This window comes from Medicago sativa, chromosome 2 (assembly GCF_051527215.1).
Source record: "Medicago sativa cultivar Bolivia chromosome 2, Bolivia_mono, whole genome shotgun sequence".
Lineage (NCBI taxonomy): Eukaryota > Viridiplantae > Streptophyta > Magnoliopsida > Fabales > Fabaceae > Medicago > Medicago sativa.
Window position 1 is genome coordinate 61,414,967 of NC_140750.1, and position 144,179 is coordinate 61,559,145.

General features: G+C 34.4%; 6 protein-coding genes, 6 long non-coding RNA genes and 1 pseudogene across 20 annotated transcripts; 8 read left to right on the forward strand and 5 right to left on the reverse strand.

Annotated features, from left to right (window-relative positions):
* Positions 1–963: 963 nt before the first annotated feature.
* Positions 964–4,774, reverse strand: LOC146949404 (bidirectional sugar transporter SWEET2-like). Of its 2 annotated transcripts, none has more exons than XM_085745429.1 (7): positions 4,503–4,774; positions 4,330–4,366; positions 4,019–4,235; positions 3,095–3,253; positions 2,873–2,992; positions 2,641–2,780; positions 964–1,331 (listed from the first exon to the last, which is right to left on the reverse strand). In XM_085745429.1, the coding sequence occupies exons 1-6, from the start codon at positions 4,561–4,563 to the stop codon at positions 2,664–2,666; spliced, it is 711 nt and encodes a 236-aa protein (XP_085601555.1). In that variant the 5' UTR covers positions 4,564–4,774; the 3' UTR covers positions 964–1,331; positions 2,641–2,663. The 2 variants fall into 2 exon arrangements, with proteins under 2 accessions (XP_085601555.1, XP_085601556.1); XM_085745430.1 differs by having other exon boundaries at positions 964–1,354.
* Positions 4,775–16,925: 12,151 nt separating this feature from the next.
* On the forward strand, positions 16,926–21,665 carry LOC146949405 (uncharacterized). Its single transcript, XR_015027253.1, has 2 exons — positions 16,926–17,627; positions 20,980–21,665. It is a non-coding gene; the product is annotated as an uncharacterized LOC146949405 (long non-coding RNA).
* Positions 21,666–30,204: 8,539 nt separating this feature from the next.
* On the forward strand, positions 30,205–33,884 carry LOC146949406 (trifunctional UDP-glucose 4,6-dehydratase/UDP-4-keto-6-deoxy-D-glucose 3,5-epimerase/UDP-4-keto-L-rhamnose-reductase RHM1-like). Its single transcript, XM_085745440.1, has 3 exons — positions 30,205–30,284; positions 31,391–32,967; positions 33,143–33,884. Exons 2-3 carry the CDS (start codon positions 31,402–31,404, stop codon positions 33,587–33,589), a joined length of 2,013 nt encoding a protein of 670 aa, XP_085601566.1. The 5' UTR covers positions 30,205–30,284; positions 31,391–31,401; the 3' UTR covers positions 33,590–33,884.
* Positions 33,885–37,415: 3,531 nt separating this feature from the next.
* On the forward strand, positions 37,416–39,953 carry LOC146949407 (G-type lectin S-receptor-like serine/threonine-protein kinase SD2-5 pseudogene; annotated as a pseudogene).
* A 150-nt stretch (positions 39,954–40,103) lies between these two features.
* On the reverse strand, positions 40,104–69,486 carry LOC146949408 (alpha,alpha-trehalose-phosphate synthase [UDP-forming] 1-like). Of its 8 annotated transcripts, none has more exons than XM_085745439.1 (20): positions 69,334–69,486; positions 52,908–53,006; positions 52,195–52,283; positions 51,772–51,942; positions 51,322–51,419; positions 50,809–51,197; positions 50,348–50,462; positions 50,082–50,183; positions 47,366–47,516; positions 46,794–46,882; positions 46,155–46,203; positions 45,062–45,162; positions 44,733–44,920; positions 44,171–44,288; positions 42,407–42,574; positions 42,215–42,337; positions 42,038–42,125; positions 41,825–41,955; positions 41,623–41,721; positions 40,104–41,432 (listed from the first exon to the last, which is right to left on the reverse strand). In XM_085745439.1, exons 3-20 carry the CDS (start codon positions 52,238–52,240, stop codon positions 41,031–41,033), a joined length of 2,628 nt encoding a protein of 875 aa, XP_085601565.1. In that variant the 5' UTR covers positions 52,241–52,283; positions 52,908–53,006; positions 69,334–69,486; the 3' UTR covers positions 40,104–41,030. The 8 variants fall into 8 exon arrangements, with proteins under 8 accessions (XP_085601565.1, XP_085601563.1, XP_085601564.1 ...); XM_085745437.1 differs by having other exon boundaries at positions 40,104–41,435; XM_085745438.1 differs by lacking the exon at positions 52,908–53,006.
* Positions 69,487–97,688: 28,202 nt separating this feature from the next.
* Positions 97,689–99,984, forward strand: LOC146949409 (uncharacterized). Its single transcript, XR_015025408.1, has 3 exons — positions 97,689–98,070; positions 98,156–98,385; positions 99,658–99,984. It is a non-coding gene; the product is annotated as an uncharacterized LOC146949409 (long non-coding RNA).
* A 1,641-nt stretch (positions 99,985–101,625) lies between these two features.
* On the reverse strand, positions 101,626–102,151 carry LOC146949410 (uncharacterized). The gene is made up of 2 exons (XR_015025409.1): positions 102,033–102,151; positions 101,626–101,872 (listed from the first exon to the last, which is right to left on the reverse strand). It is a non-coding gene; the product is annotated as an uncharacterized LOC146949410 (long non-coding RNA).
* Positions 102,152–113,333: 11,182 nt separating this feature from the next.
* Positions 113,334–114,287, forward strand: LOC146949411 (uncharacterized). The gene has a single exon (XM_085748523.1). The coding sequence runs from the start codon at positions 113,349–113,351 to the stop codon at positions 114,285–114,287; it is 939 nt and encodes a 312-aa protein (XP_085604649.1). The 5' UTR covers positions 113,334–113,348.
* Positions 114,288–115,058: 771 nt separating this feature from the next.
* On the forward strand, positions 115,059–115,846 carry LOC146949412 (uncharacterized). The gene is given in 2 exon segments (XM_085748524.1): positions 115,059–115,238; positions 115,241–115,846. Coding segments are annotated over 2 exon segments (729 nt in total). The 5' UTR covers positions 115,059–115,115.
* LOC146949413 (uncharacterized) lies at positions 115,829–116,560 on the forward strand. The gene has a single exon (XM_085745431.1). It carries the CDS (start codon positions 115,945–115,947, stop codon positions 116,410–116,412), a length of 468 nt encoding a protein of 155 aa, XP_085601557.1. The 5' UTR covers positions 115,829–115,944; the 3' UTR covers positions 116,413–116,560.
* Positions 116,561–118,926: 2,366 nt separating this feature from the next.
* On the reverse strand, positions 118,927–120,825 carry LOC146949414 (uncharacterized). The gene is made up of 5 exons (XR_015025410.1): positions 120,743–120,825; positions 120,550–120,654; positions 120,227–120,363; positions 119,147–120,117; positions 118,927–119,022 (listed from the first exon to the last, which is right to left on the reverse strand). It is a non-coding gene; the product is annotated as an uncharacterized LOC146949414 (long non-coding RNA).
* A 530-nt stretch (positions 120,826–121,355) lies between these two features.
* On the reverse strand, positions 121,356–122,844 carry LOC146949415 (uncharacterized). The gene is made up of 2 exons (XR_015025411.1): positions 122,635–122,844; positions 121,356–121,690 (listed from the first exon to the last, which is right to left on the reverse strand). It is a non-coding gene; the product is annotated as an uncharacterized LOC146949415 (long non-coding RNA).
* An 8,894-nt stretch (positions 122,845–131,738) lies between these two features.
* On the forward strand, positions 131,739–132,315 carry LOC146949416 (uncharacterized). Its single transcript, XR_015027254.1, has 2 exons — positions 131,739–131,976; positions 132,087–132,315. It is a non-coding gene; the product is annotated as an uncharacterized LOC146949416 (long non-coding RNA).
* Positions 132,316–144,179: the final 11,864 nt, after the last annotated feature.

A 144,179-nucleotide genomic window follows, 5' to 3' on the forward strand; every position in this document is an offset into this window, starting at 1 on the left:
CCCTAGCTAGAATGTTCATATTACAGTCTAGCCCATGCTCTTATTATGATAGTCTCCAGCACTCTGTTTTTTCAAATTTTACTTTGTTCGGTTTATGTAACGTGTAGACAAAAAACACGTTTCGGATTATACAATCTGAAACGCACCATGTATAAGTCAACCTCAAACCTCTTCCCTCATTTCTCCATTTTTTGCATTGTCCTAAAATACTCTCAAACACCCCAAAAACTGAATTTTGCTACATTGTGTTGTTCTTGAAGTCAAGTTGCTCGAATACCTCATATTTGATACCTTTTTTCACCACTAAACAAAATGTTAGTTCACATTTCTTCAAACATTTGGTGTTTAATTTGCCTTTTTTGGGGTTGGTTTGTTTTGGATTATATAATTCGAAATATATTGTTTAGGAATTCGATTTATATAATCCGAACCAGGATCAGGTGTGTTGACTTTCGAACTGTCTTATAATTTTTTTTTGTATGTTGATTTGCCTATTTTAGAGGCACACCTCTTCAAGTAGGCAGGAGCGGGCGAGTAAGGTCGTACATGACAGATCTGGACTGTCTCGAGTGCCAAAGCCTGAGTATGTCCCCAAGCCTCAACACCAGGCAATGGAGACCCAAAAGGAGGAGGAGGCAGAGCAGCAACACGAGGTTGAGATGCAGGATGCGCCGGCACCCGCCTAAGATTCACATCCTGGTGACCCATAGGACATACACTTCTTGGCCTATAAGTGCACCATGTAGTCAGACGCGTATGGAAGGGATAATATAAGACGCTAAAATGATTATTAATATTTTTTTTTTGAGAAAGACGTTAAAATGATTGTTTTTGTATATGTTTTATTATTGTATAAAAAAGATTGACTATTGGTGGACTTATTCTTTGGAAGCAAAAAAAAAAAAAAAAGGAAATTGCTTCAGAATTCTGAAAGGAAACTAGTTGCTACCTATGAGGATAATGTGAAACAAAACAACAACCTTGGCATTCTTACCTAGGAAAGTGAAACTCATTTTTGCATATATCTTCTTGTTCACACCATCAAACAAGACAACTGATTACAACTTGGTAAACATAGGCAAAACAAATAATACATGCCTCTCAAAAAATGAACTCAAAAATGCCTCACTCAATGTAAGAGAGGCCAACTTAGAACACCACCAACAAAAGGTAAAAGATATATACAGAATATTTGAAGTTCTTCTCGATTGCAACTTCTGGTCACTCTCAAGGGTGCAACAGTTATTGCACCAATAATTTGAACCAAATAGCAACGCTCCAGTTTCAGACCATATCTAGCAAGCAGCAGCAACTGGTTGTATCTAACTTAACTGTTTTGTATAAGGACAACAAGCTGTTACATTCAGATTACAACTGAGATTTTATATGCAAAGTTCATATCGTAAAGTTGCAAGATTGTCCTTGAACTATGACTATATACATAATTCAATTTCAATGGTAATATTCATAAACTATATGAAACCCTCCATTCCCTTTTTCTATCATGATTCATTAGAAGATAACTGTTAAGACTTTCTTTGTTCAATGTATGAGATAGGTTTCTTGAATTGACTGATTCCGTATACGCTCAAATGCATTTACACTATAATCTACCGATTAGCAACATAGATATCACAAATTCTAGAATACTCTTTATGCAACATGGATCGATCCGGATTTAACTACGTCGACAACAACCAGGCCTTATCCCACTAAGTGGGGTCGGCTACATCATTGATAGCCTACATGAATCAAACAACGTCATAGTGTTCTATCAAAGACCATGTCTTTCTCCAACTCATTTATCTATAGATCCTTCCTAATAGTTTCTCTTATAGTTTTTCTAGGTCGACCCCTACCTCTAGTGATCTGACTCCCCTCCATCTAGTCTACATCTAGATCCGAATTTAACTACATATGCTCATTAACTCCTCATGCTAGGTGAGGTAGGTTAATCAAGATCAAAATAGCATTGGCTATCAATGATTCAAAACCAAGTAAATAATGTAGAATCTTAGAAGTAAAGTAACAGAAGCATTTAAACACTTGATCAGAGTCTAAACTGGAACAGAAATTTAAGATTTAAACCTATGTGATCAATCCCAGATTGAGGGGTGGAGCAGAGCTAGGCAGGCGGTCCCAAAACTGGGATCGCAGAGTGCAGGATGGGGCTAAACCTATGATTCTGATTAGATTATCTATTCTTCAGAGGTGACAACCAAAAATTTGAATGCCTATAAAATGAAGTTAAAGAGTTTTGATGGGCACTATGATCATGGTTTCAGCTTTTATTAATCAAGGTAAAGTTAATACCTTTCTCTAGGTACAAGGATTTTATCCACTAATCTAATGCAAATCATATGTTCTTATCAGGAATGAAATTATAAAGATCACAAATTCTAAGGATACAAAAACTAACTCAGTTTTACTTAACCCTATAAAGAATATGCTCCATCATTGCTTTTCTTATTTGGAATAAAAATGCTACATATATAAAAACCATATACTGAATTAGTCAATTCAAGAAACCTATCTCATACATTGAGCAAAAAATAGCCAATATCAGACAACTTTCTTTACGCGCCACGGACTGTGAAACACCAAAGATCTTAATAAAAAATATTGAATATCAGCTTGTACCTTCATCTTTTCAACAGAAGTGGTCATGCATATGACACTATTAACGGGTCTTCGGCGTCCATTCTTCTAGATTTACTCTCATAATAGAAGTATAATATCAATTGGGTCATTCCCAAAATGGTACCTATCCCATTTGGCACCTACAAAATCAAGCAGAGATGCACAATTCAGACAAAAGGGTATTTCAAGAATAAATAGAAAGAAAGAAAAAAATGAACTGAAAGGAACTTACATAAATGAAGATATCGTCGCTGAGTAATCCGTAAACTAAGAAAGAGGTGCTCATTAGGAAGGTGGAAAGTGAGAGATAAAAAGGCATGAATTCAACACTCTTTGTCTGAATGACCAATTTCTGCGAAATTGGTGTAGATAATGTCAGTAACTTCATCTAGGCTCTAGCTAAAAGATAGTACAACTCAACATTAAACATAAAAGTAGGAAATGACATACTTACAATTATAAACAATGGAGAAGCAAACATAGAAATGAGAGATGCGCAGCTCAAAATCCCAACAAAGAGCCGACGCATTACAACGTCATCTATTTGCAAACTTCCAATCAATATGATTGCAAATATGCCAAGAACTCCCATCAGCCATGCAAGCATTTTCACCTGATGAAAAATTTGAAACATGACAACTTAGAAATTAACCAATGATTGTGTACAGTTTCAAACATAATGCTTGTATATTGAGTTATTTGAAGTCATTTAATCCTATTCAGAATGCATCTATAGTATTGAATGATATCAACTATACTTGATTGTGCTTCGGACAATTTAGTTTCTTAAATTTGAAAAATGACAATTTTCAAGAATATCAGTCAAGCTTGTCCTTTTTCTGAACATAGCATGTTTTATGTTTGTTTTCTCGAATGCAAGAGAGAATTCAAGGTAATACATACATGCATGTCTTTAATTAGTTTTGACGGATGTCTCCTAAAGATATACGTTTATAAAGGGACTAATGGCCTGTTTTGATTTACTAATTTGAGCTTATCTACTAGCATAAGCACTTGTGAGACTGTTTGGGAGAACTTATTAAAACAACTTATGACATGTTCATAAGCTTTTTTCCGTTTATTTCCATAAGCTCTCAAGAATAGCTTATGAAAACAGTTTATAGCTTATACAAAAACAATTTGACTTTATTTTATCTTTTGCTATGGAAGAGCTTATGCTATAATCTGCAAAGTAAGTCGTTTATCCAAAAAGGTCCTAAATTGACTAATTTATTCAAATTACAATACTAAATTGCTGTTTTCGTAAATTCGAGTGATAAATTCCACAATCTTTACAATTTAGATGACCAAAATGATGATTCACACAAGTTATCATCATAAGCTTCCAATACTATCATCAAAAGGGAAACTAACAAACCTTCTTTTCTTTCTCAGCAGACATCATGAAGAGGATTATGTACACAAACTGAAACACTGCTCCAATTGAATTAACAGTGGTAACCAAAATGTTATCATGTGATATCACAGGAGTACCATACCACATGCAAATCAAACAGTTCATTAGGGAATAAATATATGGCAACCCTGAAAACATTTCTGTTGATCCATTTCTGATTATTCTCCTAAATGTAGGTCTGAAATTCAAAATTCAAACCAAAAATTACACAATGAACTACAATTTCTTTTAAGCTCAAATCTTCAAATATGACACAAATATTCAAAACTTACATGGGAGATACAAATAAACCAAAAGCAAAGATATTACCTGAAAATAAGCAAGAATATAAATATAAATACTTCAAATTGAAATAAAAAAAACATATAAAAATGGTTTTTTTTTTAAATAATCATCAAAAATAAAAAATTCCCAGATAGTAAAGTTAAGAATCTGAGAGAATTACCAGCAACTCCAGCTGCATCTTTTGCAACTTTACAAATGGCAAGTGAAGCAAACACAGACATTGATGTTTCAGATAATGTTCCAGAACAAGATCAAATTTTACTATGAAACCAAACCAAACCAAACCCCAACCCTCAAATTTATATGACACAGTTGTTGAATAATAAATTTGAGACAAACCCTTTTGCTCTTTATATCTGTCTCAAAACAGATAAATTCACCCACGTTTATTTGCAAAAAGACAAGGAAGATTTATGAATGAAGTGTCAAATATTCTACTTATGGATGATAAATGCTAACCTCTTATAATGTTACATATTTATATTTATATATAATTATATTATAAGTGAGGGGTAACCTTGACGTAACTGGTAAAGTCGTGTGACTGAAAGATCACGGGTTCAAGTTCTGGAAACAACCTCTTGTGTAAAACAGGGTAAGGCTGCGTACAATACACCAAATGATGGGACCCCTTCTCGGACCCTGCATATGCGGGAGCTCTAGTGCACCAGGTTATTTTTTTATATATAATTATATTATAAGTGGTTGTAGCTAAGAAATGTGAGAAATAAAATAATAAAGGGTTTGGAGCCACGAAATTTAATTGAAATTGAAGTGATTTTGTAAATGATGATGATGATATGAATGAATGAGTTGCGTCCACTGATTGAATAGGCAAGTGGTTGCAAAATAGAAGCGCGTGGTGTGCGTGGTGTTTTCTTGTTTTTGTTTGCTTAGCTGTGAGGATTGAGACAATAAGGTGGATTGAGATTGTGTAGAAAGAAAAAGAATGAATATTCAAAGGGAAGAAAACAAATGGAAAATAAAAAGCGGCTGGATTGAAATTGACTAGTTTTTCATATCAATTTTTCTTCTATGTTTCTATTTAATGCTAGGGTTAAGCATCGGACGGGTTCGGTCCAAAATAACTCACCTGGGAAAAATCGGGCTTGGATATACAAATGAATGTAGGTTGTGACGATTTAGACTTTAATGTTTAAGTATAAAAAGTTACTCAATGTCACTTTCGATTGATTGATTTTGAACGTAAAATCTGATCAGATTGTAGCTCTCAATCAATTATTTTCTAGTCAAGTGAGTAATTTTTGAGGTGTTTATTGAACAATCGTCATATATCTGCCTTGTCATAAAGTTGAAGATATAAGTTTGCCTTATAGCTTGTCGTAGGCTTGTGTTTGCAGAAGATTTGAGTCTCACTATGACATATTAACCTATTTAAAAACATATTTCATATCAACGTATTTAATTAAGTAATATGATCCATGTTTAAAAAAAATGAACTAATATATCAATAAGATTAAACTCTTTTTGAATATTTAATATGACATTTTAGAGATTTTGGCTATATATGATTTTATATTTCTATTCTAATTTTTTTTTTAAGGATTCCATTTTAGTTTATAATAATACATTTAAATATGCAAAAATTAATATAGACTAATAAATTTAAATCAGTGTAAAATTTAACAAAATTATAATTAAGTCTAAAGTATAAAATTCAATATCAGAATGATAGTAGTAAAAAGTATGATCGATCTTACTTAAGTACATTCGCCTTGTAGGCCTAAAAGGTTTTTCTATGGTCCATGACCTAATATTTTTAGTTAAACAAACTTCTAAAAAAGTGTTTGTCTTTCGTGTTTAATCAAAAAGTCTAATTTGGCAATCATATCTTCGTAAGCTGTTTTTCCATAAACTATCTTGACAAACTTATGAGTAATACATACAAATTTATTTATTTGCATAAAACTAAAAAAAATAAGTCTATCTAAACGGGCCCCGAACATAAATCATTATTCCCTATGTCTCATTATAATTGTCACTTTATCATTATGTTTTTTATCTCTAAATAATTGTCACTTTAAAATATCAATGCAACATTTATTATTTTTTCACTAATATACCTTTATTTATTAAATTTAACTCTACTTAAATACTCCACTAACTATTAATAGGGCTCTTTAGTAAATGATATTAGTTTTACTATTAAAATCAAAACAACTACTTCATCCGTCTCACAATAGGCGTCTGTCTACTATTTTTCTTTGTCTCAAATTATTTGCCCATTTTAGAATATCAATACAACATTTATTATTTTTTTTTACTAACATACTCTTATTTATTGCATTTCATTTACCTATCTAACTACTCCATTAACTATCAATAAGCGTATTTTAGTAAATCAAACATATTTTACCATTAAAATCAACCATGTAAAAATCAAAAGAGAACCTAATTTGAGACGGAGAGAATAATAATTTTCTTAAAAATCGAGTATAATGAAACAGAGAGATACTCATTTAGGGTTAGCTTAGTGGTTGGTTTGGAATCTTGGTCTTGTAGTTTGCTCCTCTCTCAATGTCTCAAGTTCGATTTCCAATGATGCCAATTTCGGTGAGCAAGTTAATATAGACTTTAAATGGGCGGTGAGATTGGTCTCATTGCATTAGTCGGTTCTTGGATCAGATATCAGATTTTAAAAGAATGATAAGGCTAAATTAAACCAGGGGTTTTAAGTTTGAGGTTTGTAACAAATTGATCTTTTAAGTTATTTTGGTCCCACATAAGTCCTTTAAATTTGTAAACATTTTCGATTTAGTCATTCTGCCACATCTTTTTTATAATATTTAGTTAACAGAAAGAGAGATATAAATTCGACAGTTCAAACATTTTCGCTCCTATTTAATTTAATGCTACAAACTTGGATTGAGTAATTTAGACAGGTTCTCTTATATATTGCGTAACGAAAGATAAACCGACAGCAAACGCTAAAATAATGGATCCACATTTCTTACCATTTTCTTTATTGAATAATAATAAAATAAAGGTCATTATTATTGATTATACGTTATTGCTAACTTTTTTTTTTTTGAGCAATGCTAACTTTTTTTACCAAATACATTAATGTTAACTTGTTTTAGTATGGTACATACTTACGAATATTCTATAAAATAAAATTATATAAAAAACAAAAGATATACGTGGATATGCTTAATAAAAAAAAAATAATAGATATACGTGGATATGTATAAACGTTAAGCCAACTCAGCTGATTCTATTCATAAACACGTTCTTCATGCCTTTTCCACAAAGATATTTGGTTTTGAAAATGATTTTTGGATCTATCTTAGCTGTGATGATTTTTCAAAAAAGATTAAAGAAAATGTTTTATTTCAGCAAAAGAAACTTAAACTAATTTTATCCAAAATGTTCTGTTCGGGAACAGAGAGATGAGATAGCATGGTCACCACCCTCGTAGTGATGGTGATGTGATGTGGAGGTAGAGCTTTGATCGAAAATTGTTCGTCGAAGGAGGGGAAGGAACCTTCTGACACCTAAGTTAGTGTTTGTATTTGAAAGAAAAGTGTGAGTAAATGTGGAAAAAGTGATTGTACCTGGGGTGTGCCCAAAGCCATGCTTTTATAGTTGAGTTCGGCGCAACTTAACCAATGAAATGCGGCGACGGATATGGGAGTTCGTTGGAAATCGCTCCAATGGTCAGGATCTAGATGGGGCATTCATGTGCGGTAAGACGCACACGTGGCTTCCAGTATGTCCTGAAGTGGCGGCAAATTGGGTTAACAACCTTTTATATTGGGTTGTTGTAATGGGCCGAAATCCAGTATGGAACAGTTGCCCCCAAGTCCTTATTGTCTTTATGACGTGAGGAACTTGTTCACGATGGCAGTCTTGTGGTTGACCCTTGATGCTTCGACGTAGCCCCTAGCGATTTATTGCACGATGACAGGAATTGTGGCACATTGGGTGGAGGAAGGTACAACATCTAATGTGCTTATAGTTGAAATGGCCCTTCCTTCGTGGATTCTTTACGTGTGTCCCACACGCCTCGTGGGCTAAGGTGATGCGCTTAGGTGCATTCGAGTACAATTGCTTCTCAGTCGCATCTGGTGTAGGGTCAACCACCCGTGAGGTACCTGTCTATGACGTGCCCACTTGTGACGTTCCTATCACTTCATTGTGCCTATGTCGGCCCCTTTTAGAAGGAGGGTTCACTGCAACATTCTCTCGGCGTATGTTGCTGGTCTAGGTTAGTCGGCCTAGTTCGAGCCCATTTTTGTTGTCAGCCATATCTACACAAAAAACAACAAAAAAAAAATCAATGAAAAATTCTTTGAAACATTTCATCAAGCACTTGAAGCACAAAATATACATACAATGTTCATTGTGTTATTTGAATTCTTAAACTACCACGTTGCACTAAAACTTAGTCTAACCTACATTCAAAGTCAAAACAAGTAATTGATCAATAACTACCCAAACATTCATCAATTTTATAATAACAAAAACCCTAATATGAGCAATTAAAAAAAAACACAAGCATATAAAACTAACAAAAAAAAAACAATGTGTATGCTAAGGGATTTTGAACACTTACTTGTTATTTGACTGATTAGTTGCTTGACTTTCAAGAAATTTTATGGAAGTTGATTTGTTAAAGTATGGAGGGAGTATTTTTTTTTTCTTTTTCTTTTTGGAATGAGTTTTGAATATGTGATGGGTGTTGTTTATGTTTCTGATATAGCCTCATAGCGTAACACCAATTAATAACCGTTTGGCAACGAACAACAATCAATTTTCTTTCGGCATCGGACATTAATTTTTTTTTTTAAATCAGCAAAATTTTATTAAAAACCAGGTATTTGCACAAGACGAACAGAGACCGGTGCTACATAAAGTACAAGCTAAGGCGCCGTATATAGGTGGAACATACCTGAAAACAAACTCCAACAGAGAAACCCCTGCGATCAACACCCATAAGGACAACACCCACAAAATAAACATCACCCCCTAAAACTGACTCCTATACTTACCAACCTTTGGAAAAAAAAAACGACATCCATAACACTCATCGCCACTACTCACCTCAAAAGAAACCCTTGTAAAAGAGAACCTAGTCCTCATCACCAACATCGAGCCACATCCGAAGAACTCCTTCTCTAAAGATCATTCAGCTTCCACCAACGCGCAACCTCCGGTCCACCGAAGGAACACCAAAAAAGCCCAAAACCAAACCTGAACCAGAGAACTGACTCCCGATCTCGAATCAAAAGAAATTGGCTCACCAGACTTCAGAATCAAATCAGAAGGGCACCCCTTACCCCCGATCCACCAGAGAAACACCGTAGCCAACCAAACAATAATGGCGCTAGACGCCAACTCCCGATCTCGAAGCAAAAGAACTGGCCCATCAGAATCCAACACACATCCTCAAAACACCCTAAACTCAAACAAGAGCTAACGACAACGAGTATGGACCCGAATAACAGAGGAGGTCTCCAATAGAAATCACCCACAACAACCACACACCTCCTCACCTAAGCAACACCAACCACCACCACCACACATCAACACCACCCCGCAGCAAACATTAATGAATTCACGTTGGAGCATATTGGTCACTTTAAGGTGCCTAAGAGAAAATCATAGGTACCTAACATACAATTTTCAAGAATGAATGCTACATTATGGACTTAGGCCCGACAGACAATAAATTCAGTAGTATTAAAATAAAAGGAAAAAATCTAAAGTTAACTTCATGCAACATTTAAAAATTGAAATATATAAACATAAATAAATAATTTACAGTGAGAAGGTATAACTTCTCTCTAAAAAAGTTTTTGTCATACATTAGCATTGATCGTGAAAAATAACAATGATGGAAGGACTTGTTTTCTCTATATGTACCTCCTAGACCCAAAACAAAAAAAAAAAAAAAAACCACCTCTTCCATTTACAAGAAAATTCCATCTTGGCTAACCGAAGTGCTAATGATGAATTTAAGATGGGTAAGGTTCTTAGGCAAGGAGATTCGTTATTGCCATTCTTATTTCTCTTACATGCAGAAGGGTTGAACGTGATGTCCAATTCTTTAGTGGATGTTGGTGTTTTTTGGGCTATGATGCGGATGATTCATCCTCTTTTCGTATCTCTTGTCTACAATTTGTTGATGATGCGTTGATTACAAGAGAGAAAAGTCGGGGGAATATTAGGGAGTTGAAGGCAAATTTGATTCTCTTCGAAATTATATCAGGTAAATAATATTTTTAGCTTTCTGTATTCGGCTTCTGCACTAGAACGAGAGAGTGTGGGTTGTCTCTTGGAAGACCAGGAAATGAGGTTGTCACCAAGAAACACACAATAGCCGGAGGTAGAACGGCGGGTGTCAGGACATCCACCCCAATCAGCATCAGTATAAGAAATAAGTTTCTCAATAGGGGATGAATATAGATGCAAACCATAGTGTAGGGTGCCCTGAACATAACGCAGGATGCGTTTGAGGGCAAACATGTGGTCAGTGCAAGGGGCATGCATGTGAAGACACACCTGCTGAACAGCATAAGAGATGTCAGGACGGGTGAAAGTAAGATACTGCAAGGCTCCTGCAAGACTCCGATATAAGGTGGGATTGTCATATGGAGTGCCAGCGGAGACACTGAGCTTCTGTTTGGTGTCAACTGGAGTAGCAGAAGGTCTACACGAGGTCATGCCTGCTCGAGCAATAATTTCACTAGCATAGGTACTCTGACTAAGGAAGAGGCCGCCAGCATGTCTAGTCACGGCAATGCCCAAAAAATAACTCAGGGGACCCAGATCCTTCATAGCAAACTCAGAGGCAAGGAGTGCCATGATGGATTTTCGAAGCTCATGAGAGGAGGTGATGAGAATGATGTCATCAACATATAATAAGATGTAAGCCAAATCAAAGCCACGTCGATAGATGAAAAGGGAGTGATCTGAAGTGCTATGTTGAAATCCAATGGTGGAGACAAAGTCTGCAAAATGCTGGTACCATGCACGAGGCGCTTGCTTCAGTCCATAGAGTGATTTTCGCAAGCGACACACATAATCTGGGTGATCAGGATCACGAAAACCAAGTGGTTGATGCATGTAAATTGTCTCAAGAAGGTCACCATGTAGAAATGCATTCTGGACATCTAGCTGATGAATAGGCCAGGATTTTGACAAAGCAATAGTGAGAACAATGCGAATGGTAGCCGGTTTTACTACAGGACTAAATGTCTCATCACAGTCCACACCTGCAATCTGTGACCTGCCATCACCTACAAGACGAGCTTTGTAACGCTCAAAACAGCCATTAGATTTCTTTTTATGCCGAAAAATCCACATACAACGAATAATATTAACATCACAAGGTCGTGGAACCAAATCACATGTATTATTTCTAATAAGAGCATTAAATTCAGACTGCATTGCGGCTTTCCAATTAGGGTCAGATAGAGCTAGTTTGGGATTTTTGGGAAGAGGTGAGATGGTCGGATCATCAATGGTAACAGAAAGGTTAAATAGCTTTCTGGGTTTGTAAATAATATTTGTAATTATTTATAATTAATTTCATTAATATAGAAACATGCTAAAAATATTATGTTAAGGATAAAAAGCTTTCAAGATTTCAAAATGCAATGCTAAAAAGAATGTGCAAAAATGCACTAATCAAGGGTGAGACTGAGAAGACTTAGTATGTTTGGATGGGGTAATGTTTTGAGCGAATTCAAATACTTTGAGGTGAATTCCATTGTTTGGATGAAAAATTTGAAGAATTTTCAAAATGATAAAAATTTATGAAGTATTTTGTTCAACTTAAATTTAGAGAATTTCAAATTTCTTCATTGTTATAATTTTTAAATTTTGTATTTTGGTCCTCAAATTTGCCAAAATTTTAAAATTGACCCCAATAAAGTTCCAAAAAATTGAAAATTGACCCCCAAAATTTTTCAAAAATTATAATTTGACCCCTCAAATTTTTTAAAATTTGGCCCAAAAAACTAAAATTTACATAAGTTTCCCAAAAATGCTGACAATGATTTTTTTTTTACTCCATCCAAACAAAAATATTTAGAAATGAAAACAATTTAATTGAATCATTTGAATTGCCTAGAATTTTAAATTACTCGAAATTTCCCGATTACCTCATCCAAATATCTTGACTTCACTCTTAAAGAGAAAGGGAGTTAAGCTCTCAATGTGTGAGAGTTGTTGAATCAATGGAAGATAGCCATTCTACCACAACCGTTCATTCTTCTTATTCTTCTTTGTTGTTCAGTTTTGGCTTACTCGTGAATATTGAAAATGCTCCTTCATAATAAAGGCTTTAGCAAGAAAAGACCTCTTTTAAATGGCTTAAAACGTGTCAAAATAAACGTCCCACATTGAAAAAAATAAGAGTGAAGTCAAGATATATAAATAAAGAAATGTGTGTAACCTAGTAAATTAGTTAGTAGTTGAATTTTAAGCCCATGGTCATTGGCGTATCTCTTATAGTATAAGATATGCCAAAATATTCCGTGGATTTTGAATTCATCTGTTAGTTATACTTTTTCTTCCTTTAATTTTTTAAACACATTAATCTCTCCTTATTTTATCCGATTTCGTATCCTATATAATTATATATAAGATATGTTAATTATGTAGTTATACTTTTTCTTCCTTTAATTTTTTTAAACACACTAATTTCTCCTTATTTTATCTGATTTCATTTCAATAGCAAATACACAATTTAATTTCAGTCATTTCAGTTCCATATATCTTGTATATGTTTTTTCTTTTGGCAATTAAGTTGAATGAGGTTTTTTTCGCAATAGAGAAACAACAACAACAACAATTGTTTTTACCATCGAATAGAATCGAACACCGACAATTACATCAGATAGTAAAAGAGAATATAGAAATGGGAAGGGCTTTGGTGGATGGACATTGTGGTTGACCAATAAAAAGAAAATAATATTTCATATATACATTTTATTACATTAGAGTTTCAAAATTAAACCACATTGATTAAAAAATGGTGTTGAAGGTTGTATGATGATCAGGGAGGGTATTGGTTTAAAGTATTGGCAGATAAATATGGGGTTGAATAGGTTGTATTAGGAGAGGTGGGAGAAAGGTGTCGGTGTGGTGGAAGGATTTATGTGATATTCTTGAGGGGCGGAGGGTGGTGAGGTGAGTAGGTTTAAGGAAGGGGTGAGCACATAATTGGTGATGGTAGGAGTACTTAGTTTTGGAGCGATCCTTTGCTTGATGGAGGATGCTTGTGGTCTAGATTTAGGCGACTTTTTGATTATGTGTTGATAGTAGTGTTATTGTAGTAGAGATGATGAGGCGAGGGTAAGGTGTTGATAGCTGAGGATGGTGGAGAAGGAGACTTTTTTCCTATGAGGATCAGTTGGATCAATGCATTTATTTGTTAGGTAACATTTTTTTAGGACAATGTTGTGGATGGATGAGTTTGGTCACATAACTCTGATGATGATTTCTCAGCCAAAGGTGCTTATAAGACTCTCACTCATACTGATGAGCATCGCAATGATATTCATTCATATATAATATGGAACAAAGCAGTGCCTTTGCAAGCGTCGTTATTTGCTTCAAGAATTTTTAATAAAAGGATTCCAACAAAGGATAATTTAATTCGTCATGGAGTTGTGCTTTCATCGTCAATGTCATGTTTGAGATGCAAAAATCATGAAAAAATTAATCATTTATTCCTTGTATGTGATTTGACATTGTTGAGCGGGCATTGCAATTTGGTGGTGCACATGTATTCAGAAAGGATGTTCGTTTTTGTCATTAGGTAACCTGGTTGGTTTTTATTTGTATTATTTGTAAAGGTTTTTTTTTCTTTCAACAAAGCGCTTTCGCTGGAGCCGGTGCCAGATCACATCAAACTTCATTTTTTTTGGTGGTTGAAGATATACAAATCTATCTTTTTCATCGACTTACATTCATGGTTTTAACTCTTTAGTTTGCATTGGTTATACTTCTGTGTGATGTTTGCTCTTTAGCTTTTGCTTCATTTGTCTTGGTTTATTTGTAAAGTATACACTTCTTGATCCATTTTAGGCACACCTTGTGGTATAAAGGGAGATTTTATTATATTGTTTTTGCCTTCTTAAGAAAAATGATTTAATTATGAATTAGGGGTTTTGTATATATTAAGATATCTCAACACGTGTTTGATCAAATCTCAATAACAACCCCTACCCAAAAAAAAAACTCCTTAAGAAACAAGATGTCCCATTCAATTAAGTATTTTAAGTAAAATAATTTTGTTATATATAAAGGGTTTGTGGAGCTGTCAAATTGGCACAATATTTCCACAAAAAGAATTGGCACAATATATTCGTGTCCATAAACTAGTATAGACGCTTGTTTTGGCTTGTTACTTGCTTGTGCTTATATTATGTGTTCTATTTTTTGCGTGTAATGTTTTACTACTAGCAGCATATTATATTAGTCAAGACCAATTCACGTGTTGAAGGTTTGATTCAAGAGTTTGCAATAAATCATAAATTAATGGCCCTAGTGGGTTGTTATTAATTGCACCTTGTTGGATTTTCCTCATTATGATGAATGAATGTTATACCATGGAGAAGATGCACGTGCGGCATGGTGAAAGAAGAGCAAGTTAAAAGTCTACCACCCAAGAGTTTTTTCTAGTTCTTTAATTTTTTTTTTCTATGCACCACATTCTTCCCCTCTCTACCGCCACCGTCCATTCATCTCCTCACTAGCTTATTTATGAAAAAGGACATTTGGAGAATTATTTGGTGATAACTTTTGAACAATTATCTTTCTTATATACTCATTACATTCGTGCTCTCTCTCTATTGTTTTTTTAACAATAAGAAGAGAGAAAGCGAAAGTTATCCCAAAAATTATCATAAAATAATTGTGCAAACACAATTATTCTTCATTTATCTTGATCACTTAATTCTTTTATAATACATTTACCATTAAATATTCATTATTCAATAGTCAAACCGGGTTAACATTTATTGAACTCTAAAGCGAGAACTTAGAAAAAGAGAGACATTTTTTTTTTTACAAATAGGTCTTTTTAAATCTAATAATACTCCTTCCGTTTTAAAATACATGCATGTCGCAATTTCACAATGTGCATTATTCATATTGCTTACTTTGACCATAGTTTTTAACTAATTTACAAATACAAATGTTAACAAGTAAGATGTTGCTTGATTTGCATCGATGAATATTTTCAAAATATCAATTTTTTTATTACATATAATTAAAGATATTAATGGTCAAAGTTGTGTATAGACATGTGTGCAGTGGTAGTGCGACATGTATTTTAAAACAGATGGATTAATATAGGCAGGGGTCGGGGTTCGAACCCTAGGCACCCCACTTATTCACCTTGAAAAAAGGTGAATTCTAGTCACTAGAATACTTAACCAAATATATATGGGGTTTGCTAGGATACACCCACTAGATTTTATTAAGGTGTGTTTTAGCAAAAATATAACTAAAAAGTTGTTAAATACACCTTAAGGTGAATGTTGCTAAAACACACCTTCTAAAAAATAAGTGGGTGTATGTTAGCAACTCCTATAGGCATTTGCTAGGATACACCCACTAATTTTTTAGAAGGTGTGCTTTAGCAAGTTATAACTAAAAAGTAGTTAAATACACCTTAAGGTGTAGCTTGCTAAAACACTCCCACATAAAAACTAATGGGTGTGTTCTAGCAAATCCATATATATATATATATATATATATATATATATATATATATATATATATATATATATATATATCGATTTTATTTGATCCAATGGCTCTCATTAATTTAGTTAACCCTGCATATGATGTAACCCTTACCGCCTTCGTTCTCTCGTTCTTCTTATGTAGCTTATAGTTTTCGGTCATCTGTTCCTCCATTGTGCTCACATATTAAAATGGTTCATCTATCTGATGTGACACTTATATAATAAATTTGCAATTACAAATTCAATTACTAGTGGAGTCGAATTGTAAAAAAAAAAATCAAATATAAATATGTTTAACCTAATATCCTTTTGCAACTTCTTTTCTGCGTAATCAATCTACCCTTAGTAATTTAATTCCATAACAATTCTTTTTCTTTCTCGCAAATATCACAATAAAAAAATGTTTTTTTTTAAGAAACTAAGCGAAATTATATCAAAGAGGCAACAAACAGTTCCTCAAGCACAAGACGTGTCGGGGGAAACTGAAAAGTGAGTATTACACAATAGTTAGGCTTAAACTAGCAGGATAAAAACTAAAAAAACAATTACACAACATCTTGTAAACAACATAATGGGTTTAGCCTCCAAAAGGGATAGTTGAAATCAAACATAATGTAGTGCACTTTCAACCACCAATACATTTAGAGTTTAACCTTTTCTACAAGCAACACAAGCTGGTCCATCTGATTGTGAAAAATCCTCCTGTTACGGTCTTTCCATATAACAAATAAAACCGAAATCCAAATAATAGTTAAAGTTGTCCTAGAGTTTTTGGAGAAACTGATAAGTGTCATAAAAGTGTTAAATTCATGTTATATTTTAAGCACATTTTGTTGCTTGCTTTGCAAGCAATTGAAGGAAAAGCCGAGAAATAAGCGTTAAATACCTTATTACGCTTTACTTATCATTACTCTATCCTTTTGTGCAGTAATTAGCCTCAAGACACTGATCAAAGTCCAATTCATCATGAAAAAGTGCAAAATGGTAAAAGCTGTCCAGCAAGCTTGAAGAAATGGCGCTAATAGCGTGTTCTACGCTATTAGCGTGTTCAAAGAAGTGTCAAAGTCCAGAGAGATACGCTATTGGCGTATCTGGAGCTTAAAGAAATTTCGCTATTAGCGATTTTGGCGCTATTAGCGTAAGTTAGGCGGTTTGCTCAATTCAAGTGGCCCACTTGCTATTCTTGGAAGATATTATGTTAGATATTATTTAGATATTATGTTAGATATTATTTAGATATTATGTTAGATATTATGTTAGATATTATTTAGATATTTTGGGCTTGATATATTATATATTATTAGAATTTCATTAGAGAGATATATAGTTCATATTAGTCTTAGTAACTTAGTAAGTTTTTCATAGCTTTTCTCTTAGTTTTCATTGTAATATCTTAGAGAGAAAATAGGGTAGATCATATGAAGTGAGAGTGATTTTGGAAGTTGGATCCTTATTCCTTTGTTGAGACATCACAAGTGTAATGGTTCCTTCCTTTTCAATCCATCCTTGCAAGGCTTCCATGATGATGTGTAGCTAAACACTCTTTGTTGGGATGAGAGGTACTTGATTCTTGATAACATGTAATCTTTTGATATTGCAAAATATGATTCTAGCAATTTATATTCAATATTGTTGTTATTCTTGTGTTAATGCTTTCAATGAGATTCAAGATGATTTGGACACAAACTCTTGAATCTAGAGCTAGAGTAGCAATATATCTTAGGTTATATCATTCTTGACAAGTTTGTTAATCTTGTGATAATCACCATATTCAAGAGTTAAATGCTTTCGGATACTTAATCAGGCTGGACACGGTCGATTAGGTTATTCGATCGACTTTGTTATCGTTTAAGGGATTTGGACACGAATGTTTAAACGATACCTTAGAATTAATTATATCGCTTTGGACACGAAGGATAGTTTAGAATTGATTGTGATAATGTTGTTTATAAAGTTAGAATTCGTATGGATCATTAGTTTACGTGTGACGCTTGGTTAAGGAACGTTACTCCTAACAAGTTTCAATCCTTATTAATCTCATCTTTTACTTTTTGCATTTAGTTAACATAGTTGTAAATTCAAACAAACAATCACCCTTTTTACTTAGAATGATATTTGATGTTGAAATATCTGTGATGTCGCACTAATCCCTGTGGAGACGATACAAATACTTATCTTGTTTTTGATGCAAAACTACTACATCAAAATGGCGCCGTTGCCGGGGATTGGTGTTTAGATATCATAGATAGAACGATTGATTTATTGTTTTAAGTATTCGTACATATTCCGTAAATATTTTTCTTTACTTAATAGTTGTTACCACTAACCCCTCTTTGATAAACAAAGAAAAGTTTCTTGTTAATTGTTTCCATTTCAGATCATCACCTAGACAAAATCATGGCTGATCATGGTTATAACAACTTCTACACTCCACCCGAGTATGAACCATATCAACAGCATCAGCAATATCCTTTTGAAGATGAACGAATGACCAATGTGAAAAATACTTTGAATATCTTCATGCAACAATCCATGATAAACATGCAAAATACCAACCAAAGATTGAGGAATTTATCAATTCAGTTGGAGATGATTCAAGCTAAAATCATGGATAATCAAGTCAACATTCAATCCACTCATGACGGAGAGATTGTTGGAGAAGGTGTTGTTGAACTTGAGGAAGATGCAATAGTAGAGGAATGTGGTCCACCACATGAAATCGAACTTCCTCAAGAAAGGTCATTTACTGAAGAGGACAAAACTGTTGATATCGGAGAAGTGATAGAGGTGGTAGAGAGAAAGGAACGGTTACTTAGCAAGGAAGAAACATTTGAACAAAAGGGGAAGAAAGTGAGCAAGGCTGAAATTGACCGGGTCATTGATGAAATTTTCACCTTGTTCAAATCAAAGTTAAGGAGGACATGGACTCCACATCATCTGTACTTAAAGTTCATGGAATTCCTCCCACAGAGAAGGAACACAAAGGATGATGTGTTGTCCGTCTCATTTTGGCCACCCTAACGAAAAAGGCGCCGAGCTAACGACGTTAAACAAGCGCTTGTTGGGAGGCAACCCAATTCATTTACTGTTTTAATGCATAATAAGTCTAGGAGTCATATGCATGCATCAAAACAACAAAAACAGAAGTTAAACAGAGAGCATAATCCTGAACTGACACAACTCGCAATGGCGAGTAAAAACAGCTCGCAATTGCGAGCAAGCATAGTTTGGTTTTTTGTTTTCTTTCTTGATACCTTTAAACACTAGTTTGCTTCTGTTGTTTGTTTCATTTTGGCACATGAACTCGTATTTTGTTTTATTAGTACTATGTTTTATGTTGAATAATGTGTTAGCATTTTTTGTTGATTAAGTACTTCATTTTGTTTTGAGAATCATGGAAGCTTCATTTGTATCACTCTTGCTTAATTTCAAATCGCAGATGATTGATAATGATTCATAGTTGTGATTAAAGCACAAAGCCAAGGTACAAGTTTCCAGTTTTTCTAGGTTTTTACTCGAATATGGAACGAGTACTTTGTGCAAATTTCATTTCATTTAGTTCTTTACAATAATTTATTTGTTTGTGAACCACGTAGTACTAGCCTAAAAGTGAGGAAACCTCAAATGTTTGTACATATGCAAGGAGACCGGATTCATTGTTTAACTCAATTGTGTTATTTTAAATCCGATATTTGTTTTAAAATTGTGTGAAGGCATGGAAGTGATCAAGACATATTTTTGTTAATGAGAGAAACGTACTTGACCACAAATAGCCTACCTTGTGAGAAGAGCGAGTATTTGCTAACCCACTTGCGCCAAATGAATCGGAGTCCTCAATTATGAACTGTCAATTCATAAGCACAATGCTTATGAATTTGCCTTTAAAACTTTTCAATATCCAGTTCATTTTTGACGCACTTTAGGACTCTGAGTTGTTTTTAATTGTTGAACCCTAAACTTTCATTGTTATTTGTCCCTTTTGCCTTAGAGTAAAGGAACATTCAAATAGGGTGTATTTTGATTCAAGTTGGGGAGAGAAGGTAGATGTAAATCTTATGTCAAGTACAATGGTGTAATTTTATCTTTGATCAAGACAACATGGTGTTGTAAATACAAAAGAAAAGAAAACAATGTGTACATGAAAAGAAAAAATAGAAAAAGAGAAAAAGAAAGAAAAATCCAAAAAGAGAATAAGTTGTCAAGATCAAAGTGTATCTCATGTGAACACCAAGGGTTTGTAATAATTGGTAGGGAAGATTGTGGACTTTAATGGTTGATACAAGGAATGTTCCTAGTTGTTAGGCTTTTTGATTTCAATTGCCCCACATATGACATTTCTTTTGTAGCCAAGCCAAGTTATAACCCTCAAAGACCTTTTGATCCATGTTTTTATGCCTTTTGAAATGATATTTGGATGGACACATAACTTGATTGGAATGTTAACTTGATTTCCGGATGTGTGTTCATAACCCTCACTTATTTGTTGTCAATTGTTTATCTACTTTCAAAGAAGTGTGTTAGGTGTGGTTCGTGAATATATGTATTATTGTTTTGAACTATTTGGCATGAGCTTTGTACATAGGACTCATCTCATATTAGTAGTAGAATTCTAAATTAGTTGGAAACTTAGCCTTGCACACGCATTCATTTTGAATCATTCATCTGAGAAAGTTTTCAAAGCCTTTTGTACTTGTGTCTTGTCATTAACTTGTTTGATTTTCAATCCTTTGTTTGAGGACAAACAAAGAGTTAAGTTGGGGAGAGTGATAAGTGTCATAAAAGTGTTAAATTCATGTTATATTTTAAGCACATTTTGTTGCTTGCTTTGCAAGTAATTGAAGGAAAAGCCGAGAAATAAGCGTTAAATGCCTTATTACGCTTTACTTATCATTACTCTATCCTTTTGTGCAGTAATTAGCCTCAAGACACTGATCAAAGTCCAATTCATCATGAAAAAGTGCAAAATGGTAAAAGCTGTCCAGCAAGCTTGAAGAAATGGCGCTAATAGCGTGTTCTACGCTATTAGCGTGTTCAAAGAAGTGTCAAAGTCCAGAGAGATACGCTATTGGCGTATCTGGAGCTTAAAGAAATTTCGCTATTAGCGATTTTGGCGCTATTAGCGTAAGTTAGGCGGTTTGCTCAATTCAAGTGGCCCACTTGCTATTCTTAGAAGATATTATGTTAGATATTATTTAGATATTATGTTAGATATTATGTTAGATATTATTTAGATATTTTGGGCTTGATATATTATATATTATTAGAATTTCATTAGAGAGATATATAGTTCATATTAGTCTTAGTAACTTAGTAAGTTTTTCATAGCTTTTCTCTTAGTTTTCATTGTAATATCTTAGAGAGAAAATAGGGTAGATCATATGAAGTGAGAGTGATTTTGGAAGTTGGATCCTTATTCCTTTGTTGAGACATCACAAGTGTAATGGTTCCTTCCTTTTCAATCCATCCTTGCAAGGCTTCCATGATGATGTGTAGCTAAACACTCTTTGTTGGGATGAGAGGTACTTGATTCTTGCTAACATGTAATCTTTTGATATTGCAAAATATGATTCTAGCAATTTATATTCAATATTGTTGTTATTCTTGTGTTAATGCTTTCAATGAGATTCAAGATGATTTGGACACAAACTCTTGAATCTAGAGCTAGAGTAGCAATATATCTTAGGTTATATCATTCTTGACAAGTTTGTTAATCTTGTGATAATCACCATATTCAAGAGTTAAATGCTTTCGGATACTTAATCAGGCTGGACACGGTCGATTAGGTTATTCGATCGACTTTGTTATCGTTTAAGGGATTTGGACACGAATGTTTAAACGATACCTTAGAATTAATTATATCGCTTTGGACACGAAGGATAGTTTAGAATTGATTGTGATAATGTTGTTTATAAAGCTAGAATTCGTATGGATCATTAGTTTACGTGTGACGCTTGGTTAAGGAACGCTACTCCTAACAAGTTTCAATCCTTATTAATCTCATCTTTTACTTTTTGCATTTAGTTAACATAGTTGTAAATTCAAACAAACAATCACCCTTTTTACTTAGAATGATATTTGATGTTGAAATATCCGTGATGTCGCACTAATCCCTGTGGAGACGATACAAATACTTATCTTGTTTTTGATGCAAAACTACTACATCAGAAACCTCCAGACCACTAAACTGATTTGAATGAGAAACAATATCACCATGAAAAACTGTATCAATTCTTATCCAATTTGAAACCAAAAGCCACAAGCGACCGTAGTAGTCACACTTAAAGAACAAGTGATCATTGTCCTCTAACCCACCACAAAGGGCCGCACAAGAAACTTGTGAAACATCAAGCACATTTCTCTTACGCAGATTATCCTTTGTAGCTAGTCTATCTAGAAAGAGGCGCCAGACAAAACCTTCAAAGGAACTCCTTTGAGCCACAAAAAATGATCTTCAACCGCTGGGTTACTGTCAACCGCTGTTAAGTAAGAATAAGCAAATTTAACTGTGTAACAATGAGACGGATGGAGCTTCCACACCCACCTGTCAATCACACCATCCTACAAAACAATAGAAGACAAACAGTTCGCACACTCCACAACCAACCCTTCCTCCCACGCAAATAACCTCCTCCTCCACTTTCACGCTTCTCCATCAACCTCCCAACCTAACACAAACATCTCCTTCACCATGGCTAATTTATTTTCCGCCAGCTCAAAAAGCCTACCAAAAGACCTTGCTAACGGAACTTCATCAAGGTACGAATCCTCCCAAAACCGAGTAAACCGCCCATCTCCAACCTTCCTAATAATATTGTCTTCCAACCACCTAGCATCTACAAGCCCCACCCCCGATCTAATTTGGTTCAAATTATGCCACCAAATCGATTCATCTCCCACACCAAACCACACCCTCCCCCTTCTTCCCATACTTTGCACGGAGCACTAAATTCTACAAATTCTCCCTCTCCTCCAACACCCTCCATACCCATTTCCCAAGTAAAGAAATATTAAACTCCCTCAACCTCTTCACAACCAGACCTCCATTCTCCCTCTGTAAACAAATTGTATCCCATTTATTCCAAGACAATTTCCTAAAATCCTCACCACCCCCTAAAAGAAATTACTGAAAATAGAATCAAGGGAAGAAATAATACTTGAGGGAGCTTTGAAGAAAGTAAGGAAATAAACCGGAATGGAGAACATACCAGACTTAAGCAGGACCAACCGACCACCCAAAGATAAATTTTTACACTTCCACCCAGATAATTGATTCCGTATCTTATCAACCGACGGATACCAAAACTACAACTTTCGAGGATCGCCACCAATAGGCAACCCCAAATAGAGGAAGGGAAGACGACCATGCTTACATTTCATGACCAAGGCCGCCTCATGAAGCCACGAATTATTTACATTAACACAAAATAACATACTTTTGTGGAAATTAACTTTCAAGCCTAAGATAGCTTCAAATAAAATTAATATTGCCTTCGGAGCTCTAACATTTGCCCAACTCTTTACACCAACCAGCAATGTATCGTCTGCAAACTGAAGATGAGAGACTGACACTGCTGCCTGCGGCCTTACACTATACGGAGAAAACAAACCATTTGCTACCATCACTGACATCGTCACATTAAGGCCCTCTGCCACTAAAAGAAACAAGAAGGGGGAAAGAGGGTCCCCTTGACAAAGGCCTCTCTCAAAACAAAACTCATATGTCAGACTCCTATTAACCAACACCGATGATGTTGCCGCCGTGACACACTCCAAAATCCTCGTGCACCACAATAGCGGAAAATTCATTTTAGTCATCACTTCATTAAGGTACCCCCAATCCACGAAATCGTACACCTTCTCAAAATCCATCTTAAATAGTAGAAGGGCCGGCCTAACGACCAAGCAACCCAAGCAAGGGCTTTAGGCCTCAAAATTTTGGGTGAAAAAAAGCCTCTTAAAAATTAATTTGGTTATAAATATATTATATGGCAGATAAATTACAGACATTTGCATAGTTTAACCGATCACCAAAAAGGCGTCAATTACTCTTGATCATGAATTCAAATTTTGGTTCCCACAATTTTTTTTAAAAAATATTTTGTTAAATAATACATTTTTAAAGGCCACATAATTTTTGTTTTGTTTTAGGCCTCTTAATCTATTGGGTCGGCCCTTATAGTAGTAAATCTTTCTTAAATTTCTTCGCATCATCAACCATCTCATTTGCTATCAATATATCATCAAGAATTTGCCTATCCTTAATAAAAACAGATTGAGATGCAGACACAACATTTCCAACAACATTTCTCAATCTGTTAAATCTTGTTTTACGTATAAACCATATTAAGCCTTTTTACTTGAATATATATATATATATATATATATATATGGGGCTGTTGACTTATACTCACTTAAAAACACTAAGGTGCAAGTTAGCAACCTACACCCATTTGATTATTTACACTCATTTTTATAAGTATTATTGAGGTGCAGGTTAGCAACCTTCACTAATTTACACCCACTTTCATCATTCCAAATATTGTTTACTTAAAAGTTTGTCTTTATTACATGTTTTGTACCTTAAGCATGTCATTGTCTTTTTTGTTTCTTTTTTTAAGGATCTTTTTTAAGCTAGTTACAAAATTGCCCTTCTATTTAAAATTAATTAGAATATAAACAAAAGAGTGTTTTAGTAAATTATAAGTGGGTGCAGCTTACTAACTTGCACCTTAGTGTTTTTAGGTGGGTGTAAGTTAGCAGCCCTATATATATATATATATATATATATATATATATATATATATATATATATATATATATATATATATATATATATATAATAAAATGTATTACTTGACAAAAGAAACTAATGATATGTTAATATTTTTTTTTTCCTATTTGTAAAGAAAGTGACACACCACTTGAAACTCACTAACGTACTACTGTGAGGTCCTAAATTCGAATCTAAATAAGATATCCAATCTAACAATATTAAATTTATCAGTTGAGACAGGTTTTACAGACATTATATTTATTATTTTTTGGTTTTTTTAACAAGCCAAAATGAGATTTAAATTACCACAGATGATTCATCTCGCACAAGATGTGCAAAAGAGAATCACCAAAATTAAGTACAAAGTTTAGTCACTGGTGCATAAAAAACACACACCGTAATAATGAGACTGAAGAAACATAAAAATTATAGGTCAACACCCATACAAGACAAAGGGTGCTGCCATCAATCGTGATAACTAAAAACAAAAGTGGACAGCTTTGCCTTTAACCAATGGAAGGAATACAACTTAACCTTCTCGGCTAAAGTATGAGGAGTTGTAGCCATCTGATGAAAAACACGATTGTTCCTTTCCTTCCAAATAATCCAAACACAAGCCATCCATATTATCCAAAGGAACGTGTATGAAGAACGAGGAAAGCCGGCCAACTGCACGAACTGAAAGAAATGGTTCCTACACCCAGCTAGAGCTACAAAAGATAACTGAAGCCACTGCAAAACCACGAGCCACACGCTGCCAAAGGTGTCATAGCTGAAAAGAAGATGGCCCGCAGTTTCCACAGAGCCGCACCCACCCACACACAAAGTATCATCAATGTGTAGGATTTGTTGCCGAAGGAGATTGTCTTTGGTCGGAAGCCTGTTGCAAAAAAGTCTCCAAGAAAACAGTGATACCTTCAACGGGATTTGTTTGTGCCAAACATCAACATACAAGTCCCCGTTCATGAGATGCATCAACCGTCGTAAGATTAAATATTGTTTAATATTTTCACTTAATTTATTTATTTATTTTTTGCAGCGAAAAGCTATGTTGTTTGCGTAACTATATTTTTTTTAGGGAACATAACTATATATTTGCCAACTACTTTACAATATTTGCTGTGAAAAGGTTGTATAATTTCCATGACATGTTTTTTTTTTTTTAAAGAAATTTCCGTGACATGTTATCTTGCTGCCAAAATAATGTGTTAATGATTCCCAGCGAAAAGTTTGGTTGTTGCCAAAAAGCTGTATTATTTCCAACAAAAATGATGCTGTTTGTCAAAACAATGTATTATTTCCGACAATAAATTATTTACCCCAACAATAATTTTCTCCAACACAATATTGATTTTTTTTTGACAAAACTCCAACAATATTGATATTGTTGAGAAAAATAAAATCTTATTGCAGCAACTTAATTATTTGTTGCTATATGCATCTTTTGGCCAACAAGTTGATTGTTGTTGAGAAAAACGCTACCAAATATGAAATATCTTATTTCTTGTAGTGTATGAAGGAATGAAAATATTTAACTTAATATCCTTTTGCAATTACAAATCAAATATGTTGTTTGTTTGAGTTCCATTAACTAACAAAATAGACAAACCTCATGAAGGAATGTAAATCAACAATCTTATTTTTAATCGTACAGTTGTTTTCTATAGAATCTCAAACAACATGAGAATAAAAGAAATTTTATATTTCTTCATTTTTGAAATGCAAAATATTTTAATTATGTAAGTTGGTGTTTCCATCTTCACTTGAAGGCCTTTTACTTGCTGAATTTAAATTCAATTAATATTTTTTATTAAGTATGTAAATTGATGTAATTTTTTTTTTCTTTTCACAAGTCCACTTTTGACCACCCAAGTGTCAAAATTGTGCAATTTCAGTCCTTCACTTTTTTTTAACAGTTCTGGTGCTCGTAATTTTCTTTTTTTTTTTTTATAATTTAGTACTCTACAATTCCCACCTAATTGTATGTAGATGTAGAAAAATAAATGAGTAAATAGGCAATTACCTTCCTGAAAGCGTAAGTTTCGTCAATTACCCCCCCGACATTAACAAAACTTCAATCACCCCCCTGAATTGCACAATGTTAATCAATTTACCCCATCCGTCAAATTCTTTTGTTAGTCAACATGACGTTTTTTAAATACCTCCCCTGAAGTTTTGCACTTATGTGCAAAATGCCCCCGAACTTGAAAATTTATATATATATATATATATATATTTTTTTTTTCGTTCTTACTTGCTTGAGTAATCAATATGAAAATAATATTGAAACCAAAAATCATTAATGGTAAAGTTGTGTTTATATATATATATATATATATATATATATATATATATATATATATATACATGATCATTGAACCAGTGTTCATTAACTTTTGTCTGATTTACATACTTCATTGCTACATAGATTTTCAGAATTAGATTTCAATGCAATATCCAAACTTGATGCAAGTTTGTTCACTTCAGGCTTCATACATGCTCTCTAAATATGTACATAGAATCAATGGACAAAAGCCAAATTTTGATTAATGGGCAAAAAAGACTTCAACCACTCTGCAGGACCACAATCAACAAATTTTATGGTTGGACATGTATGAGAAATTTTCACCTGCACAATGTGTTGGTGTATTTGTGTTCCATGATCACAACAATCACTACATAGAAATGATTTCCATCCTTTTAGCAATGTAAATAAAAGTGTTCAAGTAAAACTAAAAGTGAATAACAATATTTATTTTTTCTGCAAGTAAATATGTGCATCAAATTCTACAAAATTGGAGGGAAGATGCGTGAACGGGGACATTTTGAGTCAAGGATAAAAAAAATATATAAATTTTCAAGTTCGGGGGAGCATGTTGCACATAAGTACAAAACTTCAGGGGAGGTATTTGGAAAACGTCATGTTGACTAACAGAAGAATTTGACGGAGGGGGGTAAATTGATTAACATTGTGCAATTTCAGGGGAGTAATTGAAGTTTTGTTAATGTTAGGGGGTAATTGACGAAATTTACAATTTCAGGGGGGTAATTACCTATTTACTCAAAAATAAATAAATGATGTGGCAACCAATTGTTATTTCCATGTTACCTTCAAACTTAAAAAACAAAAATACAGAGACAAAATACAAATAATACTATACCATACTTATACTATAGAGTTGGTAACCAAAAGAAATACTATAGAGTTGAAATCTCCACATTCCAAACCAAAAACCATCCATTTACTTTTTCTTCTAGATAGATTGAGATAGATAAATAGAGAAGAGATTTGAAGAATCATAATCGTCTTTATTATTCTGATTCACCGTTTTCTTTAATTTTATGTTCATCGAACAACAACTCCTTGCAATTCCTTTAATTTACATTCTTTTTATGAAGTTAGTTTAAATGCCGAGTTGAAAACAACAATTCCTATAAAGACGATAACTTATTACTTTATTACTCTAAACAATTTTGTACATTTACCGAATCTCATCAATGGTTCACGACCGGTTTCTCTGTGTTACGAAAGCAACCTAAATCAATGACATCGCTTGCAAGATTTACCAAGCAAAAGATGAACCGTTGATGACTATCTCAAACAGTTCACCAAGGCGGCAACATTGGTAAATGAAGTCGACAATAAAATGAAGAATTACCTCTTAGTACTAAAACTTCTTGAAGGAAGCAAGTTTGTTGAGAAAGTCGGCTTGGAAGAGAAGCTAACACCTTCAATTAATTATTGGCCATGACCAAAACCCACGTTCAATATGAGGAAAAGATTACTGCCGTCATGATCAACATAGATATAAAAGACGAGAAAACTAGACCCGATAGGTGTTAAAAGAGAAAAGAAAGGCAATTTAGATTTAGCTAAATATTATGAATATTCAAACATAATAATTCATGATACTGTATATTGTTACTATATATAAGTGTAAACCAGATTGAGCTTAAGATGTTAATAAACTCTATCAAAATGACGAATTGTTTGGAAGAATTTGAGTTTGAATAGTGGAACAATTCTTTGTAGAGCTTTACTTATCTTAGGCTGCATTTGTTTCAAATTATATTTGTAGATTAGAATAAAATGATAGAAATACACATGTCTATGTTTGTTACAAGTTTACTAAATTTTATTCATGCATATAAAATGTTCATGGGAGTAGAAAACTTTTTCCAAAGGGTGGGAATAAAGTTACCTTGAAGATGAGAATACATTCATGTGTAATTACCTATTATAATTCCTATTTTCATGATTCATGGGAATATATAAAGTTAACCAAACATATTTTTTTTAAATACTTTGAAATAAAATTCACATCTTTATATCCCAAAAAATGTTGTTTCTAACAATAAATTTGATAAACTTAAAATAAACACACCCTCACGGTTAGGGATGGGAATAGGCCAGACCGGCCTATAGGGCCTACGGCCTAGCCTACGACAGACCAGACCAGGCCAGACTTTTTTTTTCTTAAATAGAGAAGGCCTAGGCTTTTTTTAAAGCCTATTTAGCTTAAAAGGTCAGGCCATAGGCCCCTCAAAAAGCCTCTTATTGTTTATTTAAGTAATATGAATAATATTATTTATTATTATATTATAGTTTGAACTTTGAATTAAAATATAAATTTGTAAACTTGTTCAATAATTTAAGTTTTATTAGTATACATTGATTTTTTTGCATATATAAATGTATTATTATAAACTAGAATAGAAATATGATACAATATATAGTCGAATTCCCTAAAACCTCATGTTGATTATCAAAAGAGAGTTTAATCTAATTGAACTATTAGTTCGTTAGTCCATTTAAACTTAGATCACACTGCTTATTTAAAGATGTTTATAAGATATAGACTTTTAAACACTTTTAAACAGGCTAGCAGGCCGTATCATGCTTTCAGAAGGACAGAATCAGACCTAAAAAGTAGGCCTATGACATGCCGCAAACCAGAATTAGGTTTTAGAAAAATATGGCAGGTCAGACTTAGACCTTGCAAAGCCTAACTCAACCTATCCTATTCCCATCCCTACTCACGGTCGAACTCTGGATTCCGAAAACTTACTTCCTCGACTAGATATGGTTAACAAATAAAAAAAGTAGAAGTGTAGCAATAAATGCTTTTAGATCACACACGTAAAAATGAGTTATTATGATTTATGACTATCTCAATCATTCATGAGAAAATACACTATTACCTGAAAATTGACCCCACAAAATTAAATTTACAAGGGCATTTAAGTCATTCCACATATCCTATTTCTTTTCATAATTAATTGCATAATCAATGATATTAATACTAATTTCATTTCATACACAATCGCATAGTATATAAATACACAACAAAGAAAGATTATACACTCCAAATCTAAATCTCCGTAGATTTCGATTTCAGCTCCTATTTTCTCTCTTCACTTCTTCACCTTTTCGTACCAATTTGTAAGTTTTTTTTTCCTCACTCTTGCTCTGTTTTTTTTTTTGTCTTTCTTTCATTGATCTTGTGATGGCCCAGTTGATGATTTGGATTTTGTTGCTTTAAAGATTTGAAATTTAAGCTAATGAGTGTTTTTTATGATCAGGGTATTGCTTACTTTTCTTTGATCTGTTGTGATTTATAAGATGATTATTTGTATCTTGATTGATCCATGTGATTGTTTATGATGAAACAATTGAAGTAATTAGATCTGTGTTTTAGTTGTTATTTTGAAGGTAAGATGATTTATTGTGTTGAAATTTGATTAGATTTATCAGTGTTTGTGTTGAATCTGATTCATGAAATTGTGGATGTGTGTTTTTATTGTTTAGGTAGATTGAAAGAGTGTGAAAAAGTATAGTTTTAGTTTTACAGTGTTTGTTTTTACTGAATTTTAGTGGTTGGATTTATTTACTGTGATTCAGAGATGAATTATGTAGTGAATTGATATTTTGACTTGTTAAGGAAATGGATCAAGAAAATGTGTTACTATAGGTTTGACTTTCTTTGTTTTTCCACTTTAACTTGTGTGAGTTTTGTAGCTAAAATCTTATATCTACCATTTATCTTAAGATACAGATCATGATTTTATCTCATCTTGAATTCCGATTCATTATGATGAATCCCAATTCATTGTAATGACTCGATACCTAAACTTACTGTGTTTACTATTTAGCCACTTTTCCTGTCAACTTTGTGTAGTCAATATTTTTCTTTTGTCGTTTGATTTATAACTTGAATTATTTTGAATATGTTATATATCAACTTATTATCTTTTGATCATCTTAATTCTTAAGACTCATACTAAGATTTGATTCATAATTTAGAAAAAAGTTTTTCTGATTCGAGATCGAAATCTCGATTTGATAACCATGATCTTGTTAACTTCTTATCCAAAAGTCAATTTACCTTTAGTATAGAAATTGAATGTTATTCTGTTAGTTATGAGTTTACTAGTTTTTGTTGTATGCCATGTTTTATTTTAGTTTCTGTGATTATTTAGGAATATTTTGATTATATTTGTCTGTGGTTCTAATTTTTATTTTGTTATCTGCAATTATTTTTATTGCAGAAGTTGCTGATATGGCAACGCACACCCCAAAAAACATCCTCATTACCGGGGCAGCTGGATTCATTGCGTCTCATGTTGCCAACCGGCTTATCCGGAACTATCCCGACTACAAAATTGTTGTCCTCGACAAACTCGATTACTGTTCTAATCTGAAGAACCTCATTCCTTCAAGATCATCTCCAAACTTCAAGTTTGTGAAGGGAGACATTGAAAGTGCTGACCTTGTCAACTACCTTCTCATCACTGAGTCTATCGACACAATTATGCATTTTGCTGCTCAAACTCATGTCGACAACTCTTTTGGTAACAGCTTTGAGTTCACCAAGAACAACATATATGGTACTCATGTCTTATTAGAAGCTTGCAAGGTAACTGGTCAGATCAAAAGATTCATCCATGTAAGCACTGATGAGGTCTATGGAGAGACAGATGAGGATGCGGTTGTTGGAAACCACGAGGCTTCTCAGCTACTTCCAACAAATCCGTACTCTGCAACAAAAGCTGGGGCTGAAATGCTCGTCATGGCGTATGGTAGGTCTTATGGATTGCCGGTAATCACAACACGTGGAAACAATGTCTATGGCCCAAATCAGTTTCCTGAAAAGTTGATTCCAAAATTTATCCTCTTGGCAATGCAAGGAAAAGTTCTTCCGATTCATGGTGATGGTTCAAATGTGAGGAGTTATTTGTATTGTGAAGATGTTGCGGAGGCTTTTGAAGTTATCCTTCATAAGGGAGAGGTTGGACATGTTTACAATATTGGAACTAAGAAGGAAAGGAGAGTTATTGATGTAGCCACTGATATATGCAAGCTCTTCTCAATTGATCCGGAGACTAGCATAAAATTTGTAGAGAACAGACCGTTTAATGATCAGAGATACTTTCTTGACGATCAAAAGTTGAAGGTTTTGGGTTGGTCCGAGAGAACAACATGGGAAGAAGGCTTGAAGAAAACCATGGACTGGTATATCAACAATCCTAATTGGTGGGGCGATGTGAGTGGTGCATTGCTTCCTCATCCGAAAATGTTAATGATGCCTGGTGGGATGGAGAGACATTTCAATGGGTCTGAAGAAGAAAATTCTGCACCGTTTGTCTCAAGTACTAATACTCGAATGGTGGTTCCACCTACAAAGAGCATTGGCTCTTCGCAGAAACCTCCTCTCAAGTTCTTGATCTATGGAAGAACTGGTTGGATCGGTGGTTTGCTTGGGAAATTGTGTGAGAAACAAGGGATTCCATATGAATATGGAAAAGGGCGTCTTGAGGATCGTTCATCACTCGTGGCTGATATTCAGAACGTGAAGCCAACTCATATTTTCAATGCAGCAGGCGTGACGGGAAGACCTAACGTTGATTGGTGTGAATCTCATAAAACTGAAACCATCCGTGTCAACGTTGTTGGGACTTTAACATTGGCTGATGTAAGCAGAGAGCATAACCTTTTGATGATGAACTATGCTACCGGGTGCATATTCGAGTATGATGAAGCTCATCCAGAAGGTTCAGGCATTGGGTTTAAGGAAGAAGACACTCCTAATTTCGCCGGTTCTTTCTATTCCAAAACCAAGGCAATGGTAAGCTAGCTATAACACAATTTAAACTTTTCTTCTGTTTCCATTCTGATTCCTTTTTTTTTTTGAAATCGAGGACACAATTGTACGAGCCTGTTGAACAAATCTTGTTCAAGTAAGACCATTTTCATTATGATTATGAATATTTCTTAATAATTAATCTGTGAATGTTTCTCAGGTTGAAGAGCTTTTGAAAGACTATGACAATGTATGCACTCTCAGGGTTCGCATGCCAATTTCATCTGACCTAAGCAATCCACGCAATTTCATCACCAAGATTTCACGTTACAATAAAGTAGTCAACATTCCAAACAGCATGACTGTTTTGGACGAACTTCTTCCTATTTCAATTGAGATGGCAAAGAGGAACCTAAGAGGTATCTGGAACTTCACAAATCCTGGCGCCGTGAGCCACAACGAGATTCTCGAGATGTACAGAGACTACATTGATCCAAACTTCAAGTGGGCTAACTTCACACTTGAAGAACAAGCCAAAGTGATAGTTGCTGCAAGAAGCAACAATGAAATGGATGCATCCAAATTGAAGAATGAATTCCCAGAATTGCTTTCCATCAAAGAATCACTTATCAAGTACGTCTTTGAGCTAAACAAGAAAAGTGCTTAAAACAATATCAAGTAGCTTAAAGTTTAGAACATCATTTGCTACCAAATTTTTGTGTTTTGGCTACTTAGTTTATCATTCTCATTATTTCATTGTTGTTTCCATACTGTTATTGTTGTGTTTAGAAGATAATATTGGTAATTGATAAGTATTATAATTGGGGTTAGGTATGGTTTCTAAATTAAGATTTACACAGCTTTATCATAGTTTTCTTGTGTGCTATGTTTGTTACCTTGTGAGCTTGCTACGGTTAAACTTGCCATTCTGATATTGAAGACATGAATTCTTTTATTACTCATATATATCTTTTTTTGTGAGTTATGTTTGTGTATTGGATTCGCGTTGTAACTGAGATTCATTTAATTTCCTCATTTAAATAAAAATCTAGTGTTATCTAGCACTTATGCCGTGGAAAATTCAAATTTTATAACATTGGAAGTGTTTGATTTTGACATGCTTATAAATTATGTAAAATTAAGATGCGTTGACAGTTTTGAATTTCTATAACTATGTATTGATAGGGTAAATATCTCTTACACACATCCAAATATTTTAATTGCGAGGTTGCTACGGCCTACGGATAAACTTAAGATTTTGGATGGAGATGTGGAGTCATCCTCTTATGGGAGGCCTAAACCATCATGAGTGAGGTTCAGGGGTGAAACTGGTAACTGGTTTAGTATGGTCAACCAACAACTTTAATCATAACTAACCACCTTATCAAATGTGACTAAATACCCATATTTCTCGATAGCACAGCAACTCAAATATATTGGTCATTACTGTAATTGTATAGGTCAGATTCTCACTAGAATATAGTTATATTTACATTCTAAGCCTTAAATCTATCCTAAAACTCTCACTCACTTGAAGGTTGAAAGTCTTTGTGTATGAGTACCATCCTCAGCCATGTGAATGTTCCTATCTCTCAGTGCCATACCACGTTGTGATCTTCGCAACGTTCTATCTCAGTGCCATTACATGTTGTGATCTTCGCTCCTCCATCATTCGAGTTACCCCATCTTATATCTCTTAACTTCACGTTTGAACATGTTTTATGAGCTTTATTATGGTATGCCGTTTAGGAATTGGATAACAAATAAGTATGTTTGATTACACTGTTGAACCCTTTTCACATGTGTTATTAGTTGATATCACATACAAAACGAAATGGTATACAAATGTGTTCCCCACGTACAAAGCAGAGGAGAACGAGATCCATAGGATCTGAAGGAGGACGAGATCACGGGAGATGGAGGTGGTTGAGAAAATTGTGCGAGGCCGAAGGACCTGCAGCGGTGATGGATGGAAGAAAGTGTTGGGGAGTCCAGGGGAGCTCCAAAGCAACAATAGGTCAATGCTCCAGAACCACAATAGAGAGGATCGTCACATCTTCCTCCGAAACTTTAAGGCATTAGATATGTGAGTCACATCTTTTATATATTTAACACTTTACCAAACACTTGAATCCAACAATCCCGCTCCCCCACCATGCCGAACCAGAGCTTTGTTACCACTTGTTGGGGGAGTCTGTGGGAGCGACATAACAACAAGTCAATGCTTTGGGACCACAGAGAGTGTGACACCCACTCAAAATCTTAAGACATTAGGTATATGGTTCAACTCTCTTATATAATCAATATTTTATCCATTCATAGACGATGTGAGACTTAACCCACTCACACTTGAACCCAACCGAAAGTTGAGAAGTAAGAAAGAACTTAAGAGATGATTTTTCATCCAAAAAAAGAGGTTATTCGGTGCAGAGAAACTACCATAACATCTAGTAGAGATGCTTGTAGATGAGTGCCACATCGAGATGTACCGAAACATATCAAATGTGGGATGTACTGAAGTGTTCAGTAAAAGAAAAAGTCTATCAAAGTAAACTTTTGCAGTGAGTTCAAATTCATAAACTGGCTGATAAGTGATAAAAATGATCGACAAATTCAAAGAACATAGCTGTGAGTACAACATTATATTTACCAGAAACAAACAAATGGGAACCCCCACCTGCAAACTGTTATAAGGTTAACTGTGTGATGCTAACATGTCTATGGAAGGATTCTTGGGGGATTGGGAGTTGTTATCAAGGATGAAAATGGCGGTAAGATCGTAGTTGCTTCAACTTGGCATGAAAAAGAAAACAAAGAAGTGATTGTTGCAGAAGCTATGCTCGCGGTCGTTTTTGCGAAGAATTGTTATTTCAGAAAGGTCATTATTGAATCTGATTGTCAAATTCTGATAAAGGCCATCTATCAACTCAAAGAATCAATCCATGAACATCTGGGGATCCATTGCGAGACAGATTCAAAGAAGTCTAGGGCTTTTTTAGAATGTTTATTATTTTGAAGAGGCCATTTTCAGAATGCTTTATTTAGGTACATCGGAACCATTGTTGTCAAAATCCCGACTTAAATCCTAAAACTAGGATTTTGCGACTTTATTCACCTTCAACGACTGAAATTCATAGTAGAATCCCAAAATAGGCAAAATCCTATTAAAATTGCACAAAATCTTGAAATCTATACAAAATTCCAGGATTTTAAAGAATTTTGAAGAATTTTGTCCATTTTTTTAGTCATTTTTGTATAAGTATTTTGTGGACTTTAAACTGAGTCATTTATGATTATATACAATTTATAACATATATTTAGCATTATTTTTGTTTTGGTAAAATCCATCGATTTTGATTACGATTTTCGTTTCTACTCCTCTTTCAACTTGAAACAAAATCCCAATTTTGACAACCAAAATGAAAGAAGTAATAATCAAGCTTCCCATAACTTAGCTAAGTACCCATATAGACTCCTAATAAGATTTGGATTTATGAAAAGCCTAAAGCTTCTAACATCAAAATGTAGATATTCTTTCAATCGAAACGCAAATTTTAATTTGCAACATTTTGATAATCTATCTCCTTCGGCTAAACTTAATTCTTATTCTAATTGATAGCTATCTTTATCTCTATTTTGGACATTAGAAACTCGAACACATTATTTCTTTTAATAATTCGAACTTGTTTTTTTTCTTTTAATAATGTGACCGTCAGTCCATTGATGTTGGCAGTGTGAACGGTCTGTAGTTTCGTCGACTTTTAGCACCTCTTTTCCACCCACATATATAATTCCTGGATGCATACACTACACCAACTCCTATTTTAAATATAAACTAAAAATCTCACTTAAATTAAATGAAAAGAAGATGTGATTTGAGAAAGTACAAATCTTCTTATAGTACAAAGTTCAAATCTCCTTGATGACAATTCTAAACATGATAATTAATATTACTTACATTAATAAACTTTTTCCTTTTCTAAAAAAAAGTTATGGATGGCAAAATAATTTATAAGTAAACAAAATTAGTTGAGAGTAATGATTTCTTAATATTTAATCATGACTAATTAATATTTTTCACGTATTAGTATTAGTATCCATTTGTGTTGTCTGAAGAGAAGAAAACAATTCTACCACGCCATAGAGGTGGAACCAAAGTCAAAATCAGTTATATATGATTTATGACTGCTACACAAAGCCAGAAACCAAACATTTTTTCAAAGTCAAATGTTTTGGTTTCAAAGAGGAGGGATCAAAACGTGAATCTTGTTGACATAGAAAATAATAATAAATAAATTAATTTTAAAATTTGTATATGTGATCTATAATATGATACTAACTTTCCATCCAATAGTTGTTTTTGAAAAAATATTTAATCAGTATGATGTCATTGAGTGAATGTAATTATTAGTGCAACTCTTAGGATGTAATTTAATACATCATCTAGTCCAAACTTTGGAAAAACTACATTTGACTTATTAAACTTTGGAAAAACTACATTTGCCTTATTAGATATTTTTGCATATATTTCATCTAAGAGAGTGTAACCTATTCTCTTATGTATGTTCATTCTTTTCAACCAATTCCACTTTACAAATTCCATAGTTTTCTTCCTTGTAAATTCTACAAGGTAGGAACTAAAACATGGGAACAAAACATTGGTTTTTATTGAATGTTGTCATTGTTCTGTCCATCTCCATCCTCTTGATCATGTCCAAACTGTGTTTGTGTGATATTCAATATATTGGCACAATCTCACCAGGGATGGAAGGTTCTCAAACAAATTTCATTGACAAAGACTTCAAGTTCCTCCTCTCAAAGAATAAAATTTTTGCTTTTGGTTTTGTCGCTGCCGTCAATGACACCACCAAGTTTCTACTGGCAATCGTCCACACGGCTAGCTCCACCGTGCTTTGGGCTGCTAATAGAGCATTACCTGTTTCCAATTACGATAGTTTCGTGTTTGATAAAAACGGAAATGCCTTTTTAAAGAAAGACGGGACAATGATATGGTCTACAAACACAATTAGCAAAGTAATGGAATTGCAAGACAATGGAAATTTGGTTTTGCTTGGTGACGACGACAATGATACGGTAATTTGGCAAAGTTTTAGTTATCCAACTGATACTTTGATGCCTTCACAGGATTTCAACGAGGGAATGAAACTTACCAGTGAACCTAGTCCGAATAACTTGACCTATGTTCTTGAGATCAAATCAGGGAATGTTATTCTTTCAGCTGGTTACAAAACTCCACAGACTTATTGGACTATGCAGAAGGATTACCGTAAAATCATTGATAAGGTCGGCCATGTTGTGGCTTTTGCAAATCTTAGTGACAATTCTTGGAGGTTCTATGATAACAATAAGTCTTTGTTATGGCAATTCATTTTCCCTGCTGATGGAGGCATAAATGGAAGTTGGATTGCAGTTTTGGGAAGGGATGGTGTCATTACTTTCTCTAATCTCAACGGTGGTGGATCAAATGGTGATTCTTCAACAAGAATACCACAAGATTATTGTGGTACACCAGAACCTTGTGATCCCTACAACATATGCGCAAACCAACGTAGGTGTAGCTGTCCTCATGTTCTTCTTCCTAGTTGTAAACCAGGTTTTGTCTCTCCTTGTGATGATGATAAATCAGAAAAGTCTATTGAATTTCTGAAAGTTGATGATGGGCTTAGCTACTTTGCGCTTGATTTTCTTCATCCCTATTTGAATACTGATTTGGCCGGTTGTCAGACATCTTGCCGCGGAAATTGCTCGTGTCTTGCAATGTTCTACCATACAAGTTCAGGGAACTGTTTCTTATTGGATAGTATCGGAAGTTTTCAGAAATCTGATGATGCTGATTCTGGTTATGTTTCTTACATTAAAGTCTCAAGCGATGGAAGTGGAAGCAGCAATAAGCACATCATAGTTGTTGTGGTCGTTGTCATATTATCAACTCTGCTTGTTCTACTCTTTGCGGGCGTTCTATACTGCAGAAAAAAGAAAAAGTCTGCTCCAGAGAATTCAGAAGAAGACAATTTCTTGGAGAATTTAACCGGTATGCCAATCCGTTTCCGCTATAAAGATCTTGAAGTTGCAACCAATAACTTCTCTGTGAAGCTTGGTCAAGGAGGTTTTGGATCAGTTTATAAAGGAGTTCTACCTGATGGGAGTGAATTAGCTGTGAAGAAGCTAGAAGGTATCGGTCAAGGGAAGAAAGAGTTCAGAGCTGAAGTTAGCATCATTGGAAGCATTCATCACCTTAATTTGGTAAAGCTTAAAGGATTTTGTGCAGATGGAACTCATAGGCTTCTAGTTTATGAATATATGGCTAATAACTCATTGGATAAATGGATATTCAAGAAGAAAAAAAGTGAATTTCTTTTGGATTGGGATACAAGGTTTAATATAGCATTAGGAACAGCAAAAGGGCTAGCTTATCTGCATCAAGAATGCGACTCAAAGATTGTTCACTGTGACATCAAGCCTGAAAATGTACTTCTAGATGATCATTTCATTGCCAAAGTTTCAGATTTTGGTTTAGCCAAGCTCATGAATAGAGAACAAAGCCGCCTGAGTGGATAACAAACTATGCTATATCAGAGAAAAGTGATGTATACAGTTATGGGATGATGTTGCTAGAGATAATTGGGGGACGGAAGAATTATGATCCTAATGAGACTTCAGAGAAATCAAATTTCCCTCGTTTTGCTTTTAAGATGATGGAAGAAGGTAAAGTGAGAGATATCATTGATTCAGAGATGAAAATAGATGATGAGTTTGATGATAGGGTTCACTGTGCTATAAGTGTTGCATTGTGGTGTATACAGGAAGACATGTCTATGAGACCTTCCATGACTGAAGTTGTGCAAATGTTAGAGGGTCTTTGTACTGTTCCTAAACCACCAAAATCCTCCAATGAAGGAGATACCTCTTCTGATGCTTATCTATCAGCAGTTAGTCTTTCAGGTCCAAGATAGCAATAATAGCACTATGTATCTTCTTTTTTGGACTTAAATGAACTTTTGGTCCCTCTATATTTTAAAATCCAAAATACAGTCCCTTAGTTTTTAAAATATCAGACTTTTTTCCTTGCCACTAAATATGGGGTATATATATGTTGATTAATGCAGGACAGAGACAAAATTATGATGGTGACTATTCTAGTAAAAATAAATGGTAATGTATTGGAGAAAACTAGAGTATATAGTTTAAAGTTGCTACATATTTCTAGACCATTCGGATAACAAAAGTGAAACAAAAGTCTATACAATTCTATTCAAACATCTTAAAGCATCTATAAATAGATAAGCATGTGCGGAATTGTATTCAAACATTTGAGATGTGATGTAATGACATTGAGAGTTTCATCATACCATATCTCAACTCCCATAGTAAGTCAAATGCTATTGTAAAGTTTCCCCGGGTGTATGCTTAAGACTTAGGAGTGTACTCCTCTTTAGTTCTCAAGTTCGAATCCTCCATAAGCCAACAGTTCATGCGTTGGGGAAGTCCATACAAGACTATGGATGATTGTGCCTTAAAATCAGTTGTCTGGGGTTTCTGGTGGTTCTGAATCGATTTATAATAATATGAATCGATTCACTATTTTTATCCTATATATAGCAATTTTTGACAGCTTTTGACACAAATGGCTACTCAGAAAATAGAACCTAGAGAGGGAATACCGGAAAAACCTAGGGTTTGAGTGTTGAGGGCTCTTGAGTGATGTTATACGGTTGGGAAGGACCAAAGGTTTCTCTAGTGAGTTCTTGAGTGATTCATCTCTGATTCGTAACACTACTGTAACATAACCCACCAAAAACTTTAGTAAAAACCCATCCAAAAAACTACTGTAATATAACCCACCCAAAACTTTAGTAAAAAACCATCGAAAACTACTTTTTTTTCCTTACAAGGCCATCAAAAACTACTTGTCGATGACATTAAGTAATTATGAAATTATTGGTTAGAGAAATATACCAAATGACTATATTACAAGAAATTGCTGAGACTAGAACTTGCTAAATTATTTATCTTTCAACCTGAGGAAGCAGCATTGCTAAGATGAATCAAATTAGTTGCAAAAGCAAGTAATCATATAACTCAAAATCTCAGTAATCACAAGATGCATGTGCAAGTTTCTTCAGAAATTCAGCAACCTCGTCAGACGATGGAAGTGTAAATCGAGCATTTGTTTGAATTCTTCCAACAGCACACGAGAAGTAATTCTCCTTCTTGAGGTCAAGGACATTCCAAGAGATCTTTTCTGGCAAAGGTGATTTACACTTCCGTGCCGTGCGGTTGACATTATTTGCTGTTTTCTTCTCTGAATTTGAGATAGGTCGCTGTCCCTTGCTTTGATTTGCTGACTTGAATCCATTTTTAATTGATGGGATCTTCATAGGTGATACCTTCTCATTGGGAAACTTAGCTGCATCTGACAACTTGCTTCGCTGAAGACTTGCACCAAAAGAAGAAGGCTCTGGCTCAAAAAAGTCATATATATCTTCATCCTGCTGCGATCAATAATGTTAAAGTCAATTGTGTTGCGCGAGAATATGCTAATCAATCTTGAATGATATGGGAAAAAAATGCAATTACAAATTTTCGTAACTGCAAACATGCTTGATAAGGACAATTTCTTGCATTAGACTAATAAACATGATATAGAAGTTATATATATCAAAAGAAAATTTAAATGACCTTTGCCAGAAAATGTCCTATACATAGAACATAATCAATTGGTGTAGTCATCGATTTACTGTGAACAATCTCCCCCAGGATGCGATCAATGGCTGCTCCCTGATTAAATGAAAAATTATCGCAAACATTTAAATCATTACGAAAAAAATTTCATGTCAAAACATAAATTAAGTAATGTCAGTAATTAGAAAAGGAATCTCACCTTTGTAACACCAGCAGCTCGCACCTCAACTGATCGGCTCCCTTGAACAACTTCAACTGATGCATTTGAAATTGGACCTGTGCAGAGATGTTGGAGCATGTCCCTTGCTTGAAGTTTTCCAAACTCAACATCTATGATTGTGTGAGAGAATTAGTAACTGGAGAAACAACATGCAAAACAAAGAACACGTCTTTTTAATCCCAACTTAAGTACCTGCATGTCTGTAATTCCATACAAGGGAAGCTTCCCTTTCTTCAAAATACGACCGAGGAGTTCTTTCAGTGAAGTATTCAAAAATATGCTGAAAATACAGGATCACCAATGTAATTAAAAATATCAAAGGGAAAAGGGAAATCAAAACTCGAAAGAATTAAAACTTCAATTAAGCACCTTTACACTGTCAACCCATTCCATGTTTAGTTGTTCTGGCATTGTGGTCATCCATTCTCCATTTGAAGGGTTTAAAAACATCCCATTCTCTGCTGCTAGCCAAGTGTTATATTCTTTGAAGTTCTGTAATAACAACAAGTTAGAAGTGAACCTAGTAGTTCGCAAAGATGGAAGTAATGTATAGAGAATTACTTCATCTAGAAGTGTTCTGCCACTTCCACTAAGAACGACAACTGTAGTATTTGGGTCATTGCAAAGTTGTGTCAACGGTTGTTTCAATTCTGGATGGACTGAGAGTTCCATTTCTTTCAGTTGATCACCTTTTCTCTCAACTTGCTCAGTTAAAGTTCCATTGAATCCCTACAGTGTATGTATCATCAATGTCAACATAGCGCAGTTTGTGATTAATTACAAGTGAAACATGGTAAAACAACAAAGTCAAAAATTAATTTCAAAATTTGAATGGTGGTAATCTCTGAAGCCCCGATACTCCAAAAATGGTGAAGTATCGTATCCGACACGTATCCGATACCGATACGCCCCGATACGTCCCGATACGCGTATCGGAAAAGTAGCGGGCAATTAATATTTATTTTTTTGAAAAACAATGACCGATACGTGTCGGATACGTCCCGATACGCGTATCGGAGAAGTATCGGGCAGTTCTTATTTATTTTTTGAAGGAAAAAAATGACCTATACGTGTCGGATGCGACTAACTTGTACTTCGACACAACTTACTTATACTCCGACACCTATACTTCTGTCTTACATATTTCCTTTAAAAAAATAAAATAAAATAAAATAATAAGAAATAAAACTACAAGTCTGGCAGCACTATCAAAATCATATTGCCTCTTCTAACCTAAAAAAATAGGGTTTCTCGTCACCACATAGCAATAGCTAATCTCTCTTCTAACCATTACCACTGATTGAATTCTACTCTGTTTCTCTTCTCTCTAATGTTATGTTTCTTCTGCTGTTTGTTTTTGATATAAATTAGTGTTAACTGTTAAGTAGTCAACATTAGACAAAGATGTTCTTTTTTTTTATATAGTACTTATGATGTTCTCTTTGGATGGTACTAATGATGTTTAGCTATATTCTATCTAATTTGTGCGGAAAAAATATGTAATTGTCACTTGTTTTGATCATTTTCATTAATTTGAATGTTTGTTTATTATCATTTTTAGTTATGTTTATACATTGTGCACTTATACTATTAATTTTAAATTTAATTTTTTAATAACGTATCGAGGCCGTATCGTATCGGGAATTTTGAAAATTTTCCCGCATCGCCGTATCGGTATCGTATCGTATCGGTATCGTGTCAGGTATCGGGGCTTCATAGGTGGTAATGTTTTTGTTCCCGGGTTTGCAAAATAATGGAAAACAGCATTGGAATGAAAATCCTTAATCTGATGAAGTCTAATAACACCTTCACACTTAAAATTACAATCAATTTTCAGTAAGACATATCTCCCATGGTCATCAAATCATTCGTAAGCATTCATCTTATGATTTGTCATCTTGATTCCTTGATTAATCTCTTAGGATGCTTTTATTCACAACTTAGTGCCACAAATCTACCTCACTCATCAGGAAACTTGTTCGTCTTCAATAAGCGGCTATAAACAGCCACATTTTGCTAAGTATTAACATGGATTTTCTGCTGTTTGTAAGATTTTGGAGTCATGTCAAGTTATGGTAAATTTCCCCATTGGGTATTCCCAGTTAAAAGATTACTTTTTCGGGCCATGCCATATCTAATGTGCGACTCTCAACAAGTTCAAATATTTTTTTCAAAACAATCATATGTATTTTTCACTATTTCTAAAGTAGCTGGGTAGGGGACAATCAAACAAAGACTAAAATACTAGGCGAAGAAAGATAGTTAAAGGTTTCCTTGACGATAAGTATTCAAATAGGTTATATGCTTTATGATAAGACAGCATACCAAAATAAGCAATCGATTAGTTGACTTCAGATATTGTTGAATTGTCTTCCTGGTATCGAGCCGTGGTGGAACTTGTTTTGTCCTTAACTGTGCCTCAACAACAGTATCATTTAGCTCGCTGCAAATATTTGAAGATAAGGATCATCATGGTATTCTAGATAAAAAAATTTAAGCAAGAAACCTATTCCTTCATATCATACTTCAGTGCATAGTTAAAATCGTGCATCTGCATGCCTTTCTTTTATTCCTAAACCTACAGCATTACAAGTAAATAAGCATCGTATGTAACTATAATGCTATCTGCGTAGTTTTACAGAATTTACCCAAAACAACAGAATAAGATACAATCAAGGAGACGACTTTAATTAATTAGGCAAATCAAGCATATAACTACCAGTGACATTTTAAAAGAGCCTCCAGAGTTACATTTCAAAGTCTTAACTGCAGACCAAATTATGAATCATTATGTAATTTAACAGACCCTGATAAGATACAACACCCTCATTGTAAACCACAAACTTCGAATATATAAGAGAAGATATTGTGACTACAAATAGTATACCTCACAAAAGTTTCTGCCCATTCCTGTGCAGTGTGGGTTGTTACATGATGGAAGTTGTGCCTATGTCGCTTCTCTCTCTCTTCTGATGGCATGTTCAGAGCTTTGGCAATTGCTTCGGCAACTTTTGAGATGTTCCAGGGGTTGACCAGAAGTGCCCCAGCCCCAAGAGACTGCGCAGCACCAGCAAACTACAAGAACACCAAATATCAGATGTCAAATCCACTAGCTTATCATCCATCTGCTATCCCCTACTTTATGCCACTCAGCCTAATATAACTGAAATATAGAAATTAAAATAAAAGATAATTATTCTAATAAGTTGTACTTACTTCACTAAGAATGAGAACCCCCTTCTTTTTTTCTTGACAGGCTACAAACTCGTAACTGACAAGATTCATTCCATCCCTCAAAGACGTGACAAGTGCAACATCTGAGTAAGCACGAGAGAGTATGAATATGCTATAAGCAGAAAACCGGAAATTTTACAACAACAAAAAATTAATATTAGCAACAAACTAACTGAAAACTTGAGAGACAATTGAGAATTCAGGGAAATATAAATAAAATAGGATTTAATAGACTTGAGGCTGTGCTATACCATATTGCAACAGCACATACCTTCATCTATGCCCAATATATATTTTAAAGCTCGACTTCTTTTCGCACAACACATACAAAATTTTACTACAGATCTTCTGGGCTTATAAATTTAAAAGATTACGAGTGGCCGTGAAAACATATTTTTGGTTGTAAATGTGCTGTCACATAACTTAAGTTTGTTAAGAAAATATCTTCCATGTGTTTCTATTTCGCTGTCAAAAAATTTTGATAATTCTCTTACTTGGCTAAACCACTTTTATCACAGTACATGAACAGGAAATTAAACACCATAAATTACTGAAAGAGTAACAAGTTTTTTTTACAAAATAAAGAGCAAATATTAGGCATGAAGAGAAAACAACAAACTTTGCAAAGAATCTATTGGGTTTTTTATTTTATATTTTAAATCATGCGGATCAAGGCGAGACTATTGGAGATGCTTCACATTTGTAGGTGTAAGATCAGCTATTCAAAAAGTGAAACATCACAAAGCAGTTCATGACTGCTTACAGACATTTGGCGTGCCAGACGAGTTCATGCATGTAGGGGAAAAAAGGAGAAATGTAAATAACATTTATAATGAAGAGGCTAAAAGGGAAAGAAGATGTCCGCCTGTGATACTTATTCCACAAGAGCACCAAAACAAGTATTTTCCTTTTTTGGTGAATGTAAGTGCATCGAACAGCACAAAAATTGACATCCAAAGTTATTCACACAGGCTATTTTTGCACATACAGACTATTGGTAAATTTCAAATTGACATCAGAAGTTATTCACAGGATACTAGTCAGAGAAGAAAATCTCAATGAACATAAATTTTACCTGTAACAGCGTACAGAGCACACAGTGCGTAAAAGTCAAGAGTGCGGTCCTGCAGATATCCAATATTAATGAATAATAGTCTTTAAGCCATAAACAGCATAGAATGCACCAGGGGATGTAGCATTTGGAAGTTTGAAATAAGTTTCAGACATTCAATTGATTATGTTTCATGAGCATTTTGTTCTTTCTTTCATTTCCTCAAGAACCTATCAGATACTGAGCACACATGTGTTTTTAATTTCTATTTATTTCCTCTCCAGTTTTCGATGAACTTTTGTTAAAAAAATTCTAAAGCTTGTTCTTTTCACATTACCCTTCGTATAAAAAACAAGTTAAAACGTTTTTAACTTCTAATATTATTCTTCCCAAAATAAAAATCCAATTTCTCCTATTCCAAAGAAAGTGTTGGTATAAATACATATCAATAAAAATCCAATTTCTCCTATTCCAAAGAAAGTGTTGGTATAAATACATATCATAACAAAAATGAACAAAACTATATGCAACCAGTACCAATGAACCAGATCACTTGATGAGATTTAATTAACATGACAGAAAAATAAATTAGTACTGTATACGATGGAGATGTCAGCATTATTATAATGATATCCTTAGATCATGATTTTTATATGAACGCACCAGGTGATGTATAGGAACAGCAGTCAGTGTTCCAAATCTGCCATTGATGCGGCCAACAATTTCATGAACTTGGCTTGTAAGCTTTTGATCTGTTAATATGACAGTGGTTAGAATTTTGATCCTTACCCCTTGCTAATAGCTTAAGCTTTTCGGAAAGCATGTATTTAACAAAAAACTAAAAAGGAGAGCAAGCTTCACAGCCCAAGACTCGCAACGTAAACACAGAGATAAACTGAAGAATGAATGAAGTATCATATTGACTGTGCACCCAATTTTTAATAAACTACTTTTTCACTAAGGAAAATCTTTCTGTATGAACTTGAAAATCCAATCGAATATCAGCCTATGCACAATTTTATAATACAAGAGATCACATAAAATGTTTTATTTCTTTTTATTTATTGTTTTTGTCTTGTAAGTAAAAAGACTATTTTTGTCCAACTATAGTGTGTAAAATATATGTCTTCAATATAAAGGAAAATGTATCTCTGAGTTGTCAAAACAACAGGGAAAAATTGAAACACAGCCCTAGATTTATACAATGAAGATGGAATCGTATAAGTAGAACTTACACTCGGGAACATCTGTTCTTGTTGGCACAGCAATTTGAAGCAGAACGACCTTTTCTCGCCAATCCTCATTCTCTTCCAAGAATTTTTCAAAAGCAAGAAGTTTTTGAGGAATTCCTTTAATCATATCAAGGCGATCAACACCTAACATTACCTGTCAATCAAGAAAAAATGTTAAGCACGATCAGATTATAGAACCAATTAAAGTAGGATTTGGCTCTAGGCAGAGGAAAAAACACAAATACAACTTCTAAGGCAAAAACATCTTTATTCACTCCTGTATTAATGCCTTGTTCGCTGAAAGAGTGGAACATAAATCCATACAAAAGATTAAAACAAAAAAGACAATAATTCCTTATTTTTATCAAATAATAGTGTGGAGCTGTGAAAGCTCTAATGAGAAGAAGATCAACAGACAGAGGCTCCCGGCAGAAAATTGGATGAAATGGAAGATAGTCTAATGGAAAGAAGTAGGGGTGAAATGATAATAATTTCCATTACACAAGACCATTGTATAAATAGTTGGAAAATGTGCTTTTTGTCAGAAAAAGGAATAGTTTGATGCATGAAGTTGACCTCGTGTAGATAAGGCTTTTTTTTTTTATTGTTATATTAACATGATAAAGACTCTACAGGCAAATAGTCCTTATAAACATAGAAATTTGAGATCATAACAGGTAAAAATCACAATATGTGGTGAATAGCCTCCAAAACAAACTTAACTGGGCCTATGAGTGACTTATAAGTTGAAGGAAGTAACACCTTAAACAAATAATTATTGGTAACTGTGGTATAGTATATTAACTGTGAGGTGTATAGATAAACAAATATCAGGTCATGTTGTCCTTTCGCATGTTTAATAAGACAAAATATTATAGGGATGATCCAGCAATGGTGTTATTAATATCGGATCATGGAAAATAGCGGATTGCCAAAAATCCGCTAAGAGAAATAGCGGATAGCATAGCGGGAAAATAGCAAAAATCCGCAAATCGGTTGATATAAACAATTATATATAAAATAAAGCATTAACAGAAATAAAAAAAAGTGACTGACATAAAACTCAAAATCATACATTGCTGCAGAAAAACCAAGAACAGAAATTAAAAGGAACTTTTTGAACAAGAAATTAAAAGGAACTTAATACTCAAAATCTAAATAATTCAAAACAACTAATAACTGGTATTCTAACTAGTGATAGAAGACGAAAAAGATCTATTTATTATCTTCTTCCCCAGCATAATCATTATCCTCATACTAGATCGTGAGGCATATCCTTCAACTTTTTCAATGAATCCTGAGAGTCAATGTCTTGAAGGACATGAAGGTGGAGAGACACAGGCAGTTTAGTGATGAGAGGTTACCTATGTTGTGGGGTTTAGAGGTTATATAACACCCCATCTCATGATCGACTCAGCATTATTTTGTTTTTACTGTTTTCAAAAATATGTCTTCTGCAGCTCACATGATGTTTTTAATTGTATCATTAGGGAAAAAGCATAAAAAACATTCCGATATGTAAGCAATAACCATTATCACCGATATGCAAAAAGAAACCGCTATTGAAGTGTTAGCGGAATAGTGATAGTGTATCTGCTTTCGTCGCAGTTGCTCCAAATCCTGATAGGTAATAGCGGTATAGCGGCGCTTTACCAGTTATTTAACAACACTGTAACGGTCGTCTTGGCCTTGAAGCCTTTTTTTCTTTCTTTCTTTTCTATCAATCTAATTTTAAATCAAAAGGAACCAATTTTCTCTAGTGGAAAAGATCACCTAATTTCCCATCTATAATCTATGATTTGTAGGGCTGGCAATGAACCGAACCAACTCGACAATAGTTCGGAATTCGATTCGATAATTAACTCGTTGAACTTGGTTCATGAACCAAATGAGCTGAACTCAAGCTGAAAATTAAGTTCGTTAAATAAATGAGCTGAACTTGAACTGTATATAGTTCGATTCGGTTGGTTCATGAACTGACTCGATATTTATGTACTTGTTTTTAGAGGAATTATTACTAATTTAATTAACAATTAACAATAATTGTAATAAAAGAGAGAAAAGAAAAAAGAAAAAAAAAGAAGCTAATAACATACTCTTGTGTAGGCTTTTAACCAAAAATGTGTGAACTAATATTAGTCCCACATCGGGGAGTTGAAAAACATTAGATAGGCGGAGTATATATAAAAGCGAAGTGCCTGCATATACATATTGTGCTACAGTAGTGATTATTTTGAGATGCCTTATGTATTGCTACAGTAGTAATAATATTGTGCTGCAATAGTATATTTTTTCAAGTGGCATTCTATGTAGTATTTTAGTTCATTTTTTGTTTTTTTAAAAAAATATTAAAAGGTCAAGATATACATTTTTGACAAAAACAAAAAAAAACTTTTGAATTATGTTCCTCGAGCAAAACGAGCTGAACCTAACGAGCCGAACCGAGTTGTTCGAAAACTTTAAACGAGCCGAACTCGAGTTAAAAAAAAGGTTCGTATCGAACTCGAGTCGAGTTTCGAGCCGAGCCAATTCTTATCGAGTCGAGTCGAGCTCAGACAGGTTCGACTCGACTCGACTCATTTCCAGCCCTAATGATTTGTAACAGGAAAGAAGTAACATTCTAAATCTGAAATAATCTCAAAATTCATAGGACAGTTTTGCACAGACCATAATAAGATTATTAATCACAAAAGCAGTTAATACAGAGTAAAAGGTTTACCTTTCTGCCTTTAAATCTTTCTACTAAGTCTTTGAATGGAGCTTGGACTTTAGGATGGTCAAGTGCATGTATGAATCGATCCGAGTCTATACCAATTGGAAACTGACATGCAAGATAAAAGAAATAAGTAAGTAGTTCATATTTTAATCTCATCATGTTAATTGCTTAATTCCTAAGATAAGTTTCATTCAAAACATTTTAGGCAGTGTTAATTTTCAAAAACTTTGAAAGTATCGATCATAAAGGAAAAATTTGTGACCACATACCGCAGCAACTCGAGTCAGTTTCCCTTGATCCTCAACCCCTTCTGGCGTGGCCTCAAGTCCAAGAATGCGAGTACACGCACTAACAAAGTGTCGTGCATAATCATATGTGTGGAAACTGTTCAAAAAACAAAAAATACATTGATCTAAGTCAGAAGCAATGGCAATAAGAGAGAGTGAATAAACTATTAAGGACAAGATATATAGGAAATCACAACGCTGAACTAGTGTTATGGCTTGATCCAATCGTGAATTCATTCGTTTTAAGAAATTCACTGATTGACAAATAAGAATACCCTCAAGATTAAGAATGCACAATTTCCCTTTCCCAAATCATCTGGGGGTATAACAATCAGCATTACAATATTAAAGAATAAACATATACCCCCAATGTAACAAATGTACAGAAAATAGAGTTTGAGGAAAAAAATATTCCCAAAATGCAGAGTCAAATTGCAACTTACCCAACCAAATCAGCAGCAAGAACTGCACGCAAGAGTTCTGAACGAGATGGCAGTGTCCTATGAATTTCAGAAGATGGAAATGGGGTATGGAGAAACCAACCAACTTTCATTTTGCTGTTAAATTTCTTTAAGCATTGAGGTAGAAACATGAGATGATAATCATGACACCAAACAATATCTCCCTCTTCATAGACCTGATTTACAACATCCGCAAACATTTGGTTTGCCTCCTGATACGAATCAAACTGAGACTGGAATCCACGTGTTGTCGCTAGACGATCTTCTTGTGGAAGTCCAAGGTAATGAAAAAGGGGCCACAAAATGTTATTGCAATAGCCATTATAGTACTGATGAACAATCTCTTCAGTAAGAAATACTGGGATACACCTCTGTAACACAAGTAAAAAGCAAAAGAATTTTTTTAAAAATAAAAATAATAAAATCAACTGATGTAACAGCACAATGACAAATGCAGAAGTTATTTCTAACATTGTGATGGAGAAAATATAGTACCTTTTCAGCTAATGCTTCAGTGAGTGTCTTCTGACCAACCGCATCCGCCACATTGACACCGGCCCAACCTATCCACCTCGCTTCAAAATCCTTCACACCTATACAAAAGAATGCAGCCCCGTTAGAAAACTCTATGTAACCTAGCGGCCAAATCATGGTTCCAAATTACAGTTGCGATCACAGTTGTGATTATAGTTACGCTGCAAGCCATGATATTGCTACAGAATGTAGACTAATGTGGTCACAATTGCAATGCCATTGCAGAGACCTTGCAAACCACAATTTTAGACCGATGGCCCAAATTCATTTCAAAATGCAACAAACTTAATTGAAACCCATCCTCAAAAACCAATAACAGTTAAATTCATGCAAATTTCAAATCAGACAATACACTAAAACTGGAAAAATATAAAGACCAAATATTTAAAAAAAAAGACCATCGCCGCATACCTAAAAGAGCGCTGACCAAGCCGCCAGCACTGATCTCCAGAGACCAAGTATCCTCGCCTTTCCTAACAGCTGAAACTGGCAATCTATTAGCCACAACCAAAAGCCGTTGTCTAACAGGTTTTCCATCTTCCCTTTCATATCCATTACTAAGAGCCTTTGCTGCTGCGGCACCTTCCAGGAATCGTTCAACATGGGAAGCACCAGAGTTATTAAATTCTTTGAAGCATTGGTCATGCTCAAAAGAATCAGTAACCACATGTTTATCACTATCATTATAGTTATTATTAACATTATTATTATTATTGCTATTAATATTGTTATTATTGTTAATAAGAACAGTATCAGATGATGCCCTGCTGCTTTTTATCTGTTCTCTAATTTTCACAAGTCGTCCAACACGACCCGGATCACTATTATAATTACCATTACACTTGTTTCCAGGCATATGTTCACTCTGGAACCCCACCATTGAAGTTGAATATCAATTTCAGTTACAGCTTAGCTTCTTTCCCCTGCATATTTTTTGAACAAATAATCACTAAACAGAGTATAACAGTACTGACAGGGGGAGAAAATTAAGCCTCTAAAAGAGCAAGTATTCATTCCTGTGGCTAAATCGGAAATTAGAATAAAATATAGGTTTTAGTTTTATATTGAGCTTTAATCATTTAACAAACCGACTCATAAAAATAAGGTGATGTATTGTTACTGGGCCCATGTAATAGCATATTAGTTATTTTATTTTATTTTAATTTTGAGGCTAACTCATTTTTTATAAAATAAAATTATAAGCTTTCATTTCACTCTTCATATATTCTTTTGATGTCTACCAATAAATCTGAAATCACAGATTCCTAAACTTATATATGAAAATGAAATCACCAGCATCCCTGAAGTAGTATATTCATAGAATAGAATACAAAAAAAAAAAAAAAAAAAAAAAAAAAAAAATCAGAGTAATGGGAACAGAGGAAGCACTAAATAAGAGTATTCATAGAAATAATGAATACATTGCAGCAAGAAAGAAAGTGTAATGAAAATAATGGAGAAGTAAGAGAGGTGTGTAAGGTATCTGATGCAAACACTTAATCAAATAATTGAAAGAGGTTAAAATTCCAGCTCAGGACAGGAGAGACCTCGAAAATCAGCTGATGCTGAAAGCAAGGAGACAGACTAGACAAGTCTTGTTCAATACGTCAAACTACAGCTGGGTTGTTATGTAGAGAGAGTGAAATCTGCAGAATCTCAATGGCAGAGAATTGACAAAGTGAGAGAAGAAAAGGAGTGAAAAGCAGTTGAATCCTCGTGTAAGCTTTATAAGGCACCTAAAGTCTCATTACCATGCAAGTGATACCCAAGATTTTGTTGGAAACAGAGAGAAATTATTTTTCCAAAAATAATAAATGCATAAAAGTAATTATATTTTTCCTTAAAAAAAAAGTAATTAATTTTTTTTTGAGGAATTAAATTTTTATTTTTGGAAAACCAATCCTAAACATTCCAACCTGTATAAATGGTTTGCTAGCTGTAATACATTCAAATAGTATTATATGAATCGTCTGATTAAGATCATATGATTTAGATTTTAACCGTGTTTTGAATTACAAATGAATTTTTCGTTCACAAATTCTAATAACAATATATAAACCGTTTGATGAAGATCATAAAGTTTAAACCTTGACTTAGTGGTTTGTCTTATTAAGATTAAATGGTTGAGATCATGCAACTACAATAATGTATGATTATCTCGACACTAAGGAATTCACTTCTCTCCAACTCCAAAACACCTATGTTTATTTCGCCAATTTCATAATGTATCTAATTCATTGTGGATTCACTCGACTACATCAAATATTTTACTCTCCTCCCGTCAAAAATAAAAGGAAAAAAAAAACATTTTGCTTTCTTTATTAGATGATTCTAGATTCTAGACTAGAAAAATGGATGGTAGAGGTCAAGAGTGTAAGCAACCAGAATATCAATTATATGAATTTAGAACATGGATAAACCTTTTTCCATGAAAACAAATGGAACATAACCTTCTATTTCTAGTAACAATGTAACCTTCGACTTTGTAAGAGAAATGTAACCTAAGCCAATTTTCATCATGGGTCTAAGATTATGGTCTACACTCTTATTCATTTAGACTAAACTTAGGTGTCCAAAGCCTATCACAAATGAGCGTTGCTTTTTTGACCTTTACAAATACACAAATCGTTTTATTTCAAAAAAAAAAAATACACAAATCGTTTGAGAGATAACTTTTGAACGATATTTTTCCTTCAAAAAAAAAAAACTTCTGAACGATATTTTTGTGTTTTTAAAGGCTTCAGAAAAAACTCCTGAATGTTGTTTTTTAGGATAAAGAGCAAATATGAAAGCCAAAAAGAGTAACTAGAAAAAAAAAAAAAAACTCCTGAATGTTGTTTTTTAGGATAAAGAGCAAATATGAAAGCCAAAAAGAGTAACCAGCTTTACAGATTAATAATAATATTGTAGGGTCTGAATATCATTAAGCTTTTATGGACCAAAATTAACATTAGCCCATTTTGAAAAGGTATAAAATCATAATCAATTGTAGTATACTCCCTCCGTTTCAAAATGAGTGTCGCTTTAGGCTTTGGCACACAGATTAAGAAATAGAATGAAATAATCATTGGATATAACGCTTTTACTAAACTGCCCTTACTTTATAAGAAAAAGACAAAATTAAAGTTGCATTGAAAATTGTGTGAGAGAAAAGTTGGAAGAAAAAAATTAAAGTTGTATTGGAAATGTAAAGCGACATTCATTTTGAAACAAATTTTTTTGGCTAAAGCGACACTCATTTTGAAACGGAGGGAGTATATGATTAGATGATTTCTTTTCTGTCCCCCCAATGTCTCCCAGACCCCCCAGAAAAATGCTAAAACCGTTTGGTAAATAACTTCTGAAGACATTTTTTTTAGTTTAACACTTTCGGTAAAAAACTTCCGAATAACATTTTTCAGCATAAAGATATCGAGGAGGCAAAAGCAAAACTCCAAGAATTATTAGAAATAATTTCGATGAAAGAGGTCAGAAGCTAAAGTTTGGTGATTGCTTATCGAACCCCCTTAGAATGCGGTATTTTATCGGAAGATAGCTTCTGCTAATATATTTTGACAGATTTGAGCATTAAGTGAGAGATGAGAAACCATCCTAAAGTTTTGGATGTCTAGTGATATTGTAAAAAAGGCTTTCCTCATATTAAAAGATTTATTTATCTTCATATAAATTTAAAATAATTCAACTGATGTTTTCTTTTCTCAGCATCCTTTTAATTTTTCAATCACAAAATTATGGCAAAAGCGTGTGTTGCGTGAATGTTCAATCATTCCAAGATGTAAAAATCAACAAAAGCAGCATGAAGCAATTTCATTTCAGGGAGAGAGCATTTTGTCTCATGATAAAATCACGAAGATCTCACAATGATAATGAAGGGGAGTCATCACAGTACAAGATAGTAAATGACCAATCTATTAGATCTCTTTATCTCTTTTCAATGCACGATTTGACTTTTTTTTTCGTACACAACTCGCACAACATTGTTCAGTTTGATGCGTGGATAATATGTTATTGGGCCTGAATTTGTAAACTATAATACAATATTAAATATTTATACGATAGTAGTTCTCTTGGATTGCTCATAGACCCTTCAACCGATCGGATCATATTCTCGATCGACTTTTTTTCATGTAAACTCAGATTGAATTGTAACTCCCGATCGATTTTTTCAGAAAGAAAATAAGAACAATTTATGAGACATATTGAACAATCATCTTTTTATATTAGATTCTGTCGTTACATAACTAACTTATAAGATAATGTGTGTCACTTGTTGTATACTATTTTCGGTCCGTCTATTTTTAATGTGAGACTAGAATTTTTTAGAGTCAAAGACTTAACTTTTTTTTAATTCAGTTTATTTAAACGACCAATCATCTTTTTTAATTCTAGTCAAAAGACTTGACTAGAATTTAGTCCACAATATTTGTAGAATGTTTCGGTCACATATTTGAGACTTCTTGTTACCCTAGCAGCACAAGACAATGTAGCGCAAAACGATAAGAGATGTTTCCATGCATCTTCCTTCCTTAAAGCATGAATTCTCTATTGTCTAAGGGTGTGAATGCTCCCTAAATAAAGAAGGTCAGGACATAGTTTTCAATTGCAGTTTGCACTGGTAACTTTGGCAGCAATGAAATTTTTTAGAGGTTTCTGCAACATAAGATAAAATGCCTGAATTTTTTGTTTTGTTTTGAAAGATAAGAAATACATGTGACTAATTGGTCGAAAAGGTCCACTGGTTCAGTGAAAAAGAGTCAAAAGTAGATCATGGTTAGATTTTCCTAGCAATAATTTTGTTATTAGATTTTGCGGCGTTTTATTTTTCTCTCCTATACAAAGCAAAGGGAGCTAGCTCACATTATTGAATTGCTGCTATCAGATACGTGAAGATCAAACTTCTAAAAGGAATGGACCCCGTAAGAGCTATGGTGGCCACTGGCTAGGGAAATCCAGTACATAAAAAAATTGTCATAAGTTCAGGTAGGATTGTATGGTTACCACAAATTTGAAGGACAATTTTCCCACCCCACATTTATAGAAAATCACACATGGGTTTTTGAAGTGTATTTTTGCACAAAATATATACTTTTTGACAGAACACAATTGTGTTTATAAATATCTAACGATGAGAAAGGCATAATATAACAAAATAATGTAACAATAAATTTAATTAGATCACTACATAAAACTGTTTTAGACATTCCTAAGCTCTAATAAAACTAGTTTATAAATATCTGTATTTTCTCCTTTCTTTTATGAGAAAGGCATGCATGAAAAAGTTTATGAACTCTAGTGCTTGTTTAGCATTATATTAATATTATCATTGGAAGATTGACTCAGCCTTGCAATAAACTTTCTATTAATTAAACAATGGGAGACAAAAAATTACATGAGATCTATCTCATATTAAACAAGTCATAAGAAGAGGTTGCCATGTGCAATTTAAGTATCAAAATAGATGTTATAAAGTTAATTAGCTATGTGGTATTGAGGACCTAAAACAAGGGTTTGTCTGGTCTTAGCTTTGAAATGAGCACTACTAATGCTAACAATTTCAAGAGCTATAATTGCACAGTTTATTCCTAATCAAAGCAATTTTTTTTACCCATTATAAGAGCATTTGTGTGGAATATATAAACATAAGAATTAGAAATGGTATTAAAACTAAATGATTAGGAAGAGTTTGGATAGCTCTAATTGTGGAAAAAAGAAGACTTAATACTGATGGTTTCAACGTAAAAGGCAAAGACTTACATAAGCATTGTAAGAAGAGTTGACAAAATAAAGAATAATCTAATAGAATAGAATGGTCTATTATTGGATGTGATTTATGACGTGATGTTATAGTGTCGTTTGTTCATAGTAGAGGATTCCATTTGATAAAAAGAAAACTTTAGCTGTTTCAAAATCTTCTTTCTTTACGAAAGTTGTAGTACTAAAATCTTGAAAGATACTTTTGAAAAAATCTTTATATAGTTTAAATTATATATTATTTGAAAAAACAAATTAATATAATCATAATCATATAATATAATTAAATGAGTTTAAATATACAATCCTTCGTATAGTGTACATAATTAAATATATTTTTCCCTCAATTCACTCTGTTAGAAGTATTCGAGACACCATCGAACAATTAAAGTCATTTTTCAAGAATTTAATGTTTCGTTGGATCCTACACCCTAGGTTAGATATATTTTTTTTGAAGAAGCTAAATTAATTCATCTAAATTGACACTGAGGAGAATCGAATCTGAGACCTTAAAAGGAACACACTCCCAAGTCTCAATCCAACACTCTTGATCCTTGGTTAGATAATTGAATGTTAACATAAGAACTTGAGTCATTTTCATGGGTCACCACTAGCGTATCTATACCTTACCCTGCAATTCCTGGTCCAAAAGATTCTACCCTCATGCATTATATTTTTTAATGGCCCTACTTGTAATCAATTTCCTTGTTTGCTATAAACACTAGTAGTCTATAAGACACATTAGGTAACTAACTTTCAAGATTTTTATTTTTGCAAGCAGCATATTTCAACATCAGGTGCCTTTTCTAATTATAATAATGATGATTCTCTTTTGCAAAGTGAACGTAAAATTGAACAGAACAGTTAACCTCTACGTAGAATATCGCCAGCAACATTTATTAGTAACCTAATAGGGCAACTTGAAAAACACAGGCTTTAAAAAGGTGCAATACACTAAAAAATGTAGAATTATTCCATACGTCAGCACCAAGCACACGAGGCCTAACACTTGAAAAAGGAGAACCATTTGCACTCACTTTTTATCATCCAATGACCATGCAATCCAAAGTAAGATACTTGCATTGCAACCAGCGTTTTGGAAATTTTTTAGGGCCCACAATCTTGACAGCAACAACAATGTTTTTTATTTCTCGGCAACCTCAAAAAATTGCAGTTAAGACTATGTGTATATTAAGTATCATGGGCAGAAATCACGATGAGTCATTGTGATTTTGTAAATGTTACACTTTATAGCCACTGTGATTTCGACAAAGCCACCTTGATACCAAACATGCACTATAACAAACGCATTTGACTGCAAATTCTTCGCAACATTAAAAATCGGTGACACGTCTACGACTTAGAACCTTGGTTAACTGTTTTTAATTGGACTACTAAGAGCTGTTTGAGCATGACTATTCTCATCCTTTCCATAATCACCTGAACCAAATTGTATAACAGAACCACCCAACTAATTATTATCTACTATAAGAGCATTCCCAATGCATAAATGGGCAGGTTTTGGATGATGAAAACAGAGTTTGACTTAGTAACACACTAGTGTTAACCCTTAAAGAAAATCAAACTTGTACTAATTCTAACATAGCTTTTATAGAGATCCATAAGAGAAACCTCAAGCTTAACTCATTCAGGGTCCATCATTCCTGTCATCCACAAACTCTCCCACCACATGGGTGCCTGAATGAGTCACATGTCACATGTTATGCTAAATCTAAATGAGAATCTGAGATGATAGCAATCTTTAACTCAAAAGCCTGTGTCTTTAGAACCAATGGCCCCAATTCATTTCAACCGCTTCTTTTCCTCATGCATCATCATGATTATATATATACTAATATGATATTTTGTCCATAAGACGCAGATGTTAGTTCAGTGGTAAGAGTTTAACGTTTGTAACATCGAGGGACATAGTTCAAATCTATCTGAGACGGGTTGTAAATGACTATCACAGTATCACTTTAACTGATAGTAGTAATAATCTCTCTCTACCCCAACTTTAATAAATATCTGTGATTTGTGATATTTTCATGTTACCATTCCCCTCCACACAAAAACAAAGGACAATAGTGAAACACTAGCCACAGCACATTAGAAACATGTTTGAGACACTAATGAAAGGAATTTGAAGAAAAATGTAAAAGGATCACCAAAGAGGCAAACTAACAAACACTATGAGGGGACCACAAACCCATAAACTTCTTACGTCACTACCATACTTGTAATATCCCGCCTGACAATATCGGTATATTACCCGTTGACCGTGTCAGAGGAATTAAATTATGGAAAAGTAAGTTAATGAAGATATATTATGAGATGTCAGCTTTTTACGGGAAAAGTATCTGAGTCGTTTTAAAAACGCTTAAGCCAAGGGTAAAATGGTAATTTCACGGAAAAGATTATTTATATGTTTTGAGCCAAAATATCTTCATTCTTCTCTTCCTTTTCTCTCTCTAGGTTTTGGAATTGGGAATTGCTCTCCCTTCTCTCTAAAACCCATCGCCCTTCTTCTTCTTCTTTCCACCAAATCTTCCTTAAAACTTTCCTCTTCCATGGCAAGCTTTCATCCTATGTTTTTCATGTTAGCAAAAGTATGTGGAAGTTTGGTTTAAGCTTGAAACACTCTCTCTCTCTCTCTTCTTCTCTTCACCTTATCACTTCATCAAATCTCCTCCTCAAAGGTTCTTGTCCAAGTTTTGATTCCTCCTTAATCCTACAAGAGATTGGTAGCTTGGATCAAGATTATTCTCAATTCCTTTTCTCTTTAGAAGGCATCCAAGGCTAGGGTTTGTTGTTTGGAAAAATGGGAACTTGATCCTTGCTATGTTATGGTCTCAACATGATCAAGGAAGTAATATGAAGGTTGGGGTTAAGGTGTTTTCACTACTTTTCTCCTTGAAAGAAATTCATGAAAATTAGGGTTATGTTGAAAGAAGTTTTACTTTGGATTAGAGATGAACTAGCAAGGAGTATGAAGAAGCTTGGATAGCAAGAAAGCAACAAGAATGGAATGGTGATTAAAGAAAGCAAAAAGGGAACAAGAAGCTAGGGTTTGGCTTGATGATGCTTGGGAGCTTTTGGCAAACAAATGCAAAGTTTAATGTGAGTTCCTTAGTTAGTTTCCCACCCCTTTGGGATCATGTTTAAGCCTTGATAATTATTATGAATCATATGGTAATTCTAGGGTTTTAAGTAAAGATTGGATACCCCTTTTCATGCCATGTCTATTTATATTCGTGAATACTTGTTCAATGGCTGTTCTACAAGTTCTAAATGATCAATATAGTCATGATATGTCTTGGGATGTTTTGTATTGAGGTTTTTGGGTCAAAATCCCCATTTATGCAGGTCTGGACTGTCACAACTCGCCACGGCGAGCAAACAGCTCGCCATGGCAAGCAAAACACCCCTCCCTGGAGGAACAGTTACTCGCAATGGCGAGTAAAGGAGCTCGCAATGGCGAGCAAAGTCCAGTTACTCGCAATGGCGAGTAAACGAGCTCGCAATGGCGAGCAAGTGGTACTTCCTGGTGCTGCTTGCTCGTTCTGGCAGATTCGGTGTTTTTCCGTTCCGGATCTTTTGTGCAGTCTTTTATAAAAACAAACCCCTCAATACATGACTCTGAGGCATGGTTTTAAACATGTATTCTTGATCATTTACAAGTATTTATAATGTATAATTAAGCATGGCATAGGAAGATTTATGACATGAGATGAGCGGGTAGCGAGCAATAATTAATGCGGGAATAACTAGAGCCTCGACATAGTAGTCGAGAAATAGCATGATAGCATGAACCCTTAGAATGTTAAGACGCGAAGTATGTTATCTTCGCACATGTTTAAGAATGATATATCAAGCATAAGTCGTGGACAGTATAGATATCTCTCCACCATGTTTATGATGAACAAGTAAGAGTTTACCACTAATCGGTTCGATTAAGGTTCCGAGGTAAACAATCAATTATGTGTATGCTTAACTTATGTATACGATAAGACCAAGACTATGATTAATGCAATGTAGGTGACATGTCTCTTGCAATCCATGAAGGTATGGATTCAAGGGGTTCTCATAATGAGAACGATTCAAGCCGTAAGGGACCCGCATGTCACTGAGTAACAAGACGTAGGTGCTCGTGTCTCTTGTTATCCACATCAGGGGGATACGGGAGGTTCTCGACCTAAGGGGAACGGTTTAAGCCGCAAGGGACCCGCACGACACCGAGGGAGTCCGATGTACGTACATCGGTCATGTATGGGATTGATCTCGGGGTTACTCCACCCGGGACTATCCGTAAAATGAATCAAGATAAGAATGTTTGTTCAACGCTAACATAATGATTAATGAACTTAGATACGTTTATGTATGATATGATTATGATTATGATATGATCAAGTTTATGATAGAGTGAATCCATGCAAGTTAATGTTTAAGAATAAGAGCTTTAGATGCTACATGATAAGTACAAGGCATGGATTAGAGCAAGCAAAGAACAGGATACCGATGACGATTTTAGGTTTCCCCTAATCGTCCGGTTTAGATTAGTGTCATGATATGTATGTTTAGGCCTCGATACGTAGAGCGTTTCCTTGGCGAAGCGGTCTTAGATTTCCCCCTTGACCGCCATGACGCGTATGATAGTAAGCCTATAACAAGTGAGATAAGACTATGACGGCCCTAGTATGCACCACCGTCTAAGTATGCAAGTCCCCACACACGTATAATCAACCGTCAGGTTGTAAAGTAGACACGTGGTGACCATAGGTTTCCCTTGAGGTTGCCTATAGCCTAGGGTTAGGTGGAACTCACTGAGACATTATGTCTCATCCCAATCCTATTTTGTTTCAGATAAACAGGTCGGACGTCAAGTTAGTGCCGGATGGATATCTCATCAAGTGCTCGTTCGTACACGCTGAGTAATGGATATGGATTCCAAGGGTGCAATTCTTATTATTTTAAACAAAAGGTGTTGTAGCATTTTATACGAACGTGTATTGATGTATATTATTCATTCGAAGTTTTATTGTTGTAAATTTTAATGTATCCAATACTAAAGTTAACGCACGTGCTAAACTTTCTAGATACGTTTAGTATGGGTGTTACATTTGGTATCAGAGCAGGTCGATTCAGACCGTGCCTTGGGTCATTAAGTTACAACTAAGGAAGTGGGACCATTAGGTTCCAGGTAAATGTTTTAATTGTTGATGTTAGTTGAGCCTGATCAACTCAATTTAACACTCGACGGTTAGAACGGATGCCTGAGAGCTGAATAGGACCAGGAGGAACGAAGTATGTGATGAAGATGTTTGAGAAGGTAGAAACTCGGAGTAAGAATAGTAAGAGTCTATTCGTGCCAAATGGTGGCTGGTGAGCTAATCCGTTTAAGTTTGATTCTCCGGGAATGCAAGGTAAAATTAAGATGGACTGATCCGACAACGTTTGGGAAGTTGTTAAAGATATTTTGTATATCTGTAAGTGAATGTTTCTGGAATGTCCAGAGAGGATATGGTCCTAATGTTGGAACGTTGATCGAGTCGACAGAGAACAAGTCAAACCGTTCACAGCAAACGAAGTCAAGGTTTTATGTGAACGCTTTATGTTAATGATATCAGGATTAAGGCATTAATTTCGGATGAGCCGGGAATTGAATCGAATGATGTTGTTGGTTGTCATGCATATGATATAAATGTTTTAATGGTGTTAAGAATGGATAATGTGCATTGGGTTGCTTGAGGAATAAGATTTTGTACTATATATATATTTTTGGAGAACTAAGATGAAGAAACTCGCCAATAGCGAAATTTTCGCTAGTAGCGAAATTACTTTAGAAGATTTCGCCGATAGCGAATATGGGGCGAAATTTTCAGTTTTTTTTCGAAAACTGTCAGTTCGTCCCTAGTGTCCGCAGTGACTATTGGAGAATTGTCTTCACAACCTTTTTGTAATAACACTCTTTATAACATCGAGTAACGAATGCACATTACAAATTAAGGTTTTCAAAGGAAAAAGAGCAGGAACAACCATTAACGGAATCGATTCAGTTTAAGGTAACTTTGGGAATTAATATGTCAAGGGTCAAGAAGAGTTAAGATTAAGGAATATGGAGGTCCCGGTATATGATTGGACGTGAAGACATGAAGTAAGAAGTTAAAGTGGTTAAGAGTTATGTTTGATCACAGGATTCTCAGGTTTTGTGGAGTATTAATTACCCCTCGAATCTATGATTTGCTTAATTAATTTACTAAGGCTCGTTATCATGACAAATTTCAATATTTGTGAAATTTATAAGATTTTAGAAAAGATATATGCATATGGATGATTGGAATTGGTGTTCATAAATTTTTAAATGGAAGTTTTGTAGGTACCGGTCGGTTACAACACATGAAAAATAATTTGAACACTCGGAACAAGATTTGATGGCATTTTTGTGTTATCAGCTTGTTTCATGAATTTTATGGTAACGACCGAGATCCAGAATTCAATATTTATATATATAATAAAGAAACATCAACACCAATGATCTGTGTGCAAATTTTATAAAGTTTCTCCAAGAAGAAAAAAAAAAAATTAACGAGTTAGCATTGGTAAGATTAAGCAAAGCATAGCATGCGAGAGACGAAGGTGCAAGTAGGATGTTCATATAAAGGCATGCACGATGTGCAATATAAGCATACTATGGGAATTTGAGATTTGTTCAGGAATGAAATTTAAGTATGGTATTGATATGACAGAAGGTTAGTTTACTATTAAGAATGCAAGATACAACCGTAAGGAAGTGTTATGGGAATACGGTGAGTCTAGCATGAGATTATATTCAACAAGGTTTTATGGAAAGCAAGTTGCGACATTGGATGTCACGTGAATGATCTTTAGAAGAGTCCAAGAAGATGATAAAGTGTAAGAAAAAGAATGTGAAGTTTCACTCGCCTCTATGATTTTGAGTATTGGTTAAAGACAACCGGTGGGAATCAGAGTAGCGCAACGGAAGTAAATCGGTAAAGTTGTTAACAGTAAAGAAGCTTTATGAGAAGTATCATGAGGCAAGCGAAAAGTTCTTGAGATGTTAAGTAATAAGACTTATACAATTAGTGATGGATAAGATGGAAGTTCAGTATTCTAGAAATAAGGAAGCTAAATGTGCTATGTGAATCAAGGATCCTACATGGATTAAGTTATGCAGAATTGTGTGTCGGAGGCATACACATAAGTTAAGAAGGAATAGAAAGGAGACCACTTCCAAAAGTTTAAGAGTTTTATCAAGAAAAGAGAAATGATTTATGAGCTAAGTAAGACGAGATTCGTACTCTCCAATGTCACAAAGGTTAAATGATAGCGATACTTGCTAGAACAATGTTAAACCAAGATTTTATAACTTTTAAAAGTTAAGACGGGTATTAAGGGACTTGGAAATGAATAATTCTAAACAACATGATATTTTCATTTTTGAAACCAATGACACACATCGTAAGTGAGTAAGTTCACTTAAGGTATGCAGACTACCGGACCAACTCGTCATTGGTGAGCTTAGGGCGAGATTCAAATTTTTTTTTTTTTTTTTTTTCCAAAATATAGAAACTCGTCCTGTGGTTCGGCAGTACCATTATCCGTGTGGTTTTAAAAATGTTTCTTTAAAAAGGATATACATATATTCATTCCAAGGATCCGTATACCAATCTTTATAAGGTTTCTTAGAATAAAGATATATAACAAGTATCATTATTATCTAACATTATGTGACACCTGAGAGTATGTAGAAGACCATGAAAGGTAAAGTTTGACGAAGCGGACAACCGTGTTCTTCAAAAGATTTTATGAGGCGTACAAGTTTATGATAAGAATGTTCAAGTGTAAGCATATTAAGTCGGAAAATTTAAGAGCATGTGAACCAAAGATTGGTTTATAGACGACAAGTTTCATGGCAAAAATTTAAATTTTTGCTTCTCCATGTCAAGATATATGAGTTACCGATGGTTCCAAGTGCATGAAATCATAATAAGATCGGAAGATTTTTCTTAAGGCTATGAAAGAGGATTCGAAGAATTGTATAGTAAGTAATGTAGGTAAGAGATAAGTGCCTCAAGTTATATAAGGAAAAGTATGTGTGAGCTAAGTGTTTACACAATAAGATATTTTTAATGCAATTGAGCACTGCAGGGCAAACCTGGATTCTAGTTAGACTCCAGTTGAAAGGCAAATCCTGAGTGTTCCAAATAGTGATAAGCTACCAATATAAATGATTTAGCCTGAACAGGTAAGATATGGATCCGACCATAAATGGTAAGTCTTTGTCATGACGATCGGTAGGTGATCTCTAAATTTCGAGGACGAAATTTTTTTTAAGGGGGGTAGAATGTAATATCCCGCCTGACAATATCGGTATATTACCCGTTGACCGTGTCAGAGGAATTAAATTATGGAAAAGTAAGTTAATGAAGATATATTATGAGATGTCAGCTTTTTACGGGAAAAGTATCTGAGTCGTTTTAAAAACGCTTAAGCCAAGGGTAAAATGGTAATTTCACGGAAAAGATTATTTATATGTTTTGAGCCAAAATATCTTCATTCTTCTCTTCCTTTTCTCTCTCTAGGTTTTGGATTGGGAATTGCTCTCCCTTCTCTCTAAAACCCATCGCCCTTCTTCTTCTTCTTTCCACCAAATCTTCCTTAAAACTTTCCTCTTCCATGGCAAGCTTTCATCCTATGTTTTTCATGTTAGCAAAAGTATGTGGAAGTTTGGTTTAAGCTTGAAACACTCTCTCTCTCTCTCTTCTTCTCTTCACCTTATCACTTCATCAAATCTCCTCCTCAAAGGTTCTTGTCCAAGTTTTGATTCCTCCTTAATCCTACAAGAGATTGGTAGCTTGGATTAAGATTATTCTCAATTCCTTTTCTCTTTAGAAGGCATCCAAGGCTAGGGTTTGTTGTTTGGAAAAATGGGAACTTGATCCTTGCTATGTTATGGTCTCAACATGATCAAGGAAGTAATATGAAGGTTGGGGTTAAGGTGTTTTCACTACTTTTCTCCTTGAAAGAAATTCATGAAAATTAGGGTTATGTTGAAAGAAGTTTTACTTTGGATTAGAGATGAACTAGCAAGGAGTATGAAGAAGCTTGGATAGCAAGAAAGCAACAAGAATGGAATGGTGATTAAAGAAAGCAAAAAGGGAACAAGAAGCTAGGGTTTGGCTTGATGATGCTTGGGAGCTTTTGGCAAACAAATGCAAAGTTTAATGTGAGTTCCTTAGTTAGTTTCCCACCCCTTTGGGATCATGTTTAAGCCTTGATAATTATTATGAATCATATGGTAATTCTAGGGTTTTAAGTAAAGATTGGATACCCCTTTTCATGCCATGTCTATTTATATTCGTGAATACTTGTTCAATGGCTGTTCTACAAGTTCTAAATGATCAATATAGTCATGATATGTCTTGGGATGTTTTGTATTGAGGTTTTTGGGTCAAAATCCCCATTTATGCAGGTCTGGACTGTCACAACTCGCCACGGCGAGCAAACAGCTCGCCATGGCAAGCAAAACACCCTCCCTGGAGGAACAGTTACTCGCAATGGCGAGTAAAGGAGCTCGCAATGGCGAGCAAAGTCCAGTTACTCGCAATGGCGAGTAAACGAGCTCGCAATGGCGAGCAAGTGGTACTTCCTGGTGCTGCTTGCTCGTTCTGGCAGATTCGGTGTTTTTCCGTTCCGGATCTTTTGTGCAGTCTTTTATAAAAACAAACCCCTCAATACATGACTCTGAGGCATGGTTTTAAACATGTATTCTTGATCATTTACAAGTATTTATAATGTATAATTAAGCATGGCATAGGAAGATTTATGACATGAGATGAGCGGGTAGCGAGCAATAATTAATGCGGGAATAACTAGAGCCTCGACATAGTAGTCGAGAAATAGCATGATAGCATGAACCCTTAGAATGTTAAGACGCGAAGTATGTTATCTTCGCACATGTTTAAGAATGATATATCAAGCATAAGTCGTGGACAGTATAGATATCTCTCCACCATGTTTATGATGAACAAGTAAGAGTTTACCACTAATCGGTTCGATTAAGGTTCCGAGGTAAACAATCAATTATGTGTATGCTTAACTTATGTATACGATAAGACCAAGACTATGATTAATGCAATGTAGGTGACATGTCTCTTGCAATCCATGAAGGTATGGATTCAAGGGGTTCTCATAATGAGAACGATTCAAGCCGTAAGGGACCCGCATGTCACTGAGTAACAAGACGTAGGTGCTCGTGTCTCTTGTTATCCACATCAGGGGGATACGGGAGGTTCTCGACCTAAGGGGAACGGTTTAAGCCGCAAGGGACCCGCACGACACCGAGGGAGTCCGATGTACGTACATCGGTCATGTATGGGATTGATCTCGGGGTTACTCCACCCGGGACTATCCGTAAAATGAATCAAGATAAGAATGTTTGTTCAACGCTAACATAATGATTAATGAACTTAGATACGTTTATGTATGATATGATTATGATTATGATATGATCAAGTTTATGATAGAGTGAATCCATGCAAGTTAATGTTTAAGAATAAGAGCTTTAGATGCTACATGATAAGTACAAGGCATGGATTAGAGCAAGCAAAGAACAGGATACCGATGACGATTTTAGGTTTCCCCTAATCGTCCGGTTTAGATTAGTGTCATGATATGTATGTTTAGGCCTCGATACGTAGAGCGTTTCCTTGGCGAAGCGGTCTTAGATTTCCCCCTTGACCGCCATGACGCGTATGATAGTAAGCCTATAACAAGTGAGATAAGACTATGACGGCCCTAGTATGCACCACCGTCTAAGTATGCAAGTCCCCACACACGTATAATCAACCGTCAGGTTGTAAAGTAGACACGTGGTGACCATAGGTTTCCCTTGAGGTTGCCTATAGCCTAGGGTTAGGTGGAACTCACTGAGACATTATGTCTCATCCCAATCCTATTTTGTTTCAGATAAACAGGTCGGACGTCAAGTTAGTGCCGGATGGATATCTCATCAAGTGCTCGTTCGTACACGCTGAGTAATGGATATGGATTCCAAGGGTGCAATTCTTATTATTTTAAACAAAAGGTGTTGTAGCATTTTATACGAACGTGTATTGATGTATATTATTCATTCGAAGTTTTATTGTTGTAAATTTTAATGTATCCAATACTAAAGTTAACGCACGTGCTAAACTTTCTAGATACGTTTAGTATGGGTGTTACAATACTAGAATTATGCCAATATGCTAGAATCCACTAAAATATCTACCTGTAGAAACTCCTATGAATAATTCAACGCTTTTTGACCATAATTGACTTCTAAATTTTAATTCTTCAATTCACAGGAATAGAATAACGCGCCAACCATTTCTCTTTCTCAAACTAGTAGCGGTGACCTCATAACTCTTAAATATTTTTTTAAGAAGTTAAATTAGTCCGTCCAAATTAGTATCAGAGAAAATCGAACCGGACTCTTAGGAGAAGCACACTCCCTAAGCCAATACCATTAAACCAACCCAAGTGGATTCTTAACTCTTAAATATTAACACTTCTGATCAAGTGCATGTTTAGTCTTCGACACTTGTAAGTTCTAAGTGTCTGAAAATGATTCAAAACCTCACTTAATTTTTTAAATTATTGTGTCATTTTTTAAATTATTATCAACTTTGACGTGTCAGTGTCTGACTTTTTTCATTTTACAAATTCTCTAACAAACGTTTTAAAACGTCAATTATTAAAAATTGAACAAGTCAATTACACGAGAACAAAAATAATCAAAATAAAATCACATTCATCGCTATGAATTACCGTCTGCAACTGCAATTCTGGCCGCAATATAAACGATCTTGAAAACAACATTATCACCGCCTTTTCGACAGTGATTTTTAAAATCATACTCAGATCAACAAAAAAAAAACGTTCAGTCAAAAGAAAATCAACAAAAAAATGTACGGAAACAGATATTCACTATATTAACGACGTCGTTTTCAATTTTGCGTTTTCGGTTTTCCGCATACAACAACTTCACGTATTCAATCAAAATCCATTCAAAAACTCCAAATCAACATCACGAAATTTCAAATCCAAAAAGCTAAACACAACATGCAAAAACCAATCGATTTTACAGATCTAAATCAAAATCAATAATCACACACAACAACACTAACATACAAAATTCAAGAAAAGAACGAGAAAACTAACCTGAACGATGCGAATTTTCACCAGGTGTTGATGCTGATGCTGCTATTGCTTCTTTCTTCGTTCCGAGTTTCGAAGCGAATAACCAAAAATGAAGGTTAAGATTTAGCAGAGAAACAAAAGAGAGTTTGCGTTGTGTTGTGTTGTTTTGATTCTGAATTGTGAAGTAGAGAGTTTGTTTATATAAAGAAAGAGAGAAAGTAGTATTCTTCTTTTTGGCGGTCACTTGGGAGGAGTGGAGAGTGAGACCAATCACTTGGAGGGAATTTGTTCTACTTTTTAATATTTTTTTATAATGTTTAAAATTTTTCTTTTGTGAGTGATGAGTGCAAGTGTATGTATAGCGGTAAAAATTAGTATGGACCACACTAGATTTTGGTTAAATAGGGTTGATGAATTTGATTGAAAATTTATGGATTAAATTTGTCATGTTAGTTAATATTGGCTTTATCATAATGTCATACTCCATCCGTCCCGGAATAACTGACACATTTTCTAAAAAAAAGTGTCCCAAAATAACTGATCCATTTCAATTTTCAATACAACTTTCATCATTCCCAATACAATATAACACTAAATAATACTACTTTTATCATTCCCAATACAATATATTCCACTTTCCCCTTTATTTATACATTTTTCTTAATATGTGTGAAAAACAAAATTGTGTCAATTAAATTGGGACGGAGGTAGTACCTTTTTACTTTTTGTTCCACTTTTAGAGAGACCAGAATTGGTTCTTGAGAAGTAGAATTGATTCTGTCGTGTTTATTGTTATCAAGTAAAATTGATTTCGCCCAAGTGCCTCTAGAATTGGTTATGCGGTAGGCATAATTGATTTTGTCATAATTGAGTTAAACAAAATTGATTTATGTTTGGATACAAGAATGCATAATTGATTAATCACAATAGATGTTGTTTGGATGATTTTGATCAAATTTTTTTTTGAATTTATAATTATTAAAATGGACATAATTAAATACACTAAACCAAAAAAAAGTTGACAAAATATTTGTTCATATATTTTATGTTGTTTTATAAAATATATTTAATTTAAATAATACTAGAGTTAGTTGTCAAAAATTATTAAATATAGCGTAAAAGAATGGTGAAATAAAAAATACTTTAAGGGGGGTGTATTGAATTGGGATTTTAAAAGACTATTTTGGAAGAAAAAATCTGTGAGATTTTAAAAGACTTTGTAGGATTGTATTGATTCTATGAGATTTTAAAATATTTTTTTTAAAAGACTTTTTACAATCAAGATTTATAACACAGATTTTAATGGATTTATAATACAGATTTTAATGGATTTCAATGGACTTTATGGATTTTTAGGATTTCAAATGATTCAATGAATTTTTACCAACGAAGTGATTATTGCTTTTCCGTTAAAAAAATTATTATTACGTAAAAAAAATTATAGCAAAGTTTTGACATTGAGTCGAGGAAGGATAATTCGATCTACATTTTGTTTGCCTAGCGCCTCATTGACATCACGCAACCTCTTATTTATATCATCATAGTATCTTTGTCTTTAACCTTTTCTCTGTTATTTTCTTGTTGTGAATCTCACATTTGATCACTAATATATATAAGGAACAAACTAATTTTTCTCTTTTTTGACAAAACAAGGAACCAACTATTTATTTCACAAGAACAATAGTTATTTCCTAATTGTCAAAAGTATAGTGACTATATAAAAAAAAATTCGAAAATTAAACAAGCTTGTTAAACTAATAAGAGACTATAAAAAGCAATGAATTTCTGTAAGAATTAAACAAATCGGAAAATGATAAAGAGGCTAAAAAACAATAAATTGAAATGGAAAAAAACATGGCGTAGACAAAAATCGGACAAAAAAACAACAAATCATAAAAAGATAATCAGTAAAAAGAAAAAGAAATTGGAACCAAAAAACATGGCATAGAAAAAGACAAGGAATCATACAAGAGAACAAAATCGGTACAAAAAACAAGAAATTGTAACAAATATATATATACTTTTGATGAATTTAAAAAAGAGAAAGAAGAAGAAATCTGGAATGGACAAGATGACGGCAAACAAGGGTTTGGAAGAGAATGGCAAAATCTCAAGGGTTTGTGTGAGATTGTTTGATGGTAGTAGTATTTATACTTTTGAATAAAAAGTCTCACAAAATCCACTCCATCCAAGAATCCATCAAAATCTATAGACTTTTGAATACCAAGAGACAATTTACAAGTCATGAGAAATCTCAATTGAATACCAACGGAATTGGTTGCCCTGAAAAAAAAGTCATGATTGTCTTAATTGAATACCACAAGATTGTTTTATATTTTATAAAAGTCTTGATTGAATACCACTAGACTTTTTTATTTTAAAAAAGTCTTTTAAAATCCCTTGAAATCACAGTTGAATACACCCCCCTAAATGTAAACGGAAATCGTAAAGGAAAACCTAAAATTTAATGAATCATGACTATAAACATTTTCTGAAGCTAATGTGGTTCATCAAATTTTTTGACCAAATTAAATACAAAGCTAACATTTCAATAATTAATTAATAAGCATAAAGAAAAAGTTGTGATATTTCAAAATCCCCTTTCACCACTCAGATTATTCTCTAGAATCTCCCCCTCTTTAGTCAGGTGACTGCTAGTTTAGCGTGGGTGAAAGCATGGAATGAAAAAAATACATAAAAATAAAAAGAACCGATCATCCTATGTAGTAAATTCGATGACAAAGAGGTAGGGGGGCTATATACAACGTGTAGAAAATATTCTTTGCTTTACAACTGCGGCATCTTTTTTTGGTGTGCCTAGTGCCTCGTACCAGCTTCGTAGGGCATTGCACTAGTTGGAACTTGGAATATTACTGATCATGAATATGTGTTTTTCAGAAGGATTAATGTACTAAACCTATCATGTTTGTATCCAACATGAGGGCTATGTTTGTTGGGTTGGGAGGGAGTATCATGATTATTCACATCAGGACAAGAACAATAATTACCGGTTTGTTAGATCTTAAACCAAAATTTTAAGATATTAGGTTTACAAGTCATCTCACTTGTATGTTGGTCAACCTTCATTTTTCAAACAAAGAGAAATTTACAATTCCACACTTATATGTTATTCGATCTTCATTTTTTTCGAACAATGTGAGACTTCTAACTCATACTTGTTACACAACAACTTCCTCCCTCAAGTATGAGTACACTTCATTCATCGCTATTGCTCCTTCACAAACGGAAGATTTTCATCCACATACACACTATCGTTGCCATTGCACTTAACAGAACACGTTGTCTGACCACTATTATTAGGAAAGATTTCTACATAAGGAGTCAATCATTTTAGTTGACCATCAACTCTGATACCATTATTAAGTCATGAGGGGTTCATTGAGTTATCCATATTGTATCAATATAAATCACTCATGTGGATGGATACCACGTCTTAATCAAAAACTTTAAGGCATTGAACTTATGAGTTATCTTACTTATATAATATTGTTCAACCTTCATTTTGTTAAGCAATGCGAAACTTTCAACTCACATTTACTACGAAACAATATTGTTGATGATCTCACCGATAAAATTTATTGAAATCTGTGACTTAACAATATATGTTTACTCATAGTATTTTAGTAGTGACATCGTCTACATAACTCTCTGATGTTTGATTCAACATAAGAGCATGGAAATTCGCTTCTAACACTTGTATGAGCCGATATATAGTGAAAACTTTATGTGATAAATAAAGTCTATTTATTTTTTATTTTTTATGAAGTATAGAATCAGTTTCTTTTTTGAGCAAAAGTATATATAGAATCAGTTTCTAATCCTCGTTTCATTTTGTATAATTAATGACATTATTTTATTTGATTTTTTGCTAAAATGTATAACAAAAAGTAAACCAAGTATTTTTTAAGATAAAAAAGTACTCCAAATATTTTTTGGTCAAAAAAATATAAAGTAAACAAAGTTGAAAAATATATATCTCCGCTGGCAAATGAATCTCTTTTGAGTATGACAACTCAAAAAAAATTATTTAATCATGCTCCAAATTCATAATATAGTTATTATTACATTTTTATGTCGAGTCTAACCCTTTTTTTGGTGATGTTACAAAGTATCGAGACAAACAAAAGGAAAAAGAAAAGGTAGAATTAAGTTTCAAGCAGGAGAAGAAATTCCATGTCTGACAGAGGGCAATTCCAATGAACAGAACACCTTACATACGATCCCTTCTTAGCCATAAAATTTACATTTCTGGAGAGTTTTAGCTCCGATTGAATATGGGGTGATGTCATAATTTTTCTCCAAAATCGATGTCAAGATTTGACTTTATGAGATGACAAAGGATACCTTGTCTATTTTGTTTGGAGTAGTGATATTTGAACAACCATGTGTGACAACTTTTATGACAACTTTCATTTGCTCACTTTCTATTGGTCCAAAACAATAGAGAGAGAAAAAGGAAGAGAGAGAACAAGAATATAACGTGAGTATGAGAGAAAAAGTTGTCATAAAATGGTTGTACAAATATCATTTCTCTTTTGTTTGTTACAAGAGTTTGGTATGTTTGGTGTTGGAGAAACAATGTTATTTTTTAGCATCAACATTGACGTATTTATGATGTGCGAAAGATCTTTTCACCTCAGGTATATTATGACCGAAGTCAAAACCATGATGTTAAAAGTCTTTTTTCTAGTAGTGTTCATTTCTTAATATCCCAATCTTGGACTGGATCCACACTTATCGTGTCTCTTAGCTCACTGGATCCCCCCTCCGGAAGGTAAACTCAAACACAATATTGATGGTAGCATTCTGAAATACTTTGGGTGGTTAGGTGTTGTTTGTAACTACGATGTGTTATTAACTGAGTTGTATGCTATTTAGATGGGTCTTGATTTTAGTCGTAAAAAAAGTTATAGCAACATTATTTGTGAGAGTGATTGTTTGAAAGTAGTTGAGCTGATTATTGTTGGTTGTGATCATACCTTGCACACTTATGCTACTAACATCCTTCATATCAGAGATGTTTTACATGGAAATGACACCACTACTTGGTGCATGTTCTCAGGGAATAAAATAAGAGTCTAGCCTATTCTTATAAAACTAAATTGTAAGGTGAGAGATGTCACTTTTTACAAAACCTTATCTCTATCCAACGTGAGATTTGAGTTTTCTCCAATAGTTATTTATCAACAAAAAAATTTAATTAGAAAATCATAACTTTCAATTAATTCGATTTTTATAAAACTAAATTGTAAGATGAGAGATGCCGCTTATTACAAAACCTTACTGCTATCCAACGTGAGATTGAAGTTTTCGCCAATAGTTTTTCTTTTACAAAGTTTTCTCCAATAGTTATTTATCAACTAAATTTTTAAATAAAAAATAATAATGTTCTGATTAATTCGTGATCAAACTTAATAATATTACTAGTTATATTTTTTATTGAATAATTAATTGATTAATAGAAAATTCCTTCAAAAAAATTAATTAATTAATTAATAGGAACGACAATATGACTGAATTTACTAACGGTGTAATTTACAATATACTCTCACCTGTCCCTATTATATATAAGTAAAAAACTATTTTTTAAGTTCATTGAATAAGTGATGTTAATATTTGGAACCACGGTTATCTTACATTTAGGGACAAACACAAAAATATTGTATAGTGAGGGCATCATATGTATATTTCTAAGAAATTTAAAATTTTGCTCTCTAAATATATAATGTATTGTAAATATATATTTAATTTATCAAAATTTAAAATAAATCTCTAAATGTCTTTGTTATTAATTTTATGGATAGACTAACTAAATTGACTAGCAAAAAGTACACTTGAGTATACACATTTAAAGAGTAAAATGAATAACAAATGCACATTTTATTTTATTTTATTTTTTCCATTTTAATACATTTAAATGTTAATATAAAAACATCTCACATATTTAAAAAAAAATTAAGAGATAGTGGAAGCACAATATATAATATATGTCTATGTTTTTGCCAAATTACTGTCTTTAGTGTGTTAAACACAAAAAAAAAAAAAAAAAATGCTTTTCAAAATGTAGTGTAGGCCATTGCCTGCACACTTCAACACATGGGTCCGTCCCTGGTTTCATTCCTTATGTTAGAAGTTGATATACTAAGCTTCTTCATGTCAGTGCTGGCCTAATACAATTTGAGGCCTAAAGCAGACTATAATGTGAGGTTTTTTTTTTTTAATGAGAGAAATTAATTTAAATTTATAGGTTTTATATAAAAAAAATTACAACTAAAAAGATAAATAAATATTGTATACAATTGCATTATGTAAGTGGAAGTGCTGTAAATGTAGCACTTACGGCAGAAAAATAGTGTGCATTGTAAAGTCGTATGGGAAAGTGTTGAACCATGTTGTAAGCATCAGAAAGCCTCATGTCTACCATATTTGCTTCATTACAAAGTTGCATAATTCATTTGTTGTGAGACCCAGGGGCGGAGCCACGAATTTAAGGGTAGGGGGCCGAGTACAAAGAATTTTTTTTTGTTGCCAAATTTTAGTTACCACTCGGCCGAACTTTGAATCACTATGACCGTTTTATCTTGAGAATCGAAGGGTTAATACAAAAAGAGAACGACAAGTGACTGAATAGAAGAACTTTTGTACGAGTGTGAAAGACATGACCTTTTTGTTACGGGAGAACTAAATTATATTTTAATCCCCTATTTTTATTTTAGGTTTTAATTTGCTAATTTTTTTGCTTTAAAATAGTCTTTTATTTTACAAAGTTATATCATTGTGTTTCATTCTATTTAAAATATGTCGTAGAAAGAACCATATGAGATCATTTAAATAATATAACATAAGACTAATGATATTATTAGTTGTTAATTAATCTAATAACATGGTGAACATTTTAATATTGGGGGGACCATAACCTAATATATTTTTTTTAAGCAAAAAGATAATATAATAAAACGAAAATAGAAAGATACAAAGATTGGGGGGACATAGGACCTGACCCAGGAAAACTCAAACGGGAATACAACTTTATAAATCAGCCTAGGTGTATCTACTTTAATCTATCCTAACAAAAGTTCACTAATCATAGGCGCAATCCAGCGAACCCGCATACGGGCGCGAAACTAGATTACAAAAAAAATAATGAAAAATGAACATATGCATAGAACAGTTAAAGTGCAGTTTTGACGAATGGATCGACCGCCAACACGGTAACAAAATCCAAGTGTCAACAGCTCCCTGAAAAACAACAAGTATGAAAGCTCTTTAGAGCAAGCAACGCGTAAGAACTCAGATCGTGGGATGAGTCTGATACGTCAGTAACCAGACCCTTTCGGGTTATTGTGACCGACCCTTTCAGGTTTTTGTAACCGACCCTTTCGGGTTTGTTTAACCAAACCACCGCAACAAGCAAGCTGCTAAATCACTACCAAACCACCAAGAAGGACAAAATCCAGAACCAACAGTCTTTGAACAAAAACATGAAACCACCAGAGTCTAACGAGCAAAACAAAGAATCCGGTAACAGAACCTGGAAACAAACAAACAGTACAAAACACAAACGATACAAAAACAGAGAACAAAGCAGCTCCCAAGAACGAAGCACCTTCACGACGACAGAAACAATCTCCTTCGCCACCGATGTAGATTGAAAACAGATCGGAACAGGGCCCAAACAAAACCACGGAATATGAATTCGACCCAACCAATACGTCCCAAGAACGACGTCGAACCAAAGGAACGGCTACGGAAAAGAGTTAAACACGCAGATCTGTTACCAACGGATGAAAAGAGAGCAAAACGGCGCCGAAAAAGGAGCGGTGGTGCGAAGGAAGGAGACCCTCTTCGCACCACCAACCATTGAGTCTACATGATGACAACATGTTTGGATTTGGGGTGAGAGGAAAAGAAGATCTGCGCTGCTGGTGTTAGAGAGAAGGTAGAGAAAGGTTTTTAGAGAGAAGGTCGGTTTTCTTCAACCATAACCTAATATATATTTTATGAAACATTGTAATATAGTTTAATTGTAGTATATAAAAATGATTATTAAAAATATAGGAGGGACCATGGCCTCCAAAGCGCCCCCCACCACACACACAAATTTATCTATTAAGAGGCTTTTTCATAGTCCAAAATTCGGAAACATAACACAATGGATTGGTTCACCTTACCTCCTCCAAAGCAACCCCCCCCCCCCCCCCCCCCCCCCCCACACACACACTCACACAAATTTATCTATTATGAGGCTTTTATTGTAGACCACAATTCGGAAACATAACACAAAGGATTGGCTCACCTTACCCTTGGGCCAACCCTGCTTCATGTGTTTGAACACGTATGATATGAGAGTTTAAAGTGATTCAATAATGAAGTGCTTAGAACCTGAGTATATTACTCTGTTATACCCTAATTTTGGACCTAAAAATACTTATTCAATTCTTCTTTTCTTGCATTATAAGTCATTTGATATATCTCTGATCAGTTACATCTTTCTCTGCATTTTATTTCAATATTATTTGCAAAAGCCCACATAGAAGGGTATTTTAGTCATTTCCTGCATTTGACTCATTTTAATCCTTGAAAATTGTTTGAGTCTTTTAAATTGGTTTGTATAAGTCCTTGTTTCAATCTCATGTCAAAACTCATTTCAGAAAATATCAGTTGAATCATTTTTTTTAGTCAGTTTAGCCCCCAGGGGCATTTTAGTCATTTCCTATGATTAAAATTTCTTTCAATCTTTTAAGAATTTGTTTGAGTCCTTTCAAATAGTTTGAATAAGTCTTCATTTCAATTCTATGTCAAAGTCCATTTTAAAATTGCATTTGAAGTCATTTTGAGTCAGTTTTGCCCCTAGGGGCATTTTAGTCTTTTCATGTGTTAAAGCCCTGTTTAAATTCTAAAAATTGTCTCTGAGTCTTGTATAAGTTCTTGCTTTAATTTTCTGTTAAAAATCCATTTTAAAATTTCATCTGAGTCATTTTTAGTCGTTTTAAACCTCCAGGGGCATTTTGGTCATTTCACATAAAATTGCTGATTCATTTTAATCTGTTTTGTTGTTTTTAATCGTCTCGCTTTACGTTAATTTTCAATTTACTTTTTCAATTCAATTTTAGTTTTAATTTTCATTTTGGTCCTTGTACTTTCGTTATTTGCATTTTAATCCCTTTTTAAGTTTGTTAGAGTCCAAGTGCCATGTGTCCAAATGCTATTGGTCCTTAAGAGTTTGTTACAAGTCCAGTGCCACATGTCCCACTCCAATTGGTCCAAGGCTTACCACATCACCTATATAAGTCAAAGTCATGGTCAAGGTTCAACTACCAATCATTTTTTTTTACAAATTCCACAAAAAAAGTCACAAAAATTTCTTTCTTTTCCCTCTTTTCTTCTCTCACGTAACAAAGTCCACCACCACAACAAACTACAACCTCCAACTACAACCACCACTCTAACCACCCTAACAACTTCTCTCCACCACTCTAACCACCCTAAATAATCACAAAAAACCATTACAATTTCATCTTCAATCTTCACCTCTTAACCTCCATAACTACCTTCAATCTCCCTCATCAATCTTCAATTCACATTCACATCTAATTTCTCATCACAATATCATTTACACAAAACCTTTTACAGTGAACACTTTTCCTTCAAATCCATAACCAAATTCGTTCTCCTTCTTCGCATCGTCAAAGCCGCGTGCAAGGCCTGAATTCTGCATTTCCACTTCATCATCTTGTGATTTTCACGATTGGATGGAGTTGTAGATTGAGAATTTAGGTTGAAATTGATCAACGTGATTCGACGGAGTGGAGTACGTTGCAGCATCTAGGCCGTTGCAGTCTCACGCAGTTTTCGTTTCATCCTCATCAAACGCTTGTTGCCGTTGCAATTGGAGCTTACATCGTTGAATTCGATGCATTAACCAGAAGCAAGAACCAGTCCGAAATCAAAATCAAGAGGAAGGAAGATTCAGTTCAAAATCAAGGTCAAGAAGAGGAAACCGATTCAAAGGGAAGAGGTAATCTTTAATTCATACCATATTTTCTCTTGATCTATAGATCTAGCTTTGGATGAACTTTGTTTGCTTGTTTGATTTAATTTTCGAAGAAAACGGGGATTAAGAGTTGGAAGAGAGTGGTTTGGTTATTCCTTTTTAACATGAAGGAAAAGCAATAGCAGCACAACTGCTGAGTTTGAGAAGAAGAAGCCTTAAAAACCAGTTTGTTTAACTCTTGTTGGACCGGTTCGGTTGAACCGACCCGTTCCTGAACCGGTCCAGCTTGTTTTGCCATGGTCCACATCTCTTTAGGCCCAAACTGCTTTACTGCTTGCTGTTCTTGTTCTGCCCATGCTGATTGCACCCCCCTGTGTTGCTGATTACACTTGTTCGTTGGCTTATTTTTTTTTCCTTTCAAAAATCTTCTAAAAAATTTCCTAATATTTTTTCTTGATATTTTTGTTGGTTCCTAGTGATTTTTACCTATTAATATTGACTAGAAAAATATAGGTAAAAATATAGGTTACTTGATTAGTGTAATGTTTGATCCTTGTTAAAGTTTTGTTGAAAATTCCTAAAAGTTTGTGTGAGTAAAATTTTTAGCATTAGAGACCTATCTTTTGGGAGGCAATTACATGTAGAAAATTCATTCCAAAAAAACATGTAGGATATATTCTTGTTTTTGCTCACTTTTTGTTAACATTTTTGTAGTTTTGATGTAGTTTTGAACTTGAAATTTTGTTACATAATTGTGGCTTTGAACATGTGATTTCTTGGGGAATTTACCTATTAAATGTGGTATGTGCTTGCTGTTTTGAGTTAGATTTTTGTGGACTTTGTGTTGTAAATAATGTGAAATGCTCTTGTGAAATAAAGTGCATAAAGGATTTGAAAATCTTATAATCTTTGGCATGTCGATTTTCCTTGATTCTCATATTTCTTTCCTTGAAATAAGTCACCTAAAATTTTCAATGTTGTGAGAATTTAGGTCTCAAACTTGCTTTAGAAGGATATTGAATTTCAAGTCCTTTTGTCACTCTTTACTAAAATTGTTAGTTTACTTTACTTGCAAGTTATATTTGTTTCACCATGCACTTGTCATTTTGTTTCTATATCATTGGTATTACTAACCCATTTTCACTTTATGTTTCATACATCCATAAGCATCTCACACTTCACTTTCCCCTTCACTTTATTTCTTGCAATTTAATTTGTACCAAGACTTAGAATGTAAAGCTTAGGAAATTTTGTAATATTCTTTTTATGCAATTTAAATTTCTTGCAAGACCATAGAATGTATCTAGGGCATGATGTAATAAGGACAATGGACTCTAATAATGTACACCGACACAAGCACCGACACATGCACACACATCACTTTAGGTATATAGCTAGAATATGCATGTTTAGATGTATGTTTAGGATTGTATGTTTAGATGAATGTTTAGGCTCTATACTTAGAAAAATCAATTTTTCAAAAAATATAAACAATATCACTCAAACTATTTTCTTAATAAACCTTGGGGTCCAAAACCCCATTGAATTTTCCTTTTATTTTCTTAATCAAAATTTCAATGAACTTTAATCAAACTTTGACTTCCTTTCCAAAATAACTAATCAAACCTCACCTTTCCTTAAATTCTCATGCCTTTAAGGCCTCTCAATCTCCATTCTTCAAACTCCAATTTTCAAACTTAAAATCAACCAACAAAAACAAAAACATTTTTTGGAAGAGAACTACGGTAGATTTGATCCCTTAAACGGGTACGTAGGCAAGGAACAAAATTCCTTCAATTCAACTAAAATAAAAATCCAAAAACATTCTTCTCCCTCCAATTCTTCACTTAGAAAGCCCTTAGGTGTAAATAACATTTCAAAATAGCATTTAAAAATAAAGCGCGCGCGTAGAAATTAAAGACGGTTCCTATAGGATACTATAGTCGTTATGAGTGCCTAACACCTTCCCGTAGCGAAAACAACTCCCGGACCTCGATTCTCAAGGGTTTTTCTTACTTTTTCCCTTCCCAAGAAAAAATAAGATATCACCGGTTTGAAAGGTTCAAACGTAATCAATGTTTGACACCCGAAAACCAAGATAAAACAGCTGGCGACTTCACTGGGGAGATTCGAGAGTTACGCCTAGTCTTTATTTCCACGCTTGCGCTTTGTTTTTACTTGTTTCTTTTACTTGTTTTCCTATGTGAATAAATGTTTAAATTCTTGCAAACGTGTGGGGTGAGATTATCACAAGTCCTACACCCGGGCTGAGTGAACTTAGGATTTAGGAGGGATATAATCGACAATTCATTCCGGGGGTTGCCTTGTGTTTGGATTATGCGATCAATCCCACATAGCTAAGGCATTTTGGGGGTGATGTTGTCGGCGCGTGTTGTCGCGTTTAGGCACTTTACTTCTAATTGTTCTATGACGCTATGAACCGTAGATAACCAAACCCATCCATGGCCATTTTCTAGGACGTAGTGCGGAGGCTAAACCGAGTGTTGTCTCGAGTTTTAGTCATCACGCGATACTACACTCAAGTTAGACCTTCTGCGGATAATCTTGGAGCGAGTGTTGTCTCGTGACACCATGATATACGTCGGAGAGGTTGCAACTTGGGAACCTTTTTAGAACCCGGTTACTATTATCCTAAAGCCCTAGATTCACCGGACACCGTGTCCACCCATGACTCCTCGACTTTGAACTTCAACCCACCATGTTTTCTCCGAACTTGAACATAATTATGCATTCATGCATACATGCATACATGCATAAACTTTTTCCATGCATTGTTATCGAAGGGCTTAGACAAGTTGAATTTGTAAACATTGTAGGAATGAAGAGGACTAATTCCTACAAGTTCAAGGAAGTGGATTTAGCTAGTTTAAGAGATTTGGCACTCAAGATTGAGGATCCGACTGGTTTTCGACGTCGTTACGGGGCGTTACTTACTATTCTCCAGACTAATGTGGATGAGAAGCTTGTGCACACTCTAGTGCAATTCTATGATCGGGACTATCGGTGCTTTACTTTCCCCGACTTTCAGTTGGTGCCTACTCTAGAGGCTTACTCTCACTTGATGGGTTTATCTATTGCTAAGGGGGTGCCTTTCTCGGGACCTGAAAATCCTCCTACTCCATTGGTTATTGCTAAAGATCTCTATCTCAAGACCACCGATGTCTCCAAGAATCTTGTCACTAAGGCACGTATCCGAGGGTTCACTTCAAAGTATCTACTTGAGAAAGCCAACCTCAATACCACTTGTCAGGACACTCTCGAGGCTATTCTTGCACTTCTCATCTATGGGCTTATTCTCTTTCCAAATCTTGATGACTTTGTGGAAATGAATGCTATTATGATCTTCCACTCCAAGAATCCGATTCCTACTTTGCTGGCTGACACATACCATGCTATTCATGATCGTTCCGGCAAGGGTCGTGGATACATTCTTTGTTGTGTGCCTCTCCTCTATAGGTGGTTTATTTCGCACCTTCCGGAGTCTTTCCACGACAATCCGGAGAATTGGTCTATTTCACAGAGGATTATGGCTCTCACTCCTAATGAAGTGGTTTGGCTTACTCCAGCTTCTAGAGTTAAGGAAATTATCTTTGGTGGTGGGAAGTTTCTTAATGTACCTCTTCTTAGTACCCGGGGTGGAATCAACTATAACCCGGAGCTTGCTTTGCGACAATTTGGTTTCCCGATGAAAGAAAAGCCCATCAATCTTGCTACAGCTCCTTACTTCTTTCACTACTCCAATGCTCCCACGGGAATAAGAGAGGATTTCAGGGATGCTTGGTCCAAGCTTCGGAAGAAAGAGGTGAAGCACATGGGTGTAAGGTCCGGTGTTGCTCATGAGGCCTATACACAGTGGGTGATAAACCAAGCTGTGGAGATTGGTATGCCTTACCCCTCTATGAGATATGTGTCTGCATCTATTCCTACCATGCCTTTGCCTCTACTCCCACCTACCCAGGAGATGTATCAGGAGCATCTAGCTATGGAGAGTCGGGAGAAGCATCAGTGGAGAGCTAGATACTATGAGGCTGAGAACTTGATTATGACTTTGGATGGAAAGGATGAGCAGAAGACTCATGAGGTCTTGACACTGAAGAAAGAGTTAGCTAAGGCTAAGAAAGAGATTGAAGAGAAAGATAGGTTGCTTATGAGAGACTCTAAGAGGGCTAGGGGTGCCCGTGACTTCTATGCACGATACTGCAACTATGAGTCTGAGTCTGAGGATGATGCTTCCACTTCCTATGCTTGAGGATTCCTTTTTCCTGTTGTTATTTCCAGTTGTTTATGTTGTTCTACGTTGCAAAGTCTATCCCTTGGCTTAGCATTTCAAAGGGAATTGTCTTGTAAAACTATATGTTGGTTGTTTGTTTCCCGTTTATGTTCATTATTGTTTAGTAATGTTTACAAATTTCTAATTTGTCTAAAACCCTTCGATAACACAAAAAGAGTCTTTTTGCATATGCATTTACACATTTCATGCATCATATGCATTCATTTGTCACAAAAAACTTCTCTCGTGCTCATTGCCTCCTGGTTTTGTCCGCCGCAGTCTGAAAAGTGGCTCGTGGTCGCAAGATTTACCAACCAGATAGAGTGCATCAAACAAGATTTCACAAGAGAAGGATCATGGCTAATTTTGAAGAAGAAAATGCTCAGCTCCGTGCCGAATTGGCTGCTATGAAAGAAGACTTGGCTAAGGCTCATGACGTTATGTCCTCTATGATGGCTGCACAAGAACAACCAGCCACATCTGTTCCAGCTGCTACTGAAGCAATTCCATCTATCCCACTATCTACTGTGGCTACTGATGCTCGTTTTGTTATGCCCAATGGGCGTCCTTATGGTCTCTCAGCTTACTATTCTCCTAATACTGCTGCTGGTGTCTCTGGTTTCGCTGGTCAAGGACAGATTCCCGTATCTACTGCTATGCCTCAAGTAACCACTGTTGTTACCGACCCTATTGTACACACTGTGCAACAGGTGATTGATGTCGATACTCCGCGTGGACCAGACCCTGTAATGGAAGCTATGAAACGACAGTTAAAAGAGTTGGCTGGAGAACTCCGTGAGGTCAAGGCTAGCCGTGGAAACAATGCCTCTGCTAAGGCTCGTGATCTGTGCTTGGTATCCCGATTTGAGGTTCCTAAGAAGTTCAAAGTGCCAGACTTTGACAAATACAACGGATCTTCCTGTCCATATAGCCATATCATTCGGTACGTCCGGAAGATGGCCAATTATGCAGATAATGATGCACTGATGATACATTGCTTTCAAGACAGCCTAGCAGAAGATGCGGCAGATTGGTACACTGGTTTGAGCAAAGACAATATCCATACTTTTGAGGAACTTGCTGCTGCTTTCGAGAGCCATTATGAGTTCAATACCCGCTTGAAGCCAAATAGGGACTCTCTTAAGTCTTTGTCTCAGAAATCAGATGAAACCTTCCGTGAATATGCTCAGAGGTGGAGAGGGGCAGCTGCCCGTGTTTCTCCTCGGCTCGATGAGGAAGAATTAACACAGACGTTCCTGAAAACTTTGAAGAAGGAATATGTTGAAATAATGATAGTCTCTGCTCCAAATAATTTCTCCGACATGGTTACTATGGGAACTCGTCTAGAGGAGGCTGTCAGAGAGGGTATTATTGTTCTTGAGAAGGGTGAATCCTCAACTAGCGCACCTAAGAAGTATGGTAATGGCCACCATAAGAAGAAGGAATCCGAAGTAGGGATGATGTCCGGTAACCAATCTTCAGCTACTATCGCTCCTATTAATGCTGCTCAGTTACCTTTACCCTATCAATACATGCAGTACTCTCAACATCCCTTCTTCGCACCATTCTATCAGCAATATCCTCTGCCACCGAGTCAACCACCAGCACCCGTTAATGCCGTTGCTCAACAAGTACAACAACAGCCTCCTGCTCAACAACAGCAGCAGCAACAACAGGGTCCTCGGCCCAGGACTTATTTTCCACCAATACCGATGCGGTATGCGGATCTGCTCCCAACTCTACTTGCTAAGGGACATTGTGCCACCAGACCAGGCAGGCCTCCGCCTAATCCTTTGCCTCCTAGGTTCCGACAGGATCTTACATGTGAATTCCATCAGGGTGCTCAAGGCCATGATGTTGAAGGTTGTTATGCTTTGAAATATGTTGTGAAGGATCTGATAGACAGAGGGAGGTTGACCTTTGAGAATAATGCTCCTCATGTCCTCGACAATCCACTCCCAAATCATGCCGCAGTTAACATGATTGAAGCTTTTGAAAGAGTTCCTGTTCCTAGAGAGGTTCCCATGTTGGATGTCCGTAATGTTGCTACTCCTTTGGTACCGCTACATGTCAAACTGTGTCAAGCTTCCTTGTTTAATCACGATCATGCTTCTTGTTCAGAATGTCTTCAAAATCCTATGGGCTGTTGTGTGGTGCAAGGTGATATACAAAGCCTGGTGGATGACAAGCACTTGATTGCCAGCGATGTATGCGTGATCGTGCCAGTATTTCATGATTCTCCTGCTGAAAGTGTATCTAAGACAAGGAATGTTGAGCCCTTAGTGATCAGGTTACCTGGCCCAGTATCTTACGCCTCTACAAAAGCAATCCCTTACAAGTACAATACAACTATGATTGAGAATGGAGTGGAAGTCCCTCTGGTATCCCCAGCTACAGTTGATAATGTTGCGGGAGAAATTACAACTCTGAGAAGCGGAAAAGTCCGTCCACCCTTGTTCCAAAAGAAGGTGGTTACACCTATTGCCACAATAACTCCACCAGTTGCTCCTCCTATTGACAAGAGCCCCGGCCCGACAGGCCAATCTATTGACGAGTCTAATCTGGATGAAATTCTGAGGCTCATTAAAAAGAGTGACTATAAGATTGTTGACCAGCTGCTGCAAACTCCGTCAAAGATTTCCATCCTATCTCTGCTCATGAGCTCGGAAGCTCACAGGAAAGTGTTGATGAAGGTACTGGAGCAAGCTTATGTTGATCATGAAGTCTCTGTGGATCAGTTTGACGGAATAGTGGGTAACATCACTGCTTGCAATAACTTGGGGTTTGGTGATGATGAACTCCCCGAAGCAGGGAAATACCACAACTTAGCTCGGCATATCTCAGTACACTGCAAGTCTGACATGATATCCAATGTGTTGGTGGACACTGGATCATCTTTAAATGTAATGCCTGAATCCACACTAAGGCAATTGAGTCATCATGGAATTTTTCTGAGGGGAAGTAGCTATCTGGTTAAGGCTTTCGACGGATCTCGCAAGGATGTTCTTGGGGAAGTGGACTTGCCAATTACCATTGGTCCGGAGACATTTCAAATTACATTCCAGGTCATGGACATCAATGCTTCCTACAGTTGCCTCCTCGGAAGACCGTGGATTCACGACGCTGGAGCAGTAACTTCTACTTTGCATCAAAAGCTCAAGTTCATGAGGAACGGGTCCGCTGAAGGGACGTCATTTCAAGGCTTGACTATTGAGGGTACAGAGCCCCGGAGGGCTGGTACTAGCATGGCTTCACTGAAGGACGCCCACAAGGCTGTTCAAGCAGGACAAGCTGCTGGCTGGGGCAAAGTGATTCAGATTCTGGAAAACAAGCGTAAAGAGGGCCTTGGATTCTCCCCAACCTCTGGTGTTTCAACAGGGGCTTTCTACAATGCTGGGTTCATTAACGCTATTACGGAAGATGCTGCTGAAAGAAGCCATGTGCCTACTTTTGTTGTACCAGGAGGCACCGTGAGAAATTGGGAGGCCATTGATGTTCCTTTAGTCATGCATGCTTCCATGTAATGTGTCTTGTTGCTCATGTTTTCTTTGTTTTCAAAATAACAATCCTTTCGCTCTGCCCAAGGCGAAAGTGATATCATTGTAAGGGCATGTTTGTTTCGGCATTGCCGTTATCAATAAAAGTTGTCGTCTTTTCCGCGACTCTTTGTTTTTTACTTTTTAGTGCCTTTTTCTTGGAAATAATGGTAATGCCAGAAAAAACCAAAACATCTGTATTTTCTTATTAATTTCAAAAATCTGCATGAAAAACTTTTTCTAAAAAAAAAAATCATTCCAATCATGTTATGCAGATTGAACCATAATAAACCCGTTGAACACAGTGACCCTATGGTTCCTCCAAATTTTGAATTCCCTGTATATGAAGCTGAAGATGAGGATGATGATGAAGAGATACCGTATGAGATCACTCGACTGCTTGAACAAGAAAGAAGAGCCATTCAGCCTCACCAGGAAGAGATTGAACTCATCAACCTGGGTACTGAAGAAAACAAGCTAGAGATCAAGATTGGTGCTGCACTTGAGTCAGAAGTGAAAAAGAAGATCACTCAGCTTCTCCATGATTATCCAGATGTCTTTGCATGGTCCTATGAAGATATGTCGGGTCTAGATCCCAAGACTGTGGAACATCGGATACCGACAAGACCTGAATGTCCTCCTGTCAAACAGAAATTGAGAAGGTCTCGTCCAGACATGGCTCTTAAGATCAAGGCTGAGGTGCAAAAGCAAATTGATGCGGGCTTCCCCATGACAGCTGAATACCCTGAGTGGATTACCAACATCGTACCAGTACCAAAGAAAGATGGGAAAGTTCGAATGTGTGTTGATTACAGAGATCTGAACAAAGCCAGTCCAAAAGATAACTTCCCATTACCCCATATTGATGTGCTCGTTGACAGTACTGCTAAATCCAAAGTGTTCTCCTTTATGGATGGTTTCTCTGGTTATAATCAGATACGAATGTCACCTGAAGATAGAGAAAAGATGTCCTTCATCACTCCGTGGGGAACGTTCTGTTATAAAGTGATGCCGTTTGGCTTGATAAATGCTGGTGCTACCTATCAAAGAGGTATGACAACTCTATTTCATGATATGATTCACAAAGAGATTGAGGTATATGTTGATGATATGATTGTGAAGTCAAGTGATGAAGAGCAGCATGTGGTGTATCTGAAAAAGATGTTTGAAAGATTGAGAAAGTACAAGCTGCGATTGAATCCTAACAAGTGCACATTCGGTGTAAGATCTGGGAAATTGCTAGGCTTCATTGTCAGCCAGAGAGACATTGAAGTTGATCCTGACAAAGTCCGAGCCATCAGAGAGATGCCGGCCCCTCAAACTGAAAAGCAAGTCAGAGGTTTCCTCGGACGTCTGAATTATATTTCAAGATTCATATCTCACATGATTACTACTTGCGGTCCAATTTTCAAATTGCTCAGAAAGAATCAGCCTGTTGTATGGAATGATGAATGCCAGGAAGCTTTTGATAGCATTAAAGAATACCTGTTAGAACCACCTATCCTTGTCCCACCAGTGGAAGGAAGGCCTTTGATTATGTATCTGTCAGTGTTAGATGATTCAGTGGGTTGTGTTCTCGGTCAGCAAGACGAAACTGGTAAGAAAGAGCATGCTATCTACTATCTGAGAAAGAAGTTCACCGACTGTGAAACTCGGTATACAATGCTTGAAAAGACTTGTTGTGCTTTAGCTTGGGCTGCCAAACGCCTGCGTCATTATATGGTGAATCACACAACTTGGTTGATATCCCGAATGGATCCAATCAAATACATCTTTGAAAAGCCTGCTGTTACTGGAAAGATTGCACGTTGGCAAATGTTGTTGTCTGAATATGATATTGTGTACAAAGCTCAGAAAGCAATCAAAGGAAGCGTCCTTGCTGAGCATCTTGCCTGTCAACCTCTTGATGATTACCAGCCAATTAAGTTTGATTTCCCTGATGAAGAGATTATGTATCTAAAAGCAAAAGACTGTGAAGAACCACTGATTAATGAAGGGCCGGATCCCAATAGTAAATGGGGATTGGTGTTTGATGGTGCTGTTAATGCTTATGGTAAAGGAATTGGGGCCATCATTGTAACTCCACAAGGGCACCACATTCCTTTCACCGCTCGAATAACTTTTGAATGCACGAACAACATAGCTGAATATGAAGCATGTATCCTGGGCATTGAAGAAGCCCTTGATCTGAGAATTAAGCACCTTGACATCTATGAGATTCTGCGCTTGTCATTAATCAGATAAAGGGTGAATGAGAGACTCATCATGAGAAGCTGATCCCATACCGTGACTATGCAAGACGTCTATTGACATACTTTACCAAAGTTGAACTGCACCACATCCCTCGGGATGAAAATCAGATGGCTGACGCCCTGGCTACTTTGTCTTCCATGTTTCGTGTCAATCACTGGAATGACGTGCCTGTAATCAAAGTACAGCGTCTTGATAGACCCGCTCATGTGTTTACTATTGAAAATATGCCAGATCGGGCTGACGAAGATGTGAATGATAAAAAGCCTTGGTATCACAACATCAAACAATTCTTGCAGAATCATGAATATCCACCTGGTACTTCCAACAGGGATAAAAAGACCTTGAGACGATGGGCTAGCAAATTCCTTCTGGACGGGGAAATCCTATACAAGAGGAACTATGACATGGTCTTATTGAGATGTGTTGACAAACAAGAAGCTGAGAAATTGATGCATGATGTACATGATGGTACCTTTGGGACCCATGCTTCGGGTCACACCATGTCAAGAAAACTGTTAAGAGCCGGCTATTACTGGATAACTATGGAGCGTGATTGCCACAAACATGCTAAGAGATGCCACAAATGTCAAATTTATGCTGACAAGATTCACGTGCCTCCACACGCTCTCAATGTTATATCTTCCCCATGGCCTTTCTCTATGTGGGGCATTGACATGATCGGAAGAATTGAACCGAAGGCTTCCAATGGACATCGTTTCATTCTAGTGGCAATTGATTATTTCACCAAGTGGGTTAAAGCTGCTTCCTATGCAAATGTGACCAAGCAAGTGGTAGTGAAGTTTATCAAGAATAACATCATCTGTCGATATGGTGTTCCCAACAAGATCATCACTGACAATGGTTCCAATCTGAACAATAGCATGATGCAGGCTTTATGTGAAGAATTCAAGATTGAACATCACAACTCTTCTCCTTATAGACCTCAGATGAATGGTGCAGTTGAGGCCGCTAACAAGAACATCAAGAAGATTGTTCAGAAGATGGTCACTACTTACAAAGACTGGCATGAAATGCTACCTTTTGCCATGCATGGTTACCGTACTACAGTGCGCAGTTCAACCGGGGCAACTCCTTTCTCTCTTGTATATGGCATGGAAGCAGTTCTCCCTCTGGAAGTGGAGATTCCATCTCTTCGAGTGATCATGGAAGCAAAATTAACTGAGGCTGAATGGTGTCAAAGTCGGTACGATCAATTGAATCTGATTGAAGAGAAACGTATGGATGCCATGACTCATGGACAGTTGTATCAAGTGCGAATGAAGAATGCTTTTGACAAGAAAGTCCGACCTCGAGAATTCAAGGAAGGCGAACTTGTATTGAAAAGAAGGATAAGTCAGCAACCCGACCCAAGGGGCAAGTGGACACCTAACTATGAAGGTCCTTATGTTGTCAAGAAGGCTTTCTCTGGTGGTGCTTTGATTCTCACACACATGGATGGTGTTGAACTCCCAAATCCTGTTAATGCTGATATAGTCAAGAAATACTTTGTCTAAAAAGAAAAGAACAGCGTGGTAGGTCGAAAACCCGAAAGGGCGGCCTAGGCAAAAATGCGCTTCCCGGTGGATCGAAAACCCGAAAGGGCGATCCAGGCAAAAGTTAGGGACAAAAAAAATGGATATGAAAAAGCTCGCTGAGATTGTATGCAACTCAGGCAAGAATGAGCGCCTCGATGAGCCGAAAACCCGAAAGGGCGGTTCATGCAAAAATGAGGTTGATAATAAAAGACAAGTAACTATATCTGGCAAATCACCATCACCCCTTGGGGCATCTGCAACTGTCAATGATCGTCTTCATCAGAGGCCTCTGTACTTGTGAATTCAAAATTTCTATGAAATGTAGCGGTCATAGTGTTCAATGTATCACCAACCAATAAAATTACCATTTTCCAAGCTTTGCAAATCCGTGAAGTCATGCCTTCGGCTGACTCTCACTCTTATACATCAATTTGAGCCTGTGCTATTGTTTGAAACTCTATTTTTCTTTCTACTCTCAATGCTATATACAAAATACTTTCTTTCTATTTGATGATGTCAATGTCTGAAACAAACATCTTTGAAAATTGAAAAATCTTTTTCTGTCTATTTTGAAAGCAAACATGAGCAACAGGGTACATTTCAATGAAACATGCATGAATAAATGAATGCCAATGTCTTTTTCAATACACGTTACAAGCAGGTTACTCCCCAAGATGATCTGTGGTCAATGGCAAGAATGAAAAAAAAAACAGAATGAAAATGAAAAAAAAATTGAAAAAAATGAAAATGAAAAGCTCGCTAAGTTGAAAACCCGAAAGGGCGGCTTAGGCAAAAATGAGCACCCCGCTGATTGACAACCTATGAAGGCAATTCAGGCAAAAATGGGGCAATGAAAAGAATTTTATTCCCCGGTGAATCGAAAACCCGAAAGGGCGGTTCAGGCAAAAATGGGATTGAAAAATGAAAGAATGAAAGAATAAAATATCGAAAAGCATTGACCACAGATGCGAACATCCAATGTTTACCCAGCACTGACACGCCTAACAACGGCGACCTGTATTCAAGAATCTTCCAAGTTTCCCTCTTCTACAAGTTTTATTGCCCTCAGCCATGGTTTCGATACGTCTCTCAACGACGATCTCTCCAAAGAGGTTTTCCCCTGTGAATGTGTTGCAGCACGAGCCACTACGTGCCCAATCTTCCAATGTTTTGTCTGCCTTTGTGAAATTTCTCTGTCAAGTTACAAACCAATCATGCATTTCAAGCATTCATACATGCATAATCATGCATTTTATGTGCTCATACATTCAATCTTGTTATACCATACATACATGTTGCATTTCCAATCTTCACTGTCAAATTCAACTCAAATTCCAATTTCAATTCAATCCAATCCTAATTCGAGGCAATCTCAATTTCAATTCAATTCAATCTCAATTCGAAGCAATCTCAATTCCAATTCAATTCAATTTCAATTCAATTCAATCTCAATTCGAAGCAATCTCAATTTCAATTCAATTCAATTTCAATTGTCAATCCAGTCTCAATCACAATTCCAATTTCAACTGTCAAAATTCGATGCAATCTCAACTCTCCAATCTCAATTTCAAATCATTTCAAATCTCAAATTCGATGCAATCTCAACTCTCAAACCTCAAATTCAATTCAATCCAATCTCAATTTCAGTTTCAACTCAATCTCAATTTCAATTTCAAATCAAATTTCCAATTCCAATCCAATCTCAATTTCAATCCAATTTCAATTTCCAATTCAATTCAATTTCAACTCTCAAATTCTATGTCTCTGATCAACCTCAATTTTCGATCTCTCTTTCAATCTCAAACTTTCAATTCAATGTCTGTGTCAATGTTAATCCACTCTCAATTTACTCTTGGGCCAACAAAATGGTCATGTCCGTCTTCAAATCAAGTCAATGTCAATTTACTCTCAATTTGTATCTTTCTAAATCCAATTTCCAATGTGTATCTTGTTATTGGTCAAGTGGCAAGTTCGATCCAAAGAACAGCTTGTACATGCTTATATGCCTATGTTTCCGGTCAAACGGCAAGTTCGATCCAAAGAACAGTTTGTACCCTTGCTTATGTTTTGTTATCGGTCAAACGACAAGTTCGATCCAAAGAACAGTTTGCACCTACTTACATGTTGTGGTATTGATCAAGTGGCAGGTTCGATCCAAAGAACAGCTTGTATCTACCCTTTTGTCTATATCTCCGATCAAGTGGCAAGTTCGGTCCAAAGAACAGCTTGTATCCGCCTATATGGCTATGTTTTCAATCAAGTGGCAAGTTCGATCCAAAGAACAGCTTGTATCCATCTCTTGTTTGTATTTCTTGGTCAAGTGGCAAGTTCGATCCAAAGAACAGCTTGTACCTATCTTTTGTTTGTATTTCTTTGGTCAAGTGGCAGGTTCGATCCAAAGAACAGCTTGTACCCATCTCTTGTTTGTATCTCTCGGTCAAGTGGCAGGTTCGATCCAAAGAATAGCTTGTACCTATCTTTTGTCCCCTGGTTTGTCTACCCTGTCAATGTCTATCTAAATCCCCCAGTGATATGACATGCTCTATTAGACTCCAGTTGCTTGTCTTGCATTCATAATCAAAATGTTGCATGGCATGCATGTTTTGAAAATCTAAGAGCGTATTTTTATGTCCAAAAACAGTGCAAATGTTAATATTTAAGTATCTTCGTCCCGTCAAATCAAAGACTTCGTCTCTTGACTCTCCGGACAAAGAAACTTAAATAGGGGCAGCTGTTATACCCTAATTTTGGACCTAAAAATACTTATTCAATTCTTCTTTTCTTGCATTATAAGTCATTTGATATATCTTTGATCAGTTACAACTTTCTCTGCATTTTATTTCAATATTATTTGCAAAAGCCCACATAGAAGGGTATTTTAGTCATTTCCTGCATTTGACTCATTTTAATCCTTGAAAATTGTTTGAGTCTTTTAAATTGGTTTGTATAAGTCCTTGTTTCAATCTCATGTCAAAACTCATTTCAGAAAATATCAGTTGAGTCATTTTTTTTAGTCAGTTTAGCCCCCAGGGGCATTTAGTCATTTCCTATGATTAAAATTTCTTTCAATCTTTTAAGAATTTGTTTGAGTCCTTTCAAATAGTTTGAATAAGTCTTCATTTCAATTCTATGTCAAAGTCCATTTTAAAATTGCATTTGAAGTCATTTTGAGTCAGTTTTGCCCCTAGGGGCATTTTAGTCTTTTCATGTGTTAAAGCCCTGTTTAAATTCTAAAAATTGTCTCTGAGTCTTGTATAAGTTCTTGCTTTAATTTTCTGTTAAAAATCCATTTTAAAATTTCATCTGAGTCATTTTTAGTCGTTTTAAGCGTCCAGGGGCATTTTGGTCATTTCACATAAAATTGCTGATTCATTTTAATCTGTTTTGTTGTTTTTAATCGTCTCGCTTTACGTTAATTTTCAATTTACTTTTTCAATTCAATTTTAGTTTTAATTTTCATTTTGGTCCTTGTACTTTCGTTATTTGCATTTTAATCCCTTTTTAAGTTTGTTAGAGTCCAAGTGCCATGTGTCCAAATGCTATTGGTCCTTAAGAGTTTGTTACAAGTCCAGTGCCACATGTCCCACTCCAATTGGTCCAAGGCTTACCACATCACCTATATAAGTCAAAGTCATGGTCAAGGTTCAACTACCAATCATTTTTTTACAAATTCCACAAAAAAAGTCACAAAAATTTCTTTCTTTTCCCTCTTTTCTTCTCTCACGTAACAAACTCCACCACCACAACAAACTACAACCTCCAACTACAACCACCACTCTAACCACCCTAACAACTTCTCTCCACCACTCCAACCACCCTAAACAATCACAAAAAACCATTACAATTTCATCTTCAATCTTCACCTCTTAACCTCCATAACTACCTTCAATCTCCCTCATCAATCTTCAATTCACATTCACATCTAATTCCTCATCACAATATCATTTACACAAAACCTTTTACAGTGAACACTTTTCCTTCAAATCCATAACCAAATTCGTTCTCCTTCTTCGCATCGTCAAAGCCGCGTGCAAGGCCTGAATTCTGCATTTCCACTTCATCATCTTGTGATTTTCACGATTGGATGGAGTTGTAGATTGAGAATTTAGGTTGAAATTGATCAACGTGATTCGACGGAGTGGAGTACGTTGCAGCATCTAGGCCGTTGCAGTCTCACGCAGTTTTCGTTTCATCCTCATCAAACGCTTGTTGCCGTTGCAATTGGATCTTACATCGTTGAATTCGATGCATTAACCAGAAGCAAGAACCAGTCCGAAATCAAAATCAAGAGGAAGGAAGATTCAGTTCAAAATCAAGGTCAAGAAGAGGAAACCGATTCAAAGGGAAGAGGTAATCTTTAATTCATACCATATTTTCTCTTGATCTATAGATCTAGCTTTGGATGAACTTTGTTTGCTTGTTTGATTTAATTTTCGAAGAAAACGGGGATTAAGAGTTGGAAGAGAGTGGTTTGGTTATTCTGAAGCTTTTTAACATGAAGGAAAAGCAATAGCAGCACCGCTGCTGAGTTTGAGAAGAAGAAGCCTTAAAAACCAGTTTGTTTAACTCTTGTTGGACCGGTTCGGTTGAACCGACCCGTTCCTGAACCGGTCCAGCTTGCTTTGCCATGGTCCACATCTCTTTAGGCCCAAACTGCTTTACTGCTTGCTGTTCTTGTTCTGCCCATGCTGATTGCACCCCCCTGTGTTGCTGATTACACTTGTTCGTTGGCTTATTTTTTTTTCCTTTCAAAAATCTTCTAAAAAATTTCCTAATATTTTTTCTTGATATTTTTGTTGGTTCCTAGTGATTTTTACCTATTAATATTGACTAGAAAAATATAGGTAAAAATATAGGTTACTTGATTAGTGTAATGTTTGATCCTTGTTAAAGTTTTGTTGAAAATTCCTAAAAGTTTGTGTGAGTAAAATTTTTAGCATTAGAGACCTATCTTTTGGGAGGCAATTACATGTAGAAAATTCATTCCAAAAAAACATGTAGGATATATTCTTGTTTTTGCTCACTTTTTGTTAACATTTTTGTAGTTTTGATGTAGTTTTGAACTTGAAATTTTGTTACATAATTGTGGCTTTGAACATGTGATTTCTTGGGGAATTTACCTATTAAATGTGGTATGTGCTTGCTGTTTTGAGTTAGATTTTTGTGGACTTTGTGTTGTAAATAATGTGAAATGCTCTTGTGAAATAAAGTGCATAAAGGACTTGAAAATCTTATAATCTTTGGCATGTCGATTTTCCTTGATTCTCATATTTCTTTCCTTGAAATAAGTCACCTAAAATTTCCAATGTTGTGAGAATTTAGGTCTCAAACTTGCTTTAGAAGGATATTGAATTTCAAGTCCTTTTGTCACTCTTTACTAAAATTGTTAGTTTACTTTACTTGCAAGTTATATTTGTTTCACCATGCACTTGTCATTTTGTTTCTATATCATTGGTATTACTAACCCATTTTCACTTTATGTTTCATACATCCATAAGCATCTCACACTTCACTTTCCCCTTCACTTTATTTCTTGCAATTTAATTTGTACCAAGACTTAGAATGTAAAGCTTAGGAAATTTTGTAATATTCTTTTTATGCAATTTAAATTTCTTGCAAGACCATAGAATGTATCTAGGGCATGATGTAATAAGGACAATGGACTCTAATAATGTACACCGACACAAGCACCGACACATGCACACACATCACTTTAGGTATATAGCTAGAATATGCATGTTTAGATGTATGTTTAGGATTGTATGTTTAGATGAATGTTTAGGCTCTATACTTAGAAAAATCAATTTTTCAAAAAATATAAACAATATCACTCAAACTATTTTCTTAATAAACCTTGGGGTCCAAAACCCCATTGAATTTTCCTTTTATTTTCTTAATCAAAATTTCAATGAACTTTAATCAAACTTTGACTTCCTTTCCAAAATAACTAATCAAACCTCACCTTTCCTTAAATTCTCATGCCTTTAAGGCCTCTCAATCTCCATTCTTCAAACTCCAATTTTCAAACTTAAAATCAACCAACAAAAACAAAAACATTTTTTGGAAGAGAACTACGGTGGATTTGATCCCTTAAACGGGTACGTAGGCAAGGAACAAAATTCCTTCAATTCAACTAAAATAAAAATCCAAAAACATTCTTCTCCCTCCAATTCTTCACTTAGAAAGCCCTTAGGTGTAAATAACATTTCAAAATAGCATTTAAAAATAAAGCGCGCGCGTAGAAATTAAAGACGGTTCCTATAGGATACTATAGTCGTAATGGGTGCCTAACAGCTTCCCGTAGCGAAAACAACTCCCGGACCTCGATTCTCAAGGGTTTTTCTTACTTTTTCCCTTCCCAAGAAAAAATAAGATATCACCGGTTTGAAAGGTTCAAACGTAATCAATGTTTGACACCCGAAAACCAAGATAAAACATACTCATGTCAATAATGAAGTGCTTACAACATTTTTGAGAGAACCATAATTTTCTAGTCCTCTTATCCATGTTAATATGCATCTCAATAATCTACTTAGTAACACTTAAGTCTTTTGTGTCGATCTCCTTTCCCAACGTGATTTTCAATTCATCTACGTCAGTGTAAAAAATTAGGAGAAATCAACATACAATTACAGTAAAATAGATGGGCCATCAATAAGAATCTAGACATAAACACAAAAGTCATACTCACACATGTTGTAGCTAATTTGAAGCTTGTATGAATCAAAGCGATTGTACCACTAAAAAAAATGAGTGGTGATAGGCATACCACCATAGGTGGCATCCACCCCTACACACCCACACAAAATTTTGACATTTGGCAACTGGACCCTACACAAATACACTCAGCAACTGTTTCTTTCTCTCTTTTTCTTTCTTCCTTCACCCTCTCTTCTCACACAAATACACTTTAGCTCTTCCTTCACCTTCTATCTCTTCCTTCATTCTCGTCCCCACCTTTCTCTCTTCTTCACCCTTTTTCTCCTTTCCCCCTCACTGAACACCACCACCGGCCACACCCAAAGCTCACCACCACCGCCGGTCCACTTCTTTTCTGGCCACCACTCACGGGAATCATTTCGAAGTTCTTGGATGTGCAGAAAATGGAACAACTTCGAGAGATATCAGGTTTATTGATTTTCAACAATATACATCTTGAAATCCTAAACATCTTATTAGTTGCTCAATTCTTTGTGTTGTATTTGTTTTGCAGGAAATAAATAAAGAAATCACTATTCCCTCTCTCTCTCCTGAGGTCCTCCTCACTCACTCTCTCTACCGCAACCGTGAGCTTCGTAAGCAGCCGCCCCTCTGTCTCCTTCACACGCACGCACACTCTCTCCCTCAATCGTAAATCGAAAGCCCGATGTCGTGGCTTCCATTATCTCTGTCTCGTTACAGTCTATGTGCCTTGGATTCGCCGTCGCGTGAATCTCATCGTTGGTAACTCAATTTATTTGTCTCCAGTTGATGTTGTTTAACTATCTTCATCAATGGAATGTGTATGTGTTGCTGATTCTTTGTTGAAGGTGAACTTTGGAAAGATTGTTTTTCAATATCTTGGTTGAGGGTTTTACATTTTGGGTTTTATGTGTTTTGAAAATTGATGTCCGAAATTGGTTAACAATAAATGTAGTTTAGGTATTGAAAACACTAATAAGCACTTGTTAGCTTTGAAATTAGGTATGATGGATTTAGATGATTTTGTATTTTGTTATTTTTGACCTTCATTGAACAATAAGATTAATACAAGTTTTCAAATTTGTGTCACACATTACTGCAGATCCATTCCATCTGATGATATTGATATATTGTTGGTTTTTCTAAATCCAATCTTTGTATGATTAGGATAAATTCTAAAACTTATACATGTGATGTTGGAGGGTTGAGCTAGAATGCAAAAACAGAGTTGTGATGAAATAATAAGTGAAAAGTGGGCGATAAATCTATGTTTGTGACATGAAAATATGGTTGAAATAGAGGACTATCATTTTATGTGTATAGACTAGTTGAGGTTATAGTTTTCTTACATGTGTAGGTACAATTTTCATTGGTAGGGTTTTGTGGGTTGCAATTAGGAATTGTTTAGTCTGTTAGAGTAACATAAGCTTGCTAAATTTGTTGTGATGTTAGAGTAACATAAACTTAGATTAACATTATATATCTCGCAGCTAATGACATCTTGGGCTGTTATTTGTGATGTTTGTCAATGACTTGTAGAAATTTTGGACAAATGCAATAGGTGAAATCTTTTAAGTTTATTGTTATTTCCTAAACGGTTTATTTGATCTCAGTTATACATGTTTTGAAAGATTGATGATGCAAGGACATTTAACCTCTTGTTGTTGACAAATGAACTGAAATGGTCAAGGTTAGTGAATATGCTATGTTATATGTGATTCTTGTCATATATACAAGATTGTTTGTGTGGTGCTTGGCTAGCATATTAAAATATAAAGGATGGATATTTTTGTAGGATTTGTGTATCCCTCTTAGGAACTCAGTATTCTTCTTTAGTCTCCATAATTTGTTTATACTTTTTCTTTACATTGCTATGTAATTTTATTTACTCGGATATTTGGAAATTCAAATCCATTTCATAAGGATGAAGTTAAAATGTTAAAGTTGTCATTAAAATATGACTTATGAACTTATTGAAGTAAGTTTGGACAATGCCATAGATTTTTCATTAATATTAATTTTTGTTTGTTACAGATTGTGAAATTTGTTGAAGAAGAAAAGGGGAATTTAGCGATTCAAGCAAACCAATATGTAGAATGCGTTTGTACGAACACTGGGGATGAAGGGTGAGATGAGAAAGAAGACAGAGTGAAGTGGTGTGATCTATTTTCTAGGTTTTGATTGTGATAATCTTTTTAATTATCCATGACTATGTCAAACATGTAATATTAATGCCCATACTCGACCAATACATTATCATTTGTGCAGAAGTTTATCTTGTACAATTAAGCTTAGAGGAATAGAAAAACTCAAATGTAGTATTACTCATGCTAGAATTAGAAAAAGTGAAATTCATTCCAACCCACATTCAGTACTTATAGCATGAGTGAAAGGTGAATGATCTTCTGTTTGACAGACTTTATGCAAACTAACAAAAAATGAGTTGCAATTAACCAGTTTTTAAAAAAGGTGTAACCACAATTTATTTTCATTACGAGTTTGTCTCTTTCTCACAGCTACTCCACATGATTTCAGTTAAATGGATATATTTGGAGCACATTTGTGATTTCAGTTAAAGGGATATATTTGGAGCACATTTGTGATTTTTAACTAATGATAATAAAGGGAGAGGTGAATGATCCTGTGTTTCACAGGTCTTAGACGAACTAACCAAAAATGAGCTGCACTTAACCGGATTTTAACAAATTTGTAGCCATATTTTATTTTTATTACCAATTTATCTCTCTCTCAATTTATCCACATGATTTTAGTGAAAGGAATATATTATGGACACACTTGTGATTTTCGACTAATGATAATAAAGTGAGAGCTAAATATTGTTTTTGTTTGACAGAATTTAGGCGTAATCATAGTTTTAGTTGAATGTAACCAAATAATTGAAGCATATAACCATAATTTTACAAATGTGTAACCATCTTTTTATCCTACGTTAAAATTACCCATACACAAGTTGACCAACCTCAGAATATCAAACTAATGACAAAAATCATAAAAGGTGGTCACTACTAGTATTTACATGATAAGTTGGCTTAAAACGATATAGTTTTCACATGATAATTTTAGATAACCAAATAATCGAAGCATATAACCACAATTTTACAATGGTGTAACCATATTTTTTCCTTTGTTCAAAATTACTTATCTATAAGTTTACCAACCTTACAACAGAAAATTAATAGAATTAGAGTCCAATAAACATAAAATATAGTCACTACTGATATTTAATTGTGTGATTAGTTAGCTTAAAATGATATAATTTTCACAAGATGTTTCCAGCTAACCAGATAATTGAAGCACATAACCACAATTTACAAAGGTATAACTATCTTTTTTTACTGCTTTCAAAATTACTCATCTATAAGTTTACCGACCTCATCACAGAAAATTAATGGAATTAGAGTCAAAGAAATGTAATCGGTGGTCACTTTTGGTATTGCGATGATAAGCTTAATTAAAATGATATGGTTTTCACATGATAACTCAGAAAACCAAATGATCGAAGCATATGACCACAATTTTACAAAGGCATAACCATTTTTTTCCTGCTTTTAAAATTACTCATCTATAAGTTCACCCGCCTCATAATAGAAAATTAATAGAGTTAGAGTCCAAGAAATATAATAGGTGGTTACTTTTGGTATTTCAGTGATCAATTAACTTAGGTTGGCTTAAAAGGATATAGTTTTCACATGATAATTCTTGGTAACCAAATAATTGAAACATATAACCACAATATTATAAAGGTGTAACCATCTTTTTTCAATGCATTCAAATTTACTCATCTATAAGTTACATGATAATTAAGATAGAAAGTTGAGTGACTAGATGCAATTATTTGTGTTTATAGTACAACATTGATACATGAACAATTATTTTTTACAAGCAAACATGTGTTCAATTAAAGATGGTTATGCAATCTACTCCCACCATTCAATTAGTACAAGCAGCAGAGGCTACAGGTTTAGGGACATATCCCACCAATGAGTTAGAACCAAACCTTTTTCTACTCCCACTAGGCCATGGGCAACAACAATCTTAGTTTTTTAATAAAATTTACAGTACAATTGGACAAAGTAGATAAATGTCTATGCAATCTAGGATAATATTTTATATCTCAACCATCCAAATAAGACCTTGGATAATTCTAGGACTCCTCTATGGTCTCTAGATTCAAATTCAGATTCCTTAAAGCATCCTCCATCCACATTCAAATTCAGATTCATCACACCTGGTGGAGGGGGACACCAAAATTCAGCATCAAATCTCACTGTAACAGTAGCAATTGCTGAATGGTTTGAACAATTGAGCTCTGAAGTGAACTCCAAAATTGAAATAGCTATTTGGATAGGATTCAATTGATGATTTTGGAACACCATCTGGTTCCTAACCTGCCAAATCTTCCAGAAAGTGATACAAAAAAATTGAGCTGATAGGTAGTCTTTTTTTATCCACTAATCAGACATCCAGACTTTCAAGCACAAACGAGTAAGAACATGATGTCCTTAGGTAATTTGATTGACTCTACTAGCATTGTTGAATAGAACTATATATAACTATATATAACCAAATTTTTGAAGAGTATAACCAAAATTTTACAAAAGTGTAACCATATGTTTTTCTTGCGTGCAAAATTGGTCGTCTATAAGTTTACCATACTCATAACAGAAAACTAATGCAATTAAGAGTCCAAAAAACATAGAATATATATCTCAATGATAAATTGTCATAGAATGGTATTATTTTAGCAGGAAAACTACATATAACCAAATATTTGAAGCGTATAACCTCAATTTTAGAAAGGCATAACCATGTTTTTTTCTGTAATCAAAATTGGTTGTCTATAAGTTTATCAACCTCACAACAAAAAACTAATCAATTAAGAGTCCACGAAACATAGAACCTATATCATTTTTAATAATATTTCAGTGATAAATTCCCTTAAAATGATATTGTTTTCACAAAAAAAACTACAGATAACCAAATATTTAAAGTCTATAACCACAATTTTACAAGGACATAAACATGTTTTTTCCTGCGTTCAAAATTGATCGTCTTTAACTTTACCAACCTCATAAAAAAAAACTAATGCAATCAAAGTGAAGATGCACAACAATTTTAATACAAGACATTATTAGTATTTCAAGATGCCTCAATCAAAATGTCTTTAATCAGTTGGTTGACATAACCAAAAAGAACATGAACTAACAACACTAGGTTCAAGCAGAAAACAAAATGAAACAAAAACTCATAAACCCTTAAACTCAGGAAATGCAGAAAACAAAATTTATAAATCCAAATCTCTAACATTAAGCTCTCACATGTACTAAAAGTTCATCACAAAGTACAGTGCAATATAGAGCTCACCTAACTCTCTGCCATAGACATCAGATCTAGAATGCAAACCAAAACACATGGAGGTGGTGATGGACAAACAACGACGATGAAGAAGGAGTTGTGATTCGATTGTGGGAGTTCATGGAGGTGACAGAACGATGACGATGGATATGGGGTTACGATTCGGAGTAGCCGATGGTGGTGGTGACAGAACGGCGTCGACGGCGGCAGTGAGACCAGAGAGAGGAGGAAGATGAGAAGGTCGATCTGGTGAACAGAGAAGAGGAAGAGGAGAAGATTGTGTGGTTGTGAGTGAAACTACCAAACTACCCATATTGCGTGAAATTCCCAAACTACCCCTGCCACATCAGCAGTGGTACAAAGGGGTGTATAGAAAAGGGGTGTACATGAATCTTTTTCCAAAAAAAGAATACAAAATAACTGACACAATTAACTCTATAACTTTATTTTAATAAAAATTTATTTATTTTCATACGATTTTTTAAGTGGTCTCGAGAAATATTAAAAAAAAAAAAAACGGTGCTCCCATTACTACCCTTTTCTATAGGCATTCAAATATTTTTATCCAACTTCATAATGAGGGTGTGTATTTAACTTATTGTTGAATAGGTCAATCATCTTATATTATGGATGCTCTAACTTGACATAGTATTCATTGATTTTAGAGGACATCATTATATTAAAGTTTATTATTCTAAATATATAGACACACACACAATATTAATGATAATTTTTTCCTTCAAAATAACGTTAATAATAATTTTTTAAAATAATTTGCACCCTCTATTCTAAGATCCTGGATACTCCATTGCCTGTGTGATTGATCTTAATCTAATATGATGATCCAATTCAGTGAGGCTTCCGCTCGTTGCCCAACTAGTGGTATCAGAGCCCTAATCCGACTTGATGGGGGTGCGAGAGAGATTCTTCATGTTGTATCACGAACATAGAGAATCTCACACTTGAGCGAGAGACGTTGTAATATGTCAACGTGAGTTAGAGACCCATATTGGATGGAAGAGTAACATATAAGTGAGATCACCCATAAACTCAATATCTAAGGCTTTGTTTGCGAGTTTGGAGGGGAAGGGAGGGGAAGGCTTGAGAAAAAAGAAATGAGCAAGTGGATGAAATAGAGGAAAATGGGAGGGGAGGGTTTTGGGGGATTAACTTTTCTTCATAATACTAAACCCTCCTCATTTGGGGGAACTAAAAAATTGTAATGGAGGAGGGTTTTGGGCGGTTTTGGAGGGTTTACATGAATTCTTCAAATTTAATCTATGTTGTTATATTATTTTTAAAATTAAGAATATAGTAATCATATGCATTAATTTATCATTCTCTAAAAACCTACTCTTTTAATTTTTTTTGAAAGATTTCTTCATTTTTCATCATATTTTCCACCCCTGGAAGCCTTCCCTTCCCCTCCCCTCCAAACTCGCAAACAAAGCTAAGCCTAAAGGTTTTGGGTGAAAATTTAATGTTCAATTTCATTTGTGTGATTATTCAACCCAATGAGACTATCCCTCATGGTCCAAAATAGAAAAACCTCTATCTGCTGATTTTTTTATCAAATCATGCATACAAGAATTTTTTAGGGTATACACATGAATTATTGACTACTTGAATTAGTAGGGGTTTTTACCAAGTTTCTTGGGTCTAACCGGTGTAATTGCATAAGCTGTCCAATTCCGTGGCCAAAACTCGCGAGGGTTCAATCCGGGTTATAAAATTATGGTTTAGAATAATATTATTTTATTGTATGAATTTTTTCATCTTAACAGGAGATGATTTCAATTCGAATTCCGCCTACAATTACGGTACAATGAAGGTAAATATCGCATGCATACACATGATATTTTATCATATAATGATACAAGTTTGGCTTTAAAAAGTGGACTCACGACCAAACAAAAGAAATCCAAAACTTTACAAAACTGTCCAAACAATTGGATTCTGCGTAGTTATGCTCTAACCAAAATTTTCTACGAGCTTTTGATTAGGACCTTTGAAGAACTCCTTGAGCAGCATTTAGTAGTAGGTGTCTCTGGAATCCACTTTGAGGATTCTTTATTTATCAAAGCCATATTTATTTGAGTAGGTTCCTACTTTTTTTTTTGAGCCTTTTCTAGTTGTCTGCGGATGAACTAAGCTTTTATGGGAAAGCAAGGTGATTCGCCATATCGTTAGGATGTGATGGCCCTTCTTTATTTTTCAAGGGTTCTTTGGTTCAACGGAGGAAAAAGAAGGGGAGGCGATTTTAATAGATGGGAGAGAAATGGAGTGGAGGATATATATTTTAATTAAATATATGTTTGGTTTAAAAGATGGTAGGAGAGGGGAAGAATTTTAATTAAAAATGTGTTTGGTTCATATGGGGAAGAGAAGAATTTTAAAATTAATTCACTGTTTTACCCTTAAACTTAATTAAATACACAAAAATGTTTGTTTTTACGATTTCATAGACCGACGATAATATCTATACCTATTAATACCTATTAATAAAGGCAATACATTGCTTTGGTGTAGCCTATTTTTCTACCTATTTTACCCTTCAAGTTAAGAAACAACAATTGCAAATAAAATTTGAAAAGTGGGTGGTTTATTTATTTAAAACGGTAAGTTATAAAAAAGAATGCGATGGTTAGACAGCATTCACGACATCACAGAGAATAAGACAATAACTGATTCATGGTAGTTCCTTTCAAAAAAAAAAAAAAAAACTGATTCATGGTAGTTTCATTATCCACAAACTTGCGTTCATGCAATAGACATCACTCATAATCATTATTTCTACAATTTCTCAAGGATATCTACTTTCTTGCATAGACTTAACGTTTGGCATTTACATCCCCTTGGTTATCTTCTTATAATTTGTTTTTGGTGAACCCTTCTGCTTATAATTTCTACAATTGATTATTGATTACTATTTTGCAGTTCCAATTCATAGTCACATCAGTATATGCAAAAGTGAAAGCACAAGGGCTCAAAAGTGAAAAGGCTTGCTTAAAAAGAATGGTGGGTGTTAAACTTCTAATTCCTGATATACACTTAACTTGTTGCGCAAGTTTCCTTTGCAGACCTAGGGTTCTTATTGTGTTCCTACTTTAGATTACAAAACCCTAGATAGGAATTAGTTAGAGTTTGTTAGATTCTCTCTGTACTATATATAGAACTTTGTAACAAACTCATCACATTGATTCAATAATATTCATAGTTTTCTCTCTCTTTTCTCTTTTCTTCTTCACCAAGTTTTCTGTTTTCATCATCTTCCACCAGTGGATCATCATCTTCCACCAGTGGAAATGTCGAAGTTTATGATGGTATCAGAGCTTCTCTAAGCTCTGTTGCGCATCGTTTTCTCCACTCTGATCTTCGTTCCAATTTCCTTTCGCTTCCCTGTTTTCTTTCCTCTTCTTTTTCACCATGGTTCGTGGTAATGCAAATGGTGGCGTTAATGGCGGTCCTGTGGTTGCACCGGTTCAAGATCCGTCGTAACAACCTGGTAACGTGTATTACGTTCATCCTTCTGATGGACCTTCCTCTGTCGCCATTACACCAAAGCTTAGTCATTCAAACTACCATTCTTGGGCGCGTTCTATGCGTAGAGCTCTTGGAGGGAAGAACAAGTTTGATTTTGTGGATGGTTCTATCCCTGTTCCAACTGAGTTTGATCCGAATTTCAAAGCTTGGAATCGTTGCAATATGCTAGTTCATTCTTGGATTATGAATTCTGTTGAGGATTCAATTGCACAAAGCATTGTTTTTCTGGAAAACGCCATTGATGTTTGGAACGAGCTCAAAGAACGTTTCTCCCAAGGTGATTTCATTTGTATCTCATTACAGTGTGAGATCTTCAGTTTGAAGCAAGATTCACGTTCTGTTACTGAATTTTTCACTGCTTTGAAAGTGTTGTGGGAAGAACTTGAAGCTTATCTTCCTTCCCCTGTTTGTGCATGTCCTCATCGTTGCATGTGTCTCACTGGTGTGATGAATGCTAAACATCAACATGAGATCACGCGTTCCATTCGTTTTCTTACTGGTTTGAATGATTCCTTTGATTTGGTTCATTCTCAGATTCTATTAATGAATCCTTTACCACCTATCAATAGGATTTTCTCCATGGTTATGCAACATGAGAGACAGTTTAGATTTTCACTTCCTGTTGATGAGACAAAAATCTTGGTAAATTCAGTGGGTAAATCACAAGGAAGAGGACGTGGTAATGGTAACCCTAATGGTAATTTTCCTGGTCAGAAGCGTTCTTGTTCCTTTTGTGGAAGGGAAAACCACACTGTTGATACTTGCTATAGGAAACATGGTTTTCCTCCAAACTATGGAAAGAAGAATTCTGCAATGGTCAATAACTCTTCTCTGGAGATCAATGAAGAAAGGGAAGATTTGGATGACTCAAAGAGTTGCAAAGGAACTAGCAACTCAGAACCATCTTTTGGTATCACTAAGGAGCAATATGAGCAACTTGTCACTCTTCTTCAGTCTCATCAAGCTTCCACAAGCAAGGTGAATCATGTGACTTCAGGTATAACTAGAATCTCATATTCTTTGAATCATTCAAGTTTTGGAACTTGGATTGTTGACTCTGGTGCTAGTGATCATATATGCTCCTCCATCAAATTTTTTGATTCATATGCATCTATTATTCCTGTGCACATCAAACTACCAAATGGTAATATGGCAATAGCAAAGTTCTCTAGTACAGTCACTTTTTCACCAGGACTTGTTGCTAGAAATGTACTATATGTTGCAGAATTCAAATTGAATTTGTTATCTGTTCCTAAACTATGCATGGATAATAATTGCATAGTAACTTTTGATAATGATAAATGTTTTATATAGGACAAGAGCAATTTGAAGATGACTGGTTTGGGTGAATTGATTGAAGGATTGTACTTCCTCAACCTTAACCCACAAGTTCATCAACCTGTTATAGCTTCATCTCAAGCCAGCTTTTCCACCACTTTTCTACCTCATGAAGCCCTGTGGCACTTTAGACTAGGGCATTTGTCTAATGATAGGTTGCTTAGCATGCAACAATCTTTTCCTTGTATTAAAGTTGATAGTCATTCAGTGTGTGATATCTGTCATTACTCTAGACATAAAAAGCTTCCTTTCAAGCTCAGTGTAAATAAAGCTAGTCATTGTTATGAACTAATTCATTTTGATATTTGGGGTCCAATTTCTATTAGTTCAATTCATGGTCATAAGTATTTCATTACTGCTCTTGATGATTACAGTCGTTTCACATGGATCATGTTGTGTAAAACAAAATCTGAAGTTTCAAAATGTGTTCAAAATTTTATTCTTAACATAGAAACTCAATTTGACTGCAAAGTTAAGACTGTTAGAACTGATAATGGTCCAGAGTTTCTCATGCCTGATTTTTATTCTTCCAAAGGCATAGAACATCAAACTAGTTGTGTTGAAACTCCCCAACAAAATGGGAGAGTAGAAAGAAAACATCAGCATATCTTAAATGTTGCTAGAGCCTTGCTTTTTCAATCAAAACTCCCAAAAATTTTCTGGTCATACTCAATTTTGCATGCCATTTACATCATTAACCGTATTCCAACTCCCTTATTGCAAAATAAGTCCCCTTATTTTCTTAGATATGGTCATGATCCAGATTTAAATGCTTTCAAAGTGTTTGGTTGTCTCTGTTATGCTTCAACCTTACATAATCATAGAACAAAATTTGATTCTAGAGCTCAAAAATGTGTTTTCTTAGGTTACAAGCAAGGTATTAAAGGTGCTGTTTTATATGATTTAAATCATAGAACCATTCTTGTCTCTAGAAATGTAACCTATCATGAACACATCTTACCTTACTCCACTCCTAATCAATTGTTTCAGTGGCAATATCATTCTAAACACCCCATTACAGATGCCACTGAACATGTTCCATCTCAGCTTGAACCAAATGAACAAAACCAACCTGAAACCAACAAAGAGCCTGACCCAAACCTTTATGAACCAGATGTACACATAGATAACAACATTGTAGTTCAAAACCCAACACAAATTGAATCAGAACCACAACAGTTGAATATTAGAAAATCAACTAGAATCCCACATAAACCTAACCACCTTTCAGACTATGTGTGCAATTCTTCAAGTAATTCAACCAATCAGGCTTCTTCAGGTATACTCTATCCTCTTAAGCATTATCATTCACTCAACAATATTTCTGCTTCCCACCAGAAATTTGCTTTGGCTATTACTGATGCTTCTGAACCAGCTAGTTACAAAGAAGCCAGTAAACAAAAATGTTGGGTGAAGGCTATGAATTCTGAACTTAGTGCTTTAAATCAGAACAAAACTTGGATTTTTGTTGATACTCCACCAAATATAAAGCCCATAGGGAGCAAATGGGTTTATAAGATAAAGCACAAGTCAGATGGGACTATTGAGAGATATAAGGCAAGATTGGTTGCTAAGGGCTATACATAAGTTGAAGGGCTTGATTTCTTTGACACTTTCTCACCTGTAGCCAAGATAACAACTGTGAGAACTTTACTTGCCTTAGCATCCATAAATTCATGGCACCTCCATCAGTTGGATGTAAACAATGTTTTTCTTCATGGAGATTTAAATGAAGATGTTTACATGTCAGTTCCTCAAGGTGTTCATAGTCCCAAGCCTAATCAAGTATGTAAATTATTAAAGTCTCTATATGGTTTGAAGCAAGCCAGTAGGAAATGGTATGAGAAGCTAACTGGTTTTCTGCTTCATCAAGGGTACAAACAGTCTGCATCAGATCATTCATTGTTCATTCTACATAATGATGCATGTTTTACTGCTTTATTAGTATATGTGGATGATGTCATATTAGCTGGAAATTCCATGATTGAGATAGATAGGATCAAAACTGAACTTGATACTGAGTTTAAGATCAAGGATCTTGGAAAGTTGAAATATTTTTTAGGCATTGAAGTTGCTCATTCCAAGACAGGCATAAGCATATGTCAGAGGAAATATTGTCTTGATCTATTAAAGGACACTGGGTTACTTGGTGCCAAACCTGCTATAACTCCTCTTGATCCTTATATCAAGCTTCATCAAGACAGTTCACCACCTCATGATGATATTCTCAGTTATAGGAGACTTGTGGGAAAACTGTTGTACCATACAACTACTAGACCTGATATAGCCTTTGTGGTTCAACAATTGAGTCAATTTCTCAATGCTCCAACTCTTACACATTATGATACTGCATGCAGAGTAGTAAAATACCTCAAAGGGAATCCTGGCCAAGGCTTACTATTCAGAAGAGATTCCAAACTTCAGTTACTTGGATTTACTGATGTAGATTGGGCAGGATGTGTAGACAGTAGAAGGTCCACATCAGGTTATTGTTTCTTTCTTGGTTCCTCCTTAATCTCATGGAGAGCAAAGAAACAGCATACCATTGCAAGGAGTTCATCAGAGGCAGAATATAGGGCTCTTTCTTTTGCAAGTTGTGAACTACAGTGGCTTCTCTACTTGTTGCAAGACTTAAAAGTTAAATGTGACAAGCTTCCAGCTCTCTATTGTGACAATCAAAGCGCCATACACATCGCCAAGAATCCAGTATTCCATGAAAGGACAAAGCATTTGGAGATAGATTGCCATTTTGTCAGAGAAAAGATTCAACAAAACATCTTCAAGTTGCTTCCTGTCAAGTCTCATTCACAGCTTGCAGACTTTTTTACCAAACCCCTACCATCTAAGAGCTTTCATTCATTTTTGCCCAAGCTTAACATGATTTATTTATACCATGCTAAGCTTGAGGGGGGATGTTAAACTTCTAATTCCTGATATACACTTAACTTGCTGCGCAAGTTTCCTTTGCAGACCTAGGGTTCTTATTGTGTTCCTACTTTAGATTACAAAACCCTAGATAGGAATTAGTTAGAGTTTGTTAGATTCTCTCTGTACTATATATAGAACTTTGTAACAAACTCATCACATTAATTCAATAATATTCATAGTTTTCTCTCTCTTTTCTCTTTTCTTCTTCACCAAGTTTTCTGTTTTCATCATCTTCCACCAGTGGATCATCATCTTCCACCAGTGGAAATGTCAGTGGAAATGTCGAAGTTTATGAGTGGGGATCAATGTGAGTAGATATAAAAAATTAAAATCATTTTCATTGATGAAACTATGAGTAATTGCATGAGTAACATCTAAATCTAAGAGATAAAAGGGTTCTTCAATCAAGTTTAAATCATATGAACAAATGATGATCGCTTCACAACATTTATCGACTGCAAATTGGTAATTTTATTTATCAAATTGTCAATATGATAATATTGACAATTCTAAGAGAAGAATTTTAAAATTAATTCACTGTTTTACCCTTAAACTTAATTAAATACACAAAAATGTTTGTTTTTACGATTTCATAGACCGACGATATGATAATATCTATACCTATTAATAAAGGCAATACATTGCTTTTGTGTAGCCTATTTTTCTACCTATTTTACCCTTCAAGTTAAGAAACAACAATTGCAAATAAAATTTGAAAAGTGGGTGGTTTATTTATTTAAAACGGTAAGTTATAAAAAGAATGCGATGGTTAGACAGCATTCACGACATCACAGAGAATAAGACAATAACTGATTCATGGTAGTTTCATTATCCACAAACTTGCGTTCATGCAATAGACATCACTCATAATCATTATTTCTACAATTTCTCAAGGATATCTACTTTCTTGCATAGACTTAACGTTTGGCATTTACATCCCCTTGGTTATCTTCTTATAATTTGTTTTTGGTGAACCCTTCTGCTTATAATTTCTACAATTGATTATTGATTACTATTTTGCAGTTCCAATTCATAGTCACATCAGTATATGCAAAAGTGAAAGCACAAGGGCTCAAAAGTGAAAAGGCTTGCTTAAAAAGAATGGTGGGGATCAATGTGAGTAGATATAAAAAATTAAAATCATTTTCATTGATGAAACCATGAGTAATTGCATGAGTAACATCTAAATCTAAGAGATAAAAGGGTTCTTCAATCAAGTTTAAATCATATGAACAAATGATGATCGCTTCACAACATTTATCGACTGCAAATTGGTAATTTTATTTATCAAATTGTCAATTTTTTTAAATGATTTTCATTTCTTTGTTTTTTTCTTCTACATGATAGTTATAACCACCCCCTCACTATAGGGCCTAACTTCGTTTTCATTAACAAAAATTATTACAAATTAGTATAATTTATAATTTACACTAATTGAACCCACACATCTTTTAACTTCAACTTACATTATTTCTACTTTCAAAATGGAATGCTTATCCTTCATAACTGGAAAAAATGGTTACCCTTCATACTTTCTCACTCGATTCATAAAACTATAATATGCAGAAATAGAGAATAACGATGGAGCATGGCAACAACCTTATATGTAAAAAATGAGATTAGTATATGTGGTACATGAGGCAGGGCTGCGATAGCTGCACAGATTCGGTGTTGGAATGTTGGGTTTTCACCTTCAAAGATAGAGAGATGAGAAAAAGGGGAAAGGTAGTGGTGTCCTTTGCCGCCTTTGAAAAGAAGCGGTGTGGTGCATTGGCCACGGAGAAGTCATTGTGAGCACAACGAGTTATCACATAGGTGACGGTGCATGCCACCATGACGACGGTATAGGGATTTCTTCAATTTTTTTTCCTTTCTTCTATTATTCTTATTCACTTTTTTATATGCTCATTTATCCCGTTATTTGTTGATTTTTGTTACAGCCTGTTATTCTTCATCAAAAAGAAATCCTCTCATACCAATTTTGTTTGTCACTTATTTCTTTTAGATAGTTGAAAATTTTAAGAGAATGTGAAAATAATAGGAAAAAAGACTGGCCTATAAGACCAAGTCCAATGGGGGTATTGAAAGGGTATTTAGAGATGTTGAATGATTGGAGAAGAGGGTATTGAAGATGAGATGGAGGAGGGAAGTGATGAAGCCATTCAATAAGTTGAAGCCTGCAACGGATTGCCACGCGGCGCGTTTCTGTTGGTCCAGGCAAGCGCGTGTAACACACGCACCGATAGGGCGCGTGGGACTGTGCAAACGCAGAGAGAGAAGAAGCTTTTGAATAAAGCTGTGACACGTGGTGTTATCTGGTTGGCTGCCTGGATTTTTATCTTCTTAATAATTTGGACTCAATTATTTCATTGCAAATAATTTTTTTATTTTTTTATTTTTTTACCAAAATTCGTGATTTTTTTTTCTCTATAAATAGAGACTTGGATCATTTGATTTGGACACAGAAAAAAATCAAGTTTTTCACTCTCTTAATCTTATTATTAGCATTTCTTTTGAAGTTTTAGTCTTTGATTAGTAAAATGGATCCAAATAACAATCAATTCAACACCCAAAATTCTTCTAATTACCCATTTAGCTACCAAAATCCCAACAATTATCAACACCCAAATCAATTTCCCAACCAACATCCTCAAAACCCAAATCAATTTCCCAACCAAAATCCTCAAAACATGCCTAATTTTGGTTATGCCTCAAATTTCAATCACCCATCCTCTGTTCCAAACAACTTTCATCCATATTCTAGATCTATGATGGGATATTCATCTCAAACACCCCCATTTAACGGTTATATGCCAATGATGAATGAAAGTTTTCAGAGTGTTGGTGAATATCCTGAATTTTCATCACAAATAAATCGTGATGGAATGACAATAGCTAATGAAGTCACTCCAGAGGATACAACTCCTAAGAGCAAGAAAAACCAGCAACCAGCATGGAACACTGAACAAAATTTGGTGTTAATTAGTGGGTGGATAAAATATGGAACATGCAGTGTTGTCGGGAGAAACCAGACAAGTGAACCATATTGGGGTAAAATTGCTGAGTATTGTAATGATCATTGCTCATTCGATTCTCCACACGATGTCATTGCATGCCGAAACCGTTTTAATTATATGAGCAAATTAATAAATAAATGGGTTGGTGCTTATGATACCGCTAAGCGTCAGCAAGCAAGCGGTTGGTCGGAAGATGATGTGTTGGCAAAAGCCCAAGAAATATATGCAGGTGGGAAGAATGTTCAATTTACTTTAAAGGAAGAATGGCGCGCTCTCCGTGATCAACCTCGTTATGGCAGTCAAGTGGGAGGAAGTGTTGGCTCAGGAAGTAGTGGATCTAAGAGATCTCACGATGACTCTGTAGGATCTAGTGCTCGTCCAATGGGTAGGGAGGCAGCTAAAAAAAAAAGGAAAAGGAAAAAAGAAAGGCAAGGACGCTGGCTTGGAGGAGGTGGAACATGAGTGGGTTCAATTCAAAGAAATGAAGGTGCAAGAGATGGAACACTTTAAAGAGTACACCGAAAAAATGGAAAAGTACACCGCAGTGCAACAAGAGAAAAACAAATTGAAGAAAATGGACATGTACATAAAGTTAACTTCCCAAGAGCATCTCGATGACAGGAAAAAAAATGGTGGAAAACTTGGAGCGTGAGCTGTTTGGAAATTAATTTCACTAATATTTGTTTGTATTCGGTCAAAATTGTCAGTGTTGTCTAGTCCCCAATGTTTACTTTAAATAATTGTCAGTGTTGTCTAGTCCTCAATGTTGCTTTAAATAATTGTCAGTGTTGCCTAGTCCTCAATGTTGCTTTAATAATTACGCATAATATTTGTCCCGTGACTTTTTCACAGACTTTAATTTCACAGCACATGGTATTCCTCAATAGTTATTTCATAGCCCATGGTATTGCTTTGTTATGCATACAAAACTTTAATTATGCATACTATTTTGTCAGTGTTACATCCATGGTATTGCTTTAATTATGCATACTTTACTATGCCACAGCCCATGGTATTGCTTTACTATGCCACAACACATGGTATTGCTTTACTATGCCACAGCACATGGTATTGCTTTACTATGCCACAACCCATGGTATTGCTTTACTATGCCACAACACATGGTATTGCTTCACTCCCCGTGCTTCACCTATTTGCTTATATATAGGGACTTGAATAACATTCATATCTACTTCCAACTTGAATATTGTTTAAACTATTTCCTTTCTCAAATTGCATTCATATCTACTTCCAATATCTACTTCCAATATCTACTTCCAAACACTATCAATGGATCCTTTTGGTTTTGATATGAAAGCCTACTTCAAAAAACGTGATGCTGAAGACACGTATATCGTCAACCGATTTATTCAGCGTCGAAAAAAACTAGAGGAAGGTAGTGGATCAGGTAGTGGATCTCGTAAAAAAAATATTTAAATAGAGATCATGCAGCAGCTAACCAAAGACTCATTGACGACTACTTTGCCAATGAGCCTACATATGACGATGCAATGTTTCGTCGTCGGTTCCGGATGCAAAAACAAGTTTTCCTTCGAATCGTTGGAGACCTTTCAAGTAGTGATAACTACTTCACCCAGCGAGTTGATGCCACCAACAAAGAAGGTATATCACCATTAGCAAAATGTACCACAGCAATGCGAATGTTAGCATATGGTGTGGCAGCAGATGCGGTCGATGAATACATCAAAATAGGAAGTAGTACAGCATTGGAGTGCTTACTTAGATTCTGCAAAGGAATCATACGACTGTATGAGCAAGTGTACTTGAGAGCACCAACCGAAGATGACCTGCAAAGAATACTACATGTTAGTGAAATGCGGGGGTTCCCAGGGATGATCGGGAGTATTGACTGTATGCACTGGGAGTGGAAAAATTGTCCTAAAGCATGGGAAGGTCAATTCACCAGGGGGATAAAGGAACCACCACAGTTATTCTTGAAGCAGTTGCATCTCATGATCTATGGATCTAGCATGCCTTTTTTGGATGTCCGGGAACGTTGAATGATATAAACGTTCTAGATCGGTCACCAGTGTTTGATGATGTGGAACAGGGAAAGACTCCAAGGGTGAATTTCTTTGTGAATCAACGTCCCTATAATATGACATACTATCTAGCTGATGGTATCTACCCTTCTTATCCAACTTTCGTCAAATCAATTAGACTTCCTCAAAGTGAACCCGATAAGTTATTTGCAAAATATCAAGAGGGATGTCGGAAGGACATCGAACGTGCTTTTGGAGTGCTTCAAGCTCGATTTAAAATCATCCGTGAACCAGCTCGCTTGTGGGACATAGCCGATTTGGGTATCATCATGAGGTCATGCATCATATTACACAATATGATTGTTGAGGATGAACGAGATACATATGCTCAACGTTGGAGCGATTTTGAGCAATCTGAGGGAAGTGGATCTAGTACACCGCAACCATACTCGACTGAGGTGTTACCCACTTTTGCAAATCATGTGCGTGCTAGATCCGAGTTGCGTGATCCAAATGTTCACCACGCATTGCAGGCAGATCTAGTGAAGCACATATGGACAAAGTTTGGAATGTTTCGTAATTGAAGATCATTTGTATCGTACTAAATAAATTACGTGTATGTTGTGTGCTTGTTTGTTGTCTTGCATTTTAAGCTATTCGTGTGTCGCGTGCTTAGTTTGTTGTATTGCATTTTAAGTTAAGAAAATAAAAATAAATTATTTAAAAAAATATTGTTTTTTTAAAAAAAAATATTTTTATTATTTTAATTTAATTATAATCGATAATTATAATTTTATGCAATTATAAAGACAAAAATTAAATAAGAATAAGAAATAAAAAGTGGTGGGGTAGGGTGTTGAATGAAAACTATTGGAGTGGTAAAAATTGAATGGGTGTTGAATTAAGAGAGAGAAAATGATGTGGAGTGTTGGGAATTGAAAAAGTGGGTGTTGAAGGTTATTGAATAATTTTTGCCATTGGACATGGTCTAAGTGATGAGATGAAGATGTGAACGATCAAGTATTATAACACAATTTGGTACGGTGCCAAAAGTATGATTAACATTACTACAACATAAGTGTTATTAATCCAAATATGGGTTTTTCTTTGATTTTTTTTTTGACGAGCACAATTATTTTTAATGTTGATTATTGATCATAGCTCGGTAGTGTATTTGTATGGAAAGTGGACATATATCATCTTACCTTCTTTATCAAGATCGATTATTTATATCAAGTACATGTATGATCTTTTTATTAATCTATAACTATTAATAAAGTGGGCATAATTTTTTCTTTCCATTTTCCTTTTCAAAATTATTAAATGATGTCCATTTCTTCTTACTCTAGATTGGACAATCGACTATTTGTACGGATTGTGAAATCATTGGTGAATGTTATATATTTAATCTATTTTACAATTTTAAATTTGAATGTCCAACTTAAGTTTCAGTTATGGATTGTGGGCTAATACCATCAGGGCAGTGAGACACAATAACTAAAGTACTTCTCTGTTAAGTTTCCTTTCAAACTTTCAGATCATACAAAGAAAACTCTGTATATGTATGAGTATGAACACCGATGGTGGAGAACATTCTTCAATGGTACTTTTTTTTGTGTGCTTCTCTTTCCAATGTAAGTAATGATTTATTAATTGTATCATTTAATGATTCGTTTGCCATATCCATTATGATATTCACAACAATAGTCACTGATTTCAAATTAACAAATTATTGGCTAACTTTTTTTTAAGGGTGTTATTGGCTAACCTTATTCACTAAAATTATATTTATACCTCTCTATCAATACGTTAGCGCAGTAGAAAAAGCGGACAGACGGGCACGTGAGTGCCCGTCTGGACGCTAGTAACCTAATAATAATAAAAGTTGTTACAAGGATAATATTGATATTTTAAATTAAACGTTAGAATTTCTTCTAATATTTTGTGGGCTGCAATCAATTGTTAGTTTTGGTTTTAATAAATTTGCTTCTGATGCAATCCACACAAGTACCTGGATAATCAAACTTTAAAAAAGGTAGAATATTTACCTTGATTAATTTCTCAACCCTTTCCCCAATAAATATGATCCAAGTGCTTATGTCATAAAGTAAATGATGTTTGCCTCAACATTAGACCTTATAGCAACAAAAGGTTTGCCAACAAAAGACGAAGCAAGGTTATGTGAAGTCAAAGACCACTTATATAAACCATCAACAAAAGACAATTTATATAGATGAACAAAGGATGAAGGTTATGTGAGTTTAATCTCAAACTTAGTTTTCTACCTCCAAGAGTAAAACTAAAACAAAGTTGATGATTAATCTATATGGAATAAAATTGAAAGAAACTGAAACTGTAAATGATAATTTTGGCAATGCAATAAAATTTTAAAGAGATCCTCTTCCATCCCCTTCGAAAAACTTCCATTTGACGGAAAACAAAAGGTGAGTTTTGAAGGGATTTTGAACCAAACACGTGAAAAAAAAAAAAAAATCTCTCCCTTCCCCTCCCTTCTATTCCAAGACCCTCGAACCATAACAATTCTCTTGCATATGCCTTTCTACCCGCGACTTCATAAACTAGAAATACTTATATTATTTTTTTATGACGAAATACTTATATTAACACAACCATAAATATAATTCATTTAAGCGAAGTACTTATCATTTAGTTATTCACAATAACATATTATTTAAGTGTTTCTTCTTTTACATTTTTCCGTTTTATATATGTGTGTCCAAATAAAATTATCAGTAGTTATGATCATGCAAGAGTTCCTCATCATAAACACACCATGATTCTAACTGTTTGATGTATTCGGTATTCATGGTAATCTGTACTATATAAAAAAATACATGAGTTTTACACTACAAGAAAATATGTGATCTGCTACGCCCATTTTCGTAGCTAATTCGCAGCTAATCCCTAGCAAACGAGTTTAGCTAGGGATATGCTAGGGAATACCTATTGATTCGGCCGTAGCATGGATTGAGAGACAAATTTGCTAGGGAATTAGTTTTTAGTAAATCCATAGCTAGAAAAACTAAAATCCTAGCAAAAACTCAGTTAATCCGCAGCAAAAAAGCATTTCAAATGAATTTTCCGCAGCAAAATAACCATGACTTATCATAGCCATTTCGCAACAAATCTACAGCAACATAACTCTGACTTGTCATAGCAATTCCATAGCAAATCTACAGCAGAAAATTAACAAAAACTTTCTTTAATGGATCCTAGCAATTAGGACCTTTTAAAAAAAAACATTTAAATCACAACCGATCAATTCATAAGAAACTTTAGTTAAACAAAGAGACTTACATCCATCAAGACCCTCATCTGCTCTTGAGGCTTCTGCCTAGACTTCTTCACAAGGGAGGATCTTTGGAGTATGGGCAAGGCTTTGGTATAACTTTGAAGGGATACCAATAAGCAAAATCAATCTGCACATCATGAGAATTTCAGAGAGAAAACTGAAAGTGACATCTTAATCAGACGAGAATAGTGACAAATTAATCAGATGGGAATACAGACATTTCAACTTGTTTGAAGTGACATCTTCAAGAACAACTTCTGAGCAAGTGAGCCAATAGTAAACAGAGTCTTCTCCCCATCATGCGCAAGGTCTATTCGATTGCTCTACATCAAATTGAATAGGACAATTTGTTTTAGGAGTTGTTACTGACAACAAAGATGATTTGCTCTACATCAAATAGAATAGGACAATTTGTTTTAGGAGTTGTTACTGACAACAAAGATGATTTGGAGCACTAAAAATAGTCACGAGTGCCTCCTTCAGATCTTCGGATATCCAGTCTCGGAGTACACCTTCTAAGATGTTTCGTAGTGTCTTGCCTCTATCACAAAACATATCGATCAGATAAAACTCACGCTGAAAATAAAACTCACGCTGAAAATGCAAAGAATAACAATCAGATATTCTCAATCAAGATACACGAAGAACTAGTTTATGATCATATCTCAATGTTAAGTAGTGATGACAGACATTTAGCATCCAATGCAAACAATGCATCAAGTAAAGGACTTACAGTGCTGCTATCTTGGATTACAGAAGCTGAGGCCAGCAGCTGATGATCCTTTTCCGGAAGTATAAACAGCAATAGGAGCAGTCTTTTCAACAAACTTAAGAAACTATAAAATGTAACTGTCACGTAATGTAGAGAAATGCAAACTACCTCATGAAGCTGACGTGAACGCTGAGACTTTGATGAACGGAAATGCAATCAATTGCAGAGGAAGACCCCATATGACTCTGACGCCCAGGTTGGTTTCTTCGCATTGTAATTGAAAAAGTCAGAAACAAAAAGTATAATAACTTCAAAAATAAAACAAACTAACACACATGTATCACATAATGATGATAAGTAGAGTGATAGGTACCTCAGGAATGAATTCGATATGAGATTTTCTAAGTATGCGGACATCATAATGATTCAAAAGAGATTTTACAAGTTATCTTAATAAAATACTGATTGTTCTTCTAGTTTAGATTTCTGCTTCGTACTTAAAGGAGAATCCTGCCACAGAAAGGACATAATTAGACTTTTTTGCCAAAAAATTTAAATGTGCTGTACTAAAGAATAATTTTAAAGCATTAATAAACTACTCATTTTGTAAGTGCTCTAACTTCTAAGCATAACAGTTGCAAAACACATTACATTAATCAACCACATATTTATATAAAAACTAATCGATAAACATACTTTGTTACAGGTCCCAGCAGACTATTTAAACTTCCAAGAAGAAATCTCATGCTGATAGGCATCCATAGATTTGTGCTAAGATCAAACAACGTGTTGAAAATGACACTGAAATCATGCAAACAACATTGTTGTTACAGAGCAACATATATTATATAGCTTGAAGGCCAAGGAAAGCATGACTTCATGTACATACACTGTGATAGCCCCTACAATTATAACTGATTTTCTACCATAGCGATCAGATATTATACCCCACAGTATAGATGTCAAAGTTCTATCAAGCATGTATGAAGATCCTGCAACATTTTTACAGTCCTATTTGAATTAGTATAAATGAAGTAGAAGACATCAAAAATCCAAGAAAAATCAATTATATCATTATATCAAACACATACACTATTTGAATTACCACTATTTGAATTACCACCTACTGTTAAATTGCAAAATTAAAAACACGAGATTGAGTTGTTTAAACACAAGAGACATATCATTATATCAAACGAACACAAAAATCCAAGAAAAATCAATTACTACCGAATATTTGTAATATACAAAGTAGAGGAAATCAATACCTTAGATTGCGGCGAAGTGTGAAAAATAAGCGAAATAAGCGAAATCAGTAACGAATAATTTGCTTGACATCTTTCTGGTACTTTGTCTTTCTCAAATCTCTTACAATATCATCAAGAACTAATGAACCAAGAGTTTCAATAGCATCATTATAGTTTTGTTCTGTCACACCAAAGCTTCCACGGCAAAAACCATAACCCCACCTACCAAACCAAGAGTAACCCCACCTACCAAACCAAAATTGTCTAAATATTTAAATGCAAAGAAATCATCCATCAGCAGCAAAATGAAGCTATAAACCTTATTTAAATTTAATCAAAATAATACCATCTACCCAACATGAAAAAATGAATTAATATTTATGGTAAATCCTTCCAAGACATACAGACCTATAGGCCTTGATAAATTATACACAACGTGCACAATTGCAGATGATAAAAGTGAATATTATATGACATGTCAAATTAGACATTATTTAAAATCAACAACTTTACCTCTGGGTTCAGGAAAGCCAACTCCCTTATGCGTCCAGCTATTATGTTGTACTCAAATTCAATATCAGTGGTGAATACTGCAGGTCAAGTAGAGACGGAAAAAGCTGTAAGAGATATGAACCAAATGGCAATGAGTAGTAGCAGCAAAAGCTGTAAGAGATATGAACCAAATGGCAATGAGTGAAAGGAAGAGAAGTTGAGAGGAAGTGCCTGCTCCATGATGAGCTCTGTCAGGAAACCCTTCTTAATTTGTTACTTTGCAACTACCTTCACTGCAACCTATATGACCAAGCAGAGAAGTTTGGCTCCGCTAGTTTATAGTTCTTACATTTTTGTTCAATAACTAAGGGCCGATTTGGATTAGTTTATTTGAGCTTTTCTACTAACATAAGTTTTATGTGACTGCTTGGGAGAGCTTTTGAAAATAGCTTATGACATTTTCTCATAAGCTTTTTTCAGCTTATTTTAGTAAGTTCTCTAAGATAACTTCTGAAAATATCTTATAGCATATACAAAAACAATTTGAGTTTATTTTATCATATGCTGTAGAAATAGCTTATGTAACCTTATACATAAGCCCTTATCATGAAAAGTACTTGTGCTATAAGCTCCAAATAAGTTGTTTATCTAAACAGACCCTAACAAGTTTGAAGTAGCACAACAACAACTCACACATGCTACAAGAGAATTTCAACATTGAATAACACCAATACAAGTTTCTAGGTTGCAGAGAAATGAATCGAACTAAAAACAAAAGTGATAATTTACAGATTTCATTGAATATTTCACTTACAAAAACACACTTTCTCTGATCAACAACCAAAACCAAAATACAGTAATACTAACAGTATCCCAAACCTATACCAAATAAAACGTACACAAAAAATGTTGAATCAAATCAATGCATCAAATTAGAAATGATAATTTGAAAATTAGGGTTCAGGATTGGGGAAATTAGTCCAAATGTGAATCAAAAGTATGACAAATACACTACAAACACAAAATGGTTTCAGATCGATACCAGAAAAGCTATGGAGCGAGAATATGAATCTTCGTGACTGAGGTAGCAAGGTAGCGAGGTCTAGATCTGAAAAACCGATGGTCCACGAGCCGCGACGGTGGTGCGATCAGCCTTATTGGTGGTGAGATGAGCCTCAACGGTGGTGCGGTGAACCACAACGGTGGTGCCGATAACCGTAACGGTGGAACTGTACGGAGAGAGATTACAACGGGGAGAGAGAGAGAGAAAATAATAAATGAAAATGTTTACTTTTTTGTTTTATAAAACTAGTTTAGAGACCCGGCGTTGCCCGGGTTAGATATTAAATAAGTTTTATAAGTTTGTGTGCACGAATACACGTGTCAGTATATTAGATTGAATTTATTTAAATTTACAATTATAATAATATCATAAAAATAAATATAAATATTTCAAAAAAATTAAAAATAAATATAAATGATGAGATGAATGTCCAATGCAAGAATAAAAAGTGTAACAAAATCAATAATGAATTAGTCCAAGTGGTAATAGTTTTGGGTCCTTTAAACATGGACTATTACTTTCCCACCCTATTGCCTTCTCCCGCGCCCTGTAAAATTTCTAAAAATGCCCTTGTGCATTCCGGATTTTAAAATTCGGATTCATGTTTACTATTTCGGATTTTATAATCCGGACAATTCTTATGTATAATCAGTCATCAGACTCTCTCACATTTCAACAGTTTTGAGTTTTCCTTTTAAAAACAACAAAAAAACTAAGTAAAAAATGCTAAAAACCTGTCAAATAAAATCATAAAAATATAAAAATAGTACCAAAAAATTCTAAAAATCAAATAAAACTAATGAAAATTTTTTCGGATTTTTCTGAGAATATGAAAAATTAATAAAAATGAAAAATTGGTCTAAACGATGGAATTTTGGATTTTGAGGGGCGGAGTCCCGTAAGAAGTCCCTTCTAAGGGAGTCATGGTCCTTGAATTTTTTTATGATTTTCTGGGGATGTTTCGGAGCAATCCGATCAAGTAGCCCGAAAACCCGATTTTTGTTAAATAAAATATTGGGTTTTAAAAATAGAAAAAATAATAAAAATATTGAGAATGAATGTGGAAGTGACATGTGGCATAAAAAACCTTACTTTATATATATACTATTGATTGATTGATGTGTAGTTTGTTGAGATAAAAAATACTGAGTGCATAAGATCAAAAGTTTGTTGAGATATTTATGTTAAATAAAATAGAAATGAATGTGGAAGTGACATGTGGCATAAAAAACCTTACTTTATATATATACTATTGATTGATTGATGTGTAGTTTGTTGAGATAAAAAATACTGAGTGCATAAGATCAAAAGTTTGTTGAGATATTTATGTTAAATAAAATAGAAAAAATAATAAAAATATTGAGAATGAATGTGGAAGTGACATGTGGTATAAAAAACCTTACTTTATATATATACTATTAATACTATTGATAATATTGATTGATTGATTGATGTGTAGTTTGTTGAGATATTTCTCCTACATAAAATATTAGAAATTCAATAAAATTTTAAAGAAAATACTGAGTGCATAAGATAAAAAATTTGTTGAGATATTTATGTTAAATAAAATATTGGTTTTTAAAAATAGAAAAAATAATAAAAATATTGAGAATGAATGTGGAAGTGACACGTGACATAAAAACCTTACTTTATATATATACTATTGATTGATTGATATCAGGTCCTGAAATATTATTATTAAAATCAAAACGCTATTGATTAATAATATTGAAACAAAAAGGACCTGGAAAAATAGTATAGGTGATAGTAGTATAGGTGATTAATAATATTAAAACGCTACTGTTGAAACGAAAAGGGAAAAAAATAGTATAGGTGTTAGTTCAAGGACTTGAAACAGAAACAATAGTACAGGTGTTAGTTCAAGGACCTGAAACTCGTAGGTGTTTGTAATGGATGCCAGCAACAATAGTTCAAGGACCTGAAAGAAAAAAAAGAAAAAAAAAACAATCGGTAAATTCACTCGTAGGTGTTAGTTCCCTCTCATATTATATATAAAAATAAAAATCTAAGCATAAGTAAAAGAAACAATAGTATAGGTGTTTGTTAAACATAAAGAAAGAAAAAGCTTAGATCAAAAGAAGGTTTGAGTTTCAATTTCTGCACAAAATATGTGTTTACGCAATTAAAAAATTCTCCTTTATTATAGTTAAAAAAAAAACAAATCGAAGCCTTTTTTTCCTCAATGAAAAAACTAATTGAAACTTCTTTTCCTAAAAAAAAGAAAGAAAAAAATAAAGGAAGATTTAATGGATAGTATTTAAAGTATTATATATAGTTTGTTGAGATATTTTGGCTACACAAAATATTAGGAATTAAATATAAAATTAAATAAAATATTTAGTGGATAAGATCAAAAGTTTGCTGAGATTTTTATGTCAAATAAGATATAAAATAAAATATAGAAAAAAATATAAAAATATTGAGAATAAACGTGGAAGCGACACGTGGCATAAAAAACCTTACTTTATATATATACTATTGATTGATTGATTGATTGATATATACTATTGAATGAATGATTGATGTGTAGTTTGTTAAGATATTTATGCTACATAAAATATTAGAAATTCAATAAAAATTAAAAAAACATACTGAGTGCATAAGATCAAAAGTTTGTTGAGATATTTATGTTAAATAAAATATTGGTTTTTAAAAATAGAAAAAATAATAAAAATATTGAGAATGAATGTGGAAGTGACACGTGGCATAAAAAACCTTACTTTATATATACACTATTGATTGATTGATTGATGTATAGTTTGTTGAGATATTTCTGCTACATAAAATATTAGAAATTCAATAAAAATTAAAAAAAAATACTGAGTGCATAAGATCAAATGTTTGTTGAGATATTTATGTTAAATAAAATATTGGTGTTTAAAAATAGAAAATATAATAAAAATATTGAGAATGAATGTGGAAGTAACACGTGGCATTAAAAACCTTACTTTATATATATACTATTGATTGGTTGGTATCAGGTCCTGAAATATTATTATTAAAATCAAAACGCTACTGATTAATAATATTAAAACGAAAAGGACCTGAAAAAATAGTATAGGTGATAATAGTATGGATGATTAATAATATTAAAACGCTACTGTTGAAACGAAAAGGAAAAAAAATAGTATAGGTGTTAATTCAAGGACTTGAAACAGAAACAGTAGTACAGGTGTTAGTTCAAGGACCTGAAACTCGTAGGTGTTTGTAATGGATGCCAGCAACAATAGTTCAAGGACCTGAAAGAAAAAAAAAGAAAAAAAAACAATCGGTAAATTCACTCGTAGGTGTTAGTTCCCTCTCATATTATATATAAAAATAAAAATCTAAGCATAAGTAAAAGAAACAATAGTATGGGTGTTTGTCAAACCTGAAGAAAGAAAAAGCTTAGATCAAAAGAAGGTTTGAGTTTCAGTTTCTCCTCAAAATATGTGTTTACGTGATTAAAAAATTCTCCTTTATTATAGTTAAAAAAAAATAACAAATCGAAGTCTTTTTTCCTCAATGAAAAAACTAATTGAAACTTCTTTTCCTAAAAAAAAGAAAGAAAAAAATATAGGAAGATTTAATGGATAGTATTGAAAGTATTATATATAGTTTGTTGAGATATTTTGGCTACACAAAATATTAGGAATTAAGTATAAAATTAAATAAAATATTTAGTGGATAAAATCAAAAGTTTGCTGAGATTTTTATGTCAAATAAGATGTAAAATAAAATATAGAAAAAAATAAAAAAATATTGAGAATAAACGTGGAAGCGACACGTGGCATAAAAAACCTTACTTTATATATATACTATTGATTGATTGATTGATATCAGGTCCTGAAATATTATTATTAAAATCAAAAGGCTACTGATTAATAATATTAAAACGAAAAGGACCTGAAAAAATAGTATAGGTGATAGTAGTATAGGTGATTAATAATATTAAAACGCTACTATTGAACTGTTGAAACGAAAAGGGAAAAAAATAGTATAGGTGTTAGTTCAAGGACTTGAAACAGAAACAATAGTACAGGTGTTAGTTCAAGGACCTGAAACTCGTAGGTGTTTGTAATGGATGCCAGCAACAATAGTTCAAGGACCTGAAAGAAAAAAAAGAAAAAAAAAACAATCGGTAAATTCACTCGTAGGTGTTAGTTCCCTCTCATATTATATATAAAAATAAAAATCTAAGCATAAGTAAAAGAAACAATAGTATAGGTGTTTGTTAAACCTAAAGAAAGAAAAAGCTTAGATCAAAAGAAGGTTTGAGTTTCAATTTCTGCACAAAATATGTGTTTACGCAATTAAAAAATTCTCCTTTATTATAGTTAAAAAAAAAACAAATCGAAGCCTTTTTTTCCTCAATGAAAAAACTAATTGAAACTTCTTTGCCTAAAAAAAAGAAAGAAAAAAATAAAGGAAGATTTAATGGATAGTATTGAAAGTATTATATATAGTTTGTTGAGATATTTTGGCTACACAAAATATTAGGAATTAAATATAAAATTAAATAAAATATTTAGTGGATAAGATCAAAAGTTTGCTGAGATTTTTATGTCAAATAAGATATAAAATAAAATATAGAAAAAAATATAAAAATATTGAGAATAAACGTGGAAGCGACACGTGGCATAAAAAACCTTACTTTATATATATACTATTGATATAAAATGTTTTGGGTATTAAAAATGTTTTTTATTCTGAATAAAATTCTGAAAGAATATCTTTTGAATTAATTAAAAATAAAATAAAAAACTAAACAAATGCTGTAAAAAGGAACGAACAACTATTAGTCGTAAAAGCACATTCAATCAACCACTAATTTACTTGAACACATGACCGTAGCAATAATTTGGTAGTAATACTGATATTTTCTTGTAGTGTTAGTCAACTTTTTTTATCACCTATTTTACCCTTCCTTTAAACTATTTCATTCACTATTTTTTCCTTTAATAATATTGTTTTAAATTTTAATTAAAAAAGTTAAATACGATTAAAATAGAAAATATACCACTACAATAGAAACAATGCATAAAATATGTCGTCGCGAGCTTAGCTCAGTTGGTATGGACAATGCATAAAATATGCAAGGTCCGGGGTTTGAACCTCGGCCACCACCAAAAAAAAAAAAAGGGGTTCGAACCTCGGCCACCACAAAAAAAAAAAATAAAAGAAACAATTTTCTATACTATATATGAATGAGATAGAGATTTTGGGATGGATTATTTATAATTTCAGTTATACCCTTAAATAAAATTTTCTATATTAATGTTATATTGTTAGTGATATTAAAAACGATAAAGATTTATATTATATTTGTTAAATTATTGTGGTCATTGAAAAAGATAAACATGATTTTTTTTTGAATTTGTTCAATTTGAAAATCACAAATATTTATATTTATATTTATAATATTTATATCAAAATTTCCTATAAAATACCGTTCTAAATTACATGTCTTAGCGCAATAAAAAGAAAGACGAGCCCGTCTTTTCGCTGTATATATAACACTTCAATAAAAAAAATTATTGGAGAAAATGTTAGAAAAAGAGTGTTTATAGCACTTCTATATATATTGTGTTAACATTTTAAGAAGATTTGGTATTTCAAGCACCAAAAGGAACATGAACTCGATTCCTCGAGAACAAATAGTTGTTGGATGCCAATACAAAAATTAAGGTAATTAATCATGCAAAAAAGGAAAAATGGATTGAATTAATTAATCACGCAAAAAAGGAAAAATGGATTAAATGTGAACTTCTGGGAACATCTAGTAATAATGGAATGGATTTTGATTTTTGAAGTTTTATCAGGTCAAAGAACTTGGGTTCAAGTCAGAATGTTCAATAATTAGAATTTGAAACGTTTTTGGGTCAGATACCAACTTATTTTAAAAATTAAAATTCAACGAAAACACTATAAATCCTACAATACTGAGTTTATATATAGAGTTTTGTTCAAAAAGCACCAGCATAGCCAGCATAGGTTCAACAAAAATAATAAATATTAAGAAAATTAGGATTAATCGTATACAACATGTTTGATGAAAAGTGCTATAAATGAATCAGCCTTGAGCTTAGTAAGCGCTATAACATGCTTGAGAAAGATAGCGCTTATATATTAACATATTTCATTCGGCTGATTGAGTAAGCAGTTGCACATACAAAAATATCTTTTCCTCTGACCTCTCTCTACAGCTAACCCTCCTCCACCGTTTACCCTCCCAAATCCAAAGTTTTTGTAGCACTTACTAAGTGCTATTTAAGGTTGATTCATTTATAGCACTTTCCATCAAAAGCACTATATACGATTAAGCCTGATTTTTTTTTAAAATATTTATTATTTTTATTGAACGTATGCTGGCTTTTTGAACAAAATGCTATATAAACTTTGTATCATAGAAAACGCTTTTTTAAAGAAGCATTATCTAAAGCCTCCGTGTTTTGATTTATAGCGCTTTCGTGATAAAAGTGCTAGTAAAGGGGCACTATATTTTCCCAATTTTGTAGTAGTGGAAGTGACAGTGGATAACCTTTGGACGTTGAAGACTTTATTGAGAGGATTTGAGATGATATCAGGGTAAAATATTAATTTCCATAAAAGTTTCTTGGTTGGAGTTAATGTGTCTTCGGAGTTTATGATAATAGTGTGTAATTTATTGAATTGTAGTGAAGGTTAGTATTTGAGCATTCCAGTGGGTGCAAATCTAAGAAAAGTGGCAACTTGGGAACCTTTGTTGGATCGACTAAGGAAATGGTTTCTCCTGTGAGGAAATAGATATGTTAGTTTGGGTGGGCGAATTGTCCTTAACTCGGTGCTTAACCTGGGTTCCTATATTCTATCTTCCTTTTTTGAAGTTGTTCGAAAATGTGATGAAAGATATAACCAAACTTCAAAGAAATTTGCTCTGGGGCAAGTAGGGAAGAATTTGTGAAACTCGAAAGGGGGGGGGGGGTGGTGTTAGGTGTGAGCGATCTTAAATTGATAAATTTTAGTGCTCTTGCCGAATGAAGGTGGAGGCTCCTTGTTGAGGAGATACCGTTGTGGAAAATGATTTTAGAAGATAAATATGGCTCAATGGTTGGCAGTGTGGGTGAGTCGGGTGGGGACGTGTTGATGACATTTGATTATAATTTGTGATCTTTGGAGGAGAGGGTTGGTTCAAATTGGTTCCAATCAGAAGTGGGGAGGAAGGTTAGAGGTGGGATGGGGAATGACTTTTGGAATGATAGGTTGGTGGCAAGTGACCCTCTTTGTGTTACTTTTCCGTGTCTCTTTCCGATATCAAATCATAAAGATATTAAAGTGGGTGAGTTTTGGCAAAGTAGATATGGCACAGGTAATTTGGGTGTTTTCTTGGTGTAGAGATATTTTTATGTGGGAAATCGATCTTATTCTAATTTGATATGCACGGTAGTTGGATTTTTACGTGGTAGGGGAAGGATGAGTGGGTGAGGAAACCAGATGAGAACGAGGCTTTCTCGGAAAAGTCTTGCTATACTTTACTTGAGAATTTGTGCTTAATGGAGGATGGAATGAGTTCAGAAGAGGAGGTGGTGTGTGGCTATCTTTCGAAGAGTTTGGCTCTTTCTAAAGTATTAGTTTTCTTTTGGCCTTTGCTTCTTGACCCTGTTCCTGCGAGGTTGAAACTTGCTAAGAGAGGAGTTTTGGATGCAGAAAGTTCAAGAAATTGCATTTTTGTCGTAGTATGGAGGAAACGCCGATCCTTTTTTTTTTTTTCCATTGTGAGGTGGTCTCAAAAGTTTGGGTGAAGGTGTTGAAGTGGTTTCAAATATATTTATTACACCACTAGATTTATTTGTGCATCTTAATTGTTGGTCAAATGAGGAGGTGAGGTAAAAAAAAAAAAAAAACAAGACATGTAAAAAAAGAAGGGTCAAATATGTTTTTGGTCCTATAAATATACCAACTTTTCGTTTTAGTCCCTCTAAAATTATCCTTCAACTTCCAGTCCCTATAAAATTTTCAATCGCTACTTTTGGTCCCTATTTTTAAGTTAATTTTTGTATTTTTTAATGAAATTGTGCAGAAATGTGTAGAATATTGCAACAACAAAAAAATCCAAACAAAATTAGAATTTTTAACAAAACACAAATTAAATATGAATTTTTAACCGTCAAAAATATAAAAATTCATATTAAATTCATGTTTTGGTAAAAATTCTAATTTTTTGGGGAGAGATTCTTATAATATTATGAATTTTTCTGCAAAATTTTATTCAAAAATATGAATTCTACATGGGTTTATTTTAAAGGAGGGACCAAAAGTAAAGATAAAAAAATTTTGAGGGACTAAAAGTTGAAGAAATTTTTTAGAGGGACTAAAACGAAATGTTGACATATTTATAGAGACCAAAAACATATTTAACCATAAAAAAAAACACTTTTCATTTTCAAAGTTCAAAACTTCAAATATCTTAAGTGCAAAAACACCAAGAGACAAGAAAAATCTGAGAATAATTTAATAGAATTCAAAATTTAAATCCTTTGTTTTTGAAAATTATCTTCATTGTACTTGAATCATTTGTATATCCTATATGTGAGAGTAAATATTTTGTATTTCCAAACACTTTGTTAAACTTGTAACCAAACATATAGTGGTGTGAATCCTCTCGACCATACAAAAAGCACCTATTACATCTCATAGCTATTTTCCTTACTTTTACTTACGCACACGACAACAAATACCACTTGATACTTTCAAACCCTAGCTATGATATACTTCTAATTTATAGATAAATATGCATTTACCTCATCGATGCATTATGCATACAAATGACCTTTTCATTCTCGATACTAAGTTTTTATTTTGGATTTTCCCTTGCTTATCATGAAAGCATAAATAAGTAAAAAAAATATGAAAGGATAAAATAAATTTTTTTAAAAAATTATACGGTGAAACTGAATAAATAAATGAATAAACTTTAACATCATTGTGACTTTTAAGTGAGATATTTACTTTGTAAAAAAAAAAAGTGAGATATTTACTACAGTAAAATAATCAACTGAATGAGCTTTAGAGTTAAGTATGACTCATTGATGTACTAATTATGTAAGAAACATAGAATAATAATAAAATTAATATATCTAATTGTATGAATGGCTTGCAACTTTTTAAGTGACAGAAATATATTTAATATTAACAAAGCATAATGGGTTTTACTTATAAAGTTATTAACTTCTATTACGTTCATTACATGTAAATTAAGGGCATAAAGTATGGCTGAAATTCCAAAATTCGTTTATGTTTTGGTCATCTTTCTTTTTCTTATTTTGGCTGTAATCAGCGAAGGTATATTCCCCTTTTCACACCCATTTCAATTTTTTGTCTTTATCATATACACAATATAAATTTCACTATTTCTAGTAGTATCATTCATTTATTCTTATTTGACATCACAGATATTGAAAACTGCGAAACTCATTCAGATTGTCCACATTATATGTGTACCTCACCTGAAACTCCTTGGTGTGTGGCATACCAATGTGGGTGCTACTAAATGTAATAGTTAACTTAAATATCAATTATCTTGTTCTTTAAGCTTATAATTGGATTTGTAATATTGTTGGTATTTCAAATTTTCTCGCACTTTGATTCATGATTCTATTAGCTTTCAAATACTTTTGACAAGTTCAAAGCGTGTTATCATCGCATTAAAGTATTGTTACCTTTTTGTTAAAGAAAATATCAAAAACAACGGTGCATAAATATAACTAGCAACTTTAATGAATAAAGAAAATATTTCTTCTTCTTCTTCTTTCTTCTTCAAAAAATGAATAAAGAAAATATATGATTTTTGTAGAATTTTTTTTTTCGGTAGAGGATTTTGTTGAGTTTTAATTTATTGTAAGTTTAAATTTAGTATAATATTGGTGTGTAATATTAATTGAATAAAAATTAGTATGTATTTAAAACTATTGAAATGAGATAAACTTAAACAATTGAAAATAAATTTAAAGGTAATATTGATATTATTGTACCAAAATCACACTTTAAGGCAATACACTCAATTATAAGTAGTTACAAATAGAGCTTACGAGCAAACCTAGTGTGATTACTTCAAATTGAGTGTTATACTTTAGCCTCACATATTTTATCCACATAATAATTAAATTGAGTGTTATACTTTACTACTTTAGCCTCACTACTTCAAAGTGAAGTTTTAACATTAACTAGACATTTGAATAATAAGTCACCTTTTTATTAGATGTCCATTTTTTGGTCAGGTGTGGTATCATGTGTTTAGATGGTTGGAGTGGAAGTTTATTTTACTTTCAAATTTAACGAGTCTTCTTAGTTTAATGTTAGAGCTAGGTTGGGGGAAAAAGAAGAGGTTTGGTTTCTTATTAATATGGCAAACTGTTGTGTGGTCCTTGTGGAGATCCCGAAACACACATATCTTTTTTGGGAAAGGAGACGTATGTGCTCCCGATGGTGAATATGGTTAAATTCACCTCTTAGAAATGATTTTTAGGAAAACATTTTGGTTACACATTTTCCTTTTATGAGTGGGATCTTAACCCATTTTGTATTGGCACCGATAATGACTTACGGCGGATTTGTCTAGGGGTTGGTTGACTGAGGGGCTATGTTCCTAGTCTTCCTCTTGTTCGGATGTGCTTGAGTGTTCCTAATAGGAGTTTAGATGGTTTTCTGATGGTGGTTTAGTTTTTGCTCTTGTTTTTTATTTTGTGAGAGAGATTCTTTGATTTTATTATCGCCTGACTTGAGTACTTATGTACTCAAATGTTTATATTTGCTTGCACTCTTGTTGGAGATTTCTCCTTTTTATATATAATATATATTTTCCATTAAAAAAAATGAAAACTATAAAATCTATTTCTAATTTATTTTTTGAATTACACTTCTCATTAAGGCCAAGTTATACTCTAATTATATCAATAGTCATCATAAACAATTAATATTAACAATTGTTTTTCTTGATCATTTTCTCTCAATCTAATGCAAAGAAAAAAAAATCAAGAACACACTTAATTGGGAAAATATACATTTTATGAGAGGATTTTTAAATATGATCATGATAACTAGATTAAAGAAAAATATGGTAGAAAATATGTAAATTAGTGATGAATTTTCAATTTATTAACCACTTTTTAAATTGGCTGTTTAAATTAGTGATGAATCAACTTAGAAGATACCATTTAACTGCTTAAAATATTTGTTCAATTTTAAAGACACTCTACTACAAGAAACTTGATATTTAGTGTCAGCAGAAACCGTAGATAAAAGTTATTACAGCAATATCTGTTGTTTTTGGATTTCCAAACTGTTAAATTTGAATCTCCAAATTCTATCATCTACCGAAGTTGTTACTAGGTTGAGTCACGACCAGGTCGCTCTCTTTAAGACGTTTCGTGGCACTACCCAAAGTTGTGCAAGGTAGACTATCAACCACGCCACCTCCAGGATAAAACAAGCCCAGCTACAACTGTTCGATTAACTACTGCACTGTAGATAAATCGTTCGAGAATTACACCCTCAAAATATGGCTCAATCGTTTGATCGAAGCCACTCGATACGGTACGTAACCGCTCTATTCGAAACCGTTCAAATTAATATGGTATTATTACCATTCTATTATGGTGCTGAGACCACTCAAATATGGTGTTACCACCATTCTAACTTCTCCAAAACATGAATATGGCACTACGACCACTCAAATATGGTGATACCACCATTTCTCCTTAAAATTATTAAAATAATATATATACTGTTAAGATCATTCTTTAATATGATCTTAATAGCACTCTATATTCCAAAGAATCATATATTATCGAAGGGAATATGAACCTAAGACCAAGGGACTATGGTCTTAAGAACACTCTTAATACCGAAGGGACAGAAAGGAGTAGAAGAAGAAGAACGATTTGTTAAAATCGAAAGGGAGAAGAGAGAAAACCGCACAGGAAGCATCAACTGTGAGATTTTGGTGTGAAGAATGAGTGGGGCGAGCTCTCCTTTTATAGGCAGAGTTACTTGGGGATTAAGTTTGCTTAATCCTTAAGCAAACGCGTTTTACGCGTGACTTGGGGATTAAGTTTGCTTAATCCTCAAGCAAACGCGTTTTCTTAATTGGAAATATCCGGAAGCTTCTGGATATGGGTTTGGATCGGGTCGGAATATAACACATCAATATGTTACGCGTAACGCTTTCGTATAATGAAAAATTAATTAATTAATTAATTAATTTAACATTTTAAAGTGACAAAAAAATATATATCAATTTTTTTAAGCGTTCACCCGTTCACAAAATTGGGTACCCCAAGGGCACACCCTTAGAGGTCACTTTTCCCATATATAAACACTTACTAGTTGGGGTGACCCTTCAATGTGGGACATTTTTAAGTCACACCCACACACTAGTTTTTTCATAGTGTTTTTCTTTCCAATTTTCTTCACTAGAATTAACTAGTGTTCCAACAATCCCCCACTTGACTTCAAAATGGTTTCGAGAAATAACGTAAAACGTTTCCATAAGATTTGCTAATATACAAAGGTGTCGCCAACAACTTGAACCTTAGCATAGTGGAAGATATTCTGATTTAACAAGAGTTGCTTACAGCATTGAACTCTATCTCAGACATAGAATCCACACACAAACCTTTTCATAGGTGTATTCTAAAAGCCCGTGCATTTTAAGGCCCTGCACGTGTATCCCGGTTTTAACGAATGCTCTAGGAATTCTGCCTCGAAATTCCATAGGACCGGCCTAAGTTCCACATTCGTATAGGTGAGTCTATCAAGGGTACTCCTGTAGCTGTGTACCCCACTCAACATAGAGTATAGATCTCATTAAGAGTTACTATTACCTCATCCTTCTTTCGCTGCAGGATCATGCTTTCTAAATTCTTTCTCTCATAGCATGTTCTACCACTTCATGACTTGTTTTTACCCATTGAACCTATTTCTTGGGATCTCCAGTCATGTAGGTCGGGTTACCATCACTTGTGGGCTATAGGCATTAGTCCCATCCTACTGGATGTTTCTTGGACTTTCTCTCTATTAAGTCCTTTCGTCAAAGGATAAACTAAGTTTTCATTCGTACGTACAAAATCAACTCTAACCGCTCCATTTAGAGATACACTCTCTAATCGTGCTATGTTTTCGCCTTATCTGTCGTCTCTTACCATTGTAATAACGATTCTTAATCTTTGCAATAGCCGCGGTACTATCACAATGAATTAACACAGCAGGTAACGGTTTTTCCCATAGAGGGATCTCAGCTAGCAAGGATCTTAGCCAACTTGCTTCTTCACTAGTTTTATCTAGTGTTCTCATCTCAGATTCATTCCATAGTGGACTGAGTCAATATCATTTGTTTTAACAAACAACTCCTCTAGTGATGCTCAATGTGCAAACACTAGTCGCTAAATATTCATCTGAAAGATGTTCAATTTATATCTTGTACCATTTAAGTACAATATGTTACTCCTAGTGAAGTAATCTTAGAGTCATAGTCTTCTCATGACTCTTTCTATAGCATGGCAATGCTTTCCATCCGTCTACTAGTAAACTTGCACAAGAGTTTCACGACATCGACAATGTCGGATCTAATACATTCAGTGGCATAGCTAAGTGCTGCCAATGATGCTCGTATATTCTTTTTTCTAGCTCCATCTCAAGTGTTCTTACACTTGGATCATAATATGTGATTGCAAGTTTACGGTGAAATAATTACATTTCTTTAAGATCTTCTCAACATTGTGAGATTTATCAAAAAAGTTATCTTTTCTGATCTAGTAATCTTGAAACCAAGAATTACTTCAATTTTTTTTGTTTAGGTCTTTCTTATCAATGTTGTTGATAAACAATGATTTCACATAATTCATAACATGAATCTTTAAATCAAATATGAGCAAGTCGTCTTCATAGAGACATATGATCGTGCAAATATTATTTGTCACTTTCATTCACTTTATACTCATTCGATAACATTAGAATGTCAAATTTTTCATGCCATTCCTCAGGAGTTTATTTTAGACCATTCAAATAATTATCTAACTTACAGACCTTGTTTTCTTGTCCATGAATTGCAAAATTTTTCAGGTTGTTTCATATAGACTTGTTCTTCTAGTTCACCATAAAAAGGCAACTTTCACATCCATTTGGAGTACTTTCGAGTTATAAACGGCGGCTAAAGGGACTAGTACTCTCATGGATATGATTTTCGTGGCTGGTGAATGAATGTCGAAGAAGTCTATATTTTTCTCTTTGTCTAAAACCTTTGACTACAAGGAAAGCCTTGTATTCATCAACCATACCATCAGGTTTTAGTTCTTTTTTCAAAAATCCAAGTACAACCGATTGGTTTTGCAACTATGAGACAAGTCAACCAAGTTTCATGTTTTGTTAGACTCTAGAAAATTCATTTCATCGTTTATTGCTTTTGCCATAATTCAGCATCCAATGAGGATATAACTTCTTTAAGGCTTAATGAATCTTCTTCCAATGTATAAACCAAGTTCATACTCTTTAGCAATTTTAGCTTTCTTACCTCCTTGAGGTTCTATAACATCTTGTATGATGTTTTCATAACTATTTCTAATTACATGAATGTGATTAGATATAGTGCCCCCACTAGTTCTTAATTTTTAAAGGGAAATTTATTTTGCCCCCACTAATGTCGTGCTCCCATTAGAGCCCCCACTAGTGCCCCCACTATTCTTTAGTTAAAGGGGTAAATATTTACATAGAATTCGACATCTTTTAAATTCTATGATCACTTTAACATTTAGGTCATAAAACCTATATGTTTCGTTATTTATCGCATACCCGATGAATACATATTCATAGGCTCTACTAGTGAGTTCAACTCTCTTGGGGTCCAGGATCTTAATATAGTCCAGACAATCCCAAGTTCGAAAAATAAGACAAGTTGGATTGTCTTTTCTTCAAAAATTTCTTAATTAGAATTTTTGTTCTTAGACTTGGGTACTCTATAAATTTCAATTTTCGTTATAAAAAATTGAACATTCAAGCATATCAATTTTATTTTTCCAAAGTTTACAGTCATCAATAAATATGATAAAAATATCATTTTATCATTTCTAATTTATGTGTCATTAAATTAACACATATCATTATGTTTAGAGATTCATATCCTCTAAATTCTAATTTATATGAATTTTTGATTCATATATCTTGACTGCAATAAATAAAATTGTTTAATTATATAACTTTGGAATTAAGTCCAAGTTACTCAAGTTTAAAATTAAACACTTGTTCGTGATCAATTTTGATATGTCAAATATTAAAATCACACAACTAATAACATAGAAGGAGAATTTAATTTTTTAACATACCATCAAAGTGCAATCTTTTTCCACAAGAGTGCATGGTACACAAGTCTCTCTTTAAGTCTGAGTCAACTCAGTCTTATTCAATAGAAATCTGAAATTCAGATTCTTTCTTAAACATAAATAGAATTTCACAATTCCATTTATTTTCCTTATTGCATATTTACAAGATTGGATTATGTAAAACGATCGATGCATATGTTTATCAATTCTTGTTAAAGATTTGAAAACCAGTACGTGATATCAATGTTTAAAAGAAAACAAAACACTTTCAGAATTCACCATAACAAAATAACAACCTTGCATTATTTTATTTTCCGCTCCAAACAATTTTTTATGTTTTGTAACAAACTAAACTTGTTTGGTTCTGTAACAAATAATTTGTTTTGTAACAAATTATTGTTTTCATCAAACAAATTTTTTTTAGTAACTAATAATTTGTTTTGTAACAAATTATTGTTTTCATCGTTTCATTCGAAAGATGTAAATCTATAGCTTGATTTATCCTTAATGTATCTAGGGACAACTTAACCTCAATATGTAACTTCTTCGGTAGACATAGCAGATCGAAACGTCTTAAAATTGTTGTTTTTGGATTTCCAAACTGTTAAATTTGAATCTCCAAATTCTATCATCTACCGAAGTTGTTACTAGGTTGAGTCACGACCAGGTCGCTCTCTTTAAGACGTTTCGTGGCACTACCCAAAGTTGTGCAAGGTAGACTATCAACCACGCCGCCTCCAGGATAAAACAAGCCCAGCTACAACTGTTCGATTAACTACTGCACTGTAGATAAATCGTTCGAGAATTACACCCTCAAAATATGGTTCAATCGTTTGATCGAAGCCACTCGATACAGTACGTAACCGCTCTATTCGAAACCGTTCAAATTAATATGGTATTATTACCATTCTATTATGGTGCTGAGACCACTCAAATATGGTGTTACCACCATTCTAACTTCTCCAAAACATGAATATGGCACTACGACCACTCAAATATGGTGATACCACCATTTCTCCTTAAAATTATTAAAATAATATATATACTGTTAAGATCATTCTTTAATATGATCTTAATATCACTCTATATTTCGAAGAATCATATATTATCGAAGGGAATATGAACCTAAGACCAAGGGACTATGGTCTTAAGAACACTCTTAATACCGAAGGGACAGAAAGGAGTAGAAGAAGAAGAACGATTTGTTAAAATCGAAAGGGAGAAGAGAGAAAACCGCACAGGAAGCATCAACTGTGAGATTTTGGTGTGAAGAATGAGTGGGGCGAGCTCTCCTTTTATAGGCAGAGTTACTTGGGGATTAAGTTTGCTTAATCCTTAAGCAAACGCGTTTTACGCGTGACTTGGGGATTAAGTTTGCTTAATCCTCAAGCAAACGCGTTTTCTTAATTGGAAATATCCGGAAGCTTCTGGATACGGGTTTGGATCGGGTCGGAATATAACACATCAATATGTTACGCGTAACGCTTTCGTATAATGAAAAATTAATTAATTAATTAATTAATTTAACATTTTAAAGTGACAAAAAAATATATATCAATTTTTTTAAGCGTTCACCCGTTCACAAAATTGGGTACCCCAAGGGCACACCCTTAGAGGTCACTTTTCCCATATATAAACACTTACTAGTTGGGGTGACCCTTCAATGTGGGACATTTTTAAGTCACACCCACACACTAGTTTTTTCATAGTGTTTTTCTTTCCAATTTTCTTCACTAGAATTAACTAGTGTTCCAACAATATCAAATGAGAAGAAACGAGAAAATATACATAGAGGACTAATATTCCACATTATAGAACCAATTGATACATCCTGAAATATTACCGCAATATCAAATCAGAACAAACAAGAAAAGACAATTAACTGAGCTTTGAAATATTTAAAGTAGTTATAGTAATTACTTTATGATGAAGTGGTAAATCTTCATATTGAAAATGGGAATGATGCAGGGAAAAATGGTTAGCTAGATATATCTCTACTTTAGTAAGCAAGTGATTCCTGCACATATAAATTAAAATGAGAGAATGCAGCCATCACAAAGGCTCCAACTGTGATAACAGACCACACTAAACAGTCATGTAGCATTGCTCAAAATTCTACATGGCTTATTTTTTAGAAAGAGATAGAGTGTAACAAGTAGAATGGGAAAGAGATGATTCCATCTTTTGAGAAATTCTATATGCCTCGGTTGGATATATCAGTTTTTTGTAGTGTCTTAATTTTTTGCCTAAAAAAAACACCCTTAATTTTTCTACATCTCTCTCTCTCTCTCTCTCACATACACATCATCATCAAAATATCATATTTATCACATCAGTCTCTTTGTTTTTATCTCTCTCTAGTGGTAGAATGGGAGTTTAGGTGTCTAAAAATATTTCGACAAAAGTAGTTGAGTAAAATCCTCCAATTTTGATTGCGATGTTACAATTTTCGATTCTACTCTTCCCTTTCGACTTGAAGCAAAATCCCGATTTCGACAAACTTGGTCTTGCTTTCTTTGTCTCCGTTTATTATTTCCATGACAATGCCGGTTTGAACTTCGTCCGCCTAGTAGAGGTGGAATATTTTATGAGTTGATCTTGGCTAACTCCTGATGTTTTACATCAACATTTTCATCTTCGTCTGCATAGTAGAGGTGGAATATTTTATTTAAGTTGATCTTGGCTAACTCCTAAGGTTTTACATCAATCTTATCCTTAATTGGCACATGATCCAAGCACTATTAGCACTCCTACGGTTTCACTTGAGTGACTTTGAGTTTTTGTGACATTGATGACTATCTATATCTCTCCTAACACTACATATGAAGTTATTTTGTTCGAATATGCCTTTTCTTTTTTAATATCATGCAGACTTGTTTTCTAGAAAATTATGCACAATCGGCTTTCTACAAGTGAATATTCATGGATTATAGGGTGTGATACGGCCTCAATGTGTAGTCTTTGTGGATTTCACTTGATTTAGTATAACTTATAAGCTCGTATGATTAAAAAAGAATCTTTTGGTAACTGCCGTTTTTACACAAGCATATAACTTCTTTTCTAGAGCTTATAGCGGTTTTTGATAAGCGATTTCAAGTAGCTTATAACTTAAAACTTATAACTCATCAAATTTTTTGATCAAATTAAATACAAAGCTAACATTTCAATAATTATTTTTATTGTTATTATTAATTAATTAATAAGCATAAAGAAAAAGTTGTGATATTTCAAAATCCCCTTTCACCGCTCAGATTATTCTCTAGAATCTCCCCCTCTTTAGTCAGGTGACTGCTAGTTTATTCGATGACAAAGAGGTAGGGAGGGCTATATAGATAAAAATAAAAAGAACCGATCATCCTATGTAGTAAATTCGATGACAAAGAAGTAGGGAGGGCTATATACAATTTGTTTAGAAAATATTTTTTGCTTTACAACTTCGGCATCTTTTTTTGGTGTGCCTAGTGCCTCGTACCAGCTTCGTAGGGCATTGCAGTAGTTGGAACTTGGAATATTATTGATCATGAATGTGTTTTTCAAAAGGATTAATGTACTAAACCTATCATGTTTGTATCCAACATGAGTGGGCTATGTTTGTTGGGTTACAAGGGAGTATCATGATTATTCACATCAGGACAAGAATAATAATACCGGTTTGTTAGATCTTAAACCAAAATTTTAAGATATTAGGTTTACAAGTCATCTCACTCGTATGTTGCTCAACCTTCATTTTCCAAACAAAGAGAAATTTACAATTCACACTTATATGTTATTGGATCTTTATTTTTTCCGAACAATGTAAGACTTCTAACTCATACTTGTTACACAACAACTTCCTCCTCAAGTATGAGTACACTCCATTCATCACTATTGCTCCTTCACAGACGGAAGATTTTCATCCACATACACACTATCGTTGTCATTGCACTTAACAGAACACGTCATCTGACCACTATTGTTAGGAAGACTTTCTACATAAGGAGTCATCATTTTAGTTGACCATCAACTCTGATACCATTATTGAGTCATCGTTTGACCACTATTGTTAGGAAGACTTTCTACATAAGGAGTTAGTCATTTTAGTTGGTCGTCAACTCTGATACCATTATTGATTTGTGGGGGGCTCAATGAATTATCTATATTGTATCAATATAAATCACTCAGGTGGATTGGATACTACTTCTTAGTCAAAAACCTTAAGGCATTGAACTTATGAGTCATGTTACTTATATAATATTGTTCAATCTTAAAACTTTCAACTCACATTTGCTACAAAACAATGTTGACGATCTCACCAATAAAATTTATTGAAACCTGCGACTTAAAAATATGTGTTAATCATAGTATTTTAATAGGGATATCATCTACATAACTCTCTGATGCTTGTTCAACGTAAGAGCATGGAAATCCGCTTCTAACACTTGTATGACCCGATATATAGTGAAAACTTTATGTGATAAATAATTTTTTTTTATGAAGTCATAAAAATATAAAAATACCACCAAAAAATCTAAAAATCAAATAAAACTAATGAAAAATTTTTCGGATTTTTCTGAGAATATGAAAAATTAAAAAAAAATGAAAAATGGGTTTAAACGATGAAATTTTGGATTTTGAGTGGCGGAATCTCGTAGGAAGTCCCTTCTACGAGAGTCTTGATGTAACATCCCACTCGTCAGTGCTGGAATTTTATCATAGTGAATGTGTCAGAGAATAAACGTCCTTGCATAATACGTTAACGAGAGATATTATCGTGCAGTGTCAGATAAGCAGGTTTAACTATTAGAGTCAAGTTAAGCACAATTAAGATGAAGGGAAGTTTGGTAATTGCACAAGAGGAGTATATTGTTTTATCTTGGTTTTTCGGGTGTCAACCATTGATTAAGTTTGAACCTTTTTAACCTTTGATATCTCATTTTTTCTTGGGAAGGGAAAAATAAGAAAAACCCTTGAGAATCGAGGTCCGGGAGTTGTTTTCGTTACGGGAAGGTGTTTGGCACCCATAACGACTATAGTATCCTATAGGAACCGTCTTTACTTTCTACGCGCGCGCTTTATTTTTAAATGCTATTTGAAAGTGTTATTTACACGTAAGGTTTACTAGGTTAAGAATTGGAGGGAGAAGAATGTGTTTGAATTTTTGTTTTATTGGACTTGGAGAAGTTTTGACTTCTTGCCTACATACCCTTTTAAGGGATCAAACTCTATGTAGTTCTCTTCCAAAAAATGTTTTTTGTTTTTGTTGGTTGATTTTAATTTTGAAAAATGGAATTTTTAAAGAATAAGAGAGAGAGGCCTCAAGGGCATAAGATTTGGAAAATGTAAGGTGGAATTAGTTATTTTGCAAAAAGGTCTAAGTATTATTAGAATTCATTAAAGTTTTTGTTTAAGAAAACAAAAGGAAAATTCCATGGGATTTTGATCCCAAGGTTTATTTGAAAAAAAAAATATTTGAGTGAAGTTGTTCATGTTTTTTTTTGGAAAAAAAAAAAGAATTTTCTAAGTATCGTGATCCCTAAGCATACATCTAAAGCATACATTCCCTAAGCATACATCTAAAGTATCCATGTGATGTGTGTGCATGTGTCGGTGCTTGTGTCGGTGTACATCATTAGAGTCCATTGTCCTTTACATTGGCCCTAGTTTACATTCTATGGTCTTGCAAGAATTTAAAATTGCACGAAGTAAAATACACCACCCTAGGTTTTACATTCTAAGTCTTGGCATGAGAATTAAAGTGCAAGAAATGAAACTAAAATTGAAGGATGAAATATGCTTATGGAATGTATGAAACATGGGATGAAAATGTTAGTAGCACGAGATATAAAGCAAGTAAAAGCTATCATAACAAAAGTAAGAAAATTGACATAAAAAAGCAAGCAAAAATAATGTGAAATAGCCCTAAAAATTCATCACCAATGCAAGGCTTGAGTATGACCTATAATCCTCATAATTCAACATACTTTCAAGGCATTAAATCTAGGTTTTAAAATGAGAATCAAAGTGTCATTGTAAACTTTGCATTTTTATGTGAATTTAGACCTATTTGCACTATTTATTCACAAAACAAAACTTGCAAAGCAAGCAACCAAGCATCACATGCACATATTCAGTAAAAACACATTCAAACAGTAGTAAAAAACTTCATAAAATCATATATCATGAACCACAAACATT

Coding starts and splice junctions, on each gene's coding strand:
- LOC146949404 (XM_085745429.1), bottom strand. CDS start 4,563: ATGTCTGTGTTTGCTTCACTTGCCATTTGTAAAGTTGCAAAAGATGCA. Junction 4,367..4,502: donor AGATGCAGCTGGAGTTGCTG/GTAATTCTCTCA, acceptor GCTTATTTTCAG/GTAATATCTTTGCTTTTGGT. Junction 2,993..3,094: donor CTTCTCCATTGTTTATAATT/GTAAGTATGTCA, acceptor CCAATTTCGCAG/AAATTGGTCATTCAGACAAA.
- LOC146949406 (XM_085745440.1), top strand. CDS start 31,402: ATGGCAACGCACACCCCAAAAAACATCCTCATTACCGGGGCAGCTGGA. Junction 32,968..33,142: donor ATTCCAAAACCAAGGCAATG/GTAAGCTAGCTA, acceptor AATGTTTCTCAG/GTTGAAGAGCTTTTGAAAGA.
- LOC146949408 (XM_085745432.1), bottom strand. CDS start 52,240: ATGGTGGGGTTCCAGAGTGAACATATGCCTGGAAACAAGTGTAATGGT. Junction 50,184..50,347: donor AACTGACTCGAGTTGCTGCG/GTATGTGGTCAC, acceptor CTTGCATGTCAG/TTTCCAATTGGTATAGACTC. Junction 41,722..41,824: donor GAGCTGCTGGTGTTACAAAG/GTGAGATTCCTT, acceptor TCATTTAATCAG/GGAGCAGCCATTGATCGCAT.
- LOC146949411 (XM_085748523.1), top strand. CDS start 113,349: ATGGATCCAAATAACAATCAATTCAACACCCAAAATTCTTCTAATTAC.
- LOC146949413 (XM_085745431.1), top strand. CDS start 115,945: ATGACATACTATCTAGCTGATGGTATCTACCCTTCTTATCCAACTTTC.